The sequence below is a fragment of the Melanaphis sacchari genome, unplaced genomic scaffold (assembly GCF_002803265.2).
Source record: "Melanaphis sacchari strain LSU unplaced genomic scaffold, SCAv2.0 Contig50_pilon_pilon, whole genome shotgun sequence".
NCBI lineage: Eukaryota > Metazoa > Arthropoda > Insecta > Hemiptera > Aphididae > Melanaphis > Melanaphis sacchari.
The window spans coordinates 2,715,387-2,836,459 of NW_020271344.1; the positions used below are offsets into that span (position 1 = coordinate 2,715,387).

Here is a 121,073-nt window from a genome sequence, read left to right on the forward strand (position 1 = left end):
CGTATACCTCTGCTATAATGTATAATATGTACCTACCTAGGTATGGCGACGCGGGTCGTTCTCCTCCCGAAATTATTGTCCTTCAACTTGTGCGCTTACGCTCTACTGTTGCGTTGCTGCGCTTCTATATATTGTACGCGTTGCATCTCCTTTTGCCGTCCGCGGCTCGTGTTCCGGACGACGTTCGGCCCGTTGGTCAAACCTCGCGGGAAGAACGGAAAAACGTTTTGTTTTTTTTTCTCCCCCGGACGTCCGTTCAGATCACAACACGTATAAACAAATATTAGTTTTCAGTGTCTAATCATAACTATACGGAGTAGGATAGTGTACGGTTACCGCCAGCGCGATCCGATAAGCCGCGCTGAATTGCGAATTAATTTAACTCGGACCGTGACGTTCTGGGTGAGAATTGGCGCCTGGGAGAAAAATGAAAGTCTTCAGTGAAAACATAACACACACTTGTTCAAAAAATACCCAATGAAATTTTTTTACGATAACAACGGGGGACAAATTCAAGCGTAGACGCGTATATTATAACATTTATTACACTAGTTAGTCTTTATGTTTATAGTTTTTCAAACTTATAACTAAGACAGTAAAATAACAAATTGTTCAATGGACATCATAAATTATAGTGTGAATTAAACGATTTAATTTAAACCTGATTACCTCAATGTATTTCAAAATTAAAAAAATATATCTGAAAACTTTTCGTTTTAAATATTAAAAATAAACAATAATGTTAAAATATTTATTACTTTCATAATGTATAACAGCCTATTTAATATTAACCCAACGTTTTTATATTTTTTATAGTTAGATTTTTTTATTTTTAACTATTAAAAACATAGATGCAATTAGAGTTGTAATTTTGGAGGGACTAATTTTACAAATGAGATAGAAGCCCGCAAGGCCTTTGTCCCCCCCCCCCCCCCCCCCCCCCCCCCCCCCCCCCCCCCAACATACTAAATCTGTGGGAATATGACAGAAGTTAATATGAAATTATTTATAACTATTGGTAAAATACAATTTACAAATAATAAATTGTATTCCTTCCTACTAACTAGATGTATATTAACCAAAATCTAATAAAGAAAATAACATATTTAGTATAATTATAAAAAATAACAAGCAAATATAAGAATTATAATATCAGTATTGAGAAATTAAATTTTATTCTACCAAATGCTAAAAAAAATAACATATTGACTTCTGTCATCCTATCATAGAATTATACAGATAATGTAAAAAAAGATACTAATTAAAATAAATTTATAATATAAAAGCTTAAAAGTTAAAACACTAAAAAATATGTACCCATCTAATTTGTATTTTATGCTAATTCTCTATTTTCGGAACTATAAATTTACCAAAACATCGTCAGTACCTATTTTTATATTATATAAATACTTCTGAAAAAAAATTATTCTGTATCAGCAAATTATTTATTTTTTCAAAATAATACAACACTATTGTTAATTTGTTTTAATATAAAACTATACGTCTACCTTTTTGAGAAAAATTATTAACAACCATTTCAATATCTATTGAATCGGTAATATCTTTCTCTGGATAAATAACCAAATCCGCCTTGCACCATACTACTTCTCAATCAAATTTTGATACATCTCATCGACGAAATTGAGTATTCAGATGTGGCTGAACTTAATGGTACTGTAAGATAAATTTGTAATAAATTGTATAAATTGGAATAAAAACGTTTTTCGACAATGTTGATAAGATTATTTATATTATAATCAGTTTTTGTTTATATTAAATAGTTATATGCAACTGTAATTTAAGATTTTAAACTTTTGATTTAAATATTCACAACAATCTGAAAAGAAAATAAACTAATTTAATATCACATAGTTCAAATACAATTATGTTATTTTATTTTTAAATGATAATTTATTTAATTTATATGCTACAAAAAATATTAAGTACCTTATAATATGATTAATGAAATGAAATGTATTTGTGTAGTCCAATTTACAAAATGAGTCGACTGAATTTGCCATAGTTAAACTTTCATCTGAAAATCTATATTTCAAATTAGTAATTACTAATTACAATGTCCATGATACGAAAATATACTGCTCTTTTAAAATGCATTGATAATGTAATAAAATGATTTCTATTCTATTATAACTGGTTATAATTTATTACAATAATAATATTAAATAAACGGTCTTTATATTAATTTTAATATGTTAAAATACGTTTAATAAACTGGGAAGGAACTAAGCTCCGCTATCCCCTCTCCTAATTTTGGTAATGAATTTAAAAGATATTAAGATAGAGATAGATCACATAACAATCGTATTTATAAACACAAACAACAAGTTATTATAGTATTTATTTTATTTTATAATTGATATCTCATATCACAGACAAATGTACGTATAACTATTGTATCATGGGTTAGTAGATAGGTAGTAGATTGTAGGTAACTAATAACTAGTTTTTTTATATTAAATTATTGATATTTAACACTTAATAATGTTATATAATATACATTATACATATGGTGTTTAAATATTAATTTCCAATTGTTTGTAATACTAGAACATTTACCATTAGTTCTTTTATACGTGTTTTTAATTATTTAAAAAGTCATTAGTAAGAAAATAATTAAAATATAATGCTTATACATACACTTAATGACAATTTAAAAGTTATATTAGGTACTTGTATATAATATAGTTAATGCAATATTACTCTTGAAAATTCAAATTGAAACACACAAATTACCTACATGTTTGAATGTTTCTATAATGTTTGAATCAATAATATAATAACATAATATTAATCATTTCAATTTTAAAAATAAACTAATTTTTGATCGTAAAATTCAATTAGTTATTGCAAGATTATTACATATAATTTTAAAATAATATTATTTACACATTTTAAATTCTAAGGCTTTAAATTCTCAAAGAATTTAAAAAAAATGCAAAGTTTTTAACCTATCTACTAATAACATACATAATTTGCATAATGTAAGTATTAGAGTATATAAATAATGTCGCATATACATTTTAGATATTTAGTCATTTAAATTTAAAACCATATTAAAATAATAATATACAAATACTGTCTTTTTAAATAAATAAACCGGTATTTTTTAAATCTAACATATCTACGAATAATTTACTCAAATTGGTTTCCTATCGGGAATGTGATACACCTAATTTTTTAATCCAATGAATACAAAATAGTATACATTTTAAAAAAAAATCTGACTTAGAACTTGATAATGTTTTTTAAGTGTAAACTAAATTTTAATTTAATAATACTTAATTCTAAAATTTAAACATTCTTACTGCATGTTGTAAAATAATAATTTAACTGCTATCTCAATCGACTCAATCTTATTGGGTTTTGATGATGCCACAGGCAAAATGTTGTTGTTGACTACTATTGTCAACAAAATATTTATACATAATATGCATTATTGACTAAAGTAGGCATAGTAGTCACCATAAATTTAAGGAAAAACAAATATACTTCAAGAACTAATAAAAACTTCGAGTACTTATAAACCTTTAATTTTGAAATGGGTTTATACTTTTCATAATAATAAAAACAAACTTATCGGTATTTCCTAAAATTTTTAGGCTACTATTTTCGTTAGTGTTTGTTAGTTTATTATGCATCCAATTTTTAAAAATTATTTCTTTGTCTAAGTATAATAAGTATGCCATTGTACTTAATAATGTAATTAAATACCTATTTTTATATTTTTGTTTCATAAAAGCAAAATAAACATGCATGTTAGGTATTGTGCAATATTATTTTGTTTTGGTCATTATTTATTACATTTGAGTATTTTACTAATGTGTACCCTGTACCAATATCGTAATGCACATGTATGACGTTTGGCAAATAAAATGAAAAAGTAATTATTATTTTAAAATTAAAACATGCATCAAGTTCTGATGTTTTAATTAAGTACTGTACAGTTGTTTTTAAATTAGTTATTTGGTTATACTTAAACCAACATTTTATTAACTAGCCATTAGATACCAAAATAATTACATTTGCGATTTTTGTTATTTCTTTTAAATTACAATTTTTGTAATCATAAACCGGATAGTTCATATTTTTATTTATTAGATTTAATTTTTCTAAGATATGCAAATTTTATACACTTTTATAGAACGGCCCACTATTAATTTATCATTAAATATTTAAAGACCCCGAAAAATCTTATACAATATCACAGTTTGTTCCAACGCATATACACATTAATGGATTCATATTAAATACAGTTAGCCGTTATCCGTTAGGTGGGTATATGAATAATATAATATATGTACTGTGTATAGAAATTAGGAACTTTAAAAATTTAACTTAAACAATTACTATACTTATAATAACTACGTTATAACTTATAAGCAATATTCTCATTCAATATTATTGGTGTATATGATTTTCATATAAATAAACAATAAATTATATGAAAATATGAAATCATCAATTATAATAATAATGGAAAAATCTGTTCATCAATTCGTTATTTTGTTATTAAAATAATTTAATAATATAATATTTATTTCAATTAATTCGTTTCATAAATTAATCAATGATAAAATAGACTGTGCTGAGTTATTTGAGTTATGTAGTAAAATTAAAAATTTTTAATATTATGACATGACCACCTCCATAATACCAATAATGAATAAAATTAATTACGCTGCAAATAGTCAATATGTCACCTCTTGTATGCTAATAAAATAATAGATTGATTTTTTTTTTTATTATTCATTACCACAGTTGAAAAATCATGTAAATAATTTATTAGTATAACTTTAGTATTCTCGTGTTACTATAATATTTCATATTCTACTAGATGATAAGTTATTTATCTATAATTCTATTTATATATACATAATTATAATGTACACTAATATACTATTAACCATGTGGGGTATTAATAAATAAAATAAATAAAAATAAATTAATATTGTTTTTATCGTTCTAATACTGATTATAATGATAACTTAGAAATATATCTCAATTATTCCTTTACCTTAATTTATTCAAAATTATATTTTAAACTAACATTGTTTTTTTTATCATGTAAATTTGATAAGATATATTATCACAAATATTATTTTCAACTTTGTACACATTTATTCTATTAAAAACAACAAAATTAGTAATTATTATTTAAATCTATTATGAAAACACTCTAAAAATTAGTTTTGGTGACTAAAATTATAGAAACGATTAACTAAAAAACCTTTTATAATATTACCGCAAAATGTATCAGTTAGATTACTAAAAATGTCTTCTATATGATGGTACTAAAAATGGGAACCTCTTAATTATTTTGTCTCCCGCACAATAACGGTATAGACCGCGTGTGTATATCTATATTCTTCCATCCAAACTGTATACCTTCATAGTTCTAAGGTCATAAGGTATCTTCCTCGCCTCAGAGTTATATCGTGGACCGGCAATTATCGTGTATACGTGACGACTTGATGATAATACATGAAGAATTACTGCCCATTCCCGTGGCCTAACAACAAAAATATTCAGCAAAACTCCTAAGTCATGTATTAATCATGAAACAAACGGTTTTTACGTTCCCGTTTTCGCATCACCATCCACGTACTTACGTTATTAAAGACAAACCACAGGCGGTCACTAAAAGGTCTCACAGAAATTTAAACAATGAAATTGTTTAAAACAAACTAACACCGTTTTCATTTGTAACAGACTCGTTGACAAAAATTTTCGTGAAGTTCTATAATAACGTGTTTTTATCTAAAATTGTAATTACCTATATGACTGTATAATAATATGAATATATATTTTAAATGTCTTCAAGTTTTAACCAATATTAATTTAAATTTTTTTATAAGTCAATATTTTCTTAAAGAAAATACGTGTAATTAATAAATTTACTCAAAATTTAAACGACATCGTGAAATTATCATACATTATTAGTTAAAATATATTTTTGGAACAATGGAAAAAAATGAACACTTGATCTGTATGTTCGCGTAACCGTGATAAGTTTGTTGTATGTGTGTATATAACTATTACCTAGTTAATGGTTTTAAATAACAAATGCGTTTAAAAATAGAAACAATTTTTATAATAAACCACTTCAACTTTTCAGGGAACTATTTTCTTATTTTCTGCAGTAACACTGAAATGTTGAAATTATATATATATATATATTAAACAAATTAAGATAAAAATTGTTTAAGCTTAAAGTATATTTGTGTAATTGTTTATGGATTTGAATAAAATGAATAATGTGGTTGTAGTATTTTAAAAAGTTCTTAATTAAATTTCATATTTTTCTGCATTTAAGAATAAAATAAAATATAAACTTATCTAACAAAAAAAATTTAAATATTTGAATGATAATCGAGTAAAATAAATTAATTTTAATATTTTAATTTTTAATTTTCTATGTAGCATAACTATAATTAATATTAATTATATAACATAACAAATAGAGTACATTAATTTCGCAAAATTTGAATTCAAATATCTCTAAAATATGTAGCACTTATTAAATAAATTATTAAAACATTATACATATTTATTTATACTTAATTTTCCATAAAAACAACTATTATAAATTATAAGGAATCTCTGTGCAGTATAAATGAAAAAAATATAAGTAATTCATTTATTTTATTTGTGTTTAATACTTTTATAGTTAATTTTAGCGAAAACTGTAATGACCGAAAAGATACAGTAGCTGAGTAGACTAAAAGGGAAAGGTTCTTATTGCCCAAAAATAGTGACGCACTAACCATTTACTATACATACAATAGTGTTAAAAACTTGTATATTTGTTGCTGCGGGTGTCGTAAATGACTGAATTTATGGGAGGTCTTTTATACTGATGGTTGTTGTGTTTGCGACAAGTTCAAGGTTCTTCCCGGAATATCTATAGGTACCTATATAATATGCATGTTTCTTTTCTATTATGATTCTCTTATTATTATTTTTCACCTTGTCCGATAGTTTTTTTTTTTTTTTTTTTTATCATTACAACCGAACATTATTACATATTACAGAATGTGGTGATAGTGCGATAGCAAGGCAGGAGGAGCCGAAATCGACTAGTTTTAAGACGCGGCCGCCCAAACGTCTGGACGACTATATAAGAACGCATCCGGCTCGATGACCTACATCCGGGATCGCCGTCGGCTTATACCAACACGCGCATCTCTTATGAACAGCCCAATAAAATTCGACCAGTTGAATTTGTCGTGGCCACTTTTTTCCCTTTCTCTTTTTCTTTCTCATTCTCCTTCTTTATCATTCTTTTTTTTCATTCTCTGTTCATATTTTTATATTTTTCTCACACGGTCCCCACTTTTTTCTTTTCTTTATTATTATTGTGTTTATACGAGTATGACAGATCTTTTCTATGGATATAGTGCATGGGTATACGTTATATTATATATATCTGTGCTTGTAGCTCGTTATTTGTTTATATTATTACCAATTATGGTTTGTAATTAAGACATAATAATGAGCTTTGCTGATTTACATTCTTCCAGAAATTGCAGATTTAATTATGTTTTTATTTTTTTTTTATTTTAATCACATTTATCTGCTTGTTGTTTCCTTTGTTTATTCGTGCAGGTACCTATTTCCGTATTTCGGGTCGTTTCATGATTACTATTTTGATTTCATACTGCAGTCACATCGTTATAAATCAATTTCATGTTTACAAGAACTCACGTATCCACGCGCTACATCTCACCGGAACACGTGGTCTGAAATACAGTCGTAATAAGATCAAAAAGAATGATAAAAAAAAATGATGAAAGCTCATTGTTTTAATAGAAAGAACTTAACTACTGTCGACCTGTATTAATTTAGAAATTAAATTTTCAACGAGTTAGATTGTAGTTAATCCATACTCTTTATGCCTAAAGTTCGAGGTCCATTAAAATTTTACCAAATGGTGATTTTCGCGTTGGGTTAAAAGCAGTATAATTATATATCGTACCATTCGTACCTATTTTATTGGCAGATTCCTTGTAATTTTACAGATGGTTTTTTTATTCATCCAGTTTTTACAACCATTTATGCAATCATTATTTAGAATTTATTTCACTTGTATTTGTATAGTATATAACTTGTACATACACCAGATAAATTTGTAAAATCCAAATTAAGACTTGGTTAAATAGTCAACAGTCATATTATGTGCAGTCCGCCTACTTGCACCTGTTCAATTTTTCCAATTAAGCAGGAAAAACAATTTTATCCAAGAAAATTAAATGTATCGCTAATTAACCAATAAACAATAGCTATCGATACACAATTCGGAAAATATCGAAATAATTACATTTAAATAAATTCGATGTTCGATAAAGATATCGTGTCACATTATTATAGTTAGTAGGTATTACACTGCGTTGACATGACGTGTATATCATATTAATTTGCAACGACCATAAAGCCCGTGATAAAGTGCCATCGCTCTTGCGCCCCAACGTAATAATTGTCATCCAGGTCGGTCGCCACTCCCCCAGCCATCCCCTAAACACGTCTGTGCCGGCGATCGCGATCGTCGCGTGGCATCGATATGGGTTGTCGTGCTGCGGTAAAACGAGTCTGTGCGGACAGAAAATAATAATATAATTGTTGACGCATGATATTATTTTATATTATTATTTTGTATTTGTGTCGGTTTCGTTCGGTCTTGATAAAGGCGAAATGTGGCCCGATCCCGATAACATTATTATTATTATTATTATTATTATCACGGACTAAAATTATATTGTGTGACTTTGAGTCAGTCGCGTACAATCAATGTAATCGGCACCGTCTCGCCAAATTTCAATAAAGCGAGATTTTTAGTGTAAGTAAAGTGCGTTCACTACTATTATTTAATCCTAATTACTCCTATCCGAGAACCAAAAAATAAAAAAAGCGTTACAGTCCACAACAATAATATTACATTACAAGATAACGTAAACAACGCGTTTATGGCGGGAGCGGGTTTGGAGATAAAAAAACAATATCGGAAAATAAAACCTATCAATCGCGTTCGGCGACGACGTCCCACGTGCGGCAGCGACCATCGGCGTCCCCCCTCCGGCCTAGAACTTGCACAAATCTTATCGTGGCCGCAGCGCAGCACTGCGAGCGCACACGGTGTTTATGCTATTATGTAGGCCACGCAAGTGCGTGTCGCCGCCGTGGTCGTGTACACATAGAACTACAATATAACGTGTACTGTGTGTGTGCGTGAGTAAATGTGTGTGTGTGTGTGTGTGTGTGTGTGTGTGTGTGTGTGTGTGTGTGTGTGTGAGTATGTGTGCGCGTGAATGTGTACATGTGTGTGCGTGCGTGTGTGTGTGCGTGAATGTGTGTGTGTGCGCGCGCGCGTATTATTTACAATACTTTATACGACGACGGCCCAAGCTCTAACCTACATGCGTGCGTGCATAGTGTGTACACTTCTCGTGGTGTGCGAGTGTGCGTGCGGCAACGACGGACACAATAATATAATAATCCTGAGCCGCCAATCAAGGTCAACAGGACTCTGACGCCCTCGCCGCCGCTGCGCCTCATCTGTTCGGCCGTACCGATACATCGCGTGTGCGTGGCACGACACGTACGACGAGCGGCAGCGTGCAATGGCCTGCGTGACCTTTGCCCGTACCAGCAGCCTGCAGTGTTCACCTCCGATCTGAAGAGAGAGAGAGACCAAATAGAGAGAGGAGAGTGAGTGAGAAAGAGAGAGATCATTAACGCGACGGGTCAACGACGGCGGTGGGCGACGGAACGCGTCCGACTTACAGATCTCCTCGACCGTGTGGCCGCGCCGAAAGGCCGTTTCAAATGACTCGGCGCCGTTCAACAGAAGTACGGTTGATCAAATTGATGTTGAACTATGATTTTATCTACGAAAGAAAATTGTAGCTTATGTAGGTACGCTCGTCATATCGCCGTATTGCATTGATACAGTGGCAGCTGGCTCGCCCCAGCCGTCGTGGGAAAATCAAATTGATGTAAGAACTACTATAGACCGGAAGACGCGGTTGCTATGCTGTTCCACAGTCTATACACAACGTATAAATTATTAAATCGCGTGTAAGCCAGCTGCTGCAGCGTTCGGTGGGGCGGCCGAGTGCGAAATTTGAAGATGGTCGCAAGATTGTTAATGATCGGTCTTATGAAAAATAGGCCAAACTTAAACTGACCGCGGTTAACCTGCAATAGTGGTATAATATTATGTATGGCTGTAAATAGTAGATAGATGATTATAGTAATATAAAATATATTATAAATATGATATATTTAAAAATATTTTGATTCTTTTTAATCTAATATATTATAGACATTTGAAATTATGATTTTTGTTTTAAACATATATATCTATCAATAAAAAAAATTAACGTTAAGTTAAAAAACTTAATAACTCGATATAAAAATTCCTCATCAGTCTTTAGTAGCTAAATTTTAAAAAAATGTGGGCAAATCCAGTAATTTTTTTTTTGAGCGTTTGAAGAATTATGACGAAATTCGTCAAAATACGAGAATTCGAGTATTATTTAATAATTGAAAATTTATAAAACATTGAATTTTTATAGCTAGGGCTTTAAAATTGAATAAAAAATTCCTCGCAGTTTTTACTTAAACTTTCAAACGTTCACATTTGAAGCCAACATTTTGATGAAATTGAATATAAAACGAAAAATAACTATTTTAGTTTTTTTTTTTTTTTTATGTAATTATTTATATAAAATACATACAAATACAATAATATCTGTTTCTTTAAGCCATAGTTTTTGTTGGAGTAGAGAGTTATAAAAATAATATTTAGTTGTTTTATTGTAATTCAAAAATATTTGTGATGTATATAAGATGTATATTATTATATTTTATTGTACACAATGAAATTTTCAAAATATTTCAACTAATTTTAAACTATTGTCTATTTATAGTGTTGTACTAATAATGATAATAATATAATAAATGCCGTGTTTTTGACAAAAATTAATTCAACTTTATTGTCCTCCTAATAATAAAATAAATGTATATTGTACCTATTTAAGCAATAAAATATACTAGGTAATATATAGGCCGACGACCGTCTCCGCTCAGAATCATTTTTCGTATGCAATGATTTATCAAATTTAACACATTCATTACAGTGACCTACTCAATGACGAAGTACATTAAACACCTACCGTACAGTAGAGTGGTTACCAGCTATTTGCTCACTTTTTATTTAGTATTCTGTGAAAACAGTATGCAATAACTTGTGATTTATATTATTATAATATATAAAAATAATATATTTATTACACACCTTTATGTTTAATAAATTACAATTTACCTATTGAACATTCTGTATAGTAAATTTAATTGTTTATTTCTAACATAATCTAGTTATTTTATGCATTTGATGCGATAATTTTTTAATAAGTACTTACAAACTAATGACAAACTGTAGTCATGACACATCGAGGTTGAAAAATGTAGGCCACCCGGCGTCCAATACATAAGCTATTCTATAAAGAAATACATTTAAATAACTACTATACTTAAAAACACCTATTGATTTGTTATATATTTATAAATCAATACTTAATGATGAGCATTATGTCAAACTCAGAACTTCAATCATTAATAGTTCGATTACCTACGTGGCTATACGCCTTTTCCATGTATAATTAACTAACGTATCATAAAAATAATAATTCACAGATAAAATTTCAATTTGCAATCATAAAAATTGATAAAAATAAATTATACATACCTAGACTCATGAGCATTAAATTCTATTAAAAATATTTTCTATGGATAATTTTTTTTTTTATTTAAATTCGTTGTCTTGTTAAAAACGATCCTTTTAATTCGTAAAAATTATAAATTTAATTATTATAGTTTTAATTCTTGATATAAAATTAGTTACGTGCACATAATCCATGGGTAAAAAAATTAATTACCACTCAAGTATAGATATAGAATATATACAAGTACTATACGGTATACTGTTTAGTAATATGAATTTATTCGAATCCCTAATAAGTAATATTATTGACTTTAAAGTTTAACCCCGAGGATATTAAAATAGGTCCGTATAATACTTAAATGCTATATTATACATGATTTTATAATAACAATATGGGACAAAAATAATACTTATTTCAAGATGATAACCTATGTAATATAGGCACATTTATAAGGACCCTTGATGAGTTGACTTATTCGCAGTGGAAAATCTGTATTCTTCCCGCGCGACAACCGTGACTAGGAAAAAACATGTAAAAGAATACACCATGGTGTGGAAAACCACGACAAAGAAATGACTTTGCTTTCTCTTTCACGCAGCATCCCGGCTGGAGTTTTCATGCTCTACTTATCTAGCGCATTTAAGAAACAATGCTCAAATCATGGACGGCTGTTCTATAATATTTCCCTAACATTAAACACTGTATATGTTCGTCGTTTCTCTTGTATTTTATTGGTGACAAAATAATATTCACAAATATTATACAATTTAAACAATGATAAAAATTTAAAAACAATAATTATATATATATAAATACACATGAAAAATAAAAATAACGTTATAGATGGAGATCAAAATCTCTTTGATTAAAAATTAACAATAACAGTTAGATATATATAAAATAAAATTAAGTACGGTGATGTGTATAATTGTTTAGTTGGAATGTTCGTTTTGGAATGTATGCAAAATATTATAGTAATTTTTTTGTTTTAGTTTTAAATTTTAATTAATATTAAGCACCAAGTTAAGTCTTCGTGTGTACGTGTGTTTGTGCGTCAAATATATGTGGATGGATGTACCTATATACTTCACCTTATCTTAGCAATAATACTTAGAAACCTCTTCCACTAGTTTATCCACATTTTGTTCGTTTATTTCAACAAATTTTTTACTCTGTCTACTAAAATAATAGATATCTCCAGTATATATGTCAAACCAAAGAGCATGTATATGCAGGTCATACGCCTCTAGACGCTTCCTAAGGAAACCGTAGCTGGCAATATTTTGCATCTGCTGTAGAGTATTAACCTATAACATACACAAATACACAATATTTCGATATATTATTATCTACTTGATAAAGTGCTAAATAAGATTATTTAAAATCATATGATACTAAGTTTTAATAAATATATTAAATTGTAGTAGTTCATAGTTGAAATTTGAAAAACCAGTATACTATGAATAAAATATAAATAAAAACAAAAATATTAATTATTCACTTAAAATTATAATAACTATAGTACGTAAGGTAATTGTGTCTAATATAATATTTTAAGTATGTAAATTTATGTATTTATATGTTGAATAATTATAATATGCAAAATTATTGATTTATTGATTAAAAAAAGATCGTTAAGTATAACAATATTCTAATTCCATGTATAAAAAAGTTAAAAAAATTTATCTTTAACTATTTAAAGATTTACTAAAAATATCAGTTCAAAAAAATATATATATTAATTACTAATAAGATGTATAACAAATTTATTAATTTAAAAAAAAAAATTGAAACGTATATGTATATTAATTTATTATTAAGATATATTATTTAGAATTCAATATTTTAATTAAGAATAAATAATATTTATACATACTTAAATCTTAAAATCAATATTATAGTTAGTAATATATATATGTATATTTTACCTGTGATAATTTATCCGTGACAGAAAATTTATCTTCCGGATCAATGTAAGCAATAATTCTGCGTAAGGGTGTCTCGGCCTGAAAAATGAGTGGTGTGTCAAAGCCTGCTGCTTCTAGCTGTTGATACTTTTCCAGAGATGATATTGCGTGAGTACAGAGCCATGATCGGAGAGGTGACATCCGGCGATTATCGATGCTAGCAAATTCCGTGTCTCTGAGCAGGTGCAACAAGTTCATTGCCTAATAATATGTTAATATATAATTATTATAATAACAACAGCACCTGGTATAAAATAAATTATTATTATTTATTTTTAATATAGACTAACGAAAAAAATAAAATTCAATCTATTGTTATGTTTTAACACATAAATTTTCTCAAATTTTATTTTTATTCCTACTTAAAAATGTATTAATTATTATCAACGTTTTCTATATCACAAAACACATCACGACAAAACTTCATTTAAAATGACAAGAGACAAGAGTCATATGATTGTATGAAATACAAAGCGAGGTGCTTAACAGATTTTATAAAAATGGCCTAAACGTATAAGCTTCTAAAATAATACAAATGATTTTTCAAATAATCGAAAATTAAACATCTTATTTTTAATACCAAGTACCTATGATTTTTATTCTACAGTAAATATAATCAATAAATAATGCTTAAAATTTTAAATGTTGTATATTTTGAATTAATTATCAATTGCAAAAAAACTTTAATTATGTTAAAATAGATACATATTGATTCTGTAAGCTTAAATGATTTATCTAAACTATCACAGTATATTATTACTAGTATATACGTATACATTTAAAACGCATTTAATGAATTTACAATAATGTAATTAGGTATACTGTATTGGTTCTATAGGAAAACAAGTGAGAGTTTAAAATTAATTAAACCTTAGTATTAAATGAACAATTTTTATTTATTAGTGCTTATTTTTAAGAATAACATTACTTTGCAATCAGAATGTCCGCAAACGATCACATGCCTTATATCGTTCAGTATACATCCTAGTTCCAAGGCAGCTGGTTCACATGTAGTATATTCATCTAGGAAATGTTGAGAATGTGGAATCAAATTTCCAGCATTTCGAACTAAATATCATAAAATAAAAATTTGAAAGTTGTATATTTTTACTATTACAATAGCAATTAAACATGTAATTTACGTAAATACACAAATAACTTATTAATTATCAGTGTTATTTATTTAATACAATTAATATGCAATAATAGGTTACAAAATGAATATTAACATTTTTGTCAAAATTTTATTAATATCATTATATTTAATGTATTTACATACATTATTGTACAATGTATATTATATTACATTATTTATTATTAAACCCTTATTTTTATATAATATTTTTACTGTCAACTACTCCTATAATGTAATTTCCCAATTAAAAATATTGTTTGCTTTTTCATTTATATCGATGTAATACAGTATTCTTTTTTTAACAAACGTGCTTATTGTAACATTCATTTGCAGATTTTATATTTTAAAAAAAATAATAAAAATAAAAATCCGGTAAAATTTTGAATAGGTATATAAAAATAGTCTAAAATAAAATTAAAGATTTTAAACGTAATATTAAAAAATAAGCAAACTACAATTTAACTTAGAATGTATGCTGCTCCTAAATTATAAAACATATACTAACCAATGAACATGTCACCAATATTAGTTTCAGTAAATCGGGCTGGTAACATACGACTGTCCATACAGGTGAAAAATAAAGCTTTAGGCTGAAACATAAAATAGGTAATAAAATTAAACGTCAATATTTTATAAAAATGTATTATTTATAGTTACTAGTAATTATTAATAAATATTAATGAAAATATTATAAAAACAAATAATAATGTTTTATGTTAATGAATAATCGTATTACATATTATAATATTTTATTTATGCATACCAATGAACTAAAACCAATGTTAGTAAAAATTAACCATACCACCAAATATGTTATACTTCTTTGAAATTATAAAAATAATATATTAATAAAATTATAGTGGGTAAATAAAATATTTAGTTAATAATAATTATATTTTTAACTGTGAAGATTTAGAACTGCTCACCATAACAGTATTTTACCGTAATAAAATATTAAAATTTATTTTAATCGTTATGTGATTATTTATGTTTAACATTCGTCAATACAGCAGTATATATTCTGTTTAGCTAACCTCATTTCATCTATAAATATCAAAGTATATTAGTATTTAGTACTTAGTTTTAATTTAATATAATATTGTTCTATACGCTTAAATGCAGTAAAAAAAAAATTTCAGTAGGTAAACACATATCTCAATTAATAATTAAATAAAAAAAAATTTTATGGATAATATAATTTTTAATTTTAACAGAGAGGCTATCTGCAAGGTATCACACATTTGCATAGCGTTTGTGTTCGATAATAACTTATTTCTAACTCGTTTATGTAAAATGTTATTGTAATTAATTATTATGAATGTAAGTTTATATATATTATTTTTCAAACTTGAAATAAAATTATACTTAACATAAATTTATCGATTGTTAAACACACACTGTGTGTAAAAGCTTAAGACAATTAGCTGATAAAGTCTTATTTTTATTAAACTACCTAAGCAATTTAAATGATTAAATTTTAAAAATTATTAGCTAATAATAGAATGTACCTACAAAATACTAAAATACAAAATTTATATTATGAATGAGTAATTGAGTTTCTGAAAAAAATAAGCTATACTGATTTAACATTTAGAATATAAAATATTTATAGTTAAATATTACATTTTATTTTTGTAATTTTTAATTACTAAATCATAATTTCACTTTTATTCTGGATTCTATAATATTTGTGCGGAGCGTAAATTTATAGAAAAATGTATATACAATTATAAAATTTTATGACACAGTTTTCACTGTTGTAGGTAAACCTGTATAATATGAATAATATCACCTTAGAATATATTAAAAGTATCACACGAGTAACAAAAATAATATAAATGATGATTTTACTAACGATATTCCCAACGAACATAAAAAAACTAATAATAAACTTTTATCTTATTAAAAACAGAGATAATTTAACAATGATACGATTCACAATTATTACTAATGGGTAAAAAAATACGAAATTATGGTTGTCTACAACTAGCACAAATTGATGTTATACGCATTAATTTATATTTACTCACCTATTCATATCTATAATTACATTTTATTATTTAAATTTGAAAGTAATATTTATAGATAAATTATTGAATCATAAAATTTGAAAAATGATTCTGGGTAAACTAAAATATTAAAACTAGAACTTTGAAATGTGGTTAGAAAAATTAAAACAAGTTATGAATAAGATTTGTTTAAATTTTTTTTTTTAAACTATCCTATATCAGTCATAATATTTTTTAAAAACTAAAATAAAATTATTTGGTAAAAGCTAGCTAATATAATCTGAAAAATTTTAAAAATATTTTGGTGAAATTTATAAATTTTTAGCCGTTTTAAAGATGATTAGGTGATTGTTCAGAAGTCTTTTATAACCTTAAGTGTACATAACACAAAGTTTAGTTTTCTGTCTCTCATACATGCCACATGATATACAAAAAAAACAAGTTCAAGAAGATTAAAAAATTTATAAATTATTGTAAAGTCATTTTAAATTATTAGCGCTAAAACTATTTCTATATAGATACAATTTAATTTAAACAATATACTAAAGAGCATATATTATTTTTAAAAATGTTTCTTAATAAAATATTACGCCAGTTAATTACGATAATTTATCTAAAAACAATAATCTATATTCTATGATCATAGTCGTACATTGAATTTTAAGTTAAGGAGTAAAAAATGTACGTTAAACTGATCGTGGTTGTGTTTCTAAAAATTACTTCACATTCACTATATTTTGTACTTAAAAATAAAATATAATTGCCTAAATACTATCATCTTTAGTTCCAACTTATTACATGTTAAATTAGTTAATAAATTCAATAAAAAAAATATATATAATAATAATTAATAGCTTTATGACTCTAGCTATATTTTTAAGTGATAAACATTAATATATTTTGTATAATTACAAAAGTAACTATAATATTATAATTCAATCATTATTGTTATTGTTTTGATACATTATGTGCCTAATAATAGACAATACTATAGTAAATAGTACCTTGTTAAATATAAATAATACCTTTAATAATACCTTGTTATAACAGCATAAATTGAGTTAAATTATATTAAATTAAGATTAAATATATATTCTCATGTATATTTAAATAAAAAAAAAATCTCTGTATAAAATATACTTGCAATTATTAAATTAAATAATAGGGTTTCTTTATTCTCAAAAAAAAAATGGGATGAAAAATTAAATTTAAAATTAATTTATACTTTTTTATGGTTTCTTTTGTTTGACCCTATTATACAAATTGCCAATTTGAATTAATGAAACAATTGAATACCGATTTTGCGAAACCAAGCCAATCTAATACCAACATATTATTATAATATAATATTGTAAGTTTATAAAAAAAAAACAAATCAGAGTGTCAGACTGAACTCAACTTATAATATAATTCGTGAAATAATGCAAGCCATATTCAAAAAAACAAAAATAATAACCAAAGGAGCCATTCTACTGCTTAGCAGGTGTCGAGTATAATACCTCATCATTAAAAAAGTCACTTAGGTAGATGTGAAAGATTTAAATTTAGTGATAAAGCATTGCATACCCTGCATATACACAGCTCTGAGCGGGAACAGTTTGCATGGAATATTTTAAAAAATGTTTTATTACGTATATACAATGTGATTCATCAAGCATGCTCATCCATAATTTTAAGGATAATAAATTTGGAATAGATGGAGGGATGGGATAGTTAAAAATCATAATAATTATTAAATAATATTAATGACCTATTAATAGAATGGCCTTCGTTTAAATATTTTAAAAGTTTCTCTATACAAAAAAATGATAATTTGAGTAAAGCTTTTAGTATAGCTAGTTTTTTTTTTTTTTTTTAATTAAAAAAAACATTTTAGAATTTTCTATTACATTTGCAAGCCTTGGGTATTAAAATGAAAATATTATGAATTTTTAATTTTAAAATAATTCGTGAATGTTATGGTTTTAACGAATTTCAAAAATATTTTAACTTTAAGTTATTATAAAAAAATTTCGATTTTGTATTTTACTAAAAATAAAATAAATGATTTCAATAGCTAAAGAATATACCAAGCAATATATTTTGTAATATAGACTGACAAACCATTTTATTTTGAATCGTTTTACTCGGTTAAAAATTTATCATTAAATTTAAATTTAAAACACCCATAATAATGATGACCCACTAGACACCTATTTTTTTCCCCAGTTATAAAAACAACTACCGGAAACTTTTTACTTTTTACCCTGAATATTAATTACAAACAATTTTCTACCAGAAACCATCTTTAAAGTTGAATATCAATTAATTTTTACTGCTCCAAAAAGTGATAATGAACACTTATGACATATATATCACTATAAAACTATATCTATATTCATCGCTCTATTCAGAATCTTTTATATCTTATATAATATGATAAAATAATTTATTTTTATAAATCATAGTTGATTAAGACTACGTATGAAGACGTAATTTTTGTAATACCTATCAAATATTCAAATACTATTCCAGAAAATTTCGAATTTTTATGAATAAAAATAAAAATGAATATTTAATGATTATGAATACCCAATTAACAATACGCATCCTTTGGGCATAAATGAAATTACGAAAATATAATCGCATCAATATTTAACATTTCAACTTTGTTACGCATTGGAAAAACTTAAGTATTCAAATATCATCGACAGTTCTATAGTTTTTAATATATCGTTGTTCATAATATGTTTTTAATAACTATTATAACAAAAACACTAATTAGATACTACTAAGTACTATATTGTATATAGGTATATAATAACGTCTATGAAAAAATATCAACTTTTTTATTTGATTACCTTTATTTATAACACCTTCCTAACATATATGGCAAAATACTATTGATTTTGCATATAAAACAATATAATATAGAAAATACAAATATTGATTGGAACATAAAGTATATTTTTATATTGATACTTCATTATAGGTACAATCGTTGATTTTATAATATGTTATTATAAATTATAAAATAATGGTACGATATGCTATTGTTTATTAATGATTTATACGTTAATTAAAAAAAAAAAAAAAATAGCAATATGCGAGCAGAATACCCAAGTAGCTTTCACGGCCTATTTAATTTCTGGCAAAAACGATAGAGTTAAAAAATATACCAACATAATAATTATGAATATACAGGGGCGCCGTCTCAACTAATTTCAAAAGTGTACCAATAAAGGATGGCTGCGCGATTCTTTTACTCCGCAGAACGTGGGCCACTTAAAAAAAAAGAAGTTTTGTGTCACCACTCGTCACGCAAAAAAATGTTCAACCTTTAACAATAACTAACAGGTAATTAATACCATTAAAGCCAATCGTTTGCCCCTTCGTAATGACATGACGACAAAAATGCTCTAGAATAATCATATCGAATTTAGATATGAATAACTATAAAATATTATTGAAAAATCGAATAAATATTGGAAGTACGGTTGAATTGTATCTGTTCCAGCCACAGGAAAGTGAGAAAACCCTGCCTACCACCAGAACACACGACGCTTGACTCGCTGGGTAAGCCACTGCTACGGTTCACGCATAGATTATTTTATTATCAACGAACAAAAAAGACTATAGTCGAATAATTAACAAAAAGCAATAAATAAATGTTGATTAATTAAAATTATGTTTCCATCTCGAAAATACGATTATTACGAAATACCAGCTGCCAAATTGCTGCAGCGCCAACACGCGGGCCGTTTTTACAAAATATATCGATATCGTTGCGTCCTGGCCACACTGAGTCCGACATGACTTTCGTGAAACGATAAGCGCGCACGCCGCACGTTTTCTGATGATAACCCGACGGTGGTTTTTTAATTTTTTGATATTCCCGAGTGGCCCGTGGTTCGTCCTACGTCGTTTCAGCAGCAGCAGCAGCAGCAGCTGACCGAGCCGACGACTGACAACGATCAACGACGAGTGACGAGACGATTACAAATCAGGTAAAGCGTGTTTAAGTGTTTTAAATTAACGTAGCGTTTTGTCAAATCATCAACGTTCAACAGCCCAAAACCGTGCACTCAAAGGTTCGCGCCTTACGGACGTCCGACGTCGATCGCGTTGACCTTACCTCCGGGTTGTTTTTCACTTGGATGAACTGCTCGACCATTTTCGCCCTGTTCGTTCGCCTGTACTTCATTATGCCCCGAAATATCCGGTCCATGTCGGTCGGGTCGCGGCCCCGCTCTACGTCTGACCGCTCTGTCACTGACCGCCGCACATCGCTCGAGCTCGACTTGCCAGCGACTGTTGCCTTTGAAAAGTTCGAACGCGATCGGCGGCCGGTCGCCGTACAACTTAATGCTGTCGTCGCCGGTCGACCTCCCGACGCTCAAGGGCGTCCGCCACCGCCGCCTCCGCCCGCCATCATAGTTAATTACGATTTAGCGCGCGCGCTCGCGCGTACTTGGTACTTACTACTTGCCGCGTGTTATACAACGCGCGCGAGTTCTATTCAATTTCGAATAATTAATCCGTTTCTTCTCCCGCGGCCGCGTAACTCGTAATACGTGTTTAAACTAAAATGGTAGGTAACACTACTCCGAGAACCAAACGCCTGTTAACTCGCGAATTCGCGAGTTGGCTACGATGAAAAAAGCATTCCAATTACTGTACACTTTATTCGTAAATATCGCGGTGCAGGCTGTGCATGTTACCATCGAGATTCGTCTGAGACAAGTCTATGTGACGCGTGTAGTCTGCCCGTCAGAAAAATAACAGTCTGAACCACATACTAGTGGCGATTTTTGAAAATACTTCAAATGAACGACTATAATAATAATGTATTGAGATTCTGGTTCTATTTGAATTAAACGGCGTATCATTGTGTGTGTGCAACATTATTGAACATTAGACCTTGATAAGATTTTAAAACTAATAAAATTAGAGTTTTGTCTTCTAAGTTCTTAAATTAATGTTTAATTATTTTAACACCAAGAATACTAACACAAAAATATCTTTCCCTTAATAATATGTCAAGTTTATAGATAAATATATATTATAATATTATACCTATTTTATAAGTTTCAAATTAATAACTAAACTTAATTCATAAATTTTTAAATATAATAGGCACCAATTTTTTTTTTTTTTATGATATTTGATATTCAATATGTTTATTAATAAGAAAATATGAATAAAATTAATTATTTTGACTTATACAAATGCATTATTCTTTTCAGACATGACAATGGAACAGAACGTAGAAGAAATTCAAGAGAACTTGTTAAAATTTGGTTGTTGTCGAGTATGTGCAGTTAGGCATCTTACAAAACCTTCTACCATAAATGTTAAGACATTAATTACTGCATCAGAACAAGATCATGATGAACCTAAACGTCTAAAACAAAATCCTTGTATAGCATGTTTAGGATTATTTCAAAGTCCACAAAAAGATGATATTATTAATAAAATAATTTCTTATCTAAAAACATCTAAATATGATTCAGATACATTTAATTTAGCATTTAATTTACCCATGTGTACTATTATTCGTGGGCACTCAATTGCATTATATGTGTCAAAAATGAGAATAACATTCAATCCAACAATTCCTACAGCTTATGTGTGTGCCAAAGATGCTTGGAAACTAATGGCTGAGGACGCTATTGTAAAAGCTACTGGTAAACGTTTTGATGTGCATTCACCATTGCTAGTTACTGTAGATTTTCATTATGATGATATTAAAGATGAATGTGATTGTTTAAATGCAATTATTAAATTAAGTAACAAAAATTTACAGAATATTTTATCTCAAATGGATAACAAAGATTTTGTTAGTCAATATGGTGAAATGCCATCAGTACCAGAATCAACAATAGAATTTAAAAGTGTAGGTGCTAGACATGAAAGTGTATATATTGCAGGTCGTTATAATAAGTGGTCTAGGACCCTTTCTCAAACACCTTGGATTGTGGATCAAGAAAGGAGGTTAGAGAGTTCAGTTGAAGAAATAATATCTAATCCAATTAAAAAACATGCATTGGCTGATGAATTCAGATTCTCATCTTCTGGTAGAGAAGACATTGATGTCAGAATGTTAGGAAGAGGAAGACCATTTGCCATTGAATTAGTAAATCCAAAACTAACTAAATTCAGCTATGAAGTATTGAGGGAAATTGAAAATGAAATAAATACAGATCCACAAGTAACTGTTACACACTTGCAAAATGTTGTTAAAGATCAATTAAAAGAATTAAAATCTGGTGAGGAATTTAAAATTAAAGTATATAAGGCCCTATGTTATGTTGAAGGAGAGTTACCAGATATGGAAAAACTTAACAACTGTGCCCCTCTAGAAATAGCACAGTATACACCAATCCGAGTATTACATAGAAGAGCTAATATGGTCAGGCCTAGAACTATACATTCGATAAAAGCTGTAGCAACTAAAGTTGGTAAAGATAATGGTTGTTCGTTTTTCAATGTGATTTTATCCACCCAGGCTGGTACATATGTAAAAGAATTTGTACACGGAGACTTTGGACGTACAAATCCTTGTCTCAGAACAGTTTTGGAAAATGATACAGTTGACATATTAGCTTTGGATGTTTTAGACATAGAAATTGATTGGCCTCCGCCTGTTAAGTATTAATTTAATAGTGACTAATATCCTAATTTACTATAAATACATTTAATAGGTTAAATTTAACCTATTCTGAATTACTAGAAATGATTTTTTATACTTTTAAAAATTCTATTAAGATTATTAAATGAATATGTCAAATGTTAATATTGTGATAAATAAACATATAATGTCTTCAAAAAAATTAACTATTGTTAAACTTCTTATGTACAATTTTTGTACAGTTCCAGGTTATTTAATTTTCCAACTGAAAAATATATATTATATTAAATTTATATAGTTGACTAATGATATAAGTGATGCATACTAATATTAATATATAGTTTAAAGAGAAACAAGTCTTGTTAAAAAAAAAAAAAAAAAAAAAAAAGGTTTTTTAAATAAAAAAAAAAATAAAAAACCCAAAAAAAAAATTTTTTAAATAAAAAAAAAAAAAAACAATATAAAAATATAAACATCTTAAATCTAAATAATACTTTAAATCAAACATTTAATCTTAATTGTATAGATCTTAAAATAACAAATCTTAGTATAATGACTAAATATTAGTGTAATCGATGTATTATAATAAACTTGAGATGTACCTACAATATTATTTCTATATTACACAAATGCTAAATAGCAAATCTATGTACCGGATTTTTACTACGATTTATTTATAATTAATACTTAAGAATTTTTAGAAAAGATAATAAACTTAGTTTAAGTGATAATTTGTTTCATGTATTTATTTTATAAATTATGCGAAATCTAAAAAAATGAATAATTTAGGTATTTATAACTTATTTTAAAATAAAAATATTTAAAAAAACGTCACTTTAACATAATTTACAATCATTGCAACAAATTCATAAATATGTAAATTTTTTCTAATATTAACTATAAATAAAATGCAGTAAGAATCCTGTAAAAAAAATTGCTAAGTTAAGTAAAGTATAAAATAAAGACAACATGTGAATGTAACATCCTCATAAATCACTTTTTTTAAATAGTGAATAAAAAGAAAATCAAAATATAATTTTTAAATAATTTCTTTAAAACATACCCAATGTTTTAGCAATAAAAAGTTATAAAAATTGTATCTTTTAATAACAATTGCTATAAGACACACTATGATAAAAAAAAAAATGATGGACAGTTTTGTAATTGAAAATTCGTGAATTATCCTGTACAAACATTACGCAGAAATAACACTAATAAAATATAATAACTGATTTTCTAGAACTAATTAATCTTCATTAAATTTAAGTAAATTAATATCTACCTTAATCTTAGATTATATCGTTGGAATGGTTAAAAGAAATTTGATGTCATAATAGGGATAAATAAAAATTATAGTATGACATTACTTAAAAATAATTATTAAATAAATAAAAAAAAAATCATTATTAAACAACTAAGTTATAAATTAATCACAACCATACATTTATTTTTTCAGCAGTGGTTATTAAAAATGTTTTTTTTATTAACCATTTTTGTTCATTCTACATTTAACTGTATTACTTTTCTGTAAATTAAATCAATATTTTTATTATAATATTAATATACACATATTTATGCTCGACCTCCAATACATTTTAGAACGCAAACATGATAGTAATATAGACTCATACTTACATATTACCTTAATATTAAAGAAACAAGAGCTTTGTTTTAATACATTAAAAATCCTTTTCTTGTTGATAAGACTTCATATTAAGAGTGGGTTGATTGATTTCATCTAAATGTTTATGAAGTAATGCTAGGTGATTTTTAACTTTTTGCATATTTGGATCAATCATTAAGGCTTGTAAGTAATGCATTTCTGCAAGATCATATTTTTCCCACCGATGATACAAAACTCCTATAATAATTGAAGAAACAATAAATAATTTTAATAAAAAAACATAAGTTAAATTAATACTTACCCAAATTTGAATGATATAATGCAACTAATACAGTTTTAGAAGTTAAATGTTTTAATTTAATAGCAGCCAAAAAATGTTTTTCAGCTTCTACAAATTTATCTATTTTACCTAATATGTTAGCTATATTAAAATGTAAATTTGGTTCATTTGGTAAAATAGAAAGGGCTGTGCGAGCTACATTCTCTGCTCTTTTTAATTCGCCTATTGACTCTAGGAGCACAATCATATTATTCCATGAAATTACATGTGTTGGCTGTTGAAATGTAGCATTTTGCCAAGCAAATAATGCCTTAGTCTTTTCTCCCATTTCCAAATACTAAACATAAAATTATATTATACAAATGAATACCATCGCATATTTCATATAGGCCTCACTAGATTTCCCAAGTTGAAGTAACAATGAGGATAGCTTTTTCTGTGTTGTAAGGCTGTTAAATATGCATCTTCAGCTTTGTTATATTTGTGTTGAGCGGATAATACAATACCTAAATTCATCCAAGCAGCAGCAAAATCATTTCTAAACAGAAAAAATTAAATATATTTTTCATTCTGTGCATAATATTAATCTTGTGTTTTAATTAACACAATATTTAATGATAAATAAAAATAATAAGATATTATCATTATATTAAAAAGAAGTTAAACATACATAATATGTTGTTACTGCCTTTCATACAATTTACACAGAAAATCTACCAGATTCTTGTAACAATTTATTTATAGATATTATTAAATTTTTAGAGACTAGAGAACAATATAAGCTGCACTTGAATGATAATTTTTTTATATTTTTATAAAAAAAAAAATGAATTACTTAAATTATTCATTTTTTAAAATCATTCATCTCATTTTAAAATAAATACATGAAAATTACTTTGCTAGAGCATAGTTTATATTTCCTTCATCATCAATTTTATATGATAGAGTAACAATCTGGTACATAGATTTACTATAATTTTTTACTATATAACACATACATATAAAATAAATGTGAGAACAATGAAACAAACATCCTTAAGTTAATAATATTAAATGTTACTTTAAAATAATTTATTATTGTATGAGAATTTTTTTTTTTTTAATGAATAAAAAATATAATTATATATATTCAAAAATCAATACTTCAACATCCTAAAAATATATAACTTAATTATATCCATCATACAAAATTAAGGAAACTGATCGTAAGAATATTATAAATATAATTTCTTGCTAATGTCAATTATTATATTTTAAGTAAAATATTAAATTCTGTTTATTTCTCACCTAATAGTAACAGCTTTTTCTAATAAAAATCTGGCCTCTTCCAATTCATTCCTATCTTTTAAAATATTTGCTAAATTATTCATCGCTTGATCATACCTTGGATGTAATCTAAAAAATGTTACAATCATATCAATAATTTACTTTTATAAGAAGTTTATTATTATATTTACAATAGCGCATGTTTATAACGTTCTATTGCTTCCTGTACATATCCAATATCAGCTAAACTTTTCGCTAAATTATAATGTACTTTAGCATTCATTGGGCAAACTTTTAATGCACTTCTAAACAAATCTAATTCAGTATTCCATTCCTTACTGCGTTGATATGTTCGAATGGAATGTACAACAATCAATAGTAAAATGCACATTCTAACTATCTAAAATACAATGAATAAAATATGTAATTAAACAAATGTTTATACAATAAATATTACACATAAATTATAGGTGATAAATTAACTTACCCTTTTAATAAAATAATTTAAACATAATCTTCTGATACCCAAAACTACAATTATAATAAAACCAGCAGAAGGCAAGTATAACACCCGTTCTGCTATGACAAACCCAACAGTAAACATTAAATTTGAAGCAGGCAGAAATGATAAAAGACCTAATAGAAATCCCATTTGCATTTGTCTGAAAAATAATATAATTATAAATATTAATCAACAACAACGATATATTATACATTTTGGAAAAAAATACATACTTTACATCATAATTTTTTGAAAACAGGATTTTATAAAATATGAATACAAGAATGATCCAAAATCCAAAAACAATGAACAATCTTGGATCTTTAGGAAATTCATTTAAATGTATTAGAGGAATACAGCCCATTGACCAATCAAAACATAGCCAAACAGGACATATCATTATCCAAATGTTAATTAAATAGATATAACTGTAATTTACAAACTGAAAAATAGTTAAATATATAACAAATATAAATTAATAAAATTAATTTAAAAATAAAAATAAAAAAAATTGGTCATGGTATGGCATAATTTTTGGCTGCAGTCACTGAGTGATGCTGCGATCAAGCATTGTCCTATATTGCTAGCTTTCAGGTAGATAACCATCTGAGATTTTAGTAACAAGTCCATATCTCACATATGAAAACATATTATGTTGCAAAAACCTAACCTTCCGTACATTCACAGAAACAAGAAAAAAATATCCCACAACTAACAGACATAATTGCCTAAGCTAAATAATAAAAAAAGAAAAAATTGTAAATTTACATACTCTTTCAAATGGTGTTGATAAAAATGATGCTGGATTATCAATTTGTTGAAAAATAGGAGGTGTACCCATAATAGTCCATCTGCCATAAAGAATAATACAAAACCCAGCAGTCAATATAAACAGCCTTTCTAATGATTCTTTTTTAAGCAATCTAATAATTTTTGAGATTTTTGTATTTTTCATAACACTTTGAAATGTAATTTTGTTAATTATAATAACTTCATAAACACCACAAAATGTCTGTAATTAGATATATAACACTATTAGTTTTATTTAATCATAGAATTTAGTAAAGTCATAACAAACAATTATACCATAATCATAAGTCCTTGTTCTTTACATAGCATAGCCATAATACTTAGGACACAACAAAATAATGTAGCTATTATGTTGGTAAATGTATTTATTAGTTTAGCTTTTGCTGTTTTATGATAAATAATGAAGACAAAAAGTGACAAACATGCACTAAGTAGATCAGCACGACCGACTATACCAGACACCTAAAAATAATTAAATAGGTACATAAGTAACTTGATTTATTATTATATTCATAGTATACAAGTGTAAAACAAGAACATACTACTTCTACATGAACAGGGTGCACTGCAAACATGAGAGCAGCTAAAAATGAAGTCTTAGGTGCATTTCCATTAAATAACAAATTATAGACATATAATAGTTGACAGGAAACAACTGCATGTAAAATTATATTAGTTAAATGTAATGACTTAGGACACAAATGTCCATTATTTAACCACACATTAAACCTAAAAATAATGAAATTAATAGTTATTAATAAAATAAGAAATCACTTATAATTTAAATAATAGAAAAAGTAATGTTTTTAAGTACCCATGTAATTACATACCTAAATGACAAAATTGTAAAAGGTCTGTATGATTTATGACTGGCATGGTTTGTTAGTCTTGTACCCCAAAAGTCGTGGCTAAAAATCTTAACAACTGGTGTTTCAAGGTTTACATCATGATTATTTACAACCGCCTCTGAATCATCAAACACAAAACCACCATAATACGAGTTACCATAGCATAATATAGATACAAATGCTACTATTAAAATATATAACCATACTGGAAACTCTGCAAATTATAAATGGATAATGATTAAATTATGTTAAATAACAACATTTTGCATAAGTAAATATTAAAATGTTATTCTTTTACTCGGAATTGGTAGTTTTGAATCCCAAGAGTTGTCTGCTGATTGCTTAGACTTCATGATTAATTCTATAGTTAAATTTTAAATATTAACTGCTATTCAGCTCAGTATTCTCATAATGCATATTAATTAAGTATCATGTCTGTGGTATACATAATATTTGAAACATATTAAAGAATTTGAAAGAATTGTAATTAAAACTATAAAACAAATAAAAACACACAAGTCATTGAATATTAAAGCAACTTACGCTTAAAATATTAATAGAAAAACAAGAATCATACATACTTTTACATTCTCCCTAAACTTGATGTTTTTAGAAAATTACATTTCCAAATCGGTTTCAAGTCAATATAGATTTCAACAGTTTTATCGCGACTGCTATAATGCAATTCATTTAAACTACAAATCACAATGACAACTACCTACAGTATAATATGTTTATGCTATTCATTGGATTTGTAGTGTAGTTTTGTAGTAAAAGTATTGTAATAGTCATTTTACTATTTTCGTAGGATCTACAAGATTAAGCATCAAACCATAGAATTGTGAGTACAGATTACTGAATACTAGTAGTTTGTACTGACAAAATAACCACATAATATTAATATTAATATATTATAATTCATTAACTCTTTAATCATTATCAACAATTTCCGAGATATTTTGATGATAATATGTTATCGCTGATTTTTTTTATACAATATTATTATCTATAATATTAGCAATATTAGTGAACAGTTACATGGATCAATAATTCGTGGTAATTGTACTATTTTTATAAATTCAAATTATTCTAAAGTATGTAAGAATTTTTATAGGTAAGTTTTAAAATTACCTCCAATATTTTGATGACGAGGGGAGATTATAGTTGGTATGGAATCTAAATTGTCTTTGAGGTTCTAATTCTAAACGTCCAAAGAAGGATTTAGTCATAGAATAGAGATTAAATTGAAAGGCGACTCTCGTAAAACGTTTTGAATGTTTTGAAATAAGTTCGGCTATAGCGCTCACGACGGTTGTCTTAATTACTATACATTATAGTATTATACAATCGAGTTTTTTACAATTGATACTAATACTAATGTATTTTTATTCTTTTTGAGTTATGACTATATACATGCTATCAAAAATATAAAAATTAATAATTAATATTTTTAAATGTTCAAGTATTCTGAATACTTATTACTTAGGTATACTGAATAAAATAAAGTAATGTATTCAATTCATTAGGTCAATAAATAATTATTTTGTCATAAAACTTAAAATGTATACATCAAACATTTATTTATATACTACATAGTATAAATATATTTTTTGTCTTGATAATAGATTAATTTAAATAAATATCTACATTAATATTTTATTAAAAAACAACAAAATACAACTAGGTTATTACTTACTATCATTTTACATTTAATTAATACACATACACATTATCATAAAATACAATTAAGTTAATAAAATATTATTAGGTAATGACAAAATAATATAATAATTTTGTCTTTTGTCTATACATAATTGACATTTTGTCAACGCAAGACTTTTTTTTTTTATTTGAATATTTATCATCATAAGAAATAATTGAAAGTTTTGTGGAATCAGAAGTACAATCGTTTTTTACATTCATAGTTCCACTCAAATCTTAACTGGGGACTAACACATCATGCTTGATATATAGCTTTGAGTATAAGAGTAATTTAGCATTTTTTAACCATGTTAGACACATCCTTAGATAAATCTATAATTGTATGAGTATATGTGCGTTTATTATTTATATTCTGATAGGATTGAGGCAGTTTAGAATGTTTATATGTTTATTTCCTAAATATATAGTATTTGTCAAAAATAATAAAAATCTGCTACATTTTTGTTAATGGTTTGTAGTTGGTGCTTTATTTATCTAATGAATTTTTTTAGTGCTTTATAAGATATAACCATTTTTTTTTTTTGTATGTTAAAGTTTAGCTCAAAATCTTTGAATACCTCTATAGTCACTGAGCTTAAATGCATCTTCCTTACTCATTTAAAAATTGTACTAGTCCCACTAAATTACGTATAGTTATAAATATATATATTGACAACATTACTTGTATGAAATCAGTTGTTATAGAAAAAAATAAAATAAAACAGAAAGTATTCTTTAATTATACATACAAATATACAATTTTTAAAGAACACTATTAGTGGTGGTGTTTGGATATATTCTTCATTATTTCTTCTATAATTTGCCAAGGTTATGCTAAATTTCTAAGGATAATCAGTTTGGTTGTTTCAAGGAAAAGTTTTACAAGCAATTATGATTAATTATAATTCATCAAAATATAGCAAATAGTACAAAAACTTTATAATATTATAATAAAATTAATTGTGATACATTTAAACACTTTTTTTAATAAAAGCATAAAAAATATATATATATACAATACAATATTGAACACTTACACTTTTTATTCAATATATTCATTAAAATATTATTAGCAAATAAAACATGGTTACAACTCACAAAATGTATTCGGTATTGTAATTGATGTATAAATAATTTTAAATGAATACTAAGATTATCAGGAATAAAAAAAATTACAATAACAATAAAATGTATTAAAGGTCAGCCACAAAATTAGGATGTACTACTAATATAGGATCTTCATCAACAATATCTTGTTCTTGTTCTATACCACTGGACTGCGATTTTGATTGGGATAAAGCAATTAGTACATTATCCTATTAAAAATAAAATAAATATATGTAAAATATAGTGGAACAATATAGTACATTTTTTTTGTTAATTAACTTACATTATAAATTAATCGATCCAATACTTTCTCAATGAAACTTTTCTTTTCCAACAACTCAGATTCGTCATTGATTTGATCTTCAATTTGTTCTAGGTACCAATTGATTATACCACTACGTAATAACCCACCATCTTCACTCTCCCCTTTTTCTAAAACATTAAAAATTTAAAAAATGTATTTCTTGCCAAAATAACATATCAAGAAGCACTGTCTACTATAAAGTAGATATCACTAAAGCTAGGCAATTGTAAGAGCTGTATATTGTTCTATAATATACTCTCAGTTTAGAACAGACCAAGCTAGACATCTGAATAATACCATGGTGAGTTTTTAAATGTATATTTTCCATTATTTTTTATCTTCAAAGAAAAGAGAATATTTTATCATTTCCAAAAAAATTAATATTTTTCTTAACCTATGCCCAGAAATATTTTAAATATTAAAAAAAAAATTATTATGTACATTAAAATGTATCAAATTTCTACAACTAATATTTTGTGAATAATAAAATAAATCAATAATATAAGTTAGGATATTCCATGTCAACAAAATTTTAACTCTACTTAAAAATTGTTATCATAGGTACAGATATAAAAATAAACATAACACAGCAAATAAATTTTAAAAATTATATAATATTAACTATTAAATGTCAATATGAATATTTAATGAAAAACATCTATAATTATCTTTTTGTTTTTAAATAATAACAATTAAACAATACATTAATTTGTTAAAAAACTGTTTTTTTTTTTTTTATGTTAAAATTCTCAATTTTACTTAATTTCCCCCCTATTATTATGAAAAGCACTGAAATTTTTTATTTATAGGTGCCAAAAATACTAACTAGATCCTACTTACTATCACAAATGACACAAAGTTAATGATTAAAGCATTTATCTTGTATAAAATAATAAAAAAATACATATTATGTAAAACAAATACATTTATGGTTTCACTCATTCTTAAAATAAATCAGCTAAATACAAACCAGCTATTCGTTTTTCTTCTTCACTTCTCATGTAAACAACAAGCATGTTAGTAATGCGTTTATACTCGTCAAAAGCTAGTGTTAATTTTTTTTTAGTTAATCCTCGTTTTTCTGGTTCTTCAACAGAATCAACATCCATTCCTAAATAACATAATATTATTAACACAAAATAAATTAAAAATAATAATACAAATAGTAAATTACCATCAGCATTATCAGGTATTTCATTTAATAAATCATCATCATCGTCATCTAGATTAACATCAGGTTGTTCTACCCGAATTATGGACTTATTAAGTAAATTGAAAGCTTCAGACACATGTTTAGGTGTTACCTGAAGAAAAATTTTATTTTAAATTAAAATATTTGTTTTTTCTTTAAATAAATAAATTATTATTTACATGATCTGAACATTCCATTTTAGCCATTGCTTCAGATAGGCGGATTAATGACTCAAGTTGTCTTACTGTTATACGCCATGTTGATTTTGTACTAGATTGACTATCACGCTGTCTTAATTGAGCATATGCATTTACTAATTTTTCTGAAGCTTCCTAAAAATAAAATACCAATGTATGAATATACTATTGCAACTTTAATAGCAAAAAATATACATTTATTGCTTTTTTTTACTTACAACTGTGATTTGAGGTTTAAATTGACGAGCAAAACCAATGTACGTTAAAATATCTTCTTGACTATATAGTGTTTCAGTTACATCTTCCATATTACTGTGGATTTCAACAATTGTCTTTGCTATTGCATAATCAACAACCTACAGTCATATATCATTAAAAGTTAATATTATTTATTATAAACACTTAACGGAGTTATAAATAAAAATTATTTTTACTTACTTCACTACATTCATCAATAAGAACATAGAATAAATCAAAACGAGACATGATTGGAGCTGAGAGAGATACATTTTGTTGTAATGATTTACTTCGATCATACCGGCCATTAATAGGATTTGCTGCTGCTAATATCGATGTTCTAGCATTTAAAGTTGCTCTAACACCAGCCTAAAACCATATCACTTATAGTTTTTAAATTAATTCAGAAAATAATTATTACATCAAAATGCAGTATATCACAAATATTTAAATAAACACAATTTTCCCATCCCTCAAAATCCAGAAGAAAACCTTGGCAAGTGTATTCTTTAAATGTATAGAAATCTAATTGAGCTTAGCTTTATACATATCAATTCACTCAATTAACTCTTGTCAACTATCTAAAGTTATTACATCTATTTAAATATTCTATTGAAATTTAATTTTGTTTATGTAAACCAAAAATAATATAATAATTAATATTTAGAACATAGTATGAATCTTTAATAAAGTATCAGTCATTAAAAATTATGATTATATACTAATTTTAAATTGAACTTATAGAGAATTTAACACTTAAAAATTCTATCATTTAAAAATGTTTAAATTTGTTTATTAATAAAATATCTTAAATACTATACTTTTGCTATTGATATAGTTTGTTGTTCCATAGCTTCATGAATAGCTACTTGATCACGTGGATCCATTTTATCAAATTCATCAATACAACACACACCATTATCAGCTAACATAAGTGCTCCAGCTTCAATAACAAAATCAAAAGATTCCTCATCTCTTACAACAGCAGCTGTAAGACCAGCAGCACTAGATGCTTTCCCAGAAGTATAAACAGCGCGAGGACACATATCAGCGACTTGTTTCAATAACTGAGACTTTGCAGTACTAGGATCACCAACTATACAACAGTTAATGTCTCCACGAAGAGTAGTGCCTTCTAATGTTGTTTTTGGAACTCCACCAAAAAGCATTAATAAGACACCTATAAACAAAATGAAAAATGAAGCATTAATCAAATACTTATGTGCATATAAACCTAACAACCTTTTTTAATTTGATCATTTCCATGGATTGAAGGGAAAAGACTATTTATTAAATTCTGGTATAAATTACGATCACGGTTCATTTCATATATTTTTTCCCATTGTGGCCCAGTCATTTGCCTCTTCATACGTTCAATTGAGTCAACAGTCAATTCATCATTATGTATTTCACCACTTCCACCAAACTATAAAATATATTAATTTCAACATTTATTTGACATTACAGATAAAGAAAAAAAAAGATTTTTATCTCTACAATTTCTTACTCTTGAACCGGTTACAGATAAGCTGCATGCTAAAAACGCCAATTTGTAATTCAAATCTCTGATTCCTAAACATTTCAATCCTTTGACACCTTCATTATTTGCATCTCCTCGTTTTTGTCCAGAAGCAGATTCAGCTCTTGCAGAAGGCGTGGACATAACACTTACATCAGGGACCACAATCAGTGTACCAGTAAAATCGTATCTATCACCTGCTTGTACTGTTTCAACATTTTCATTTCTTAGGATAATTTCAAGGCTAAATAACAAAATTATTCAAAATATACATAAATAAAAGATATAATTTTTACTTAATTTCTAAATAATTAGAAATTTGAGTTAAATAATCATTTGTAATTTTTTATTATAATAGTATGATTTCTATATACATTTAAGAAACAAATAAATAATATGTAGTTATAGTATTCATAGTTATTTTCTAAAATGATAAATATAGTTATATAATCTTTTAATTTATATTTTGTATTTTAAGTATTTTAGTAGGAAATAATACCTTCGTGGAATACTCCCACGAGGAAGCTCTGATTGACATTCTTGTACTCTAATTTTTTGAAAATCAACAAATCGAGATTTATTAACATTTAAATTAAATCTCCTTCTATTGGCACAAACTGGATTCCGGCATATAGTTGGCTGCGTATACTAAAAAAAATTATTAATAGGCTTAAATACAAAATATTTATTTACAAATTGTATTTTTATTATTGATTTTGCTAATAAAATGTTGGTAGTCTTATACAAAATTATTTGTTCAGTAATTGGATAAAAAATAAATAAATCAATATTATTTTATTCAAATACTAAGGTAAAAACAAAAATGAAAAAATAATTTTAAGTATATAATACTCAATTGGATATAAATATATGATAATTAAATGGAGAAAATTAAAAATGAATATAAAGATAAATCAGTATAATTTCAAACTCAAAATATGAGATATTAAATAATTAACAAGATAACATTTTAGATAAATATTATCTTCAACAAATTAAAATACTGTTGAATAAAAGTTGACAATGTTTTAATAATGCAAAAAACAACATACTCTGAAATATAATTCCAAAAATATATAGTACAAAACATAACTCATTTATGATGACTGATGATATTTAATAGGTCATTAAAATACAATATTATTTCAAATAACATATTATTCAATTTGGTAAAAGAGTATGACTATTACATAAAATATATTATACACTATTATAATAGTGTATTGCACTGATATATTTTAATTAAATATTTTTAATGGCAATCCCACAATAAATTTTGATAGACAATCATTGAACTGAGTATGATTTATCTTTTATAAAAATATATACATTTAGATTGTTTTTAAAATTAAGGCTTACTTTGAATTGTTGTTCAACATTTGGAACATCTGTCTGGCAGTCTTGACAAGTGAAATGTCCAGCTACTAGTTCTGGATGAATAGGATGTGTTCTAATAACTTGTCCAGAAATACGTACCAACTCACCAATTTTAGAAGTTGTTAATTCTCTTACATTAAACCTAGTGGTAACATCTACAAAACTCACAAAATAATCTTGTTGGTTTCCTGTAGCTTCAGTTCGATCAATTACAAAATTTCCAACAGCTAAGCACAGAGCTGGGTAAACTCTAAATAAATAACATAGATTCAGCTAAGTATATATTAATATATATATTAACAATTTTTACCTATAATATTCTTCAAGAATGGTGATAGCAAGATTCTGATTGAATTTTTCAACATCAAGGAAACTAACCTCTAATGTGAAACGTTCAGAATTTGTCATCTCAATAGCAGATTCCAAGTATTTAGGTTCATTACAACCCTCTTCAACAAATCTAAAATATAGAGAAATATTATAAAACCACTACAACGTAGTTTAAAATTAAATTATAATTCAAACTCACTCTTCTAAGAAATCTTGAAATAATTTTTGTGATCTAACTTTTAACTGATCACGTACCCTGTTGACTCCTGTCTGGGTTTCTGCGACATCCATATTGAATAATAGGTACAACGATTAGATTAATTTTAACAAGAAATGATTATTGTAAAATACACGACAATGTATATAAAAATTAACATAGACGACGATGAGAGAAAAAGCGAATTACGATTTAGGAATTGACAATACGGCTAAACACTAAACAGTGAGCGAAAAATATTAACTGTGATTCACAAAATAAACTTAAATAGCTAGGAATTATTTTCAACAGCCGGACAATCTTTCCCTATTCCCTATAGCATATTATTATACTGTTGAGTGTTGACTGTAATAGTGTTTATTGTTTTGTTGTTGTCTATCAGAAATTGGCGGGAAACTTTATAACCTGTATAACCACGTCTATTTTTTTGATTCATAACTCTGTGATACCATTTAATACCATAACTAGGTTTGTGTTCCTACAGCTAAAGATATTACCATAGTACCTACTACCTAGATAACAACTAAGATTATTTGATATTTCATAAAAAGTGCAATGTAAAGCCTCTTAATAAAAAGTTACTTTTATTTAAATAAATTAGTACATTTAACTTTGATCATTTGATAATAATAAAACGTAAACTACAGGAATTTTTTTAAATAGCTCTTTAAAAATATTGATTGATGATCATTGAAATTAAACTATAAATATTAAATGAAAAATAACAAACGTTAAGAATTATTTTTTGTGTTGGATGATTTATGACGACCTCATATTTCATGTTACGAAGATAGAAAATTGATATATGATATTTCTAAACACTGATTAAAAAAATATATACTATTAATGATGCGAAATTTTTTCAAAATAATTTTAAAACTAAGTGTCTAAGTAGGGTTTTTTAGTATAATCCGTATTGAAATATAAAATTAACTTACTGTGTGCATGGCTAGCAATTAAATAGCGCACACTGGATTTTAGTTTGGTTAGGATTTTCAGTGTTTTCAATATAGATTGATCAGACATCTATGGGGCCTCTGCGTCTGCTGCCCCTCCTCTGCATTATAGCCAAACTAATTAATATCACAAACATTAATTTACAATACAAAATAAATAATTCTTTCAAATTCCTATTTTTGTTTTGATTATCTTCTCTTAAAATATAAAGTATTTGATAATAACATTTATATAATAATATATACTATAAACAAAATAATAAAATAACTAAACAATATTCATACAATAATTATAAAAGTAATAATTTTATAAATTATATTTATTATACTTTTATATTTAATTTATAATAAATTATTGTTCAAAAGACCCATAAGTCCCAAAAAGGAGAATGAGGGAATAAAAATACATCATATATTCATATGCATTAACGGGTTTTTAAATAGCTTTCAACTATTTTTTAATTTCCATGATATTTACATTAAGTATTATACAAAATACTGAAACGTAAGGTGTAAATAATCTTTACTCGTTTTAATACAAACCCGTGCTAAGCTATATGATAATAATAATATATAATGTAAGAACATTATATATTTATTATTACGTAAATTATATTTCATAGAAAGTGATTAATAATTTCGTTTTTTCTCAATTTTAACGAACATGTATATAATATATTTATGTTTAATGTACATAGATTTATTTATATAAGTACTATGAAATACTTAATTCCATTAAATCTTGTAACTAAATGAAAGGAATAAGAAATTATTTTTTTTGTCCTGAAAATCATAATAATTGAGCGGATCTAATGTATAATGTATAAGTTATGTCTACGAGTCTACGCGTTATTATAATGGGGTATTTGCTATTTACTATAAAAGTAGCAGTGTATGTTTTGGTATTAGATACTATTAGTTATTCTTTACTATTAAACACATTACCTACTTCAATATATTCATAACATAAAATGACACAGAAGATAGGAGTTCAACAAAAAAGTTATTTTTACACTTTTGCTGCATATTTTACTACATATATACAGATAATAATTATTATATCAATAACAATTCTTCTACAAACGCATGTAAGTAAAACAATACATCTATTATACTAGTTACTAGTACTCAAGTTTGTATTTAAATAAATACTAAATTTTTTAAAAATTCATCAACATAACTATCAATTATCTAATTTATTTATAATCTATTCGATTTTTAACTTCTGCATCTTTTCAAATAAGAAAGTAATTCTAGTTTGTCTTTTGGGGGACCAAAACTAATTGATTTCCACTTCCCAGTATTTTTCTTGATAAATGGAAAAAATATGGATCTACAATCATTTTTACATAAAATAAGTATTTTTAAAACTCGATTTTCTCGTTTTATTGTAATTCAAAAACAAATAATCGATGAATATTCATTATTCATCATATATTGATGCAGTAGGTACTTAAGTCACTCAGTGGCGATAAACGCTCGACGTCATCTATACGGGAAGAGCGATTTCCGCTGTATTTTGTAAATAGGTTAATCAATAATGTAGATATATTGGAAATTAGGTTCAAATTTCACTTTAAAGTAGCTATTTTTAAGACTTATATTATCTAGTTATAACTTATAACAACTGTAAAGTGATAAAGTATTAGAAAAAATCGTGTATTAACAAATTAATGATGTCCCAAGAAGATTATTCAAGAAATAAAGGCTATAATATAATCATTTTAATCTATAAATAATCATGAATTAATTAATTATTAATCATTATTTGCAATGTTATTCTGCTATTACCTATAATTATTATCCAAACCCGATATAGTAGATATATATTTGTTATAAATATTAAATAAGTGTAATACTTAAATACTACTGATCATTTAAATTTTATGAAATCATTAATAGTACGTACTCCTATAAGTCGTATACTAATTAGTGATTAATGATTGCTGACTATACCTATACGGTCATATTATTAAGTTCCTACAGAGTTACGTATTATTATTGATTATAGGATATTAGAATTATCTTTAATTCTATAATCAATAGTATTATAATATATTATATTATATTTATATCCACGATTACCTAGCTTAGTTAATCATATGTTTAAATCTATAAAATAAATAATGATAAATGTTGTTATTGATTTTTGATTCCAACTTACAATCACTCAAATTTAGTCAATTTAAATGAAGTGTATTAAACTATAATCTAGGTACATCTATTTTGTACTCACTACTCAGGTATATTTTACAACCACAAGTAGATTATAATAATTAACTAATTTTTAAATCTAAATAACGAATTTTAAACATTCAATGAAACCATAATAATAATAATTTAATATCCTATTAACAATTGATTACCTGTTATAACTTGGGTTATTCGTACTTTACAAAATTTTAAAACTTATTATTGTAATAATTTAAATACAATTTTTAGAATACCTATACTCGTTGGACGTTGAACTTAATATACCTATCAAATAAAACGGTTTAGTATAATTTATATAGTATACTAAATTATAATACACTAGAGGACCTCTGGTAGAGGCGCAATAATATTACAAATTCTCTGAGCATGTGTTTCGAATGTTCAATGATAGGCAAATTAATAATTAATTTAAATACTAAATCAATATATATACATGTTACGTACATATTATATATATATTTAAGATATTCATATTACCTATAATAAAGAATGGAGATTGAAGAACTAAGTTAAATTTTTGTTAACATTTAAATCACCATACATACGTACTATATATAAATAATGTATTAAATACCTAATAGTATTATAATTAGTACATATTATAAAATAATGATTTTGGTTTAAAATAGGCACAGTCACCATTTTTACACACAGATGTATTTCCATTAACAAATGAAGATTACATGAAGAGATGTGCACCATTTATAATATGTAATCCAAACTCTAAGTATAGAACTTTCAATGGATCATGTAATAATTTAAGAGTACCTACATGGGGCGCATCTAATACTCCATTTCTGAGAATCCTTAATGCTGAGTATAGTGATGGTAAATAATTGGTATTTTACTTGTATTTATTATTAATTATAAATATGATGTATGTTTACTATTTTTTTTTTCATGATGTTCATTAATTTAGAATCATCAATTTTCATTTTTGATATAAAAAAAACATATTGTAGTAATTTAATTTAAATATGAACCTAATAATAATTATGAAATAGTAATAATATTATTATATAAATATTAAAAATTTTAATGATTATTTAGGTTGTAACTTGATAAAAATTATATGACATGTTTGTTCCTATGTTTCTTTGACTTGTTTAACCGAAATGGTTTTTAGGTATTTATAAATTTCGACAACAATCAAACGGATCACAGTTACCAGGAGCTAGAGAAATTAATACAAAATTATTTTTGAAAAATCAATGGTACGATTTTGATGAACTAAATATACTCTTAATGCAATGGGGACAATTTATAGCTCATGATATCACCCTTTTGACACCAGACTTCTCTGTTGGTAAAGTCATTATTAATACTATAAAGCATAAATTTAATGATTTTTATGTATTTTACAGTTAATGTTAATAGTTTAATTAATATTTATTAAAATCCTGTAAAACTAGTATTAAATTTTTAAAATTTTAAAATATATGCTATAATGATGATTAACAGCAATAATTTTTTTTAAATTTTATAGACAATTGTTGTTCAGTTCAAAATGTATCTAAAGTACCAACTCAATGTCAAAATGTAATTAATATACCAAAAAATGATCCAATTTACTTAAATTATAACAAAACATGCATGTCATTTAACCGCGCAGTAACATCAGCTAATTTCAGTTGTCAAATAATGCCAGCTACATTTGTTAGTACAATATAAAAAGTTTTATGTCTACAATTCTATTAATATATTATATATACATATATTTTAATTTTTAGATGGTTGAAGTTTCTCAATACATTGATGGATCTCATATCTATGGATCTAATGATTCAATAGCAGCAGGACTAAGATCTTTCATAAACGGAAAACTCCGATCTGATATTCTTAAGAGTAACCAAAATACTCGAGTTGAAGAATTTTGCCCACAAGTGAATCGAACAACACTACAATGTGACTCATCAACAAATTCTAAAGCTTGCTTTCAAGCTGGTTAGTTGATTATAATTATAAAACGATTTACTCTTTTTGGTATAAATTATTAACATATATTATAGTCTTAATATTACTCTAAACTAATAATTTATTAGTAATAAGCTAAATAATACTATTACTTAATTTATACAAAATTGGTAAAATTTAAGATTAGGTTTAACTTATGTTTTCTAATGAGAAGTTATTCTCAGCGGTATCTGTTAAGTATCAAATAAATTATTATAATTTATATAGGTAGTTAATTATTAATTAAACATGTTGTCTATAGTGTTAAAGCTAAAAATTATAAAATTTAAAGTAAATTTTGAAGAAAAAAAATTTTACTATTGTTTTTTTAAATTTCTGTAATTAATTTATAGCTATAATGTACCTAGATGATGTGTCTTTAACTTTTAAATTGAAAACACTAAGCCCAATAAAAAATATATATTCATGAAAAAATTAAAAAGCTTTATTGGTTATAATTGGACTTCACTAAAATCTAATTTCTTAATTAACTATTTTGAAAACCTATAGTGATAATCTGGCGACATTCAATTTAGTCAGAAAATAAAAATTTAACCCATTGCTACAAGCATTCGTTGGTGAAATTGTGGAAATTGAACTTAGTCCAACTAAATTCTATTACCTTATTCTTACCCCAAAAATAAGCCCAATTGTATGGTTTTGACAGTAAGTTTAACATAGTAATATTGATATAATTCGGTCAAAACATCGTTATTTGGATCGTTATTCATTACTGTAGCTTATCGGTTCAAAAGAAACGATGCAATTATCCATGACATAGCTAATACTGCAATACAATTGCAATTTACAAACGAAGTCCGAAAATGTGTTCATAAACACGAGATGAAATCATAGATCACCACGATAATCCAATCATCCAATCATTAGACAACTTTAACTAGTCTAAATGACATATTATCATGTACGTCTCAAACATTTCAAATTATTAACTATACTGTCATTACTGTTTAGTATATATAATATATACAACATTTAAACATACTATCATTGACTATAAATTATGCTATATATATATATAAACTTAGTTTATTTAGATAAGAAATGCTAAGAATAATAAAATTAGAGAAAAAAAATTATTTATATAGATTATTTGGTTTGTTTTATACAGGAGATATTCGCATAAATCAGAATTTGGGAAATGCACTTCTTCATAATTTATTCTTGAGATTTCATAACCATTTAGCTTCCAAGCTACTTTACTTAAACCAATTTTGGTCTGATGAAATGCTCTATCAAGAAACTAGAAAAATTATTGGAGCAGTTATTCAACACATTACTTATGATCATTATTTACCTATTATATTAGGTATAACAATGTATTTTTTTGAATATAACTATTTTGTTATCGGTACCTTTTATACTTTTAGGAGAAACGTACACAGAATATTATGGTTTATTTACTCCTCAAACGATATACAATGATAAAATAAATCCATCTACATCTTTAGAATTTGCTGCTAGTTCATTTCGAATACTTCATAATCAAATTCCAGCTCAATTAAAGTATGGTATTTAATATTTACTACCTATTTAATAATTATTTAAATAAAGTGTTCTCCATATAAAACTATGACAATGAGTATAAATAATAAAAATATGTATTATTTGCATACCATATTGGGCAAAGGGCAAAATGTATGCTACGCATAAACTTTTTAGGAAAAATAACAAATTCAATTTTTAATATTATTAGTATCTACATTAGAAATTACATTATTATTATAATTACCTAATTATATAGGTGTTTAATTTTTTTTAAATTAAAAAATAAATGGGTATTTAATATATTTTAGAGATCTCCTCCCTTATTAACCTAATAACTAATATAATTTTAAGTTATTATACTTAGTTGTTTCAGTGACGTTTTAATATCTAATAGAACGTAACAATGGCGTATGATTTAATGTGTGTTGTGATGTATGTGCATGTGGAAAAGAGTACAAAAAAAAAAAATTAAAGACTTAAACAATTCTATTATTAATACATTATTTTATATACACAATGGCATGTTTAAACAATTAAACTAATTGTATGGTATTTATAGCAAATTAAACTTTTTTTTAAAGCTTAAATTTTAAAATTTTTTTTTTAAATTATAAAAATTTACTTAAACTTAAAAATTGTGTACTATATGATCCTTATAAATTGGTTTAACAGTATTTGAAAAAAATTATGAAACACAATATGTATTAATTGTAAAGGTTTAAAACTTGTTTCTATTACGTATACCTATATTTATTTTTTTTTTTTTTTGAACTATAAAGGCTTCGGTGACTAGGGTCATTAACTGTGATAGGGGTAAGGTTGGTACGTACGATAGGTTTTTTTTTTTTTTTTTTAAGATTGTTACGGTTGATAGTAAACACGTGTATGTGTGGCAAGTTTTTAACCACTATGATCCCGGGTGGTCACCCATCCGGGAGTTAGTAGCTGTGGCCGTTACTTACTCTCAGTCATATTCCGCGACTGGTAGCAGCCAACGCGCCACTTCAAGCCACGTATACCTATATATTATCATTTTTTATAAATAATTAATTAATTTCTACCTAGTGATTTAATTTTTGTTCATGAATATCTTTTGGTGCAGTAAAAATCTACTAAATTAAATTAAATTAAAAAATATTAAATAATAATAAAAATAAATATTTTTTTTTTAATATATTATATTTTAATTAAAACTAAATATCATAGTTACTGATAACAAATTGTATTTAGTTTTCAGGGAGAGAGAAGGGGGGATTTAAAGTAATTTGGTATTTTTAATACTTTTCAAAATTAAAAAAAAATGTATGGGAAATTAGTTCTCAACAAAATTAGTTTTGTTTTTTCTTGTTATTAAAAAATGAATAACTGTGCGACGTGCCTATAACTACTTAATTAAAATTAACATTGAATATTTATATTAAATTTTCTACGAATGGTATTTTTAAATATTAAATTATTTTAACTATATTTATGATAATTGAATATTAAACATTCTTCAATGCATGGGTAATATATAATATATATACAGAGGCACTTGCGCTCCCCCCTAGAATTTTAAATTTGTTTCCTAATTGTAATAATTTAATGTTATACTGACGAAACATAATAATGTTCTATAAACAAAATGTATAATAATAATACTTAATTGTAATAATAACAAAACATGATAATGTATTATAAATAAAATGTATAAAAAAAATCTTTATTTATTTTTTAAATTAATTTTGCCCCCCTTAGAAAAATGTCTAGTTAGTTAGTAAAAACTCTTAAAAATATATTACAAATTTCCTCGTAAGTTGTGTTTATATCAGTTATTTTCTATGTATATACTGAAATGTTCAAAATTATTTTTAAATTATAACACTAATCTATACACGTTGTTCAACATTGCATTATTAGATGAATTTAAATTCTTATATAAATTGGTATTTATATATTTTAAATATTTTCTTAGCTTTATAGATAAAATGTACAAAGTTGCATTTCAAGTTAATTTAACGGATTGGATGGATAGACCTGATTTGTTACCCATGGGAAAAAATGTTGACTGGTTAACAAGAGGATTTGTTGAAACTCCAGGTCGTGAATATCAACCATCATATAATCAATTGGTTAGATTTTTGTTTATATTATAAATTATAATTGATATTTTTTAATAATTTTAATAACTTATTTTATAGCAATTGCATTTATAAAAAATAGTTTAATTATCTTTAGATTTCGAATTTCCTCTTTCGCTTTAATTTACCGGACATTACTGGCCAAGATTTATTATCAATTGATATACAGCGAGGCCGAGATGTCGGTTTACCAGTATACAATGAAGTCAGAACTATTTGTGGAATACCACGGGCCAATTCGTTTGATGATTTATTGGATTTAATACCTTTTAAAGTTAATTTTACAATTCATAAGTATAACAAATGAAATAAATAAAAATAATTTATTTTATTAGGCAATACAAATATTAAAAACACTTTATGCAACAGTACACGACATAGACTTACATGTCGGTGCACTACTTGAGATGCCAGAAGAAGGATCCATGGTTGGACCTACTACTAGATGCATATTATCTGATAGCTTTTTTAGATATAAGTATGGTGATCGCTTTTTTTACGACGTACAGGGACAACCTGGTAGTTTCACACAAGGTATTTTATTTTTAATACTTATAATATATATTCATTTTAACTACATAGTATTTTTTTTAATTTTCCAGAACAACTAAAAACGATAAAACAAATTAATTTAGGCCATGTCATATGCGCTACAACTAATTTATTAACTCTACCTTTAGATATTTTTAAAAGTTTACATGAGTATGTATAATTTATTTTAAATATTAATAATATTAAATAATATAAGAGTTATAATTTTTTTTAAATAAATCACAAAATTTATTTTATATTATCTTCTATAGGTTTTAAATTTTAAATTCTGAACAATTGTTTTTTATGACTTATTATCGTACAAAAAAAAAAAAAAAAAAAAATGAAAATAATACAATGTAGTCGATTAAATGATTTGATTCACAAAATAGGTTTAGTTTTTAGTAACAAATTATTGGTAAATTATTCCAGATACTTTTTTATAATTGGGAAAAAGAATAAACACTTAATGAAAACGGAATTTTTACGCAAAACCAAATTGTCGATAAAATCTTGTTTGTTTGGTGTAATTCATGAAATTTTTACCAAATTTTTTATCATCATTTTCATTATAGGTATAATAAAAATTTCAAAATATTTTGACTATTTTTAAAATTTTTAATTTTTTTAGTCTTTTTTTTGTGATTTTGATAAAGAAGTGCTTAAAAAATTAATATGAAGCTTCATAGTTAGGTTAATAATAGTTCTAAAGTTTTGAAAATCTATAATTATAATACTTAGCGTTTAATGTTAAAATTTTGACATAATTCGTAAAAATCGCAAATATTAGCAAATTATTCAGTAGTAAGAAATTTACTAAAACATTTCATTTTATGTGTATCTAAATTTTGTGATTTTTATATAAAATTCCTTAAACTTACTTTAACGATAAAAAATTAAAATGTTAATTATTCTGTTATTCTGTTATAATTTGAAATAATTATTCGTGATAATTTAAAACTTTTACGTACTTATGTTATTAAGAATTTTATTATACACGATGACATTTTTAATTTATTTTAAGATATTATCTATTTTTACTGTTTTACGATATTTACATACAGATGTTGTAATATTTTGAGTTATATAAGTAAATTGATGTAATATGTTATAAATATATATATAACATCTGTATGTAAATATCATATTATTATTATAATAATAATTAAATGGTAATAAATAATAATAAAATAAATGCAATATTTTCGGAAAAAATATATCAACTATTGTTATATTAAAACAAAAATAAATTACTTTAATAGTTGTAATGTATGTCGAAAAAACATCATGAAATAAAGTTTGTGTGGTTTGTGATATAAGCTAATAGTCGATCATCTTTCAGAATTTTTTTCATTTACATCATTAAATTCAAATTTACACCCCCATCATAATCATAACCCATTTTACACCTAATGTACAGCAAAGCGGTATCCATTTGCCTACCTTTATTCATATATAAACTAAAAAAAATATTTTATTATTATTCTAAGTAATTGTAAATTGTAATGTATAACTTATGTAGGTAATGTTGATATCTATTTAAAATATTGATGTATATAATTTCATTATTTTGCTAAGATTTTTTGCTTGACTTGAATATATTAATAACATAATTTAATGAAATCAGTACCTATTATTTTAAGTAGACTTAATAATATTTTAATTTTTAATATATATTATATTATGTTTATAATAGTTTTTCTTCGATTAAATGGAATTGTGATGAACATTTCAAAATAGATTTAGAAGCATGGAGAGAATTCAAGTGAATATTATAATAAATTTAATTTTATGAACTTTAAAAATTAAAACCAATAATACAACAATATACCAGAAGGCAGAAAGCAGAAAGCCGCTATTGGGATCAAACAACACATCCATATTGTAAACAAATCTGTATATTATTTCACATGTTACAAATAACTATAATGTAAATATTTGTAAGCCAATAATCCAGATGACAAGGATTTTTAATTGTAAGAATAAAAAAAAACAAACAGATAATAAGTATTTTAAATCTAAATAATGTTTTATTTTTTTGATTTTTGAAAGATTAAAAGAAATTGTTTGTGACTTATTTATTTTAGTTTAGCTTTAGTCCTACAATATACAGTAAGACTTTATTAATATCAAGATTAGTATTTTTAATGAAATTAACCAAGCATGCTCCCGTCATTATTTTTCTTTAGTGATTCCTTTTTGAATTTAAGAACTTTTATGTACACTTAAGCACTATATTTTCAAATACTTAAATTTAAATATTTTATTCAATTTAAGGAATATCGTGTATTCAGTGTAGTCTAACGAAATTCAAAATATTTTTTTCAAACGATAACCATTCGTTTTTACTGTAAATTATTTATTAAGTATAAACTGTGATATAGATTGTTAAGGAGTTTATTAAATTTAAAATTTTGATTTATTCAAAACGAAAATAGAACGGGTAGTTTTTGAGTTGGATATTAAATTTTAGTTTTTGAATAGATACTGAGGATTATTATTCTTAACTTTATTTTTTCTATCCTAAATACTCAAAATCAATAGGTTTAAATGTATGTGGCTTATAATTTATTTATCGTATGGTATTACATAGATATATAATCAAAAGTAAGAATGTAAGATAATTATATATTTATAATAACAACAATAAAAATAATAATTTCTATTTATGCCCATTAATAGTACTAATCTGCACTCTGAGGGTACCTTTGGTAATTTAAAGAAATGGTTCGAATTAAACTTTAGGTTTGTATGTCTAAGTTTTTAAGTTACGATTTTTTTTCGGCGTATACTAGTTGCCTCCCAAAATATACGAATTGCCTCCCATCCTTATCGTAAATAAAAAGGTTAATTTACACTAGTTGCCTCCGATGACCAGGTAGTTCATAATTATATACGAGTTGCCTCCCATATAGAATTAAGTAGTGGTTCATAAACTTCACTAAACAGTTCCACATAAATAGGTAATGTTTATTCATTATTAAAAATATCAGAGTTGGTTAAAAACAATAATAATATAAAAATAAAACATATTATATTACTTATTAAAAATATATAGTGCAGTTAAAAACATCAATCTTAGGTATAATAATATGTAGAATAATGTTATAATAGTATTTTTAGATAAACATTTGCTGTTTGGGATTGTCGGGAAGCAATTCGTTATTCGTATAAAAATTATTGACCTTTTTGACTTCGGGAGGCAACTAGTGTGTCCCCTTTTTTTAAAATAATAATCAATAATACACATTTTAATCTTCGTTTTTTAGAAGTAATGAAATATATATCGTTAAATGCTTTACAAACATCTGACGCAGATTTAGGATTTGAAAGAAAAGATTTTTATGAACACAAATACCTACTTTTTCAAACAGCAAATACCTACATCAGATATAGCAAAATGTAAATTAGTTACCTATGTAGTTATTCATTTCAGTTAAAATGATTTTCCTAGGATGAATATTTATATCTTCGACAGACGACAGCTACACGCTTGCATGCTGCAGTTAAATTTAAAATCTATAGATTTATAAAAATAACTTTATTATACGTTACAGGCACGATGTCTTATAAATAAACGAATTAACCAATTCGTTAACGTAAACTGTTCACACACGTTAATTTGGTGCAAATGGGCTGTCGGAAAAAAACATACCTTCCTTTTTTATTTTGGCGCAAATGAAAAATTCTCCTAAATTTTAAATCCAGTTAATTAATTAAAGGCATTGATTCTATAATCAATGATTTCAGGTATCCGATAAGACCGAGATGAGTCTCTGACCTAGGGTACCTACTACCTACTCACTTAGTGCGAGTTAAATTATATTTTATTTTTTAGGCAATTTAAATTATTTAGAAAATATAAAAATGAATTCATTAATCATTTTTATACTGAGATTTTAATTTCCCAAGATCACAACTTAGACCACTGGTCCTTACCATGATATTAAATAGTATCTATAGACTATAACTATATGGTTAGGTACTCAAAAAGTTATGAAAACATTAAAAAAGGATTATCAAGTTAAATTTTATTTATTCTAGCGTCACTCTAAACGAAAAACATGGTATGGTAACATGTGAGAATATTTTCATAAAGAGCACGAAAAAATGATTTTTTTATTTTAATTAGTTATTCTGTTAACGGAAATTTAAAATCATCTTAAATCGTGGTATTTATGCATAGTTAAGCAACCACCCAGGTTTGCACTATCATAATCATAGTAATCACATTGGATAAAATTTGATAACAGAATTGTGAATTCAAATTTTTTTTTATCACATCAATATATCATGCTTAATTTTAAAATTTAAAATTATAATTGATTTTTATTTCTTCAAAGTTGTTTAATGTTTCTCAATAACGTCTATAGTGCACTGCTATAGAAATGTGTGATTTTTATTTATTATTAGACTTTTTCTCATCTTTTCATTAATTTTAATTATTGATATCATTGTCTGATCAAACTGCTTAATGTTTCTTTGTCTGTCTACTTTTAAATTTAAATCACGTTTATTCTTTACTGTCCTAGTCTTGTTAATTATTACACCATTGATAGGTCATTATTATCTTTCAAAGGTAAGTAAATGTTAAATTAAATTAAGTTCTTGACATTTCTATGCTTATGTATATTTCAGGAAGAAAAAGATGGGTTTGAAAATTCTTATAACACACATTCAAAACTGGAAGTTCATGGGGACTATGGCGTTTTTAGAGCTACCGACTTAAAACATAGAATAGCTGAATTAGTCAGAATAAAAAGTAATTAAAATAAGTATTATATATGTTTATACTTAATGTGATATTATATTTACATTTATTATTATTTGTATTATACATTATAGTTTGAGCGTTGAATAATGTTATTTTATGAAATAACTACATAATTTATTAGGTAATTGGCTACAAGTATTATATTAGTTTAAGTATATAATAATATATGAAAAAAATATTATTTATTATACTTAACTAGTTATTTAATACAATATTTAGTTATTATATACAATTTTAATTTGATTTCTGTTAAAGTATGGAATATATTTAAAAATAAAATAAAAACATTAAAAATTAATAAATTTTTGCGAAGTAATTATAATTATATATTATTTATTTGTAGAGAACTATAATTTTAGAATTTATAATACTTATTTTTTTCTGTAAACGTATTTATTTTGTTTCACATTTTTCATTGCAAGTATATGTCAAAGAATATTTAACTAATTGAAGCGATTAAACAATTTTAGCAGATCTTAATTTTATTGTTACATTCTGAACAGTTACTACTGATAATACATTTTTAAATATGACATACTTTATAGATAGAGAGTATGTAATTATACAATTTTATCTGATCTATTATTATATTGAATAGTGAAATAACAATATAGTATAATTTAATATATTATTGGTATGAGAAATGGGAATGTATGAAATAACTCGTTTAAGTATACATGTATGCCTATTTTATAAACTGACTTATTCAACATTCTAATTACAACATATATATGTGTCAAAAGAAAGATTATAAGTATACATTTTAATATGTTTAATGTTCTTAATGCCTTTTTTAGATTCAGTGAATAATGAATTAAGAAATATTGAAGGAAAACGACAAAAACTTCTTAATGAACTTGCTCTAAACCATAAAAAAATTGAGGATTCTAAAGCAGAAGTTATACGTCAAGAAGCGGAATTAGAAAAACTAAAAATTTCTGTGAAACAAGTTAATTTGATACTTTTAATTTCTCTAAAAATATAGGTATGACAATTTATTATTTTATTTTAGGCTCAAGTTGCAGAAAATGAAGCTATTATACAGAATTCTCCTAACCTAGCCCCACCAAGAATAATATTACCACAAAATCCTCCTTCATTTATACCTTTACCTGTAAACACACATTATACATGTCGCAATATGAAAAATTGTTTTGATTATTCTCGCTGTTCATTAACATCAGGATTTCCATTTTACTTTTATCTCTCTGAAGAATTACCTGAATTAGTTTCTACATCATTGAATAAAATTGTTTTTCAAGTTTTACGTTATAACCCACATTTTACAAACAGTTCTAATAATGCTTGTGTATATGTTGCTTTAATTGGTGAAACTCATAATTTTATAAACATTACTCAATTAGAACATCTTCCTTTTTGGGGTGGTGATGGTAGAAATCATGTAATATTTTACTTAAGTAAAAATATTTATAATAAACCAAATTTTGATCAAAATATTGATTTTGGACGTGCCATACTTGCTCAGTCTTTTTGGAGTGAAAAGAATTTTCGTCACGGTCATGATATAATTTTGCCTGTTAGTCTTGGACCACCAGGTGGAGAAGTATGGATGGATTCTCCATACATGTTACCTGCTAGAAGAAAATATTTGTTATCTTTTGAAGGATACAAAAATACTAACATTATCAAACACCAACAAAACTTTGGTAATTTAGAAATACTAATGTATTAAATTTTGATAATCAATTTTATTTATCATTTTTTTAGTTGATATGTTACAAAAATATATAACACAAACAACTGTTGATCAGTTTTATATAATAACTGATTGTGAGAATCAAAGAGTTGAGAGTAATATCATTGATTGGTGTTTATGTAATGATGAAACTAAACGTAAAGTTTTTATTACTCAGTCAACTTTTACATTGATTCCAGCACCTTTAGATAATGATATGATATCAACAGCAATGATGCAAACCCGTATTTTTGAATCACTTAAATTTGGAGCTATTCCTGTATTTTTAGAACATGATAGAATTGGATTACCTTTTGATGAAGTAAAATCATTATTCAATATTTAACATAGACGTGTGCATAAGAACAGTGGAAGAAGCTTAAAGTTTACCTGTAATATGTGTTATTTTTGAGATAAAAAAAAATATAAAATATAAAAATTTTACCAATTTCTGATAATTTTAGACTACTGTAAATTTGACTGTTTTAATATTAAACCGTTAATCTATTTTTTATGAGTTATATTCAATTTTAATAAAAAAAATTTCTACAAAAGCTATTTGTTTATCTAATAACATAATCATCCTTTTAAAATTAATTTAATGTTAAGTTTAGTTAGAAAATGAGTGGATTTATTTTTTTTTCATCCAAAACTGAATTCTGCACACGCTTATGCTTAGTATATAACAAATGATAATATTTTATGAAACTTTTTTTCAGGTTATTGATTGGTGTAGAGCTGCTATATGCATAGCAGGGGAGAGAATTCCAGAACTTCATTGGTTGTTAAGAACTATACCTGATAATGATATTCTATTGATGAGACGGCAAGGTAGAATGCTCTACGAAAAATATTTTGGTACTATTCAAGCTATTTTGGATACAACTCTTGCTGTTATTCGTAATAGAATTGGTATACCTCCCATGCCAGTAATTGATACACCATCACCAAGTATATTTAATGAACATTTTAAAGTGAGTTTTTTCAATTAAATATATAAAATATGTATGTACAAAAATAATTTTTAATATAGCCAATTAAAATGGATCCAATAATCCCGGATGCTGAACCCGAAGAAAGTTTAGGTCCCTTAGAGCAACCTTTTAGCTCTCCAGTTTTTAAAAGAAATTATACAGTTATGAATATTCAAGGTTATGAACTATGGAACAGTTGGGGAGATCCGTTTAAACTTTACCCCCATACACCATTTGACCCATTGCTTCCATCGGATGCTAAATTCGTTGGTCAGTGAAACATATTTTTCAGTAATTTTTATTAAAATTGTATATATTATTTAATGTCTTATCTTATATTTAGGGTCTGGTAAAGGTTTTCGACCAATTAACAATGGTGCAGGTGGAGCAGGAAAAGAATTCTGTCAAAGTCTTGGTGGAAATTCGCCAAGAGAACAGTTTACCATAGTTATACTTACTTATGAACGTGATCAAGTATTATTTTGTTATTTATATTCTTTAATTTTATGATATATGTTTATTTATTTATTTTATTGTTTTGTAAGGTACTTATGAATTCTCTTAGCCGTTTACATGGTCTGCCTTATTTAAATAAAGTACTTGTTGTGTGGAATTCTCCTAAACCACCTCTTGAAGACTTACGATGGCCTGAAATCGGTGTACCTATACATGTTAGTATTAAATGAACAATTTTGTTTGTATACTAGTGATTTATTTACTTTAAATTTTATTAATTTAGGTTATTCAGGCTACTAAAAATAGTTTAAATAATAGATTTTTGCCTTATGAAGCAATTGAAACTGAAGCAGTTTTGTCAGTTGATGATGATGCTCATTTAAGACATGATGAAATTATGTTTGGTTTCAGGTAAATTGTATTTTCATTATTCTATTTTTAATCATTATTTAATGCCAATGTTTATATATTATTAAGGGTTTGGAGAGAACAGCGTGATAGAGTTGTTGGTTTTCCTGGACGTTTTCATGCATTGGACCTTAATCATGGTGGTTGGCTATATAACTCAAATTACAGCTGCGAATTGTCTATGGTTTTAACAGGTGCAGCGTTTGTGCATAAATATTATTTATATTTATATTCATACTGGCTACCTCAAGCTATTCGAGACAAAGTGGACCAATACATGAATTGTGAAGATATTGCAATGAATTTTTTAGTGTCTCATGTAACCAACAAACCTCCTGTAAAGGTAGTAATGAGATTAATTAAGTATTTTAACACCGCAATTATATGCATATTATTTAAATTACAGGTAACATCTAGGTGGACTTTTCGCTGTCCAGGATGTCCTGTTTCACTTTCTGAAGATGAAACACATTTTTTAGAACGCCATAAATGTATCAATTTTTTTACAGAGGTTTGTTTTTTTTATCATCAAATTTAAAATGTTATGATACCAGTAATTTTTTCAAAACATTTTTTTTTAATATTAAATTTTTTATGTTTTAGATATTTGGATATACACCTCTTCTAAATACACAGTTTCGAGTTGATTCTATTCTTTTTAAAACTCGAATACCACACGACAAACAAAAATGTTTTAAATTTATTTGAAGTATGATAGAAGAATCAAATCAAAATGAAATATATGATTTTTTTCAGTCTACATTCCATAGAGTTTGGGTCATTTATTTGTATGATTTAACAAGACTGATAATTTTAAATTTAATTAAAAATAATAACCTTTTTGACTTTTTTTTAACTAATGTAATACATAAATTATTGATATACACAAAGAAAAGATTTATACTTCTATGTCACAAATTATTATATTATTTTTATGTGATAAAAGTTAATTGTTAAAAATAAAAAAATTTAATGTTTTAAATTATTTTCTACAGTGTATCTGAGAATTAGGGTAAAATTATTATTGATTAGACTCTTTAGAAATGTTTGAATACAATAAAAAATATAATATGTAGAATGTGCTAGATAAATATTGCATTTTTTTCAAAAAATGTCCAATTTTATTTTGTAATATTTTATGTTTGTTATGAATAACATAGTAAAAATGTCTTTAATGAAATTATAAGATATTGTAATATACCGACAGTTTTTAAATATAAAAACTAACTACTAATTTAGTGTTCAAAGTTTAATAAATTTTGGCATGTACAAAAGCATTTTTAGTTATTAAATAAAATAACATTTTGTAAGATTTTATAAAGTTTAAATATAAATAAAAAATTTAATAATAATTAATAAACAAATGCATATGAAATAATAAAAAATTTCTTATTCATAGTATTAATTTAATTATTATTAATTGCTCATTATAAAGTTTAATTGTCAAAAATTTAAATAAAATTTAAAGTTTAATTGTTTATTAAATCATAAAAGTAAGAAGTATATCTTATATTGCAGTGTACCTAATATGTGTGTATAAAAAATAAACAATAGTGATAGTGATAGTAATATCTGGTTTTAAAATTTACTTCTTATTATAAAAACCTTAGTTTAAGTAATAAAAAATAATGTATGTATATATGCTTTATAACTAATGAAAATCAAATGCTATAATAGTTTAAAATTGAAATCATTTCTATAGATAATAATAGTCAAAATTTTAATTTAATTGTTAGTGAAAATATTATTTTTTTATATAATCTTAACAAATAAGTCTATCAAAAATAACAATTTTGACAAAAAAAGTTGATTTTATCATTTTAATTTTTTTTTGCCTTTTTAATGACAACCAGTTTTAATTTATTCTCACAAATCATATTTTAAATTTATAGCCAAGAGTACTTAGCATAATACCTGTGTTTACTATTAAATAAGTTTTCAAATCTAATAAACTACTCATTTTGTCATTTAATTTTTGATTTTTATATACTATAATATTTATATTTTGTTATGAAATAAAAAATGTATGTTGTCATTCAAAAATATAACTATTATTTAAAAATGTTATTTTCTAACCACTAAGTTATTAAACTAATTTATAGTTTTTGACATCGAATTATTTAGCATTATGAGTTATGTATTTGTATGGGGCTTATAGACTACTGAACCAATATTGGCATAAAATTTTATTTTTACCATTATTTGTATAAATAAATACAAATAACAAAAAAATATCTTTCTGTTAATTGCTGGTTGCTCTTCTAGAAAGATATTTTGTGGTAACGTAGTAAGTACTAATGTAGTATATAATTTATTTGAATTCAGTTGCATAAGAGTGAAAACAAGGATTGACTTTATTGAAATTATTTAAAGTTTTCCCACCTCTTCAAACACAATAGTTGCTGAGTTTGCAAACGAAAAGGTTGTTATTTCTATTCATAAAAATTCTTATACTGCCTTCCTTAATCTCCAAAACCACCTCGATCTAATGGCTGTTTGGTATAAAAAGTTGGTGTTTCAAAGTCAATCAATCCAAATCACTACACATTAAATTCACTCTGTCCCATGGTGTTCCTAGATAATATTCAAATTGATACATCTCAATTGACTAAGTACCTAAGTCTAATTATTGACCATTGATTCATTTTATCACAACACATTAAAACCAAAAGCCTTGCCTTAAATTCATGCCTCCGCTTGCTTAGAACTCTCATGATCAAAAACAAGAATATTAAATTAAATACAAAACTTCTAATATACATTTAAATCTCTATTTAAGCCAATGTGGAATTACACTGACAAAATTCAAACCTTCTAAAATAATTACTTTCGTAAGATTACCAATTTCCGATCTTATTTCTCTAATATCGTATACCGTTATAAAAATCAAAATTATCAATGAATAAGTAGTTAACAAGAAGGATTTTACAAAATATTCTACCTCAGACTATCAGACTCCTGTCTCATATTAAGTATTAACCACCTTATATATTATAGCTTTTCTATTCTCACAATTCCTGGAAAACACCCAAGAATGCTCAGAAAATCTAGTGTCGTAACCTACTCAATGATTAATGGTTAGTAATTTAAATTAACAAAACAAAAAAATGAAAATAACAAATTTGAGTAGTGTTACCACTTATACCACTGGGTAATTGGTAACTCTTGGCTCCTTTCAATGTTTCTATTGACTATTGTAATTTGCAACTCGTGAAAAAATGTAATTCTGTTATCTATCACATATTCTTATTGTTCTTTAATCTTTAGGAGATAAATTGTATATTATGCCTTTAAATAATTATAAAAAAAAAACTTGATAGTTTCAAAACTGTACTACGAATCATACATTTAATAATATGGTAACAGTACACTGTACAGATCGCTTTGTCAATTTTTCCAGTAAAAATAAATTTAGTTAAATTAAAAAAAAAAATAGATTCTACGCATAGAACTATATGAACGTATTGATTTTACACAATTTTTATTTTTTTTCGTGTAAACATTTAAAGTTTAAATTTTGGTTAAGTCTAAACTTATAAAATGTCCAATATTTATAGTTAAACTAGAACAATTTAACGTAAGGTTTATAATAAGTAGTTCTTAAGATATCAAAAAATATATAAAATATTTTTTTCCATAGACATTTAAAGTTCAAACTTTGATGAAAATATGAAATTATTATTCTTATACAGAGGCCACTGGTATCTTTTCTTGTTATAATTTAAAATGTATTCATTACTTATGTTTATTAAATTAATTTTAATTTTAAATATTTTGTTAATAAAAAGTGGAATGGGCGTTAATTCCTTTTATAAATAAATAAATAAATTATTAAAAAAACAAATACAAAAACGTTTTATAATAAACACAGTGGAAAACGAGAAAGATTGAGAAAATTCGCGAATTTTCTATAACACCATCGTCATATTATATTTATATACATACATATATATATATATATAAAATACTATAATATTATACCTAGTAGAAACTATTTTAAACCACGTGCATCATTGGTAGCGGTATACTAAGGGGACGGCGCGACACTTATAGCGGCACTCGCGAAACGTCTTGAACATTCTCGAACGTTTGGTCGGATATATAAACGCTAACGGCGCGCTACTCGTCATTAGTTCCATTTCGAAGCGATACTAGTGCGATTCATTGAGCGAAATATACGATTCTTTGCGACTCTTGTGCTTTTCGAAGTCTGTACGTGTTAACTATTTTTTTAGTACGCGTTTTAACTCAAGTAATTTTTAATTATCTTTTAATTGATTTGCCTTAGTGCTGTACGTACATACTTTGGTGTACACTTACAGTGTCCTATACGTTTTTAATTTTTGATTTTCGTTTCGTATTGATTTACTGTGTGAAAAAAATCAACAGCTATTGACGTAATGACTGGAAGAACAGCGATCGGTATCGACTTGGGTACCACCTATTCTTGCGTGGGTATATGGCAACACGGTAAAGTAGAGGTTATCGCCAACGATCAAGGCAACAGGACCACCCCTAGTTATGTGGCATTCACCGACACTGAACGATTGATCGGTGACGGTGCCAAGAACCAAGTAGCAATGAATCCCGTCAACACGGTGTTCGACGCTAAACGTTTGATCGGACGTCGTTTTGACGACGAAAATACGCAAGCGGACATTAAACACTGGCCGTTCAAAGTTGTGAACGACTGCGGGAAGCCTAAAATCCAAGTAGAATTTAAAGGTGAGCGAAAAATGTTCGCGCCGGAAGAAATCAGTTCGATGGTGCTGGCGAAAATGAAAGAGACCGCGGAAGCGTATTTGGGTCGAAACGTGACGGACGCTGTCATCACGGTGCCGGCGTACTTCAACGATTCACAGAGACAAGCGACCAAGGACGCGGGAGTCATAGCCGGCCTTAACGTAATGCGAATTATTAACGAACCAACAGCTGCGGCCTTGGCGTACGGTCTGGACAAGAACTTGAAAGGAGAGAAAAACGTTTTGATATTTGATCTGGGCGGTGGCACGTTCGACGTATCCGTTCTGCAGATCGACGAGGGTTCGATATTCGAAGTGAAGTCAACGGCAGGTGACACGCACTTGGGTGGCGAAGACTTTGACAACCGGCTGGTGTCTCATTTGGCCGAAGAGTTCAAGCGCAAATTCAAAAAGAACGTGCACGCGAATCCTAGAGCGTTGAGACGGTTGAGAACGGCTGCCGAACGGGCCAAGAGAACGTTGTCGTCCAGCTCTGAGGCCGTCATAGAGATCGACGCTCTGATGGAAGGTATCGATTTCTACACCCGAGTGTCCCGAGCACGATTCGAGGAGCTGTGTGCGGATCTATTCAGATCGACCCTGGTTCCGGTGGAGAAGGCGTTAGCTGACGCCAAAATGGACAAGGGAGACATACATGACGTGGTACTCGTGGGTGGTTCGACAAGGATCCCGAAGATCCAGAGTCTCCTGCAGAACTATTTCTGCGGAAAACCCCTCAATCTGTCCATCAACCCCGACGAAGCGGTAGCCTACGGTGCAGCGGTACAGGCGGCCATTCTCAGCGGTGATACGAGTTCTGCAATTCAAGACGTGTTGCTCGTGGACGTTACCCCCTTATCACTGGGCATTGAGACTGCGGGCGGCGTGATGTCCAAAATCGTCGACCGGAATTCTACTGTTCCGTGTAAACAAACCCAAACGTTCACCACATACGCGGACAACCAACCGGCCGTCACCATCCAAGTGTTCGAAGGAGAAAGAGCTTTGACCAAGGACAACAATTTGTTAGGAACTTTCGACTTAACCGGTATACCTCCGGCACCCAGAGGTATACCCAAAATCGAGGTGACTTTCGATTTGGACGCCAACGGCATTTTGAACGTGTCAGCCAAGGACAGTAGCTCTGGACGCTCCAAGAATATAGTCATTAAGAACGATAAGGGTCGCCTGTCTCAGGCTGAAATCGATCGTATGCTTAGCGAGGCCGAACGGTACAAAGAAGAGGATGAACGTCAGAAGGTCAAGATAGCGGCTAAGAATCAGCTGGAGAGCTACGTGTTTGGTGTTAAACAAGCTTTGGACGAGTCCGGCGACAAGTTGACTGAATCCGAGCGGAACACCGGAAAACAGGAATGCGATGCTGTCATTCAGTGGTTGGATAACAACCAGTTGGCAGACAAAGAAGAGTATGAGTACAAACTAAAGGAGATCCAAAAAAGCTGCTCGGCTCTAATGATGAAGATACACGGCGCAGGAAAAAGTGGTGACGCGCCTCATAGTGGTGATCCTGGTTCTCGCTCTGGAGGACCTACGATCGAAGAAGTTGATTAATTGCTTACAAAATGTCTCATTATTTGTAAATACTTAAATACAATGTGATCAACTTATTACTTTTATTTATTATGTTAAGTATCCACTAGACTTATGTTAAGACTGATTATTTTTTTGTAATGTCTTAAGTATTTGGCAATATAACTATTTTTTATTTGATAGCTATATATTAGTGTTTTTATTTGTACTAGAAATAGAATAAATGCACGAACGTGAGTGCATATGTATGCTATGTAGTATTTATTTAAACAAATTGGGAAGGAAAATTCCCTAAGAAAATAATTTTCCGTGAATGCGCAAATGGTTTTATTCACAATTAAAAACTTTTTGATAATTTTAAACAATTTATGGTATCCTCTGATCCTCAAATGCTAAATTATTAAGATACTTTTAGTACGATTTAAATTATATTGAAGATAGTTTTAATTAAGTAAAATAATTAAACAACGAGAAAAATAAGTACACCAGTCTTGTTAACAAAATCCTGAGAACGATTATTTATACTTGGAGTTTTAAACATTTTATGTGAATTAGTATTCTTTTACTAACAACTTTTATATGATTAAGTTATGCACAAAAATAATAAATTAGTAATTCTATCTGGATATCATATTTTAAAATTAATCCTCCATTAATATATGTACCAGCTGTATAAAAAATCTATTTAATTTACCAAATCAAATTTATATTTTAGGAAAAAGATAAAATAAGTTATAAACTGAAAGGGGGTTGTAGCCTGTATGGAGTATGTTAGATCTCTACTTGGTAACAATATTAAACTTCTAGTCGGTATTCAACACTCAGTAAATGATTAACATTTCTAAATTTAGCCATTAATTTTCAAGATTATTATATCCCACTTTGAATTAATTTTTAGATTGTTCTTGATTATTTAAATAAAAAAAACCCGAATTAGTTGTAACTTAAGATTATTTTTAATATCGTTTGTCATTTCTTCGGACTTATTTGTAATAAGTATATATACTTTAAATTTATTTTTTTCATATGGCATAATCAAATGGGGATAAATTGTTTTCATAATAACTACTTACTTAATTTATACCTACCTACTTAATAGGTAGATACTACATATATTTATGTTGAATGCGTAAAATATTAAATATTGTCCACATTTGCATTTTGTATGTTAAAACAATAAATTGGTATAGAGTGACTATATACAAGTATACAACTTATAATTGGCACTTGTTGTATAACAAAACTTGAATGAATAAACGAGTCATTTATCATTTTAATGTTATGGAATTAAAAACTATAATTTAAGAAAATAACTGTGCATTTTTTTTTTTTTTTTGTAGTTTAACATGCTATCTATAAACATAAAATTACTTAACAAGCTTAAAAGTAATTAAAAATTTAATAATTGTACATAATAAGGAATATAGTTAATCCAAAAAGAAACAAGCTTTTGCTTTTTCGACTTTGACCATTAATGGAGGATGACGTTTTGATTTTCCCTAAAAAAAAAATTATATTATAAATTTATAACAAATGTAAATAAATTACTTTTAAAAATTAATTGAGTTAAAATTTATTTAATCATTACCTGGAGATAAAAGTAATGAAATTAAAATTTTATTTTTTAGTTCTTAATAATTGAAACAGTAACACATTGTATTTTTAGTAATTACTTATACAAAATTATTTTAATTACATTTTTATTACTTGAAAAAAAATACTAGACATATATTTGTAACATGTGTTACAAAATAATATTGTCAAACTGTGACACATTACTTTCAATATTTTAATATTTATTATCTAAGCTCCCTAACATCATAAATTATACATAGTATAATATAATACCATGTATGATCAATGATATTATTTATCCTAACTAAAAAATATAAATGGAATTATTTTAATATTTATTAGAAGTTTTCTTTTAAACTTCTTTATACTGTAACCAAAAAATCTAAAAAATTTATAAACACAGTTTTTTCCAAAGACATTTTAAGTTCAATTTTGGAAGAAATTAGATATTCACGTAAAGAATAATAGTCTTAAATAATTTGTTGTAATTTAAAAGTTAAAATTATTTATTGGTACTTGAAACTTTAAACATAATATACCTGTATTGGCTGTATTTTATATACACAATAATATTTTAAAACGTAATATTTTTGGAAAAAATTTAATCGACCTATTATATAATCTATAATAAAATTAATTACTATAATATCAGCACCTAATTAACTTATTAATTTTTTAACAGTAGTACAGATTGTCTTATTTAATTTTTTTATAAAGATTTTAAAATATACGATAGACAATTAAATTAATATTTTAATATTTATTGGTACATAATATAATATACATTATTCCGAATATGTATATGCCACATTTAGATAAATTACCTTTATTAATATAAAGATAAAATATATTTATAATAACAAATATTATTAATTTTAACATAAATAAATAGTAATGAAACTTTTGTATATAATTTAAGTGTATAATGTATAATTTATTATCAAACAATAATTAATAAAATTGCTAAAATGTTCAGTATATTACTTACATTTTGTTCCAAGATGATGATGACAACAACAAGTCAATAATCGATCAAATACTCCACAGTCCCTAACAGTAGGTTCACAATTTCTAGATCTTACATAACAAGTATGTACGATGTAAGGGAATACTTCTATAACATAAATATTTTAGTATAACTTAATATATATCAAAAAATAAAAATATATTTATATAGTGTATAACATATGAATAACATACCATGATATTTCCTTTGACAACAACAATGATCTTCAATGACGTCATTGGACAAACAATATTCAATTTCTCTCGTAGTACAATTTTTACAACCAAATCCTATCACTAATAAGATAATAATTTAAATTACAATCATACATAATATGATTTACTATCAATTTTACTCAAATCTGGTACAAGTTGTTGAATTGCATTTTCAGCACTCTCTAGAGTGACACTATGTTCAATAAGTAAATGATCATTTGATGAGTTTGTATTACCATCGGAAAAACTCCGAAAACTTAATATACTGATAAAAAGAGAACTTAGTAACAAATACATGATATTTGACAACTATTTGTAAATGAAGAATTCCATGGATTGAAATATAATAAAATAAGTGTAGTGTCATGGTACATTAGGATGATTTTCACTTTTTATTATTGATTTGTCACGCAATGATATTTGAAAAACATTCATACTACAACTACTTCAACAAAAAAAAAAAAGAAAAAAAAAGAAAGTAATTTCTTTATAATATATTTCTTTATTTACATCAAAATATTAAATATTAAAATACATTTAAAAAAGTCAATATTCAAATATATATGTATATATATAAATATATAAAAAAAATGTAACAATGGACGGCATTAGTTGCAACTTAATATTAATTTGAAGTATAAAATCAGTTTAAATTAATTTAAATTTAACACTTAAGTAATAACATTTTTGTAGTTCATTACAAATTTCATAAATTAATGACAGATTATCTAGGTACATTTATTTAATTAAAGATAAAGAAAGAACATCATTATAATAATATATTTCAGTGTTGTTTGAAATGTGTTCGATCTTTTTTTTTTTATCTTTAAATCATTTACAAGCTTTTAAGCTATTCATGAATTGTAATTTATAATTAAAATGTTAAATGTATTGCATCTTATTTTTATTATAATTTATTTGAATAGATTATTTCAGAAACCTGTTAAGTGCAAAATTTTAAAATTCCCAGTTTGCTGCAGAAAGCCATCAAATGCCATTTATTAACTGGTTTCTTAACTTAACACATTATTTGACCAAAAATTAAACAACCATAGAGTTACAATGCTAGACGGGTTTCTGAAATAATCGTTCCAATTTCAATAAATGGCAACCAACCAGTTTTTGAATAAAATGGAACCCTTTAAACTGAATCATATTTAACTACAAAATAAATATACTTAACAAATAAAAATACTGATCAAATTATGAGATTCAATTAAATGTTAAGTTGGGAAAAAAATAATTTTTGATCGCACAAGAGATTTTAATTATTTTATTTAAAATTGAAATTATAATATTAAATAATATAATAGATTATATTATTACTTAGTACATATTAGAATTTGTTCAAAGGAGGAATTTTTAACGATTAATACAACTTACACATTATGGTATTTGTTAAATTTAGAAATTTAATAAACGTTTTACTGATTATATATTAGTATCATCAAAATATTTTTAAAAAAAGAGTTTATAAATATAAGTGAGTTATGCCTTTCTAATTAGTTTCATGTACTACATACTTTGGTGCATTATTAAAATACAGCATTTAGAAAATATAATAGTATGTGCGTTTGGACTATCATTATGTAGCTTTAGATTTATTCCTATAAATACTAAATAGCAATTTGTATAAATAGATTAATAAATATATATTTTTTTAATAAGTTTAAATTGTAAGCAGATGTTAAAATATTTTAGCCAGTCTTGGAATGTCTAATTCAATTTTTAAAAATATTTCTTGGTTTATTAAAAATAGGTTTTTAAAGTGTGTTCAATTAATACTATAATCTAAACTAAAGCACCTAATAATAAAATTATATCATGTAATTAAATTGTAGTAAATGTGAACTACAAGAATAGTAAAAATAGAGATAAATTTTATTGGAATAGACAATTTATTAGCATTATTGAAAATGGGACAATAAGGACATTGACTACTACCACATACTTCACAAATATTCAACAAATATGTTGGTAAAGCGTCAAATATTGTTTCGTTGAATCGTTCTAGAAAAAAAAAAATATACATATATGTTTATTTGAATCAGTAAAATGTATTGAAATAAAATTTAATGATTTACAATAAATAAAACCTTACCAGGAGCATAATAATCATATACACGAACAGGAAGATAACGTGACATATTTGCTACAGGATACCATCTTTCAACAGTAAATTTGACACAAGTTTCTGATTCATCCAACTATTAATACATAAGAAAAATATAAATTTTTTTTATTGCATACAAATAAAATATAAAAGTATAATATTACATAATCAAAGTAAAACAATAGCTTTCCAGGGAAAAATCGAGCTCTTTGTAAATTTGGAACAATTCTTTGCAATACATAAGCATCTAAATTTTGTTGTTGCACTATATACCCAGTTGGAATAGCAACATCCAAAACAGCCAGTCCTGATCTAGGTGACTCATCAATGTAGGTCCATCTAAATTATAAATCATTTAGTAACTTAAGTCAAACAATTATGTCTTTATTATTTATACTTTTGACAACTACGATAAGTAATATGAGATTGATTGCGACCATGAAAATCTGCACGAGTTACTATTCCAAAGGCTTGTTCAGGTGGTGTTGTTTGGAATTTTGCTACATCAACATTATATTGAACGGACATTTGTAAAATAGCATAACCTGAACCTTTAGCTTGCACTTTGACAGTACCCCAAGCTTGTGGAATCTAAAATAGATGTAGAAAATTTACATTTAGGAACACAGTAAAACATTGAAGTTAATTTTTACCTCTATTTTTTGTAACTGTGCAATATTTGCACTGTTAACTTTCAATATTTTTGTTTTTCCTGAAAGAGCTGTAGCTTCAACCGTAACAGTCAATGTAAATACATCTCTAAGCCTGTTTCTGTTTGTGTATTCAATTAGAGCTTTCATGGCAATAGCTGTATCTTGTGTGGAGGCCCAACCACCATCAGTAAGTCTTTGAGAATTCAACCACTTAACAATATCATCAATATAAGGTTCTTTTCTAGCAACATAAACAAGTAAAGCATATGCTGTTGTTTCTATGTTAATAGAATCATATTTATATGGCAGACGTGGTAATAAAAATGGTTTCTGATTCTCCATTTTTGTTGGCGGTAAAGGTACAAATTCTTTACCCCAATACATCAATCCACCTACAAAAATATTTAGTAATACATTTTATTTTATCATAGAAGTAACTAATTATGTAAGGAACATCCCCCACTGTATAATTATGAAATGAAAATTGATGTGTAATAACATCATCAACTCGTTTAAAATTTATATAGCAATTTTGATTGTCATATAATAAGCGGTTTACTGACAAACACTTTCTACCGGCTGTTGAAACTGCTATAGGATACAATTTATCAAGTAGTATACAACTACAGATAGATATGACTGACTAAGATTTTTGCACAGGTTTATGATTATCTTTAATAAATATGGTTTTAATCTCTTTTCATTAGTTCACACTTTATATTTATTAGTTGATCTGATCTTCTAAAGTAATTAACAATACTTTGTAAAAATATGTACTCAGTATGTTACTTATTGTACGCTCTCACACAAATAATGGCAAAACATTTTTATTTCAAAATAAATAGTGATGAATCAATCATTTAATTTTTATTGATAAAAATTTTTGACAAATAATGAAAATGACATATGATAATTTATCTAAGCTACCCAAACATCCCGCTTCCTACAAAGCCAATAATAACAAGGTGGTGGACATGGTTACAAGTGGTAAACTATTATTCCAAATATTTTAATGAAATTAAAAATATAGAATTTATGTTGGATTCTGAACATACAGCATCAATTTTCAAGAAAAGACATTTTTGAGAGATCCAATTTAAAATCTGATCTATCATATATTGTGTCTAATTTTAATTTTTTGGATGAATCAATATCAAAGTTAGAAAATATCAAAATTCTGTTGAGTGAAAACCTAAAAATTATTGATTTATCAATTTTAAAAATTAATGAATCAGAGGGTACAACAGCTGAATTATAAAAAATAAAATGAGTGTCATTTTAAACAAAATTTCGAGACTGAAAACTATTAAATGTATAGAAAATATTCTTTGTGGTATTTTGGATGACATGATGGAGCTTAATCTTTCGCCTATGGAAATAACAGCCATGAAATATGCACTAATATCATTTTGTGATTTAGAACGCTCTTTCAGTAAGTTAAAGTCAGTGTTAAGACCAAATCGTCATTCTTTTCAACATGAATTATATTTTAATTTAACACTACTTTTTGAATTTTTTTATTAGTTTATTATTTATGTTTTATTTTTAAAAACATATTACTATATTTTTCAAATTAGATTGATGAGAAATTAAAAACAATGAATTGTATAAACCAAAAATGATGTAGAATTGTATTTTAATTTAACATGTTAACATATTTTTAAATTTTCTTTATTAAATTTTTTTATTTTTGGCCATTTTGATTACATATACATGTACATATTTTTAGTTTATCATTACATATAAATCCTAGCCCTAGTGTAAGTATGAAAGTGGGAAGAATTTGTAAATACGCTTGGAGTGGGACAAAGAAGGAAAAAAATTCTTTCATTTGTCACCATTTAAAAAAAGTATTCTATTCATTTTCTTTTAATGCTTAGTTATTGTAATAATTAGTTTTATTCAAATATGTTATTTTAATAATAATTATTGTAAATAATAGTTTTTAATGTAGTCTTTTAGAATTTTTTATATTTTTTTCTATGGATTATAGATTAAAATTTATTGAGAAATATAATTTGTCATTATTTATTGTTTTAGTATACTTTTAAATTCACCAGTAAATCAAATACTAAATGAAAGCTAATAACTCATACTTGTTAATTTATAACTTTAAGAATTTTAAATAAATTGTATATTGTGTATTGTATTGTATTGTATTTATTTATTTATTAATAATTGTTATTATTAACTAATTTGTATAAACGAACGTGGCCATTTACAACTTAAATAAATGAAATACTGTACAATACAATATGTATAAATAAAAATACAAAACATACCTTCTCTTCTAGCATGTCTAGCTAATAAGGTGAATGCAAACTCGGCAAATGAAGACTTGGTCAACATTAATGCATAAGTAACAAGTGCAATTTCATACGGTTCACCAGTCATATTTAATAAATTCATGTTTTTTTCTAAATATTTTACAGCTCTACTTTCACCTTGAGCCAATTTGGAACCCAGACCCTATCATAAAATAAAATAATACATACAAATTAAATTTAAATTAATATAAAATAAATATTAACTAACCCCTGATATATCTTTTGCGTTTGTTAATGTTATGAGAACTTGAGCAGTTAATGATATATTAGAAAATCTTTGTGGTCTATTAGCTCCAAATAAAATTGATCTGTGTATGGAACTGTTAACTTTACGATCAGGAAACCATGTGACATCATAAAATGAACCTTCTTCAGTTTGATGTTTCAGTACCCACATTAAAGCTTTTGAAATAACCTAATTAATTAATGATTTAATTTTGATACATAATTAATATTCAAAATATTATTCTACTAAGAAATATTAATTAATTACTTGTGGATCAATAAATATGAAATTTTCCCACTCATAAAAGTTTGCTTCTTGGAATACTCTAGCACAATATGAAGTCAACCATACACTTGGATATGACATATTCCTAAAATTATAACTTTAATATTAGGAGAAAAAAATAACTACAAAAGAAGAAGCATACCAATCACTTCTGAAAAGACTAAATGATCCATCTTTGTTCATGAATGATAGCATACGCTGATATCCAATGTTTAAATGGTAGAATGATTGCTTTTCCAGTGTTCGATCTCGTTGATTTGCATATCTCATATAAATTGTAGTATACAAATTAGCTGCAAAACTAAACATTGTTTGTTCAGCAGCATCCTGATAATAAAAAATTAAACAATCAATTGAATTAGTACCGAATACTAATAATATAGTTAATATTACCATGGGTAAATTAAGCAAAGATGTTGCATTAACAGGCATGGTGGGGAAAATTGGTCCAACAACGTCTCCAACTAATGAAACATGAGCTTTATTTGACCCATAAACATAGTAACGATCTATACTATATGGTATAATTGGAGTTTCAGTTACATTTACATGCAAATATTGGAAAACATAAGCTCTGTTACTGAGATCCAAGATCATTGACTGATGTCTGTATTGAGGTACTCCATCAGACTACAAAAAAGATAAAATTATATTTTTTAATAAAAAATATGATAAATATAAACACTTTAAAAATGATCATACATCAACATGTAAATTTCTAGTCACTCGATCACTAGCTATTAATGTGGTAGCTTCAATATTAATGGTAATATCACCAAGTTTTGTAGGGACCACAGGTAGGTAAACAGTTTCTGCATCTTGCGCTTTAATATAAACAAAAAATTGATGATCACCATGAGATGTTCTAGGATTGTATGAGTTTACCTTGGAACATAAAAAAAAAGTTACAAAATAAGCATATATTTTATATGGTATTTCATACTATTCCATTTTCTTCAACATGAACAAATTTATACGACTCTGAACCAAATAAAACAACAACAGCTTCAACACTACTGCACATGTAATTAAAAACAGTAACACGAATTCCAATCTGTTCACCTTCTTTACAATGTGTAGGCATTTCAACATTCATAAAAAATGGTAATACCCCAATGTACTGTAAAAAAAAAAAAAAATGATTTTTGATTAATAATATAAATACTAAATTATTAGACATTTACATACTTCAATGGGCTTTTTAATCATGCCAAAGCCTTTAGAAGGACTTAAACTAAATGCAGTAATCATCCAATTTGCAGGTCGATGGGGTACGTCTAAATCAAATATGAATCGCCCATGAGGTCCAATATTAATATCTCGCCACATCCATACATTGTCATAATGTCTTTGTAGATGATTGTAACGGAACTTTCGAAAGTTATTGAATTCTGTACGATTATACAATGGACCTAATACATAGGAGAAATAGAAAGTTATTCTAAAATATATTAATCAAGACATTTTCAAGTAAGTAATATATCAAAAATATGTTGTAATAAACAACATAAGAATAGTTTATTAATACTAAAATACTACAATTAATTAAAATATTTCCAACTAAGTTTTATAGTTTTGAAATGCAAACGCCATAGGTGCTAGTCATTTAAAATAGCCTTAAGAATATATACTTACAATAAATAATAATAAAAAAGTATAGAAGTTGAAATTAGCAAAATGATTAAATATCTGAGTACGATTAGGATCATAATAATAATTGCAAATAAGTAATAATGCTTATTTTTCAATGAGATGTTGAGAAAAAATAAAATAACTTTTTCAAAAACTTTGATAGCCAATTTTTTTTAAATATTATTATTAAATTATTATGTTTATATGTAGAATATGATAAAATAATCAAATTTTGGTCATGGTAATTTATTATTTAAATTATAGCAAAAATTGAATTTTTTAATTACTATGTTTTTTAAATTATTTATTATGTAATTAGAACGAATAAAAGTTTCTATTCTTATTTATGAAACAATACCAGTTTTTAAGTTTCAAAATTATATAAGTTGAACTTGCAAAGTACAATTGCCAAAATTTGGTAATTCCATCTACCAGCATATTTAAATTTAAAAAGGAAGTAAGATGGTCAAAATTAATTTGTTGTTATGTAATATTAAGCTTAAAAAACATACTATTAGTAAGTAATTTTTTGGTTTACACTCCAAAGTATATTCAAATTTAGTGTTTTACAACAGTGAAAATATGTTTTTATTTAAATAAAAACTGGTTAATGACTGTGATTACTAAACTGCATTTTAATTGTAATATAATATTATAGATATTTTTAATATTTCAATATTATAAATTTACATAGGGCTTCGTCAGTGCCATCATCACAATCAATATGTCCATCACATTTTCTATTAGCTAAATAACAGCGACCACTAAGACATTCAGCATATCCTAGAGTTTGGTTACATAAAGTCATTCGCTTTGGTAAAACAACATCAGTAAATACAACTACACCAGCAAATCTAAAACAAAGTGTTATAAATACTAATAGGACATTTACAATAATAATTTTAATAAATATATAAAATTAATAAATGTAATAATTTATACATAGTATATTTTTAGTATACTTACTCAAATGTACGATTAGCATCTATTCCAAAAGTAGATGATGGAAAATAAACTATTTCATCAGGAGAACCTTCATGTGAAAGCCATGTGTGCATAATTGTACCATTTGTATCTTCATCAAACCTTTCCATTTTAGTCAAAATCTAAATTTTAACGAATAAGTTAATAATTAATATGAAATATTAGTTGGAAGTTTGAACAAAATTGCAAATTTTACTTTAGCATATGTTAATTCATTTCCTGCTTGTAGACCATAGAATGGATAATCTAAACTAGATAACCCAACATATGCTCCAGGTTCACCATATACTGCTACTTCAACCTTTTCTCCACTTCTGCTTTTACGATTGTTGATAAAAACAGTGAACTGAAATAATATAACATACATAATAAAAATTTAGTAGTGCACAAAAACCATAAATTTAATTAATGTTTTTAAACAAATAAATTATATAAATAATTTAATAATTTATTATAAGGTAATAAATATATGTATTTATAACATTGTATTATATTTTAAGTCTATAAAACACTCGTGTTGTGCAAACAATTAAACAAAAATAATATGATATTGTATTAATTTTAAGTAAAATAATGCAAACATGTTACTGTAATTAACATTAGTTACTAACTGCTAATTTCAAAAATAATTTGATTGATATAAATAGGAATTAAAAATAATTTCTGATTGACTGGCTCACAACTTTTTTTATTTAAATTTTTTTTTTTAACTTACATTATTTCTTGATATTCCATTCACTGGAAATGTTAAGCTATCTGCAACTACATCCCCAAATTTACCAACATGATACACAAGTATAGTAGCAGCTGGTGCCATTTCAGCTGATAAAGTAACAGCAAATGTTCGGATTGTTGAAGCATGAGTGACTTCATGTCCAGTTACTAATATCATACCTTTTGAAAGCATGATATAATCAAATGATTCTAAATAATAATTGCTTTGTACATGGAACACTATAAACTGTCCAACCTGCAAATCAATAAAAAATAGAATATTAAAAAACAGACAACATAATTAAACTGATGAAAATTTCTTGTTTCTTTCACTTTAAGATAAATAATATTGTACTTAAATTTAACGATCAGTGTCGCATTCTATAATATTTGATTCTTTTTTTTTGTAAAATATAATTATAAATAACAAAGTAAGATGTATATTTGTTTTTTGCATCAAAAATTCAAAAATACCAAAAAATTACTTCTTAAATATGTTTTCACTTTAATTTAAGAGTTTTTCAGTTAAATAGCACAGAAAAGTCAAAATTAAAAATATTCATTATTTATATTTGGTAACCAATCTATTCTAAAGCATTGGGCTTAAAATTAATTGATTGTATAGATTACAAATATTAAATAATAATAATACTTTGGCATCTTTAGTTGAAGTCCAAACTTTAAGATGATGTTGACTAGGCGAATAATGAGTAAGTAAAAGTAGTTCTGTAGTTGATCTTTCGCCATACATATCTTTAAATGAGGCATATATTTTCATTGATTCAATATCTTTTAATACTTCTGAAGCACGTTTTTCATTTTCAAGACCTAATGATAAAATAGAATGCATATTTATTTTAAATGTTTACATATTTTATTTATATACAATTTACCTAATTCTTTACGTAAATATAATTTCATTTCAAATACTCCTTCGTGATCTGTTGACATTTTTAACATTTTTGTATCAATAGTTCTGCGACTACCAGATTTCATCATAACTTCAGCAGATATATCTAAGCGACCAAGCAACAATCTGTATCTATCCAATGGTGATCCGTCATGATGAGAAACTGTTATCTATTAGATTATATTTAAATTTTGTTAATAAAAATAAATAAAAAATACTCATAAATATAAAAGAAACAAAAACTGTACTTACATAAATAGAAAATGGCATAGCTGGTTTAAAAACTTGTGGTGAGCCACCCAAAAATGCAACTCTAACTGAAGAGTTAAAAAATCTTGCAGTTGAATAGCCTTCTACAATTTCATTTAAATATCTTTCTCCTACTGTGGCTGTTATAGTTACCTCAGTCTCTTCTAAAGAAGAAACTAATTGTTGCAACTCACTTAAAGGATATCTGAACTTATAAACACCATAAAACTGAAAATAAAAATATTTAAATAATCATTAAATTAAAAACTAAATGGTACCTAATTCAAATTATGAATATTAAATTTCTTTAAATTTACTATATATATATATATATACATGTGTGTAAATTAAAAAATACTAACCCATTGTAAATGTGGTATTTGATTTATTCTTGAATATTCAGATTGTTTAGGATACCAAGAAGGACGCTCTTCATCCTGAAGGAAAAATATAAATAATCTTAAATATTCAATTATTTTGTAGATTATATACATAATTATTAGTTTAACTTACAAAACTCAAATATTTTTCAATTATAGGACCATCATAATTTTTAAACCCGTTTTTGAGTGGTCGTATTGTTGCTTTTAATGTTAGATTTCCTTTTACAGGTCCTCCACTAGTATAATTTGCCATTACATAGCCACTCAAATATTTATCCGAATCAAAAAAATAAGCAGCCATTGTAACATTAACCTGATAAATTGAATAAATCAATAATATAAGTGTTAATTATAAAACAAATGTAATGTACCTCAAAACGGGTTTGATAATATTCTTCTACTAAAAATGTAACTTCTTCAATCTGCCCTTGAGCTACGACTTGAATGGTCCATTCTCCAAACACAGGCTGATCAGACATTTCATAATTTAAACTTACACATCCAAAGTTTGACTATAAGTAAATAATTTCAAATAGAAAAATGTAGATGAGAACTAGAATTTGTATAAATAAATATATACTTGTCTTGAAAGCCAACGTCTCATAATATAGCGATTTGGATCAAGGATATATACATCAACAGGATTATCAAAAGCTTTTAACTCTGTATTAATTGGAATTGCTCGGAAATAAACTAAAATGAATATTATTTATTTGTATTGATATTATTTAAATCTAAAATATTTAATATCCATTTAAAATTTACATACCAATATCAGATTGTTTATATATTGGTTTATCAGTTTGTATAAAAATTGTCATAGATCGTTGTGAAAAATTTAATCGAGTTTCATTATTAAATGCATATCCACCAATAATTCCATCATATAAGCCCTCTACTCTTAGTTTATAATCACCAGTAACACTTGTAGCTGGAACCTAAATGTAACAATATATATATATTTAAATAACAAATCATATTCTCTTAAGAGATTTGAAAAAAATATCTAATATTGATTCTAACCAATAATAATAATGTTTCTTGAATTCCTTCTTTAATTAAACTTGTGTCAGAAGCTAATTCAACTCCATTTCTTTGAATTGAAGCTCTAACAGAAATTGGTTGTTTGGCTTTATAAACAGTGACTGCTACTTTGTACACTTGACCTGGTCTAACCATTCGACTTGCAACCACAAAATAATTCCTAAAAAGATCAAAAATCAAAATTAATATGTACAATAATTATTCATTTCTACATTATAAACACTAAATAATAGAAATTACTTACGCATCAGGGATGATAATGTTATTATCATAATTATTTTTCCAATCATATAAATTATTGAATAATTTATCACTTTGTGATTTTGTAGTACGTGAGTAGTCATTTTCTTGAGAAACTTTGTATGATGGTGAAAGATAGTCTTGTCCCACACAAAGTTTTAAAATTAAAGTAAGTATCATATAAATAGAAATCATTTTGGAAAATCTGAAAATTTAATACAATAAAGCGGACTGTTAATTTAATTATATTATGACTAATTACTACTGTGTTAATAGCTCATATTAAAAGATAAATATAAAAAACATAATAAATAATTAATTAAAGAATGATAAAAGTAAACAGATTGGTATTCAAGAACCGCATCAATTAAGCACATTGGTCACTCTAATTGTTGACTAATAGCTTGCTACTTTCAACTTACTAGCTCCAAATTAAACTATATATCAATAAAGAAAAAGGTAAAAACTCTTAATAGCCCCCTATCAAGATATTATGGTAACTAAATAGATATATGAAGTATGCTAGGTAAGTTGAAATTTAAATAAACAGTTATCATGTGAAAATAAATCAACAGGTTGTTGGTATGTTGAATAAATGCACAAATGCTATCATTGAAAACATTTATGTAAACAAATATAATTTTCAATTGATTAAATTAATAATAATTTACAAATTATACTGAAAAAAGCATCAAATTTATAAATATGTATATTGGGCTAATAACAATATGAGTAAATGTCTATGTGATTTTCAATATCTTCAACACGAAATAGTGTAAATACTATATACTACAATAACTTATTAAATTAATTTTTATGATCTATTAAAATACAAATCATAAATTCAGAGAATCAAGAATAAATATTTAAACCTTATATACCTTATAATTATATACATCGTTAATTTATATAATATAGCCGAACTACCAAAGGTTTACGCCCTAACATGATAAATACCTTAGATTTAAATTCCATTAACGGGTGATCATACACTGCATACTAAAAGCAATAAAAAGCAACACTTGTTATATGGACCTGTAGATATCTGAAACAATAAACGATACCACACTAAATCGTATACTAAAACATAAAATAAAATGACTAATTAATCACAAAACGCAGGAAACGGAAATTACAATAATTTTATTTACTAACAAAAATTTAACGTAACCTGTCACATACTACAACTATGTAGCGTCCAGTGTGACTATTTGATGAGCATCGATGGGTTAGCCCCGCCCAAGTGTTCAGTTGAATATTTTGATAACAAAATAAAATACTCACGCAGCGATCTCTAGTAAATTATTTCTATTTTCTAATATTCTTTCATGTTTGAATTTATGGACGTAATCCTAACATATTTTATTCAAGTCATGCATTCACTGGTTATTTATATCATTATATTATATGATTATTATTGATTATATCGTATTCTATAATTATTTATATTATATAAATTATTTTACAACAAAAAGTTTATCTTCAATCTTGCTCAAATGGCAATTTTATAATATATGTTATTTACGTTTTATTATTTGTTTAGCAGTTTAGCATTAATACTAGGTAGTAGGTATTCAAATTAAAAATTATTATTATTATTTATTATTGTAATTAATATAATTTATAATTAATTGTATTGCACTGTTGCTTATTTGTTTATTATTTTCTATACAGCATCCGTAACATCGTATTCATCATTATTTATTTTTACTATTTTTTCTTGTTTATTAAGTATTTATACGTGATTACAGACAATTCACTCATCACACCCTGTATCCTTGCAATACATTAACGCTTTTTGATCTTATTCGAGAAATCCGTCTTTTTTCCTTGAGTTGTTTAGTTATTAATTATTATTTGCTACTTGTTATATACTTATATATCAATGATTTAAGATATATTTAATCTTTACGGAATCAAGAAACAGTTTTATTTAATCACAGTTTTAAGATAAAATAGGACTTATTTATAGATTTAAAACTACATACAAAACATTATAATAGTTTTTAATGTATAAATCATTCAATAGAAAGTTAAAAAATTATACATATAGTTACCTACAAAATAATCATGATTTATGACCAAATAATATTTATTATTTAAACGATGGATTTAATTTTATAAAATATGTTGGACGTTTCTAGAGTTTGGACTCAGACGTATCAGATTAAGATTTAAGATCATGATGTATTAACATGCATTGTTAATTGTTATCTATCTGTGATAGTGGAAAGAATGTTATCATTATTCATAATCATTATATTATCAATATATTTTTTATCGACTATATATGACATAAGACAAACAAAACTTTTGCAAGAAGCAAAAAGCAGAGTAAAATTGTAAAAAATTTATAAATATTTAATTATAAAATAAGTTAAATTCAATACATAAGTATTGATTTTTAGTCATTTGTTTTTCTTTATCGATTATTGTATTGTTACATATTTTATAATGTCTGTGATGCGATATTGGCGTACAAGTATGTTTGGAAATAGCTTATTAAGAACAGTATATCAGAACGTTCATCATTCTGCAGCTAGACAATTTTTAGAACCCTCATATCTACAGAAAGACACTATCAGATATAATAAATTCAAGGGCCATTCGTATGTAACTTATGATGGGTTCAAATGTTGGAACTGTCAAACAACATTAGACATCAGACCATGTCTATTTTGTAAAAATTGCTCAATAATTCAGTCACCCAAAGATCAGAATTTAAATTATTTTGAGCTATTTAACATCAATGTTCAGTATGACATTGATACTGTACAATTGACATCAAACTTTAGAAAACTACAAAACCTTATGCACCCAGATCGATTTTCCAACAAAACTAAAGTAAATTTTGTTTATTTCAATATATTTAATCATGTCTTAAAATTAATTGTGTTTTAGGAAGAACAATTACTATCAGAATCATTTTCTTCTCTTTTAAATAAATCTTATACTACTCTATTGAATCCACTTCTAAGAGGCCTTTATATGTTACACCTTGGTGGTTTGAGTATTGATGAAGATTCTATAACAATGGATACCACTTTTTTATGTGAAATAATGGATTGGAATGAAAAAGTCGAAGAAGTTAGTACAAAAGAATCTCTTGAAGGTTTGAAGAAAGATATTGATGATATGTTGGTTGACTTATACATGTTAGTTACATAATTTAATTAGGAATATTTTATTATGGTATATAATTAATATTTGTATGTTATTAGGGATTTATCAAAAGCTTTCAGTGAAAACAACCAAAATCAAGCAAAAGTATTGTTATCAAAAGCCAAGTTCTTTTCAACATTGCTAGAAAAAATCAAAGATAAAGATGAATTATAAAAAAAAAATATTCAGTATATTTCAAACTATTAAAAATTTGTTCCAAAAATATTTTAATTAATATTCTTTTGATTTGGAACATTTCAGACATTAATATCATAATATTTTATATATTGTAAAATATTTATTTAAAAAAAAATTACATTGAACATTTTTAAAATATTTTTTGCGAAATAGATAAATTGAGAGTGGCCAGTTGATTGGTCCATTTATCTATGGCTGCATAACGGTTGGTTGCTGAATCAACTAGTGTTAAAGTTAACACTTGATTTGTCTGATCAATACGGCCTTTAATGGTTCTAAAATACAAACTGTATATAGTAAAAAATATATTTAAAAAAGGAAATAAACTTACTCATCTAGAATACATGTAACTAAAAGACTTTCTACATCACTTTCTTCAATATTGAGTTCAGTTGCAATGTATGGTATATGAACACGAGTATAAGGTTTAATTAATTTTATCAATACTTGCGTACGAATATTACTTAACAAGGCTAGAAAATGAAATATGTAATTAAATATAATAAACAGCAAAATTTATCAGAATATTAGCCAATTTACCTTCAATATGTTCTCTAATAAATGGATCATCCATTATATTTTTACGATGATTTTTTAAGATAGTTTCAAATTCCTTAATGTCATCATTCTGGTAAGCTTGGACTAAGTTAGTCATTGCTAATATTTCTGGATCATTTTTATAAGGTTTAGCTTCTTGTGAGTCAAATGGGTTGATGCCAGATTTCATTAACCTTAAATTTTTATAACAATTATAATTATTAATTTTAACTAATCATTATTAAGGTTAACTTAAAACTTTTACATGTTTGCCAAAACTAGGTATTTTAAGCATGTTGTACGACGAGGACTTCCAGATTCATCATAATTTTTGAAAGCTTCGAAAAAATCAGTATGTGCCTTAGAGAAATGGCCTTCTTCTAAGTGCATTTTACCACCACATTCTGTAAAATTATATGTTGAGATTAATTCTAATTATATTACTTCATTTTTTTTTTTTTAATTTACCTCGAATAACACCCATAATCAAAGGATGAGGAATAGCAGATTTAATATGAAGTGACTGTTCGTAAAGTTCTTTTAATTTTTTATTGTTCTTTTGTGCTGTATACATTTGTATTTCTAAAGCATAAATTTCTAACAGTTGAGTGCCTTTTTTAAGATCGTCTTCACCATTATCAGTCTAGAATTATAATGTTAACAATTCATTAAAAAATATATTTAAATGATTTATTAAACATAGAATATATAAAAGTACACAAACACGTTGGGATATTAAAAAACAATATAATGAAACTAATATTGTAATAGGATGTTTATGATTTTATTATGCAAATTCAATAAGTAATACTGGTTCAATTAATGATTTTTAAAGTAAAAAATTCATTAAGGAAACTACTATTAAAAAAAAAGTAATTGTATTATGTCGCTTAGTTTCAATTACCACGAATGTCAAATTTTGTTGAAAACTCAGATTTTAAAATATCATGCCTTATTTAAAGGTGTTAAAACAATCGAAAGAGATACTACTTAATAATTTTGATAGGTCAAATAATGAATTTGTAAATTTTTAAAGATCATTAAATTCAGTGTACATATTTGACAATAAAAATAAAATAAAATGAAAATCTCAATTAATTTATTTAATCCAATCAAAAATTATATATCAAGTTCATGAGCCTAATAAAATTTGTTTACAGAATGCCATTTAGTGAAGATAATACAGCAAATAAAACAAAAAAATAAATAGAGGTACTGTTAGCTCCATAAAATTTAATTTGTTCTAAAAGAATGAAAAAATTATACCTAAATTGTAAATAATTTTTAATTATAATATTTATAATAAACATTAAGATTAAGTAATTGAGCAGGAATAGTATCTTTTTGTTACATATTACGAGAAACTATACATAATAATAAATTCAAATTATACAACATAGGTGAGTAATAATAACCAAGTATTTAAATTTAGGTATATCTTACTTGACAAGAAGCATGCAACTGCTTTAGGATTTTTGTCAGTTTATTGTAATCGGCTAAATCAAAGTACAATTTACCCAATTTCGTATTAGTTTTGAACCAAAGTCTATCATTCTTAGCATCTTTCAATGCATCTAAAGTCGTTTCATAGAAATTTTGCAATAAATCCATCTACATTTAAAAGAAATATTATGTTAAATATGTTTTAAATCAAGATATTACAATAATAAAATATCTATTATCTAATGTATTTCAGAAACTTACATTTTTTGAAGTTGAAATATAATCTAAAATTGAATTTATAGATTTTTCACTATGATTCCGAGTAACTGCAGTTTTTATGTATGTTAATAATTGCTTATAACGATTCATCATTTCATCAAAATTATTCTGAACAAAATTAAAATAATAATAGGTAATATATGATACTATGAAAAACTAAATAAATATAAGAATACAAATTATTTGCCATACATGTTTATATGTAGTTAATGGAAATAGTAGATTTAATATCATTATAAAGTTATATTTCCTTAGGTAGAATAAGATTACTAAATATATACTACTTTATTTGTACAAAAAATAATTAATATTATTAATATTTACATTTATCTAATTTAAATTTTCAAATAACAAATTTGTATGTTTAACTCACAAGACGGAAATTAATTTTGATCATTTGTTTCAAAGCTTTGAAACCCCATTCTCCTTTTTCGCCAGCTTCAAGATCCAATACTTTTTGAAAAGACACTAATGATGCATTAGGATCCTTTTCTTTAAGTGATTTGGAATTATAATATTGATTTTCCAGGTCCACATCGGGTTCAGAATTGCTATCTTCTGAATATTCCTATAGAAAAAATTAAGAATTTGTTTAATAGTTTAATACTTTAATACACACATATGTTTAAGGGTTATTGTTTTATACTTCAAAAACATATTATACAAATACTGCTTTTAATTAAATAACTAAAAATATATGTAAGAAGCCACTATTACTATTTTGTATATTTTTTTTCAAGTTAAAGAATTATTTTAAGTATCTTAAATAAAATGTATTAAAATACTGAATACTAAAGTCCTAAATACAAAATTGAAAACAAAAAAGTGTATTTTATAAAGTATTAGAATAAATTAACTTACAAGACCATAATCTTCGTCATCTTCACACATGTATACATCTTCAGTATCGGACATTGTAAATCTAAAAATGGATTTAAATTTGAGTATACATAACAATAAACAAAATCGGAAACCGAATAATTATTATAGTAAGTTATTCAGTAATTACTAATTTGTATAATAATTAATATTCATTCAATTAAATTACGTATTCACGTTATCGAATTATGTTGTAAACATGAACATGAAAGATAAGGAAACAAAACTCTGTAAAAACGTCCAATGAAAAACCGTATGGTTTAATAAACTGCCACTGTTAGCGTTTCAGTCGTTTGAAAAAACAGTACGGTGAACTGTAACAAAAATGATCATGAATAATTTTTTCATTGAGTTGAAAATTGAAATTAAGATCTATTTTAAAATTCAATTTATATTCAATCTATTTTGCGGTTGACTATATTAAGTAGATTCCAGATTTACATTTAAGCTAATAGATTTTTTTCTGAAAATACATTTGTAAATTTGTGAGTTGTGATTAATGTATGAAAATGAAACCCAGAAAAATGCATTACCATGTACATAACCAAGGTTGAAAGTTATAACACAGAGTTTACTGTGGTATGTGGTTAATAAATGTCCTTCGCTGTTATCAACATAATTTAAGAAAATATATTGAAAATTGTAATAATCCTAAATCAAATATCTGACTTCAGTGTTTAGTATGGCTATATTGCCTATATCTCTTCGATAAGCGGATACACTTTTATTTTATCATTGATCTAAATTAAAAGATTTAATTTTGATTTATAATAGCGTTTAAAAATGGCTTTGCCCCGTGTGATTAACGGGATGTTGCGCACTAAAGCTATTTATGTAGTGTCTAGCAGGAGTGCAGTATCGCATGAACCTTGGAAGCCTGGTCCATATCCAAAAACTGAAGAAGAACGACTTGCTGCAGCAAAAAAGTATGGCCTGCTACCAGAAGAGTATGCACCACATCCAGATGATGGTTTGGGTTTTGGTGACTACCCAAAATTACCAGACATTGGCCAGGATTCCAAAAGTGAATATTATCCCTGGGATTGCCCCGAACATAATAGAAACTTTGGTAAGCCTATAAAATAACTAATTTGTATCCTTGGTATTGTTCAATGATTTTTATTTTTACTTTTTTTTCATAGGCGAGATAATGCACGTTCATTCTGATATGTGGGGTTCAGACAAAGGTGACCCAAATTATAGAGAAAAAGCTAGATATCCAGACTGGCAGAGAGTATTATCATTATTTGCTGCAGTTTTTGGAATAAGTGGATTGATGTATATTGGAAATTATTGGTGTAAACGATATAGACCATTTATGCCTAAACAATGGCCTCAAGAAAATGTTAAATATTATACTTATTCAGATAAATATTTCTGAATATTGATTACAGTCAAGTTATTTTTGTGTAGTAACTAAGATTTAAAATACATTTTTAAGTTTGTTACAGTTAAATGTTAAATAAAATATGTATGAAATCAAATTTTAGTTAAATAATCAATAAACATCAACTATCCATTCAATTAGTAAAATTTAATTACTGTTAAGGAAAATAATAATTTATATTTATTATAAATAGTAAACTGTGATTGTAATTTCTAATAAACTAAAGAACATCTGGTATTCTATTTATTAATTTACAAGTTAATGTATTAGCTACTATAAAAAGCTCTATTAAAAGCTTGATGTTAACAAATATTAAAAAAATATTTTAATATATATTAAATCAATTAACTTTATATGCTATACTTTGTTCAACTTATGAAATATACAATAGCTGACTAATAGTGCTTTGGTATAGAAAAGATATATACTTAATACTTATACATGGAATAACTAATGGGCAAAGTTTTATTAAGTTTGATAAGTATTATTCAAATAGTGAAGAATTAGTAATTTATTTATCTTTATTATTTTTAAAAATTTTCAGCTAATTTAAAAGTGGATATTTTTCTGAAATCAATTAAACAAATTATACCATTTATTTAAAAAAAAAATGATGTCATTTTTTTTAACAATTATAATATGCGAGTGTATGTAACTTCATATTATATAAATAATAAAAGTGACATTTTTATTTCTATACATATTTTATAATTTAAACGATTATATTTCGCATCATATTTTACATTATTTTTGATAAATCTAGTTATGAAAATCACTGTGTATAATATGATAAATATTTACCTAGTTTTTAACCATTAAAAAATATATGATTTTTTACTAAAATTGGTAGAACAAGCAATTTTATTTGTTAATATTATGTTTTGTATATAGTCATTGGAAATTGGATTATAATGCTTTAGTTTTCAATACACTGCCATCATTAACTTTGAATTACCATTTACCACTACATATCAAAGTTATTATTAAAAAAAAAAAAATCAAATAATTTTATAGACTATAATTGTTTGTATGTTATAATTAAAAATACATATTTTTAATATCCAATCAAAAAATACTGGATAACCTGAATAAAATTTATTATCCTGAGTTCTGGTCTGAATTTATTTTTCACTCACTTCCGTAAATTAGATACTCAATTTTTGGCCATAATACATTCTTAAAAGTATGTAACTCTGGATTGAATCCATGAATGTTGAGCTTATGTTGATTATATATTTCATTTTACAATGTGTTATGAATATAGCCAAATTTTTGTTTATATAATTAAATGTAAATAGAATATTCAATGGTGTATTTTGAGGGATTATCCTCCATATCTGGACATTTGATGACTTAAAAAAATTGCTTAATGTATAAGTATTTTACTTATTTATTTAAAAATAGTTGTACCTTAATTGCAACAGTGATATTAATTTTCTGAGTATATATTTTAAGCTATGTTTACAGTTAATCTGGAATTATTCGAATTTCATTGTGCGATATAGGTATATTTATAACAACCTTGAAATATCATCCAAACTACACAACTGTCAATGAATACTTAATGAGAATTTTAAATATTATATAAATTAGTAAATTAATAAATATTATAACAATGACTATTAATTATTATGCCTTCAACATTAATTTAGTTAAGATTTAAAAAATAATTTAATGCTAAAAACTTTAATCATTTATATCATAATTGTATCTTTCTTGTAAAAAAATTAAGAATCAAATTTAAATAATTAAAAAGAAGCAGACAATTTTATAATACTATAACATTAAATATTCTTTATAATAACAAATACAGATCTAGATCAATTTTTAGTTTTAGTATATTTTATTATATGTGGTAACAAGAGATTTTGATAGATATTACTAACTACAATATAGACATTTAGTGATTAATCTTAAAAGGTTTATAGAAATACAATAAAAATTAAATACATTAGGTATACAATTTTCTAAAAAATTAGTAGTAAATTTGATTAAAATGTAAAAATACATATTTAAAATAAATTAAATATAAATAATAACACAGATGAAACAAAGATTTAAAGTTTTATAATATCATAATATTATGATAAAATAAACTATGATGTTACATTTAAAATTTGAAATCCAGATTTAAAATATCAAATATTTAACATAAGCCAATTTGTTATTTATAAACTATTGTTATAGTTTTCATGATAAAGAATACAAATACGTAAATTAAACTTTACTGGTTGACAAGAATATACTCATTTTTGATACAAATATGTAAACATAAATCTTATTCTAAGATGATATTAGTAATAAGTGATAAGTAATAACAATAGTTAATTATTTTTATTAATTTTACAATCTGGATTTAAATTGTAATATAACACCTAATAAATAATGTAAAGAAGTCTAATAATATATTGCACATAAATAGGTAAAAATACTAAAAATAATTAATTCTGGTAGGTAATTTAAAGGGTAAATAAATTTTATCATACTTCTTTGTCTGTTTCATGAATTTGTATAAGTGATTCTGATTGTTCAGCATCACTATCTCTAAGCCTGTTGATCAAATAATATTAATGTAAATAATATTTTTTTTTAGTAACATTTCCTGTTTATTTACCTAATTAAATTTTTTCTCTGACAACGACTTAGACAATTGTATTCGTTTTGATTATAACTAAATCGATATGTTAACCAAATCAGACAAAAATAAGAGAAAGTTGTAGGAACTAAACCTAAATAAAATGATGGTAACAAAAATCGCTCATAATCAGACTTGTTTTGACTGGAAATGCCATATAGCATTAAAGACATTGGAATAGTTAGTCCTATAGACATTGTTGCAATAATTGATGATGTCAGCAAACATCCCCTATTATGAAAAAATAATTTAGAACTGTAAAATAAAGTAAGTATAACAATTTTACCATAACCATATGACTTCAGGCAATGTAGCTTTTACAACTCCATTTATTAACAATGAAATTGCTTGTTGATTGTTAGGCCATTCAAAGGTTTCAAGTTCAAAATAATGAAGAAAAATGAACAATGGCCAAAACATTAGTACATTAAATAGACCAACAAGACCTAGAAATAAAATTATTTATTCAGTAACATTTAATATAATACACATTAAAATCAATAAGTATTTAGTTCATAAAATATTACCAAAGTACAATATGATATCTAATTTGTCTTCATGATCAACCCAAGATCGTAATGTAACAATATTTAATGCATAAAAAATAGCACTACATAAAGATAATGCAAATCCAACATTAATTTCACTAAAACTAAAATGAGAATCAGGTAAAGTAATTATAACCTGTAAATATAAAATATATTTTTAAATAGTCAAAATATAATACAAATTTATTTTAGTTTGTTTAAAATATTATGTTTAATGAGAATTGTAATCTTATTCTAAATCAATCAACAAGTATTCAATTTTTTAAAAATACAGTTTAAGTAATTCAACAAATAATATTCTCTACTTTGTATTTTAAACAAACTATTATAATTGTTTATATTATTTAAAAATTAATACACACATTTCCAGTTATACTGAATAATACAGTTAACAATTTAGTGACTGTAAAACGATCTGTAGGAGGTGTAACAAAAAATAGAGATAGCAGAAGAGTGAAAAAGCTAGTTGTAGACAATACAACACACACTAGGGTATGTTCCATGTAAATCATAGATATTTGATGTAATAAATTAGCAACACCCCACTGGAAAAAAAAAAGAAGAATTAAACAATGCATAAATATAATTTGTAATAAATAATAATTAAACAGCATAAGTAGTATTACAATTTTTTTTAAAGGTGAGAATATTTAATTTATAAACAATAATTTAAAATGCAAATACAATTTAATTTAATACAATAATATTTAATTTTAATTTCAACATGAACAATTTAATAATATAAATAAAAATGTAACATATATGCGAGTACCTAAATTTATAAAAGAATGAAATCATTGATTATTTAATTTTAATGTCTTATTTTATAAAGTTAAATGTAATTTATATTTTATATTATTAAAATATATAAGTGTGATCATATAACATAGAAATATTTTGAATTTGATGTAGTATTATTAAAGTTTATATTGGATGATAATATTCTAGTTGTATTGAGTTTTAATTTAAGTGTTTAAGAAATGTAGAGAGGTTAAATTAACTGACAGTAAAAAGGTATTTATAAGTATTGAAGCAAAAAAAAATTTTGTAACTATATAAATATTTAGTAATTCTTACGAGTGGTGCTACTGTAAAAGCTAGCTTTGCAGTTTGGTGTAAATTTAGTAATTGCCTCGATAATCGGCAAATTTCTCGTGCTCTAATTGTAGCAGCATATGATAAACGAGCCATTAATGCTTCTGTTGCTTCTGTTTCGGACAAATGTCTAACCTGCAATAATTAATAAATAAATAAATAGATAAAATTAAGAAGTTTGATTAACAAAAACACATTTATTTATAATTTAACAAAAAATTGTATTACCTCAGCAACTTTGTTAAATCGAACAACTTTATTATTTGGCTTAACAGTTCCTGAATCGTCACTCTCTGTACCAGAAGTTATACTAGGATTTTTGATGGGAACATAACTTGCTGTGCTCTGTATGAAAATGAGTATTCACTGTTTATAAAAAGCTGTATAAACTAAGCTATAAATAAAATGTTTATAAATTAAGAAAAACAATTTGTGATTTCAATTTATAAAACAGGTATAATAAATAATGTTTATAACAAACTTAAGAAATTCTAATAACATAAATGGATGCTACATATATATAATTTAACTATCCAGGTTGTTATACATATTTTTTACTTAAAAATTAATTGATTAGACAAAGGTCACTTAAAAAAGTAAAGTAAATAGTATTATTAAGTTCTACAAATTAATTCAAAAATAAAGGTATTCAGTATGTAAAAGAAACCATGTCTGAATCTTGAATGCCTGTTTGAATAAACAAAATTTGACTTTTTAATATGATAATTTTCACAATAATTCCAATTGTGAACTTAACATCATTATTTTATATTAGCATATAATTATGTTACTGTACAAAAATATTCATAAGCAGATTTTTGTTTGAATTTTTACAGGCGTGTGATAGAGTAGCCTCCAGCATTTTTTAATGCAAAGTAGCACAACACCCTGATTACTGTTAACATGATATAAATAATTCCATTTAGAAATAATATTGAAATTTTTGGAGATATTGAGTTGCAGTTCTAAGCTCTCTAAAACATTATCAATGACTATCATGGATTGAATGTTTAAAAGAAGTTGTTTAAGAGGATACAATAACTTCTTATAATTTTCAAACATGCTACTTAATATTAAAATAATTATAAATGTATTAATACAAAATAATGCGGAAATATCATCAGAATATCTTGATTTTCAATCTAGAAAATAAAAAGAAGTTAAAATATAACTTGAAACCTTAACTAAATTTATTCTTAATTTTTTATTTAATTGTTTTAATTATTTTATTAATTTAATTTAAGTAATTTTAGAACCAAAAATAAATTGTATAATTAATTAGTTTAAATAAATCAAACATGAATTTATTTTGCAAGCTCTTAAGAAAATATTTCTACAACAAATAATAATATAAACCAAAATTCTTACTAATCTTTCAGTTTCATCAGTAAAAACATTATCATCTTCATCGTCATCATCATTTTCAATTGTATCAAAATTAGCAAACTAAAACATCATAATATAATAATTTATTGAAAATATGAAGAATTAAGTTCATAAATCTAAGTTTACCATATAATTAGTTTGGTTTCCACAAGGTTTTCGTAATTCCTTAAATATTATGTATATCAGAAAGTAGAGAGTAAATATCGAAGCTTTGGTATAGGCAAAAAAGAATGGTTTTTTGTAATCATCAGTTTTGTAAGGAACATACTGAAAAAATAAAATTAATTTATCTTTTTAATTGGCAGTTGCAACAATTAATTTGTAAAGATTTATTAAAAAGTTGATCTATATTTTCCAAACATATAAAAATAATGTCTTAATTTAAGACGTGACAACACTAAATGTATTATTTTTTATGGGAAGAAAAATATTATTAATATGGTTTATATTATATTTATATAACATACGTTAAAAAAGTTTTGACGACATAATCCATATTATATCTGCCAGCAGTAATAACAACAAACCAAGTGTAAGTCTTTGGGACAGATTGTGCATTTTTGCAGGCAATTTTAAACCGTTATGGAGAGAATAAATCCATTAGATTAGGTACCTAATTTCCTAGAATTACACAAGAAACCGAAATAAAACAAATACATAGAACTAGTTAAACTAGAATAGTCAATTGCATCAAATGGTCACATTTCTACAATGTTTTTAAATTAATATTTATATAAAATTACTAATAAATGAATTAAAATTTACATGTTTTTAATTTATAGGCTTTTAGCAGTTTTAGCCCTAATAAATTTTAAGTTATCAATTTAATGTGGACTGTTCTTGTTATCACTTATCAGTTATAATAAATATAATCATGAAGACTAGATATCTCTATATAGTATTATTACTCTATGCTTCATGCTTATAATCATGCATAGTGTATGATTTTAGAATTATAGATAATAATAAAATATACATATAAAGGTCCGTTTACATTATAGTCCGAACGCGAACGAACGCGAGCGAATCGTACCGAATTCAGTAGTGAAAACATTTTGCCGAACGCGAGCGAACTGGCGCCGAACGATTCGTTCGCGTTCGGTGACGCTCGCTCGGATAGCGGTACGGTCAAAGAAAACGCTCGTTCAGTTCGAACGATATTCGGCTGTCATTTCTGATTCGGTTGTGTTCGAGATCAATTACCGCACGCACCACAGCTTTTTCAATTTGAATAATAGTTTTTAATACTTATTATACTTATAAAAAAATAAATAATGGATTGGACGGATGAAGAGTGTCTACTTCTCATTGAGATGTATAAAGCCAGATCAATTCCGTCTTCATTTTTTAAGTCATTAAGTAACATACTACCACTATATAATTCTCTGTTCCGATACAGCGATCGCATCCACCAACGACGTTTTTTTTCTTTGTTTTTTTTTTACCAATAATTTCGTAGTAATAGCACATGCACAAGCTAGTAATAAATCTTTGGCATCTTCACTTGAAGACATTTTTATTAACAAATATAAACAAAATAATTAAAAAAACAACAAATTTAAATAGAATTTACACGTGTTTACTGGATAGTAGTGTGCCCACAACTGAATATTTTAAACCATATTAAACCATATTTTGTTTTCAAAGCGAATGCTTATGAACAAGCCCGAACAACCGCGAATAGTACTGAACACAGTAAACGGCCGAATCATCAACGAATTCGCGTACGAATGTATTCGGTAGCATTCGCTCGCGTTCGTTTGCATTCGACTATAATGTAAACGCACCTTTACATATATATATATATATATTAATAATATATTTTGTACCTATTATGAAAAAAACTTTTAAAAATGTCTATAATGCGTCGCCACTATGATTTTGACATGTATGATAATAAAATTGTACCGTAAATCACAAGAACAGTTCTTAAATTAATTATTGTTTAATTTGATTTCTCTAAATATGTACCTATACGGAACATTTCCATAATTATCTATAGTATGGATTTACTTATATAGGTACCTAATATCAGGCAAGCCTTATATTTGTGTATACTGCGACACACTTTTTGTAGTACAAAAAATGAAATACGTATTACAAAATTCCAAAGTGAGTAGCAAATAATAACATTTTTTTTTTATATTATTACAATTCATTTTACATCACTTGGTTTAAAAGTTTGATTAAAATATAATGTGAAATAGGTACGAAAAATAGAAAATTTTAGGTCTTGCCTACTAATCAATTACTATTTAAACAAAACCGTTTTTAGACCACTTTGTTCCTATGGTATTCAAATTTGGCCAAATCTTCAAATATGTAAATGTACTTTCAAAACGCCATTAAAATTCCTACTACATAAAACTGCCAAAAAATATAAACCCTTTAGTATTTAGTTCAAAAAAATGGCCTTAAGTATTATCTAGCCTCCACACAGATTAAAAAAAAAACTGGAATCGCGACCTATTACTCTGATAAAACAAATATAGAACTATGCATAGACTTATAAGTCTATGGAATTATACAATCACTTTGTCTACACTTAGATAAGTAATTTAATCTAAGAAATTTTATATGGGATATTAGGTAATACACCAGAGGGTGACATCCCCTGTTAAGTGACTCATGATGCTATGTTTTATATTATACCTATTACCTAGTGGCTAGTCAATAGTCATGCACTACTGCCAAAAGTTCTGTCTTTATTTATTAGTGTTCTACATCTACTGTTCTATTAATATTTTATGATAACACTTATCACTAATGATTTTGTTTTTAAATCGAAACCGTAGACTCCCAAGGTTTATAAACCTTGTGATAAAATTACGTATATTATACTCTTACCATGGTATACAAATTCTATACCATGGTCTTAATAGCTGTACACATGATAATCATGATACATATCTTGGACCAAGATTCTTGGTCTAGAACTCAGTCTGTGTCTACTGTCTATACTCTATACTTATTACTTCCATATCCATATCTTTAGCATTGACTTGTCTTGGTTGTGACTTGTGGGTCTTAAATATTGATATTTGACAGTATTCTTTTGGCCCTAACGTTTTCCGTAAGGACTTCAAGACGGCTGCCATGACGAATTTGAATGGTGTGTTGACACCACCGTCAACACCATCACCCAATCTTCTGCAGATGAATATGGCCCGCGAGAGAGAGAAATATTTGGAAGAATATAACTTCCCATTTTGCGAAGCAGCTACCAAATTTGAAAAACTGGCAAAGATTGGTCAAGGCACCTTTGGGTATTTAGTAACAACATATTATTTTTATTTAATCTATCAGTAGTTTACATTTTCTCTTCTGTCATTTTCATTGTTACGTACAAAATATTATATTGTTCTATATATATCTTAAAATAATAATAGTATGATTATAATTTATATCAGTTTAATTATACAAAGTTTGATAAAAAAAAATATTCTGATTTTTTTTATTAAAACTTAATTAACACAATATTATTCTAAATACGTTTAATCATCTTTTAATAAATCTCCCTAAGAAGCGATTATAAAAGTATTGTAATTCTTGACTGATTGATAGTTGTCTTTAAGTGTTTTTGAGTAATCAAAAAATGTTGATTCACATTATTTAGTTTAAATTTTTTAAGGATCAATGTCTCATAAATTTAGATTTTTCCTTACACTCATGCTTCCAAAATTTGAAGTACAATAAAACAATTACAAATAATGGCGCTTAAGATTAACTGATAATATTATACTTCATTTTTATTATGATTGACCTATATTCATAAAAAGATCGACTGGTTGACCCCTGATTAGTGTGAAATTGAAACTAATAATTAATATGCATTTTAATTTTTAGTGAAGTGTTCAAAGCACGAGACAAAAAAAATCATAAATTTACAGTTGCTATGAAAAAAATTCTTATGGAAAATGAAAAAGAAGGAGTAAGTTGTTGGTTATACATTTTTATATATTGTACTTAAGAACGCTCAATAAATTAAGTGATAAAGTAATAACTAAAAATAGATACATTAAGGTATTTCTCAAGTATTTGATACTCAAAGATAACATATTTAAACTTTAGAGTGATGATTCTAAAAATAAAAATATTTTGTTGATACTGTTTAAAAAATATTGATGATTATTATTTATGCTTATATAATTTTATTATCAATTTTAGTTTCCAATTACTGCTCTCAGAGAAATTAGAATATTACAACTATTAAAGCACGATAATGTAGTAAATCTATTGGAAATCTGTCAAACTAGAGGTAATTATAATTTAAACACTAGATACATTTTTATTTTTTTTATTAAATTTAAATCATATAAAAATGTTTTATAGCTACTCAGTTCAACCGTTATCGTTCAACATTTTATTTGGTGTTTGAATTCTGTGAACACGATTTAGCTGGTCTGTTATCAAATACTAAGGTGAAGTTCAGTCTTGGAGAGATTAAGCAAGTAATTCAACAAATGCTCAATGGTCTTTACTACATACACAGCAATAAGGTATATTTTATACTTATCATAATCTTATTTCTAGAATTGTGTAAATTTGTAACAATCTAAATCAATCTTATATGCATCAGATATTGCACCGTGATATGAAAGCAGCAAATGTATTAATTACAAAAACTGGGACATTAAAATTGGCTGATTTTGGACTAGCTAGAGCATTTAGTGCACAGAAAAATGGTCAACCTAATAGGTAAAATTTAATCATATCAAAACACTGCTACATAGTTATATTAATAACAATATTTTAGATACACTAATCGAGTCGTAACTTTATGGTATCGCCCTCCCGAGTTGTTGCTTGGGGATCGTAATTACGGTCCTCCTGTAGACTTGTGGGGAGCTGGTTGCATTATGGCTGAAATGTGGACTCGTAGTCCAATCATGCAGGGTAATTCTGAACAACAACAGTTAACTTTAATATCCCAACTATGTGGCTCAATAACACCAGAAGTCTGGCCTAAAGTTGAATCTTTAGATTTGTACAATCAATTGGAATTGGTCAAAGGACAAAAACGAAAGGTTATTATTCAAATGTTATTTTTTTCTTAGTTTATAACAAATTATTTGATTCACAGGTGAAGGAACGACTAAAGCCCTATGTACGTGATCCAATGGGTTGTGATCTATTAGATAAACTCTTAGTATTAGATCCAGCCAAAAGATTTGATGCTGATTCAGCTTTGAACCACGACTTCTTCTGGACAGATCCTATGCCATGTGATCTATCTAAAATGTTGTCTCAACAAACACAGAGTAATTTTGAATATTTGGCTCCACGTAGACTTAATAATCATCAGTCATCTGCCATGCGACCAGCATCAACCGTTCCAAGTCAAGGGACGTCTACATCTACTACTTCAGGTTTTCACGAACGTGTTTTCTAGCGCAAGTGAATGGCAGCTTAAGCGGCCACTCATAACTATAATTTTCTTTTACATTTTATAGTTTTTCTTGTATAAGTTTATAGATGATTTATTTATGAATAAATAAAACATCTAATTCTGTATATAATAATTGTTATTATTGGTTTATATTTAATAATATATTCCATAGTTATAAACTGACTTAATATTAAAACAGTGTTAAAGTAATATTAGTTATTATTTTTAATTTGCTTAGTTAGTAAATTACTATTTTCATAGTTATAATTAAATTTTTATTTTTATTGATAAATATATTAATATTGATAAAAATTTGTATTAATTGTCCAATTTTCGATATGAAAATTATTAGTTTACTAAACTGTCTAAGTACGATTTCTTTATTTGTATAGAATACAATAAATTATGTGGCAGGTTTTTATTTTTAAAATGTTGTTTGGATTAGTTAACATTTTATTTATAATTATTAATCATTGTTTACATTTTTTTGATTAAGTAAGTATAAAAGAATTTGTATTGCTGTTTTATATTATAATAACTATTAATTTTACTCTATTTTATAAGCTAACATTTTTTTAAGAATTATTTAATTTATATTTTCATTATTTCCAGACAATTATGTTATGGTTTTGAATTTACATCTGTATAATTTGTAAAATATAATAGCAAGTGATAACCATGTATCATATTTATATTTATAGTTAATGCTCAATAAACAAGGTTAACAGATGTTTACATACTCAACAAATTAGTATGTAATCATTAATATCCTTGAAATTTTTAAATAAAATTATTTTGAACTGTTCTAATTTTTAATTTTATACTTGTATTCAGATTATGCACAAAATAATTTTTACTGTTTATTTAACACTAACACTAATCAAACAGTAGTTTATGAACGGTTAACAGACTTTTTGTCTCGAGTTCCTTTTTTTATGATATGGACTCCCCTTCTCAGAGTAGAAAGCTTGAGGAAACAGTTAATGTAGGATGTCCGTAAATGGCCAATCCGGTCGCATGGAATCCTCTGGTTCCCCTTAACTTTATTGAATTACGAATGCTTTCAGAGGTACCTGTATAGGGTTAAAAGACAAATCATCCATGAGTGCTTCAAAACTCGCCCGCTTTCACCGCTGCCATCCTTGTGTATGATATAGCACTGGTCACTCTTGTACCGTCATGTAGTCCGTCGACACCACTAGTCATCGCGGATCTGCTACCCTATGTTCGACATGCGCTCGATCGCCTTGGACCGGTTTCAGAGAGTGAATATAGATAACCGGTGTCAATAATAGTTCTATTCTCATGAACGCCATCAGTTCTCTTTCCCCCATATTTTATCCATCTATTCTGCGTTGGCGTAGTTATGGTGGGAGGGGTATAGGGATAGATCCCCAGAACCTTTTTTTTTTTTTATTTTGATGCATTGACTTACACTCGATATAAGATTATTAAGATTGTAAAATTACCCAATTAAGTTATTATAACAAATATGATATGCAATTTAGTGCTATAAGGGCATAGTTATGAGCACCCCCCCCCCCCATTTATGTGTAGTATCATATATATTATTATATATTTATATATCTCCCCCAGAAAAAAATCATAACTACGCCTCTGCTATCCTATCATAATTTTTAAGTATTTTTGTAATTGTATTTGGGTAATTTATACCTTATGACATAAATATACTTTTGTTATATGGTTATACCTACGTATTAAAATATAAATAAAATGTTTGTTGGGCATATATATATAAAAAAATGTTCTTTTTCATGTAATCATTTATTTTATTATTCATGTTGTATATATTATTATTTGAATTGAAATAGTTTATATCCAACAAAAACTTGAAGATCTATCACTGTACAATAAGTTTCGAGTATAGTACCATGATCCACGACTATTCTGTGCCGAGAGAGAGATCACTGTAATGAACGTGTTAAACTTGAATTTAAACAGGGTTTTTATAATAAATTTAGTAATATTTTTCGTTATTTATTAGATATATAATATAAATAATTAGCATAATATATATATATATTTATATTTATACCAATATCATATTATATTATCATTAATTCTTGAGTTGATAACATCTCACTTTAAATACTGTGAAATCGAGAAAATACATTCATATTATAAATAGATTATCTCTAAAATAAATTAACGTATTTTAAAAATCTCATTGCGAATAGTAAAATGTATAATATATGTAAAAGTTTTAAGTTTCTGCGAATCAGTGGTGCTTTGATAATTTTATTTGATTGGGACAAGCCTAAAATATACCACCCACCCACCATTGTACAAGTTTGATATTTTACAATATAAAAAATCAATTTGGCCGAGTTATTAGTGCTTTAAAAAGTGTATTAATATTTATTATTTTCTTATCACACAAAGTTATTAAAATAAGAAATTACACAATAAGATATTACGCATATTATATATAAATATAAATAACACTTATTAAAAATATTATAACAAGATATTACTATTGATTATAAAATAGACTATTTTATAATCAATGAAATTGCCCATGTTAAATAAATATTAAACCGTAAAAGATTTGATTTCACGGTAAATTTGTCTAATACTTTTTCAAAGTTCAAATTAATATCAGTTAAGGGAGATAGATCCAAATACCTTTACCAATTTGTTGAATTTACTTCCCTCGATAAAAAATTAATATACTCTGATATTTAGGTTGGTTTGTAAATGGTCATACCGTATTACCGTCTGAAGTCTGAACACTGTCACTGTGTTATCACAGAATAAATAAAATTATTTCATTTATAAATATTATTCATTTTATAACTTATGATGATGATGATAATGCTAGTATGCTACCCTCTTAATAATTTCCTTATCATAAAAAAGATAAGCATTTTTAAATCTAAATAATATTTTTAATCTTGTTATTATTCATTATTATTGGAATTTAAAGTATTTACCTATTACATAAAACAAATGCCTATGTATGATATTATTAATTAGGTAAAATACATAAATGTAACTTGCATATTTTTAAATTAAGATTTTTATTAGAATTTATTTGTTTAATGTTAAATAATTATAAATTACTTAATATTTATTTGGAAATTAATTTAAAATAGTATTTTATTTATTTATTTTGATGTCAACATGTTCAACGTTTAATTAATTATTTCGTTTTCAATGATGGAAGTATTAAAAAGTTATCATGATTCTTTTGATTTATTACCGGATGAAATGGTTGTGTACACTTTAAGTTTTATCGATGCAGATACCCTTTTGGATTGCAGACTTGTGTGCAAAAGATGGCAAGAACTTATAGATGCGTATGTATTTCAAGAAAAAGCTTCACGAGAAAATAAGTTTGTGAATAATGGTAAAGGATACTATAGTTTCTCCAAAATTGATTCAAATAATATCAGAAAATTAGAATTGCCATGGTACGTGTTTCATGTCATTTGCAAGTATGATCCATTTAATAGAAATTTAGTGAAAAACCATTGTGGACAAAGTAAGTTAATACATTTAATGTAATATTTAGTATTTATAGTTTCCAGTTTTGATCAGAGCTGAAAGTAATTTAAAGTTCAAATACTTGTAACAATTTTTGTATTAAATACAGATGCATTTATGCATTGGAGTATAACTAACGATCATAATTGGTGGACTATTGAAGAAAATCCACAAGGTGCTCCTTTATTACCTGATGATCCTGATTTTGATGGCCATACAAGTTGTTTTGTATCAACATATCGATTATGTTCAAAGAGGCAAAAAATCATATTCAAAAATTATGGTTTAAATGATATTATGATGAAAACTCTTCAACCTGAAATTTTAGTTAGTGAATGGTAATATATTCATTCAAGGTTTTTTATTTACATTAAATAATAATATAAAATTATTTGCAGGTATACTGGTCGTTTTGATTGTGGCTGCAAATATGCATTAAGGGCAACAGTGCATGATGGAAATGATAAACTAATAGAACAACACAATTATAGTGATGTTTTACCTCAGTGGGAGGCTAATATTTGGACAAAAGTTTGTAATTTTTTCAAATATTTTTATTTCAAAATATTTTAGTAAAATTATTATTAAATATTATTTTTTAGGCTTCACATTCATTTAAAAATCAGAGTAATGCATCTTACTTAATTCTGTATCATTCTGGAGTAGACACACAATATTGGGCTGGTCACTATGGTACTAAAATATCTGGCTCTGTAGTAAAAGTTTTGTTACCTATAAAATTTAAATGTGCTAATTCTTAAAAACATATTTAAAAAAAATATGTTGGTATAATGTCATAATATTTTTTTTTAATTAAAAGTTATCCAAAATTAATAATTAATAAATCACCAAAAATATGAAATGTTAAAACAATTGTACTGTTTTATTTAATATATTGATATTGTTTATTAGATATGTTTAAATATTAATGAATTGGAAAATAAGAGAAAATATTATATTGTTAAATTCTAAGAAATTTTAAATCTAGTCAGAAGTTTTTTTTTATTTTATAAATACTTGGCTGCCAGATTGAATTTAAAATTTTATGAAATATGGGACAACAAATTCCAACTTTATCTATCAATTACTTTACTGTATCTTATATTTTTTATTTTTATTATTGTTCTTAAGTTATGTTGGTTACAAAGGCCACTGTATCTTTTATTTTATTTTTATTTATAATATATAATATTAAGTAATATAATAAGTAAATTTGATCAGTAAAAAAAAAATACTTAAAGTAATAATAACATAATATTAAGTTATTTAAACCTGAGTTATGAAATTGTTTTTTTTTTTTATATATGTGTATAAACAATAAAGTATAAATAATTATGTTGAAAGTTCTCGGACTTTCAGTCCAAATAGTTGTACTAACTAGATTTAAAAAGGATAAATTTGATATGGAGGATTTGAGTGATTATGTAATTTTTATGTTATCATTTGTTGAATTTAGAAGTTTGATCAGGGATGGTCATTATTGTGAATTTGATTAGTAATATACTTAAGAGCATTAGTTATTGTTTGAATGATATAGACTGGAAATATTGTATACATTTCATATTCTTTATACTTCTAAAAACTGGATCCCTTAAGAGATCAAAAGGAAGATGAGTAATTTAGTAACTAATATTTTTTTTTCTGTAATAATTTGAATTTTATAGAGATGATAGGATGTGAGTCATCTATTTAGAATCTTAATGAATTTCAAGATATATTACAGACTATGCAGTTGGTTTTTATTTGTTATAACTTTATCTTACTATTTTCATGTTAATTTTGTAATATTATATCCTCGTGTAATTTATAATTTTATTATTGATTTACTATCAGTTAATGTTTATTAGCCAAAAAATATCATATTAAAATTAATTTTAGGTACTTTAGTTTAATTCTGGAACATTGTAATGTTAATGGATAATGATCAAACTACAATAACAACACAGAGTTTTAAAGAACTTTTTTGGAACATTGAGCTAAAATTGCCTTGTAAAATCTATATAAATTACCACTCTATATAATTATCAATTATGTTAGTTATCTAAAGAGTTCATGAAATTAAATTATTGTTTGTTGATTTATTTTTTTAATCATATTTTATATAATATGATCATTGGTCATTAACTATTTCATTTAATTTGTAAGATTTTATGTGATAATAATAAAAATTTAATTAATCTTTGTTTTCATATATATTGATTAAAAATATATTAGTGTAATGTTATTTTTTTAAATTCTATTGTTTGTTATCAATATATTTGTAACAACTTTTTAGTTATAGTGTGTGACCTACAATATTGAGTCTTACATTATTTTGATTAAAATATGATAAAATGTTTTTCCTTTATATCTTATGGCTTATCTATTGGGTATTTTGAATGTCAAAAATATAAATTTTTTATTATCTGTCTTAATAAGAATTTGACAGCAAAGGCCATTAGTTGAAAGAAATTACTATTATTAATACTTAATTTATAGTTTAATACTCAAGTAATTATAATATTTAGAAATTAAATAACAGATTAAGTTTTATTTATTAACTTTGTAGATTTTAAGTAGGTAGCTCAGGATTACCTTGTTCTGTTTAGAGTTGAATCCAAATGGACGTCTAGGTTTTCTCTTACGTTGAGATTTTGACAGCCCTACTTATAGCGTTTACTTTCCGTTAATAGGTAAGTATTTTACTGTGAATATAATGTCGTATAATTCACATATAAGAGCTCTTTAAAAAATATAAATTGTTTTATGTAGGAACAAAGGTATGTCGAAACTTTAGAATCAAAATTCAGGACAGACCCGATTAAAAAAATAAAATTTATACAATTTATACATTTTGGGTATTATTATAAGGAATAAGGGTTAAAAATCCAGGTAAGGCCTAACCTACAAGGCCTGTTCGCTAGACACGCCACTGTGTAGTGTGTAGGAATACCGAGTAGGAATATAAATAGGTAATTGATATTTTACACGATCAGTTTAGCTGTGTTTTTCACATGTCGTAGTGTTTGTCTAGTTATGCGATTTAATTGAATATGTCGGTAACTGAATTGTATTCAATTATTTACAACGAGAGTATAAACATTGAATTTTTGCAATTACATGGTCTTATGTTATTGAACAATGAGCCATTAAATTATTTGAAGTGTCAAGGTAAGACTAAAATTTATATTAGAAAAAAGAGATAACATTTGGTAAAACACGTGAAGTAACATTCGTGAGGTAAACTATTCGAGAATGTCAGTCCATCTGAAATGAAAATCAAATATTTTTTTCATTTGCATTAATTTAAATAATCGATACAATTTAAATTTAACATGGGTAAAATTCTTGAAATCGTTATTTTATTCATGGGAAGACTTATCAATAACAACAATACCTAGTTTGAAGCTTCATTGATTGGTCGATCGTCTACTGTCTAGTGCTGTTGTAGATTGGTTTAATTTACGTAGAGATGTTCACTGTACAATTATTGATATTTAGTCATTTATGGGTAAACCCGATGAGAGTGTTTAAATAGATGAAACGCATTATTTAGAGGAAAACGCTAATAAAACAATTAGTTTCTACTCGGGGATCAATGCGCTCATAGATATCTAAATCTAATTCATATAAATAAAATACACCAATATCTAGAGTAAACTGAGCAAGACGTGCCAAAGAGCCGTGGATTTTTAGTATTAATCTGAGAAAAAAATTACATTCTTGAGAAAAGATGTTTTATAGTTGAAAGATTTGATCGTGCTACACATATCTACCAATAGTTCAAAATAAAATTTTAATCAGTATAATAATATAAAATATATAATATAATATAAAACGAGCGAAAATTGTAAGAAAATCTCTAATCCCTGGATTATAATTATCAAACTTTACATAATTCCGAAAATTTTGTTAATCTAAAGACATACACTACACAACTACATAAATAATTGAAGCGGTATGGCGAACGTTAAAAGCTAAAATGTTACGAAAAATGCTTAGCACCACTGCCACCTCTCCAGGATTGTTATCAAAGCATTTGATTTGAATTATGTAATAATACCATAAAGATCAAAAATCAATTAAAATAATGATTTATTTTAACATTTTTAAACGATAAAAAAAAATGTTTAGTTTTTTATTTTATATCTACCTATGGAAAAAGTATTATAATATACAGAGTGTTTCACAATGAACTGACAAAATAAAAATAAAACAAACAATTGCAATAACTTTTATTCTATTGAGCATTTTCAACTTTTTTTTTAAATTGTTAACTGTCGTCTGCCAATGAATTAAAATTACTTTCCTACAATTATTCGCTGTTGTGAAGTTTGATATTAATCATATTGGTCTTTCACAAAAAGTTAACTGCTGGTTTTTTTTTTTTAACGACAACTTGAAATACAAGCCATTCAGATAACAAAAAAATGACGTGTTATTTCAGTGTTAGTTGAAATTAAGCAAAACACTGGTTATGGATGGTTAAATATTATTACGTATTTATTTAGTTTGTTTATGTTTATACTTGTAAACTTTAACTTATACAAAATTATAAAATATACTCGCTTGATGATAACTATTATTAATGTTAAGTACTCTTTTTTATAATTAGGTATTAATTTATACGTCATCAAAAATCGTGTCATTTTAAAAAATATAGGTACCTATGCCGACGTATCACAAAAAATGCTCGTACCTATGTCTGCAAATTCTTGATGCGCATAATGCTACAGTGGTACTAATTTTAAAAACTATTAGGTTATTGTCATTCGTCAACAAGATTGGATCCAGGGTAGAGAAACCGAAAATTTGTTCCTGTATGTAAAATTTTTTATTCTAATTTGTTTAGACATTAAATGTCAAATATACATATCTATGTATTTTTCTTTTTTTAATGTATACCTACATTTATGACAAATTATAGCTAAGTAGCAAACCAAATAAAACTATGTTTTATTATTTTCATTATTAAAAACAAGATGAGTGAATTTGAAAAAGAGTGAGTTTCGCATAAGTACTTAATCTAAACAACATTTTCGAAAAATTCGGAAATAGTTTGGACCATGTATACTTACGCATAATAAATATTAAATAAACATATAATAAAGCTTTTATTAAATTTTTAGATTTTAATACTAGCAGAAAATAATTGTCAATTTTATTACCCAAGACTTCTATAAGATAATACATTTTCAAACTATTTCTATGAATAATATTTATTTAAATAATTTTTTATGTAAGTAATTGTTTAATTTATAAGACATTTATTAAAATTAAATCAAATTGTCTACAATGTTATTAATATTATGTTGTAAAATATAGCTTACAATACTTATATTTAAAATAATATAAGTTTATTTTTTCTGAATCATCATTATTAATTATTACTATTTTTTGACTTTAAAAATCGTTGAAATATTAGCTGTATTTAAATTGCATGCCAAAAAAATTTCCGAATTGCATGCCACCTCTTAAAGGGGTATGTTTAAATTGCATGCCGTGTACTCATAAGTTTAATTATTTTATTTATCGTGTACTAATGTACACAACTTAAACTTTATTTTTAACTTTTCTATTTAAAAAAAAAAAATTATACTGTATATTGTATATTGTTAAAATCTCCACCAAATTTTATAATATTATTATTTATTTGAAATGCCATGTAAAGATATAAAATGCATTCACTTGATTAACTTAAACTACAATCGTTTTTATTTAGTATTCACAGTGTCATCTTCTATAAGTTTGTAAAATGTTTATACTTATATAAAAATATTTCAATCTTGAAATTAATTAGTTTTTATTTATATGTTTTTAATAAAAAATAAAGTTTAAGTTGTGCATATAGGTACCCGATAAATAAAGATAAATTTCTAGGTATACGGCATGAATTTGGACATACCCCTCTAAGAGGTGGTATTCAATTTATGTTTATTTTTTTGGCGTGCATTTCAGATGCATCGGAAATTATTTGAGCGCCAACTACTACGGATGAAAGTATTTACTGGATCATAAAAATACTTTTTTAATTTAAACAAATATTTTCCTAAAAATAAAAATTATAAAAAAAAGTCAAAAAGTTGGTTCTATCAATATATCCCCTAAAATACTTCTGTATTAATACTATTAGCCAATAACTCAATTTGTGTTACATTGGAATTACGTGGTTTTTTTTCTTTTTATTCTTAATACATTTTCTTTAGTTCCATTTTTTACTTTAGTAATATATAATCGTTTATGCCATTCTCGATTCTCACGATTTAACAGAAGAAATAGTTTAATCAAGAATTTAATGTAATTTTAGTTATGCATTTTTAAACGTTTAAAATTATTAATTCAGCCTCAAAAGCTGTAGTAATGTTATTAATCGATTAAAATCATTGCAAATGTATTATTCAACATTCTTTTACACAAGACGACAGCTCTGTGAGAAAATGCAGTAATTGGAAATAACTAGTGATTGTTGTAGGTACTACTGTACTAGGTAGGTGCTCTTTATCTTCTGGATTTGATGTTTGCAGTCTGCACTTTATGTTCGTAACTTGTAACATGTATAACATGTATACTCATTACTCGGACACTAAAATTATAGTACCTTTATGAAAAAAGACATTCGGCGCATAATATTTATTATTTATTGTAATCTATTTTAATAATTAGCAGTGTTAACGCGTGAAAATTAGTTGTTTATACCTATATTTATATAATATTTAGAACATATACGTATAGATACCTGGTAAACTGTGGACATAATATAATTACCGAGCTTGGAAATTTTTTACCATTTAACGACATATTAATATATATTTACTCGTATAATATCAATTGATTGTACTTTATGTTCGTGGTCGATTTTCAAAGGTTTTTCAGTGGTCATGTTTATCATTAAAGTCACACTATATATTTATAAATTTTTTACCTTATATACAATTTTTTACGATTATAGAAGTATTACTTATATTGTATACGAGATGCAATTGTTTTTGATTACGAATTTTTTGTTAATTGTGTTTTTGATTAACATATAAATATGGTAATATAATAATAGATTTAATACATACCATATGTACAGTTATATTCAAAATTATTAATTATAATATAATTTACTAATAATATGTTATATATATATATAAATTTATTTATATTATACTAATAGTTTTATTTAACATTACGCATTTACGCGTCTAATAGACCTCTGACTATTTAGTGACTAATAATACAGTATACCTATACATAAATATGTAGCGTTGAAAATTATATATATTAAACATTTCTATTACTTAAAATTTAGAACCATATTATTAATCGTAAAAAAATAAAAAATAAATATATTTAATTATTTAATTTAATACATCGACAAATTCGAGATAATTACGATTAAGAGAAAAATAATGTGGTTGGGGATATCAATAACGTCACTGCAAATTATATTAACGTATTTAGTGTAGTGTATACAAATTTAACTTTTAAGTTAATTTACCACTCGATAATATACCATTTAGGACTCATCAATCAATCAATTTATTTTACCCTTTTTCGTCGTATATAGATACATTTATTTTTTATCAATATAAATTATTAATTATTAATATGATATATAGGTAAGTACTAAGTATAGTATAACTAGTATATTAAAAAAAATTTAGAAACAGTCTTATTTATTTTTTTTCCTTAATGACATTTTTTGAATATTAGAAAATAATAGGTTTCTACCATAAATCGCTTATTTGTTTTTTTATTTTTTTAATGTCCCCTCTTTGTTATTTTACAAGCTAGAGAGGTATTGATTTTTGATATTTAAATGGTAACCATAATTTTTTTTCATATCCACCTATCAAATAGAAGTTGAAAAATAATAATGTCAGTCATAATTTTATTTTATCTTAAAAATAATTTTAAATTTGCCTAATTAACCAAAAAAATAATAGTTGAATAAGAAACAGTCAATTGAAGAAATATAAGTAATCAAAAGTTTTAATAAAGATTTTAAATTAGCTTTAAAATCTTTATAAAAAAAATATATGTGTTTTAGTTTTTTGAAAATAAAAAGATTGATTAATTATATTATTCTTGTATTACGTTTACAAAAAAATATATTTGTAAAGGATAAACTATTTGTAACCAGTTGAAGGTACCTACTATTCGTTCAATATTTTATTTCACCAATACTTAGGCCAGTTATTATTAAACATTAAACTGAAATTAAATTAACAACTAAATATTAACAGCTGTGTATAATTCTATTTCAGTAAAATTTAATTGTTAAAAAATTTTAGGTTTATGTATTACAATTTTTTTAAGTAAATTCTCATAAAACGAGTATATGTTTATGTATTTAAATAATTAGATAAAATTATTCATGAAATATTTTAAACATACAAACATTATAAAAAAATTGCACATAATTTTTACTTTTACATATTTAGATATAACACACCAGACACAACCATACAGATACAAGTACACAATACATATAATTGAGACCTTTATTTACTTCGGTTATGTGTACAAAAAAGCAAGTAGTAAGTGCATAGTGCATATACCTATATTATATATGGATAATAACTTTGTTTGATATTACGTGTTATAAATCATATCTAATATATATCTGCCTATATAAATGTGGGATGAGTAAATTTCGCTTTAAATAAATTATATATTTTACCCTATGCCGGATTGTGTAGATCTAAGTATAGTCTGATATGGTTACTTATATTAATAAAAAATATATATCGAATGACCATATGGGGCTAATTTCTTTAGCAAAACATTATATTATGTATGAATAATGTATAATGGGACTGGAACCTTATATCACAGAACCGAAAATAGAATATTTTTTTACCGTTTCTACTATAAAGAAATTGTTTTATGCTAATACTCATAGATTTGAAACTTTAGTCGTTTTAATTTTTTTGGTGTGTTATTTATAAATAACTTTGTAATATCAGTTAGGTTTTAATCAAAATGTCCAATTGACAATTTTAAGTTTTTAAGAATGAAAATTTATATTATAGTTTTTTTTAAGAACTACACCGTAACCAAAAATAATATTAAAGATATAATTATATCTTAAGTCTACGAATTACATGAAAATACCTACTATAGCGATGGAAACTTTTAGCTAAACAAAAATTATCGAATCTATACTATTTAGACAAATTTTTACTTGCTCTTAGTTGACATTTTATTTTATAAATGTTTGCATTTATACTATAAAAATAGATTAGGTACATCTAATAACGATAATAAGTTACGAAATATACATTATATAATATATATATAGAAGTACATCCTATTATAAATCGAAGTTAACATTTTTATGGATTGAATTAGTAGATACTTTTTTAATCGGAGAATAAGTAATAGATAAGTACTTCACTGATGAATTTTTTTAAATAATTTTGATGAGTTCCTATCGATTGAATGATATTTAATTTAAAAAAAAAATAACGTATGTTATATTGTGTATATATAGGTATATATAGGTGTATATCTAATTAGCTTATTAATTTATTTTATGTATTTATTTAATAAATTATACTTAAAGTGATTATTCATTATTCAATATATATATTTATATATTATTATAAAATGTATGATATCATACTTTATATCACATTTATTTATACCTACTTATTGTAAAAACGATGCTTACTTTTAAATTTGAATGAATAAAATTAAATAATATAACTATTTTAAAGAAGAGAAACTTTACAATATTCAGCTAACCAATCATAATTTACAAAAGTTAATAAAATAAATATTTTTTTATTTTAATTATTATTATTTATTTATTTGTTTTTATTTTTGTTTAATTCTCAAAAGATAGTGAGCCCCACTATCTCATTAGTATATACTAATAGACTAACCTTGCAGTTTATTTTTCTAATTTTCCATATTGTATAATCTTAGACAGAAAGTATTATTAAGTTTTAAGAATTATGTGTATATTTGTTGATAAAATACAAATTTTTTTTATATTTTTTATTATTATTCTTAAAATCAGCATTTTTTATCACGTATTTGATTTGAATTTATGGTTCATATTTTTAATCTATAGCCCTATGGGTATGCCAATCAATACGACAACAATATGAGAGGAATACCTAAAGATTTAATCTTATTTTAACATAATTGTATTAATAATAATAAAATATAATCATTAATTAATGATAATGGTGTTTTACAATAGTATTATTAAGTGTATATATATAAAAAAAAATTGTTTGCATTAGTTCAGATGTATGTTTTTAAGTGTACTTAGTCAAACGTACGTATTGATCGAATTAAGTTCAAAGGAAATTCTCAGTTGATTCATAAAGATGGACGGGAAAATAACATTAACTTTATTATTATACTTTACTGCATAAAGAGAACGGACCAACAAATTCATACATAAAAATATAGTAAAACCAAATAACCAAAGAATTTCTCTGCTGTATGGAAGCCAGGTTTTGAGTGTACCTCGTCATTAAGGAGTAGATTATTGTATAATTAATTGTCAATAAGAGCAATATGATAATCCATCAGAAGAATGAATGCAGACAGAATAAATATAATACGCTATATACTACTTTTTACACAAAACAATAAAGAATAATACACAATTAGTTAATTTTAAATCAAAAAGTGTTAAATATAATTGTATTTGTATTAAAGACGACTTTGACAGAACAGTTAATACAAAAGTATCAAATTCTTTTCAGTTTAAAAAAAAATGTGTGCTGCAGTAGTGTCGAGCAGGTTACTGTAATATATGTGTTTAATTTGAATTCAATTATACATTATATATATAGCGTATAAAAAACTTTCTGAGACTCAAGTGATGGCAATATTCAGGCTCCTAAACGATTATTTTAATAATAACAATATTGCAATTTTAACAAATATTCGTGATATATTCTAGGGATTGAAGAATGTATTGATTTTACAACGATGCATTTTTTTTTTGTGTATCTGATGACACTTATCTAGTAAAAAATCCGATTGTCAACTTCATGCAAAGTTCCTAGTTGGTACTTTTTGAAAGTTAATAATATTCAAAATTTATAGAGTTTTTTGAAATAATCTAAGGAAAAAATTACGCAAATAAAATTATTAAAATTTAAGTATAGTTATTAAAACAATTGTTTTGTAACCTTGTTTATCAAAAAATAGACAATCTTTGCTAAGAATATATTTTATTGTATATAATGATTTATCATTAAAATAAATTTAACTCATTCATTGCATTGACCTACTCAATAACGAGGCTTTACTCGTCACTTATACTGTGAAGCAGATCAATGACCTACTTGACGGATTATTATTTGTTCCCCGATTATTTAAAAAAAAATTAAACATTTTATTTTTTTAACCTACCAAGTACAAATAAGATTTAATTTGTTACCAGAAATCTCCTTCAAAGTTGATAATCAGAGTGTATTTAAAAAAAATAATAAAAAAACTATATTATCATTGTAAAATTTGTATATGTACGTATTGCTCAATTCAGAATATAAAAATATTAAATTTTTCAATGTTAATTATTTTTTTTTAAATAAATTAAGTATGTACTTATATAAAAAAGAGTTGATTTCTAACTTGACATAAAGTTAGACGCTTTTTCATAAATAAATATAAAATTAATCTATTTAAAAATAACTGGAAATTTTTAATAATGTATAACCAGCCGTAAATGAAAAAAAATTAAATTATTCTTAAAATTTATGAAAAAAATTGGCTGTTGATTTTTTGAACGTCAAATAAAGAGCTAAAAAAATCAACATATTTTATAAATTATATCATGATTTGTAGAAAAAGTTAAAATAAATATTTGATGAATATTTTAACTATTTCATGGTTATTTATTTTTGAATAAAATTGTTTTTTTTCAAAGACTGGTAAATATGCTCGTCTTTATTTTTTTTACCAATTATTTTGAAAAGAACTGAATATTCTTTCTTCTCTCTCTCATAAGTATAAACTAAATTTAATTATCACCTATCAGAATTCATTTTCAATATTGATGACGAAGCATTTTTTTCTGGTTTAAAAATTATCTTCAAATATAAAAAAAATCCTTATTGTAAAACTAATACTTTCATCGTTCCACCGAAAATTTAAAATAACATTACGATGATATTGAGTATTGACGGGTAAAAATTGAATTATATGACTGGGTACATATTATATTATGTTATTTACTACAACTTACATGTGTATTGTGTAATTTACTTAAATTAAAAACAAAAATAATAATTAGGCATTAAAGTATTTATATTTTTTAATATGTTTTTTTTTTAATTTTCATTATGAAACATGTTTTGAATGAATTAAACTTTTTAATCAAAATTTTAATCAAATTACTTTCTATAGTCCATACAAAGTGATCAATTTCAGTTTTTATAATATTACAGTCAATTTTTTGAACATGAATGAATAATGCATTTTTTATGTAATATAGTTCAATATTCATATGAATAGCAATTATTTCAATAAAAAGACGTATAACGTAATATTATAAAATTAAACCATACATCTACTATATAGACAAAAATTTTAATGTAGTAATTTTTGAATTAATATATAACCTTTTTTTGTTGAAGAAAATTTTATAATTTATAAAAGTAATTTATTCCAGGGACGATTTCCATTAACTAAATGGTGTTTAATTTCCGTTCATATAGAGAATCTAATATTGGTGAAAACTAATCGTTTATTTTATTAAAAGTCGGATTATAAACAAAGATCCTGAGTTAAATAACAGATATCTATAATTTTACTATTTTAGTAAATTAAAATGAAAGAATAATATGAGTTCAACAAATATATGAGCTTGAATGGTATAATAAAAATATTTTTATACAATTAAATTACAAGGAATTGTTTTTTTAATGTATTTTTTAATTTATTTCACATACTCGTAAATAAAGGTTATGAAAGTCAATGACTAATGTTAGATAAATAGTAATATTATAAACTAATAGCTTAGACAAACTGTACATGCATAGGTAAAAATAATTTATTTTTTTTTTATTGTATAATACATAAACACAAAAACAAATTAAAGATTTGTAGGCCCCTAGGCTGAACTGTGGTGTAGGCCCTACCAGAGGATTTTTAGGAAATAGGAAGGGCATACGCACAAATAGAGAGACTAATAGTGTTATTTTTAACTTCTAGTTTTTTGCCTGAAAAAAATAACATTTAAAATATAGACTTAAGTAATATTAGTTAAGATACCTATTCAATAATCTACGGTAGTAATTAAATTAACAATACAACACATAATATAGCTTAATAAATAATAACATTAATAACTAGGTTTAAATGTTTAAACTCTGTTCGCTTTACGTCTTATCTTTGTATTGATGAAATTACTTATGAATTATAATATCTTCATAATTTATTTGTCTTAAAATGTGTGATGTGTGGTTGAGGGCCCTGTTGTGGCGCGGGACCATAGGCAACAGTCTATAATAGCCTGCGCTTAAATTCGGCCCTGGTGCCGGTTAATAAATCGCATTGCGAGCGAGAGGCTATCATCGCGAATATCTTGAAAATTCTCTCGTCTTCCAGCAACGAAAGTAGAAAAAATAACGGTTTTTTGAAACATATATATTATATTTTTCTCTCTTGTTTACTTTTTATTATTTTTGTTTATAATGGAACATGTTGACTGTATTGTGTTTATATTTAAACAACTATATCTATCTTTATTATCCAAATTGAGTATATTAGTTAATATTATATTTATTCTTGAATAATATTGTTAATTGGATCTTAAATTTTTTATATTTATCATTATTGTCTATTGATTAAACAATATAATAATAATGTTCTATGCATTAAGTAGCTTATAAATTACAAAACCGTGTAATACTATGGTACAACCCACTATAACCACGCATCACTGATTATATTATTATACACGCGTTATACTTATTTTTACGCTCATTGCGCAGTCACACACTTTTATCTATCCTTATTTTTCTTCGTAGTATTTACGAATGTATAATATTTTAATGTTTTACGTCCACAATAAACGCACTAAAAATTACCTAACAAAGTGGTTCATGACTGAACAAATTCTGATTATTGATATACTGATTAATAAATATAAAAAATGGCATAAATTTTATATTGGCACATAAAAAATTAGTCCTTTTTAGTAACAACATCAGTGTGTATTAAATTTAACACGTGAATCAAATTCAAATATTGATTTACATACATATCTATATTATAGAGCCCCGAGATATTATATACGCGCTCTTCTGTTACAGACTTATTTACTTTAAACAGCGTTAAGATCAATGATATGATACAGATAATAAATTAATAATCTTTTATCATATATAGAAAATTCGAAAAAAAAAAATACTATCAAATCAATTCATGTTCTTGATAAATTATATTATAAATTATAGATATAGCTAATTGTGAAAAAAGAATGTGAACCTTGAGAATCCGATAGCCTCGCTATACTTCATGAACTGACGAGCGAAATATGAAAAAATAATAATTTTTCATGTGGTTTAGTATTTTAGTAACGTAATTTATATAACTTATACGACTTCTTGCTCTACGGTTTATACTTGTGTACATTTTTCAACCTCAAATCTAATCTAACCCGAACACGAGTATCGAACAAACATCGTGCCGGCTTCTTTAGGGGACCAGACTTTGATTTGAATATTGCACAACCAAACGTGATAAATATAACGTTGGTGTCGCAGCCACCCGTGTGCAACGATTTCGTATAGGCGTTTCCGTGGGTTTCTCGAACTTTTTCGGTTCAACGTGCGGCGTCCGGTAGTTCCACGATAGCGCAGGCCTGTTCCCACGGCCACTCTAATCAGCCTTCTTCGGTTTCTCGAACGGCTGTCCACGACGTCTGTGGTCGGTGGTTCTTTGGAACAGTGTAATTTCCAGGCATTTATGTTTTTTTCATCATATACTGCACTGGCCCACGGGCCACGAGAGAGCATTGCCGTGTCTCGACCAAAACGCATCCGATTATGCGCATTTCCAATTTCATTGACACATCGACGTCCGAAAATATTCAATAACTGTATTCGTTAACGGTCGCAACGTTTGACGTTGTATAGTACCTATGTACCTATACATAGTCTAGAAAATTGTACCTTGAACCGGTCACTGCCGTTAGTCTGCATGCGCCAAACAGTTATTTTCTCTTGTGGATCGTGGATCGAAGTGGCGCGCGAGAGTAGTAGATCTTCCGCGTTCTTTGCAGATTAACTGCAATAATACAATAATACAATACTAATCTAATCTGAATCCACTCGATAATTACTTTTCAACAATATTGACATGGTTGTATAAGGTTGATTGAGTTGTTGGGAAAACATGTTTATACTGCTGAAAAGTCACGCTTTACGTCCTTATCGGCTTTTCTACGACGTTTCAATTTATTCCTCCGGCGCATAAATTACACAAGTTAGAGCTATATTGGTTCTGACTTAATTGTTAAACTGCACTTCCGTTTTAGTTTTGATAACCATTGATTACCGTCTTAAGATTGTCTATGGTAATCTCGGCCGGCACCGAATTATAGTGCCCACTAATGTTGATTACATTTCCGGTTTTCCGATCATTATTGGTGTCCTATAATAATATTTCAACAATTTGGGTGGTTTACATTACCAGTAAAATAATGGTAAAATAATTATTAGGATGTCTATGTGGAAAAACATTGACCGCAAAAATGACGACAGAAAGTTATAATTTGGCCGATGTGTTCGACAATAACAACAATGAGTTAACTTCAAATCGTATAGTGTCTAGATACAAATATTTCCATGAAAAAAAAAAGATTGGTGTGATATGTTAAAAAAGTGTATTTTCAAGTACTGTTAAAACGCGAATTTTTGATTCTAGATATCTCCTAGTACTCCCAATTATCTCTAGTTATTCTAAAAAAATAAGTAGAATTTCAAAATATAGTAACTAAACAATCGATATTTACTTGGTTACCAGAAATAAAAGTTTAAAGAATATCTTTTTAAAATCTCAGTAAGAAATATTATTTACAAGAGGCGTGCATATAAGGGGATTTTCTACGCTGGGTATTTATTTTTTTATCATTAAGGATAAGAGTTAAACGTTTTTAAAGGAGTATTTTTGAAATTTTTATCTCTAGTTGTAGAATTTATATGAATTAAAAGTTTATCTATTAATGGTAGACCATAGATTAGCTTGTTCATAATAGTTAATAGATAATAATGGATCATTGGGTTTAATATTGGGGTAACTCGACTTGTTAACCGAAATTCGAGGAAAATTAAATTTTGCAGTGATCTATTAAAAAATAAACACAGAGGATTACTAAGAGTTTTGTTGCGAGAAAAAAGCAAGATGGAAGATATTCCACCGAAGCCAATGTTTTTGTTTTTTTCAATATTTAAAGAGGGGTTTCATAAAATAACATTCATCATTAATTTTTACTAAACTTGTTGATAGCTTAAATATACTTATAATTATTTTTATTTAATTATAATTGACTATAAAAAAATGAATTATCGACACAAATGTTTATATCAGCGGTTCTTAACTTGTGGTCCACAGCCTCCTGGGGGTCCGCAATACTCATGTCGGAGGTCCGCGGCAGCCTTAACACATAACATCGTAAATACGTGACGTATTGTAAAAGAAAGGTATTCGAAAAAAATTGGTAAGGGAGTCATTTAAAACACGACATGTTATATGTTACCTACGTATAATTATATTTTGTATAGTGAATTACAATAATATACAACATATGATACGCAAATTGTAAACGAATAGATGTGAGATGTCTCACACTACTCTTAATCAGAACTCGGATATACGACACTACAGTTATCCATGTTTTTCAGCAGTATGCAGTTGCCAGTTTCTATGTGCCAATTTCTATACCTATATTATATTATACCACCTAGTAATGATAAATGGTTTTCAATGAGCATTAATATTATACTTAATTTGTAGCACCTAAATTATTAGTGCGAATAATATTAGTTTTATAAATACTGGTATTCAAAAATAATAGTTTGGTATTAGTATATTACTACATTTATAAAAGTTAAAAATAATTACTGCTGATGTTATTTTTATGAGTTCGTATAATGTTCGTATTGATCATATGTAGAATTATGTTTAAATATACTAAACTAGTACGAAACAATGTGGTTCATAATACTTTTTTAAATGTTATTACAAATTATTTTTGAATTTATTTAAATAAAGTCAATTATTTTATTTTTGGTATTGTTGAATAAAATTTAAGGTAATAAAGATTAAAGATTCAACCTAGATGGGCAATCCGCCAGTGACGGATTGAATATAGTCCTTGTTAGTTTCATAGTTTTAACTATTATATAAACTTTTCTGATAACTTTAAGAACTGTCTCTGAGATTTTTGTCAAAATCAGTCAAGTAATTTTTGAGTTTATTTTAAGAATAATACCCTTTTGTTGAACGTTTTAATAAAAAAAAAATATATATATATATAAAATATTATTTTAACTAGTATTTACCAATTTATATTTTTTGTAATCATTGGTAATCTTGTATAAAAATAAAAATTCATTCGATTTTTGTCTGCTAAAATGAAATTTGTTTTTGAATTACCTATAGCAATCTAGTTATAAGAGTTTAAAGAATACTCTCTGAGTCTTAATGAGTTTATTTCTATAGCTTTAATTGAAATTGGATTCTGAATCAGTTCCTGAATTATTAATTTAAAATAAATAACCTCGTGTAAAAATAAAACTATTATATTTTAAATGCTGTTAACGTGTCTCATGATATTAGTAATAATATCCGTGTACATCTAATTGTTATTCTATTTGCTAATTACGGTTAAAATGCTATTTTTCCAATTTTGTATACTATATAGTTCTAGGTAAAGTTTGTTTTTAAAATAAATTTCGGTAACTTAAGTCTAGGATATTATTAATGTCTGTGATGTCATTTTTACCCTTATGGTTTACCGTTATAAAATATTTAGTTTTTCGGGGAAAATCAAGTACATTGTCATAATCAATCGAGAGAGTAAGGGTTAATATTCCAATAAAAATGTCATATTTTTAGCAAAAATGTTTTAAAAAGTCGTTATACTTTATTCAAAAACTATTAACAAAACTATCTAATCATTTTGCACCAAAAGAAAAAAACTTACAAGCATTCTTCTTCTACAAGAAACTAGAAATCTCCTAAAAGGCTTAATATTATGTTTGAAATTTTTGTTAATTATAACTTATAATAAAATTAGTGTACCATTAAGTATAGAATGAATTTGTGCGACTAATGAATAGAGGTTACCTAACCTAATCAAATCAGGAAATCAAAAATATTGTTTATCCAATAATCACGTTATGCTATGCTAAGTATTAACATTAGACAACCAAATTTAACGTGGATATATTTTTTACGATCAATAAAGTGCACGAAGATAGTTAATATCATATGCAATTCGTATATTGCCAATATATACGATATGCATAATATTATAATGAAGCAACTACATTTTTTCATTTTTATAAATATGAATAACAATATTATTGTTTAAGGTTTAAAAAAAAAAAAATTATTTCACAAAACTTGAATTGGAACCCAATCTAACCTAACCTTTGAATATGTCACTATATTGCCTCAATATTTATGCAAAGTTTATATTTTAATATTTTAGTTATACGCATATTATATAATATTTAATTATATTGTAATTAAATATTAAAATATGATTTAACTAATTCATTGCCACAATTTCACAATAGGGTATAATCTTTCTTGAACTAATTATTTACAATTTGTGCAATACGTAAAAAGTTAATATTTTTATAAACAGTAAAAATTCAAATTGAACATTATATATATCTATAAAAACATTATATTTTTTAGTTTTTTCGAATTTATTTCTCTATTTGTTTATTTGAGTATATTTTAAAATATCGAATTATCAAAATAGTATACGGTTAATTAGTTGTGCAAAAATAAAAAAAAACATAAAATAAGTTTAAAGTACATAACATTAAGTGCACTTAATAATTTTAATTTTTAACAACGGTATAATATATTAACTATTATGTCAATAATAAAATTTATTGTTTTATATAAATATAACAATATACAATTAGATAAAAGAAATAAAATAATAACATTGTGTTCTCTTCATACATAAATAAAACCATAGATACATTATAAAGAAGTAAGAAAATAACAAAGTACCTACATAGAAATAAACTAGGACAATTATGAAGATTGATAAATAATAGTTTGTCAATTTTCCACAATCTAATTTTTTTTTTTTTTTAAACTAATAAAAAACTTAATTTCCATAAATATTAAATAGATCAATAAAATGATATTAGTACAATGTATGAAAAATCATATTAGGTACATAGATTTATAACATTAAACAAAAAATAGTGTCGAATGAATTTATATAATTTGTTATTTCATTTAAACTTCTATATCGTTTGGTTCAGCTACTTCTTATATTTATAAGTGAAATCTTATTCCTATTAAGTAAATAACCTTAGTTCTTATTTTTACAGTTTAATTTTTGGTATTGTGGAATTAATTTAAATACGTTACTATTATACAAAATATTATCATAATTCTTAATTATAATTTTTTGTGTAAAATTATTGTGGCTATGGTATAATATACAATAATAAATTAATATGATTTTAAGGCTTTCTATGTAATATTAGGATATAATATTATAGTATATTACAATTTCTAGTGCTTCTGCTGACGGTTTTTAATTTAATTTGTAAAATTTGTCATAGTTTATCTTGTATTTACCTGTAATATTAACTTACATTCATAATATTTTTTAAATATCAACTTAGTAAAGGTTACTATATCTGTTTATACTTTGTATATATCTAAACTATGACTCATAACTCATAAGTCATAAATAATGAAATTATTGCAATTTAGATTTAAAAATAATTTATAATCCATTGCAGGTATTCGGTCTAATGTTATAATAATCTATTTTAAATAATAGATGACATATCGTGATTTTTCCTATCAAGTAACAACATCGAATATGATGGGTTTATATTTACGGTAAATTTATTTTTTGTTAAATTACTTAGAATTTAAAGAATTTTTTGTCTTATTAGATTAAAAATATTGAAGATAATCATGACTATAGTTTATTTTAAAGAGGATACAACGGCGGCATATATTGTCTTCGTCTTACAAATGTAAAACATATTATCAAATTTAAGTTCAGCAGAACCAATTTTGTGTTGTTAGTTTAAATATAAGAGCGGATTGACCTATTATAAAACTTACAGATAAAAACAATATTTTATTTTTTTATTTTTTTATGATATTTAATTTTGAAGCGAGTTATAAGTATAAACATTTTTCGTAAACGGGCAATGATCAATAAACAAATATAATAACGACAAATTTGAGATATACGGTAAGTATGTATAAAAAAATAGTTAGATAGGTACATTTACAACCATGGCTACCAATTTAAATCTATAGTGCAAAACAGATCATAGTATAGCAATTTTACATTATTAAGTTACATAATATTTAAATAATTGTAAGGATAAATTAAACAAAAAACAGTATAGCAATTATGAGTTTATAAGTATATTGTGTTATTAATTATCATGTATAATAATAATTTGTAAAATATTATTTCACTATGATCAGTCACCATACATACTCATATATTCATATTTCGTATTTAAATAATATAACTATAGTACTTTTGTTTCAACTTTTTTTACAAATTCATTTATATCGTGCAAATATTTATAACTTCAAAATAGAAATAATTAATTGTTATATTATTAATTATTTTTATGATACATATAAACGCCGTTTGATTTAATATTTGTCTTAATTTAAATTTAATTTGCACAATCAAAGGGTTAATTTATAGTTAACTACTGGATTAATGAATAAAGACCAAGAATAATATGGATGTTTACATATTTATGTACATACTTAGTTACATATTTGAGCTACAAACCCACTAAACACATTATCGTTGTGCAATTGAACACATGTTTTAATGTTTTTAGTATGTTGGTTTATTATAATATTGCACAGTGATAATATATTTTTAAATAACGAATATTTACAAAAATACCTTATTTATATATTATACAACATAATAAAAATATGTGTGAATTTTTATTCAGGAGTTACTATTAAATTACTTTAAAGTAAATTTAACTGGAAACCACAGAGAATTTAATATATGTATAATTGTATAAAAGCCTATTATTCAATAAAGTCTATAGTATATACAATCAGTTTGAAACGTTTTAAATATTTGCTATACTGAAAATTTAAACTGATAATATACATGTTATACGTATATGATTTACTATTGTTTTTCAAAACTATAATTGCAAATAAGTATTATATAGTATAAATGCAATCATTATCTTTACCTGCAAGGTTTAAGCATATAATAAATAAAAATATGGAGTTAAGTATAAATACGGTAAAGTATACCGCGATACCGATATCGACTTATCGTATAGTTATATACATATTGATTAATACTCAAATTCTAGACACATTTTTTCATTACAGTTCTCGTTTTTAACTCTTCTGATGTTTTAACTTATAAAATAAATAACCGTTATTCATTATAATTATCAATTTTTTTTTTTTGATATTTCTAAGCATTAATAGTTCGACATTTTTATATATTTATAATTCTTTTGCAAATATGACTATTTTTAGTCTGTATTTCTTAGGTTATAAAAGGTAATAAATCATATGGTATTTTACTTTTAATTTACTTTTATGACATAGTATGATATGACTTAAGATAGGTTTTAAAATAAAAATATTTTTAATGTTTGTATAAAATATATTTTAATAAGACATCAAGACTAATGGCGTTTTTATTGTATAGAAATCTCATTAATTTCAATACTCAAAATATTAAAATTTATAAAACATTAAGCGAAGAATAATTTGAAATTTTTTTATTTTTTCCATTATCAGCGTATTGTTGTAAATAAATAGGTTACATTAGAAATACTTACACACTATAGGCAAACATAATGAATAAAATATGATCGTTTACAAATAATAAATATATAAAATAAAATAAATTGAGTAAGAACTAACAATAATCAATTACCAGCTATGTCTTGTACGTATTAAGTTTATTATTTAGTAAATTAAATAGGGCGTGGTTAATCTTTTTGTCAACCCGCGTACAAATTTCAACCCAGTACATGTCGTATTGTATTTGAGTATATAATAAAATAAAATACCCTCTTTAGTCGTTGATATTACTACAGTGATGTAATAAACGATGTTAAATAATACAATTAAAACATTGTTAATTCATTGTTTTTTTAAATAACATATTATATATTATTTTAATTCTTAAATCTAATATTCTAAATTGATGTTATTATATTATAATGAAAAAAACCAAAGACCCACATAACGCATTTGCCACATTATTGTTATTTCTTATGATTTTTTAGTGGAATTTACTTACGGTACTGATATAATATTTATATTTTATTTAATAACATTTTTAAATTAAAATTACTCATCTAGTAAATTATTTCTTCATATAGGTATATATACTTGTTATGTAAACAAATTAATTTTTAATAAAATGTTAATTTTTATAAATTAATCAAAATTAATGGATTTTAAATTCCCAAACAAATTTAATTTTGTCATTCTTAATGGGAGAAAATTACCTAATATATTTATTTTCAATTAGCAAAAAAAAAAAATAAATAAAAATTGATGATATAATGTCATAAAATAAAATATAATATGGTAGTTTATGGATCGGTTATATAATAATATCGAATATATAAAATTATGTTCAATGTTCACGAGGAAGAAGGAACGGATGTCGTTCAAAACTACAGTCGAACGGCCCGATAGCCGGCGACGCGTACTTACCTATATTATGAATTGCACTAATATACGATAAAATAAAAGTACTTTCGACACACACAAAAAAAAACCAATATCTTAAGTTCTATTTTAACCAATATACACTATCTAGGATGTGATAGTATTTATAATAAATTTATGTATAGCTGGTAATTCATATTTTGTACATAATTATAATACATGTTGTAATGCTGTTTGTGATATTGTAATATAAGTCAGAATAATATTTATAATATTATAGTGTTATGGACTATGGTGATGGTATAATGGCAATGGTAGTCATTGTCGACAGCAAAAAAAAATATTGATAATAATTTAATAATTA

At 25.5% G+C, this 121,073-nt stretch overlaps 15 protein-coding genes across 24 annotated transcripts; 8 read left to right on the forward strand and 7 right to left on the reverse strand.

Annotated features, from left to right (window-relative positions):
- Positions 1–12,521: 12,521 nt before the first annotated feature.
- On the reverse strand, positions 12,522–21,157 carry LOC112599333 (beta carbonic anhydrase 1). The gene is made up of 5 exons (XM_025346194.1): positions 20,967–21,157; positions 15,349–15,433; positions 14,637–14,776; positions 13,670–13,909; positions 12,522–13,048 (listed from the first exon to the last, which is right to left on the reverse strand). The coding sequence occupies exons 1-5, from the start codon at positions 21,057–21,059 to the stop codon at positions 12,839–12,841; spliced, it is 768 nt and encodes a 255-aa protein (XP_025201979.1). The 5' UTR covers positions 21,060–21,157; the 3' UTR covers positions 12,522–12,838.
- Positions 20,667–23,634, forward strand: LOC112599332 (putative tRNA pseudouridine synthase Pus10). Of its 3 annotated transcripts, none has more exons than XM_025346191.1 (2): positions 20,667–20,838; positions 22,078–23,634. In XM_025346191.1, exon 2 carries the CDS (start codon positions 22,080–22,082, stop codon positions 23,487–23,489), a length of 1,410 nt encoding a protein of 469 aa, XP_025201976.1. In that variant the 5' UTR covers positions 20,667–20,838; positions 22,078–22,079; the 3' UTR covers positions 23,490–23,634. The 3 variants fall into 3 exon arrangements, with proteins under 3 accessions (XP_025201976.1, XP_025201977.1, XP_025201978.1); XM_025346192.1 differs by lacking the exon at positions 20,667–20,838 and adding an exon at positions 21,278–21,422; XM_025346193.1 differs by lacking the exon at positions 20,667–20,838 and adding an exon at positions 21,431–21,723.
- Positions 23,635–24,895: 1,261 nt separating this feature from the next.
- Positions 24,896–29,713, reverse strand: LOC112599296 (transmembrane and TPR repeat-containing protein 4-like). 3 transcript variants are annotated; one of them, XM_025346123.1, is made up of 14 exons: positions 29,374–29,713; positions 29,091–29,285; positions 28,775–29,006; positions 28,487–28,673; positions 28,221–28,406; positions 27,907–28,146; positions 27,368–27,576; positions 27,120–27,294; positions 26,824–27,032; positions 26,654–26,761; positions 25,763–25,904; positions 25,388–25,703; positions 25,098–25,323; positions 24,896–24,987 (listed from the first exon to the last, which is right to left on the reverse strand). In XM_025346123.1, exons 2-13 carry the CDS (start codon positions 29,143–29,145, stop codon positions 25,142–25,144), a joined length of 2,241 nt encoding a protein of 746 aa, XP_025201908.1. In that variant the 5' UTR covers positions 29,146–29,285; positions 29,374–29,713; the 3' UTR covers positions 24,896–24,987; positions 25,098–25,141. The 3 variants fall into 3 exon arrangements, with proteins under 3 accessions (XP_025201908.1, XP_025201909.1, XP_025201907.1); XM_025346124.1 differs by having other exon boundaries at positions 24,905–24,987; positions 25,105–25,323; XM_025346122.1 differs by lacking the exon at positions 24,896–24,987 and having other exon boundaries at positions 24,994–25,323.
- Positions 29,714–31,527: 1,814 nt separating this feature from the next.
- On the reverse strand, positions 31,528–37,356 carry LOC112599302 (DNA replication licensing factor Mcm6). Of its 2 annotated transcripts, XM_025346136.1 has the most exons (14): positions 36,956–37,352; positions 36,737–36,886; positions 36,409–36,676; positions 35,549–35,697; positions 35,038–35,293; positions 34,773–34,956; positions 34,352–34,710; positions 33,732–33,899; positions 33,512–33,649; positions 33,276–33,428; positions 33,079–33,208; positions 32,875–33,015; positions 31,884–32,032; positions 31,528–31,809 (listed from the first exon to the last, which is right to left on the reverse strand). In XM_025346136.1, the coding sequence occupies exons 1-14, from the start codon at positions 37,045–37,047 to the stop codon at positions 31,687–31,689; spliced, it is 2,460 nt and encodes an 819-aa protein (XP_025201921.1). In that variant the 5' UTR covers positions 37,048–37,352; the 3' UTR covers positions 31,528–31,686. The 2 variants fall into 2 exon arrangements, with proteins under 2 accessions (XP_025201921.1, XP_025201920.1); XM_025346135.1 differs by having other exon boundaries at positions 32,875–33,208; positions 36,956–37,356.
- Positions 37,357–38,900: 1,544 nt separating this feature from the next.
- LOC112599303 (peroxidase-like) lies at positions 38,901–48,247 on the forward strand. Its single transcript, XM_025346137.1, has 12 exons — positions 38,901–39,017; positions 40,773–40,971; positions 41,270–41,449; positions 41,630–41,799; positions 41,874–42,087; positions 43,226–43,423; positions 43,485–43,620; positions 45,557–45,713; positions 45,820–45,996; positions 46,058–46,256; positions 46,325–46,424; positions 47,950–48,247. Exons 1-12 carry the CDS (start codon positions 38,901–38,903, stop codon positions 48,020–48,022), a joined length of 1,920 nt encoding a protein of 639 aa, XP_025201922.1. The 3' UTR covers positions 48,023–48,247.
- A 2,342-nt stretch (positions 48,248–50,589) lies between these two features.
- On the forward strand, positions 50,590–55,407 carry LOC112599290 (exostosin-3). The gene is made up of 13 exons (XM_025346109.1): positions 50,590–50,832; positions 50,892–51,015; positions 51,825–51,976; positions 52,040–52,694; positions 52,756–53,045; positions 53,443–53,697; positions 53,757–53,967; positions 54,041–54,171; positions 54,243–54,368; positions 54,437–54,564; positions 54,631–54,904; positions 54,968–55,072; positions 55,165–55,407. Exons 1-13 carry the CDS (start codon positions 50,728–50,730, stop codon positions 55,267–55,269), a joined length of 2,661 nt encoding a protein of 886 aa, XP_025201894.1. The 5' UTR covers positions 50,590–50,727; the 3' UTR covers positions 55,270–55,407.
- A 3,318-nt stretch (positions 55,408–58,725) lies between these two features.
- On the forward strand, positions 58,726–60,971 carry LOC112599275 (heat shock protein 70 A1-like). Its single transcript, XM_025346084.1, has one exon. It carries the CDS (start codon positions 58,962–58,964, stop codon positions 60,873–60,875), a length of 1,914 nt encoding a protein of 637 aa, XP_025201869.1. The 5' UTR covers positions 58,726–58,961; the 3' UTR covers positions 60,876–60,971.
- Positions 60,972–62,208: 1,237 nt separating this feature from the next.
- Positions 62,209–63,947, reverse strand: LOC112599276. Its single transcript, XM_025346085.1, has 4 exons — positions 63,791–63,947; positions 63,630–63,731; positions 63,418–63,543; positions 62,209–62,353 (listed from the first exon to the last, which is right to left on the reverse strand). Exons 1-4 carry the CDS (start codon positions 63,945–63,947, stop codon positions 62,253–62,255), a joined length of 486 nt encoding a protein of 161 aa, XP_025201870.1. The 3' UTR covers positions 62,209–62,252.
- Positions 63,948–65,461: 1,514 nt separating this feature from the next.
- LOC112599274 (CD109 antigen) lies at positions 65,462–76,606 on the reverse strand. Of its 2 annotated transcripts, XM_025346082.1 has the most exons (28): positions 76,368–76,606; positions 75,415–75,615; positions 75,150–75,330; positions 74,896–75,064; positions 74,707–74,819; positions 74,498–74,638; positions 74,257–74,439; positions 74,106–74,180; positions 73,747–73,971; positions 73,478–73,664; positions 73,237–73,412; positions 72,586–72,840; positions 72,067–72,216; positions 71,853–71,992; positions 71,577–71,740; positions 70,443–70,666; positions 70,198–70,374; positions 69,957–70,139; positions 69,648–69,884; positions 69,397–69,581; positions 69,237–69,339; positions 68,952–69,158; positions 68,699–68,885; positions 66,417–66,808; positions 66,161–66,354; positions 65,928–66,102; positions 65,752–65,857; positions 65,473–65,660 (listed from the first exon to the last, which is right to left on the reverse strand). In XM_025346082.1, exons 2-28 carry the CDS (start codon positions 75,603–75,605, stop codon positions 65,473–65,475), a joined length of 4,908 nt encoding a protein of 1,635 aa, XP_025201867.1. In that variant the 5' UTR covers positions 75,606–75,615; positions 76,368–76,606. The 2 variants fall into 2 exon arrangements, with proteins under 2 accessions (XP_025201868.1, XP_025201867.1); XM_025346083.1 differs by lacking the exon at positions 76,368–76,606 and having other exon boundaries at positions 65,462–65,660; positions 75,415–75,605.
- A 1,163-nt stretch (positions 76,607–77,769) lies between these two features.
- Positions 77,770–78,797, forward strand: LOC112599356 (co-chaperone protein HscB homolog). The gene is made up of 3 exons (XM_025346230.1): positions 77,770–78,254; positions 78,312–78,565; positions 78,632–78,797. Exons 1-3 carry the CDS (start codon positions 77,865–77,867, stop codon positions 78,744–78,746), a joined length of 759 nt encoding a protein of 252 aa, XP_025202015.1. The 5' UTR covers positions 77,770–77,864; the 3' UTR covers positions 78,747–78,797.
- A 53-nt stretch (positions 78,798–78,850) lies between these two features.
- On the reverse strand, positions 78,851–82,039 carry LOC112599359 (COP9 signalosome complex subunit 2). The gene is made up of 9 exons (XM_025346234.1): positions 81,891–82,039; positions 81,403–81,597; positions 81,012–81,137; positions 80,751–80,918; positions 79,776–79,950; positions 79,573–79,711; positions 79,311–79,501; positions 79,102–79,243; positions 78,851–79,045 (listed from the first exon to the last, which is right to left on the reverse strand). Exons 1-9 carry the CDS (start codon positions 81,942–81,944, stop codon positions 78,901–78,903), a joined length of 1,335 nt encoding a protein of 444 aa, XP_025202019.1. The 5' UTR covers positions 81,945–82,039; the 3' UTR covers positions 78,851–78,900.
- A 500-nt stretch (positions 82,040–82,539) lies between these two features.
- LOC112599360 (NADH dehydrogenase [ubiquinone] 1 beta subcomplex subunit 8, mitochondrial) lies at positions 82,540–83,392 on the forward strand. The gene is made up of 2 exons (XM_025346235.1): positions 82,540–82,977; positions 83,051–83,392. The coding sequence occupies exons 1-2, from the start codon at positions 82,692–82,694 to the stop codon at positions 83,287–83,289; spliced, it is 525 nt and encodes a 174-aa protein (XP_025202020.1). The 5' UTR covers positions 82,540–82,691; the 3' UTR covers positions 83,290–83,392.
- A 2,312-nt stretch (positions 83,393–85,704) lies between these two features.
- LOC112599308 (solute carrier family 35 member F5) lies at positions 85,705–90,644 on the reverse strand. Of its 3 annotated transcripts, none has more exons than XM_025346149.1 (11): positions 90,533–90,644; positions 89,427–89,580; positions 89,086–89,226; positions 88,942–89,019; positions 87,802–87,918; positions 87,556–87,708; positions 86,841–87,023; positions 86,458–86,614; positions 86,217–86,376; positions 85,910–86,161; positions 85,705–85,845 (listed from the first exon to the last, which is right to left on the reverse strand). In XM_025346149.1, exons 3-11 carry the CDS (start codon positions 89,086–89,088, stop codon positions 85,776–85,778), a joined length of 1,173 nt encoding a protein of 390 aa, XP_025201934.1. In that variant the 5' UTR covers positions 89,089–89,226; positions 89,427–89,580; positions 90,533–90,644; the 3' UTR covers positions 85,705–85,775. The 3 variants fall into 3 exon arrangements, with proteins under 3 accessions (XP_025201934.1, XP_025201935.1, XP_025201936.1); XM_025346150.1 differs by lacking the exon at positions 90,533–90,644 and adding an exon at positions 89,954–90,268; XM_025346151.1 differs by lacking the exon at positions 89,427–89,580.
- Positions 90,645–91,876: 1,232 nt separating this feature from the next.
- Positions 91,877–94,458, forward strand: LOC112599301 (cyclin-dependent kinase 9). The gene is made up of 7 exons (XM_025346134.1): positions 91,877–92,225; positions 92,806–92,890; positions 93,127–93,217; positions 93,292–93,458; positions 93,539–93,657; positions 93,716–93,986; positions 94,043–94,458. Exons 1-7 carry the CDS (start codon positions 92,056–92,058, stop codon positions 94,349–94,351), a joined length of 1,212 nt encoding a protein of 403 aa, XP_025201919.1. The 5' UTR covers positions 91,877–92,055; the 3' UTR covers positions 94,352–94,458.
- A 2,848-nt stretch (positions 94,459–97,306) lies between these two features.
- Positions 97,307–98,655, forward strand: LOC112599353 (F-box only protein 17-like). 2 transcript variants are annotated; one of them, XM_025346226.1, is made up of 5 exons: positions 97,307–97,345; positions 97,633–97,853; positions 97,965–98,193; positions 98,254–98,386; positions 98,458–98,655. In XM_025346226.1, the coding sequence occupies exons 1-5, from the start codon at positions 97,329–97,331 to the stop codon at positions 98,614–98,616; spliced, it is 759 nt and encodes a 252-aa protein (XP_025202011.1). In that variant the 5' UTR covers positions 97,307–97,328; the 3' UTR covers positions 98,617–98,655. The 2 variants fall into 2 exon arrangements, with proteins under 2 accessions (XP_025202011.1, XP_025202010.1); XM_025346225.1 differs by lacking the exon at positions 97,307–97,345 and having other exon boundaries at positions 97,493–97,853.
- Positions 98,656–121,073: the final 22,418 nt, after the last annotated feature.

Coding starts and splice junctions, on each gene's coding strand:
- LOC112599333 (XM_025346194.1), bottom strand. CDS start 21,059: ATGGACCGGATATTTCGGGGCATAATGAAGTACAGGCGAACGAACAGG. Junction 14,777..15,348: donor TATTGGTGACATGTTCATTG/GTTAGTATATGT, acceptor TATGATATTTAG/TTCGAAATGCTGGAAATTTG. Junction 13,910..14,636: donor GCGGACATTCTGATTGCAAA/GTAATGTTATTC, acceptor ACATATTATTAG/GCAATGAACTTGTTGCACCT.
- LOC112599332 (XM_025346191.1), top strand. CDS start 22,080: ATGACAATGGAACAGAACGTAGAAGAAATTCAAGAGAACTTGTTAAAA.
- LOC112599296 (XM_025346123.1), bottom strand. CDS start 29,145: ATGAAGTCTAAGCAATCAGCAGACAACTCTTGGGATTCAAAACTACCA. Junction 25,905..26,653: donor GAAAAAGCTGTTACTATTAG/GTGAGAAATAAA, acceptor TTTTCTGTTTAG/AAATGATTTTGCTGCTGCTT. Junction 25,704..25,762: donor ACTTCAACTTGGGAAATCTA/GTGAGGCCTATA, acceptor TTTTATGTTTAG/TATTTGGAAATGGGAGAAAA.
- LOC112599302 (XM_025346135.1), bottom strand. CDS start 37,047: ATGGATGTCGCAGAAACCCAGACAGGAGTCAACAGGGTACGTGATCAG. Junction 35,294..35,548: donor CGTGGGAGTATTCCACGAAG/GTATTATTTCCT, acceptor TTTGTTATTTAG/CCTTGAAATTATCCTAAGAA. Junction 33,209..33,275: donor AAATGGAATGTTCAGATCAT/GTAAATAATAAT, acceptor ATTTTTCTTCAG/GTAACACCTAAACATGTGTC.
- LOC112599303 (XM_025346137.1), top strand. CDS start 38,901: ATGACACAGAAGATAGGAGTTCAACAAAAAAGTTATTTTTACACTTTT. Junction 39,018..40,772: donor CAATTCTTCTACAAACGCAT/GTAAGTAAAACA, acceptor GGTTTAAAATAG/GCACAGTCACCATTTTTACA. Junction 43,621..45,556: donor CAAATTCCAGCTCAATTAAA/GTATGGTATTTA, acceptor ATATTTTCTTAG/CTTTATAGATAAAATGTACA.
- LOC112599290 (XM_025346109.1), top strand. CDS start 50,728: ATGTTTCTTTGTCTGTCTACTTTTAAATTTAAATCACGTTTATTCTTT. Junction 52,695..52,755: donor CAAACACCAACAAAACTTTG/GTAATTTAGAAA, acceptor TCATTTTTTTAG/TTGATATGTTACAAAAATAT. Junction 53,046..53,442: donor TTGGATTACCTTTTGATGAA/GTAAAATCATTA, acceptor ACTTTTTTTCAG/GTTATTGATTGGTGTAGAGC.
- LOC112599275 (XM_025346084.1), top strand. CDS start 58,962: ATGACTGGAAGAACAGCGATCGGTATCGACTTGGGTACCACCTATTCT.
- LOC112599276 (XM_025346085.1), bottom strand. CDS start 63,947: ATGTATTTGTTACTAAGTTCTCTTTTTATCAGTATATTAAGTTTTCGG. Junction 63,732..63,790: donor ACAACTTGTACCAGATTTGA/GTAAAATTGATA, acceptor TTATCTTATTAG/TGATAGGATTTGGTTGTAAA. Junction 62,354..63,417: donor TCATCATCTTGGAACAAAAT/GTAAGTAATATA, acceptor TTTTTTTTTTAG/GGAAAATCAAAACGTCATCC.
- LOC112599274 (XM_025346083.1), bottom strand. CDS start 75,605: ATGATTTCTATTTATATGATACTTACTTTAATTTTAAAACTTTGTGTG. Junction 73,413..73,477: donor ATATTTACGTAAAGAATTAG/GTAAATTGTATA, acceptor TTTTATCATTAG/GTCTTGAAAATGAAAAACGT. Junction 65,661..65,751: donor ATATGATTATTATGCTCCTG/GTAAGGTTTTAT, acceptor TTTTTTTTCTAG/AACGATTCAACGAAACAATA.
- LOC112599356 (XM_025346230.1), top strand. CDS start 77,865: ATGTCTGTGATGCGATATTGGCGTACAAGTATGTTTGGAAATAGCTTA. Junction 78,255..78,311: donor GATTTTCCAACAAAACTAAA/GTAAATTTTGTT, acceptor ATTGTGTTTTAG/GAAGAACAATTACTATCAGA. Junction 78,566..78,631: donor ATGTTGGTTGACTTATACAT/GTTAGTTACATA, acceptor GTATGTTATTAG/GGATTTATCAAAAGCTTTCA.
- LOC112599359 (XM_025346234.1), bottom strand. CDS start 81,944: ATGTCCGATACTGAAGATGTATACATGTGTGAAGATGACGAAGATTAT. Junction 81,138..81,402: donor TCAAAATTAATTTCCGTCTT/GTGAGTTAAACA, acceptor AATTTTGTTCAG/AATAATTTTGATGAAATGAT. Junction 79,712..79,775: donor GATTATGGGTGTTATTCGAG/GTAAATTAAAAA, acceptor ATAATTTTACAG/AATGTGGTGGTAAAATGCAC.
- LOC112599360 (XM_025346235.1), top strand. CDS start 82,692: ATGGCTTTGCCCCGTGTGATTAACGGGATGTTGCGCACTAAAGCTATT. Junction 82,978..83,050: donor CGAACATAATAGAAACTTTG/GTAAGCCTATAA, acceptor TTTTTTTCATAG/GCGAGATAATGCACGTTCAT.
- LOC112599308 (XM_025346151.1), bottom strand. Junction 86,615..86,840: donor TATTCAGTATAACTGGAAAT/GTGTGTATTAAT, acceptor TTATATTTACAG/GTTATAATTACTTTACCTGA. Junction 86,377..86,457: donor AGATATCATATTGTACTTTG/GTAATATTTTAT, acceptor TTTTATTTCTAG/GTCTTGTTGGTCTATTTAAT.
- LOC112599301 (XM_025346134.1), top strand. CDS start 92,056: ATGACGAATTTGAATGGTGTGTTGACACCACCGTCAACACCATCACCC. Junction 92,891..93,126: donor TGGAAAATGAAAAAGAAGGA/GTAAGTTGTTGG, acceptor TATCAATTTTAG/TTTCCAATTACTGCTCTCAG. Junction 93,987..94,042: donor TCAAAGGACAAAAACGAAAG/GTTATTATTCAA, acceptor TTTGATTCACAG/GTGAAGGAACGACTAAAGCC.
- LOC112599353 (XM_025346225.1), top strand. CDS start 97,526: ATGATGGAAGTATTAAAAAGTTATCATGATTCTTTTGATTTATTACCG. Junction 97,854..97,964: donor GAAAAACCATTGTGGACAAA/GTAAGTTAATAC, acceptor TATTAAATACAG/ATGCATTTATGCATTGGAGT. Junction 98,194..98,253: donor GAAATTTTAGTTAGTGAATG/GTAATATATTCA, acceptor AATTATTTGCAG/GTATACTGGTCGTTTTGATT.